The 134,592-nt window shown below is 43.4% G+C and overlaps 1 protein-coding gene across 2 annotated transcripts; it reads right to left on the bottom strand.

The window, feature by feature from the left end:
* Positions 1–14,048: 14,048 nt before the first annotated feature.
* LOC126324044 (uncharacterized) lies at positions 14,049–89,729 on the bottom strand. Of its 2 annotated transcripts, none has more exons than XM_049994913.1 (3): positions 89,669–89,729; positions 24,306–25,182; positions 14,049–14,902 (listed from the first exon to the last, which is right to left on the bottom strand). In XM_049994913.1, the coding sequence occupies exons 2-3, from the start codon at positions 25,161–25,163 to the stop codon at positions 14,507–14,509; spliced, it is 1,254 nt and encodes a 417-aa protein (XP_049850870.1). In that variant the 5' UTR covers positions 25,164–25,182; positions 89,669–89,729; the 3' UTR covers positions 14,049–14,506. The 2 variants fall into 2 exon arrangements, with proteins under 2 accessions (XP_049850870.1, XP_049850862.1); XM_049994905.1 differs by lacking the exon at positions 89,669–89,729 and adding an exon at positions 37,694–37,830 and having other exon boundaries at positions 14,050–14,902.
* Positions 89,730–134,592: the final 44,863 nt, after the last annotated feature.

A 134,592-nucleotide genomic window follows, 5' to 3' on the forward strand; every position in this document is an offset into this window, starting at 1 on the left:
TCTAACGGAGTCGACGATATAAGATTCACATAGTAGAATCAGAGCAATATGCCGTTGTTCATCTGAAGTGATTCACTTAAAAACTGAAATGACCAAATGGATATTAAAAATCACGTTTCTCCGGAACTTTGTCCTGCAGCAGCTCCCTACTGATTGACGATCGCACAACCAATCAGAGCAAATAGTGATGCTCGGAGCAGATGCGAAATTTGTCGTACAAATGAAAGGGATAGGTAGGATCGAAATGAAGGGTGTGCCGCCATAAACATAGCGAGCACCGTCTGTATACACTAATCCAGGAGACCACGCGGCCAGCCTTAGTCAGACATCGTGGAAATTCCATGGAAAGCTACTGCCTTTTCCTTTGCATCGTCTTGTACGGATCCCTAGAATTGGTTGCCTTCGCAAAAGGACAGAACGTCAGAATCACATACCTTCATCCGACGCAAAGTTCCCTCCTACCATGAACTGGGAGATTCGGTGCGATATGTAATTATTGAGACACCGGAAATCACCTGAAATTACGTGCATAAAATACTGCTATATCTGCCTAAAATCGTGTAGGGTCCCCACGAGCAAGCAAACCATGACGTGGAATGGACACAACTAATGTCTGAATTAGTGCTGGACGGAACTGACACCTTGAATCCTGCAGGGCTGTAAATAAATTCGTAAGAATTCGAGGTGGTGGAGATCTCTTCTGAACAGCACGTTGCAAGGTCTCCCAAATAAGCTCAATAATGTTCATGTTTGGGGAATTTGGTGGCCAGAAGAATGTTTCTGGAGCCACTCTCAGCGATTCTGGACTGTTAGGATGTAGCATTGTCCCGCTGGAATTGCCCACGGCCGTGAGATTGCACAATGGACATGAATGTATGCAGGTAATAAGATAGGCTGCTTATGTACGTTTCACCTGTCAGAGTCGTATCTAGACGTATCAGGGGTCCCATGTCACTCCAACTGCACACACGCAGTACAATTAGAGAGCCTCCATTAGCTTGAACAGTCCCCTACTGACATGCAGGATCCATGGACTCAATAGGTTGTCTTCATACTCGCACACGTACATCCACTCGATACGATTTGAAGCAAGCTTCGTCCGACCAGGCAACATGTTTCTGGTCATCGCCAGTCCAGTGTCGGTGTTGATGGGCCCAGGCGAGGCGTATGCAGCCATCACGGGTACACGAGAGGGCCTTCGACTCCGAAAACCCATGTTGATGATGTTTCGTAGAGTGGTTCGTGCTGTAACAGTTGTTGATGGTCCGGCATTGGAATCTGCAGCAATTAGCGGAAGGATTGACAGTTGTCGTTGGTCTTGTTCTTGCAGGATCTTTCTTCGGCGGAAGCGATGTCGGAGATTTGATGTTTTGCCGGACTCCTGATGTTCACGGCACACGCAAGAAGTAGTCGTATGGGAAAAATTCCCACTTCATCGCTACCTCGGAAATGCTGTGCCCCATCGCTCGTGCGCAGACTATTACACCCCCTTCAAACTTACTTAAATCTTTATAACCTGCCATTTTAGCAGCATTAACCGCTGTAACAACTGCACTAGACACTTATTGTCTTACATAGACGTTGCCGACCGTAGCTTCGTATTCAGCCTGTTTACAGATGTCTATATTTGAATACGCATGCCTATACCAGTTTCTTTGGCGCTTGAGTATAGAATGTTTCTGGAGGGCAATCCATAGTCGTCAGAGCTAGCTTGTAGAAAGGAATTATTCATCATTGAAGACCCTACCAACAACTATAGTTGAGATGACTGTGTCTGACGGAAAAGCTAAGCTTGGTGGTGGCTCTCTCTCGATGCAGTTCGAGGTTAGCAGGGTGCCACTAAACCTCGGTTTCTTTCTACAATCGAACTCTCATACATACAAGGGTTCAAACTTCTGATTACAAATGAATTAATTTGTTTAATAGTAAGTATGTCCGCAAGTCGTAGTCTCGCGGTAGCGTTCTCGCCTCCCGAGCGTTTGGTCATAGGGTCCCGATTTCGATTCCCGGCGGGGTCAGAGATTTTCACCTGTCCCGTGATGACTGGGTGCTGTTGTGTAGTATTCATCATCATTATTCGTCCCCATTACGGTAAGAGGAAACCACTTCCATTAGAACCTTGCCTAGTACGGCGGAGCGGGTCTCCCGCATCGTTCCCCTACGCTCTGTCAAGAGGCATGGGACTTCATTTCAATATTAAGCATGTAAGCGAGGAAAAGTGTAGTGAAGAGTTGAAATTATGTTTCAAGTCTCTTGCAATACTGAAAAATAATAGTCTGGATAATCTGCGTGCCGCGTGCTACGCTGTCTCAAGACATACACACAGTTTATGAGAGTAAAGCTTGTCTTACTGGGTTAAAACTGACACATAAGATTATCCTCTTAAGGAGTAGACCCTAAGCAGTAGGGGTAAGGGATGCTATCAACATCCCAAAAGGCAAGAGCATGTACTGCATATGTAACCAAAATGACTGCCCAAACTAGTAATGAACTATAAACCATGGAGGAAAGGTGTGTGCAAAGACCGAGGATGAGATGGGGAGACCGAAATAGGAGCTAGGCCTAACCCTGGAGAAGGAGAAAAGTGAGGAGATTAGGACAGAGTTTTAAATTTTTAAATTCCGCCAATAAATACATGAAATACTGCAAACCGAATTTATGACCACTCTGGAAGCCGTTAGATGGGCAACTCTTGTTGTGTCTAGACAGCCTGCATACTCAGTTCGCTAGACAAACAATCAAACAAGTTGTGTTAATGAGTTTTATTACAATAAGAAAATTACAGATACTTTGGCAACCACACAGATGTGTTCCAAGGAAAGGGCGACATACGAAATAATCAGTCGTTGCAATGACTGCTGATCTCTAACAGACAAAATTCATTCCAGAGCTCCTTCAGTAGTTGCTAATCTTGAAGTTGCTGTTTAACTGGGTCGCCACCAGTCGGTCACAGTGCTTGTGTCCTCTCCACATAGGGGTCGCTAGTGTCGGGATGTCATTCTGGAAGGGGGTCGGTCAGTGTGCAATTGGCTGACTTCTCACAGCCTTCTCTTCTTTGTCGTTCCCGGCTGGCGTACCGGCGCTTGACTTCACGCCGTAACAGCAAGCTGCTATTGGGAGCGGGTGCCACGTACCGAGTTTCCTGTCTTGTTGGGTAACATGGGTGTGACCGCTACCAGTGCTACTCACTGCCTCGCCTCGTGTTTATTAAGAACACAAAAACAACACTACACTAGAGATACAAAAAGTCATTATAGTCATTCATCTCGACACATACGTTTGAGACACTACTCACACATTAGAAGTGGAAAATATTCTGCCCTGAGCGAAATAAAAGAAAACCTTTTCAATTAGGAGCATTAGGGTATCCAAGCGGACAGTGGTGTACGACTTTCCTTTCCTACTTTCAAGGCACCTCACCTGAATCTATGACACAATTGCAAATTCATGTTACTAAGAATTAGCTTGCGAAGATAAAATGCTTTTTAAATGACCTAATGCCACCGACGTGCAAAAAACATGGGAAGTTCATACGCCACGAGTCGGTCGTCGGCTGCTGAAGGCTATACCGATCATTTATATGCGTACAGTCCTGCTAGAAACAGGTTCCATAGGCCGCACTTTCAAATCGCCGGCTATGTGACTCATGACAGACGATCAGTAGCTCCTTATCGACCCGTCGAGGAGACGTGACGTCTGTTCGTCAGCCACTTGATGTCGTCCTCAAATGGCTCTGAGTACTTCTGAGGTCATCCGTCCCCTAGAACTTAGAACTACTTAAACCTATCTAACCTAAGGACATCACACACACCCATGCCCGAGGCAGGATTCGATCCTGCGTCCGTAGAGGTCGCGCCGTTCCAGATTGTAGCGCATAGAACCTCTCGGCCACCCCGGCCGGCGCTGTCGTCCCGCGAGGAAGTTTACGTGCGTCAAAACAGTCTCACCGAAATTTTGAAGTTCCTCCGTTGACACTATTGACATCGTTGACCTCGGGAACACAAATTCTTGAGTAATGTTCTACGTGATATAGGCCATTGCTCTTGAAACGACTATCGCCTCACCGCTAAAGTCAGTTAACTCGCGACATTCACGACAAACCTGTCTGTAAAAGACGACTCGGATGGTGCATCTGCTGTCGCGCCATACGGCACATCAAGCCATAACATTCGGGCATCACTCACTGCTCGTCTTCAAATAGGGCAACCGTTACCGTGACTTTGGGCCACTAAATTTTTATGAAAAAACTTCACAGCACTCTGTGTAGCTACCGTACCTTCGGAAATCCTGATAAGTTTTGGTGTTATGTTAAATCAGTAAACTGATCGAAGCCATCTCACAACACACTTTGTGACCATAATGGCACGGAAAAGGAGGATGACACAGAAAAGATAGAAATTCTGAATATCTTTCTCCAAAATGGTTTCACAGGAGACAGTCAAACTGTAGTACCTACTTAAAATTGTTGCACGAACGAAAAAATGACAGTATCGATGTAAGTGATCAAGGGATAGAAAAGAAAGTCTGGAGGAGCGTAGCATTCTTTGTGAAGGAAAAAAACACAGGCCATTCTGTATTTCATGTAAGATCGCAGAACAGATGCACAGCACTAGGGACCTGTAACTTTGACGTCGGTCTGTTGTATAATTTTGGCACACTTTGTACTCACGTACTATGGAATTCCTGGAACGGAAAATCTCCCCTGTAGGAATCAACATGGGTTCAGAAATAACGATGGTGTTAAATCTAGCTCACTCTCTTCATCCACGAGTAATAAGAAGTGGTATACATAGCCCTCCTCCCCCCCCCCCCCCACCCCCACCCCCCACCCCGAAGGCGTTCGGTTCAGTTCCGCACTGCCACCTGTGTGACTGGACTCAAGAGATTCTAGGGAAGGAAAAAAAAAAAAAAAGACAGCGTGCCATTCTCAACGGAGATAATTCTTCAGGACGTAAAAGTAACTACGGGTGAGCCGCAGTGAAGCGCTATAGGACAATTACTTATGAAAATGATTTATATAAATGAAAAAGATGATGACGTCGGAAGTTCCACAAGGCTTTTCAAGGATGATGCTGTTGTATACTTACAAGTCGCAATGCTAGAAAATTGTAGCGAAATGCAGAAAGACCTGTAGAGGATTGACACTCGCTGCAGGAACTGACAACTCGTTCTGAACATTAACAGATGCATTATGCTGTGTATATATAGACTCTTTATGGTACGGTTACATGGCTGCAGAACAGTCACTGGAAGCAGTTACAATATGTGGGATTATGCACAAAGAGAGATCTTAACCCTCTAACGGTAAGGTTGGGGTTGGATCCGATCCCAGCGAGTCTGTTTTGTTTATAACTCCCTTTTCTGAGAGCGCCGTGGTCCCAGCTACCCTACCAGCCAGTCATCCCGAGAACGCCGAAGAGGCCACGTCAGTCTGGTGAGAGGCCTGCAGCCACCATCTCTATCCGAAACCTACATTACCTGCGCTCGGGTTGGGTCCGACCCCACCTTACTGTTTACGTCACACTTATTAGTTTCTTTTGTGGGGAGGATTCAACCCCATATTCATGTTTACATTACATCTAAGTTTTGTTTTCTCTTCTAGTATTTTACTAAAATGGCGCATCAACTTCTTAGAAGTCCTGAGGAGATATACAACGAGTTTCTCCGACAGGAAGCTGAGTCAGAGGATGGCGACAATACCGATGCAGAAAACTGTTCAGAAACCGAGGATGATGTATTATCTAATACTGATGACGAGGATGATGTATTTCATTGTGCGGCAGGAGCAGTCGAGTTTGATAATTCTCAGACAGATGTAGATGATGAGAGAAATTTTGAGCTAGGTAAAGACTTAGAGACGATATAGACCAACAAACCCATCCATTCAAAATTTTCTAGGACACTAGAGTCAAATATTATTACTCATCTCCTTGGTCCACATGGGGAAGCATGGGGGGTCACTAGTGAATTGAAAATATTTTTATTATTTATAGATTCGAAAATTATAGAAAAAATTGTTTAGTACACAAATCTTGAAACCGAGAAATCTAGGCAAAAGTACAATACGGTCCAATGGTTTCATTCACCAACAGAGAGCGTTGAAATAAAAGGGTTGATGGGGCTTCTCTTCATGAGAGGTGTCCTAAAAAATTCTATGCTCAGTGTAGATGAGATGTTCTCAATAACCTATGGGCCTCCGGTATTCCGTTGCACTATGTGCAAGAAAAGATTTACATTTATTCTAGAAAACCTCTGCTTCGATGATAAAGTCACCAGAGAGGCCAGAAAAATCAACGACAAACTTGCGGCTTTCAGAGAAGTGTGGGACGTGTCTGAATCTGACAGTGAAAAAAATTATAGCCCATCTGAATATGTCACAGTAGATGAGACTCTCTTGAGTTTTCGGGGTGCCTCTCCATTCAAAACGTGTATCCCATCGAAACCCGACAAATAACGGTTGAAAATAATGTCACTAGGTGCCGCAAGGACATTCTGTTTTTAGCGTGGCATTCCGTACACTGGCTAGGACAACAGAATAAAGAGGGGACCTGGAGATTTGCCTTTACCTGCCCAGTATGTTTTGCGCCTGACGGAATCTATCAGGGGTTCTAACAGAAACATTACTGCGGACAATTGGTTCTCCTCACTGGAGGTGACTGACGCCCTCCTCCAAAAGAAATTCACATTTGTAGGTACACTGAGGAGGAACAAACCGCAGATACCACCATCAATGCTTCTTTCTGCTCCAGTAGGCTCTTCAACATTTATGTATCAGGACCACAAAACTTTGGTGTCATTTACCCCAAAGAAAAAGGAAAAAGTTTTACTGATATCGTCTGTGCACTTCTCTGGAGAGACAAATGAAAAATCAAATAAGCCTGAAATTGTGGAGTTCTACAGTCTAACTAGAGGAGCGGTCGATGTATTAGATATACTTTGCCACAGCAGGACCACAAAAAGAAAAGCGACAAGATGGCCCATGCGGTACTTCTATGCTATTTTAGACATTGCTGCTATAAATAGTTTTATCATTTACAAAAGTAGCTTTTCAAATGACTCGAGAATATCATTTCTCAAAAATCTTGCGCTCTCTTTGACAAAACCTCTTTTGGAAAGGAGGTTGAATAACACAAATCCTCCCCGTGAGCTCCGTTCGTCTATCGGAAGACTTTTAGAAAAAGAACCAATCGAATTATACAAGCCTACCGAAGCACAGCCACTAAAGAAAAGAAGATGTGATTTTAGTGACAGATCAAAAGATAGGAAGGGGAATGCTTTTTGCAGTAAGTGTAATCGTTCTATATGAGGGGGAGCATAAACTTATTATATTTACTGGCTGTAAAGAAACTGAGATGTGATAAATTGTGCCAAATATGTATTTCCAGGGCTGTATATGATCGTTTCCAGGATAACATTATACACTTACTATTTGTTCCTATTACTTTATGTGTACAAAGACATTTATTATTGAGGACTTTATATTTCGAAACAGCTGACACTATAATTATTTACAATTAGTAAGAGGTGTTTCTCATTTAGTTCCTATCTTTATAATTTATAAAGAACTGAAGTTTTCAATAATTTTATAGAGACTCTAATTGTCTGGGAGGTATTTTTTTGTAATCAAGTTCCTATTTTTTCCAAAGTACTTTAGATTCTTACTATAAAAATAAAAAAAAATTGTTATAACAAAAATTATATGTGTTTAATTGATAATAAAACGTTTTCCCATTATACATTTTTTATTATACCCCAAAAAATCTATATTTGGAGGGTGGGGTATGATTCAACCCCACCTTACCGTCAGGGAACTTCACCTTACCGTTAGAGGGTTAAATGGAACGATGACATGAAGTTAACCATGGCTAAGGTGGAACCCAAACTGTGCTTCATTGGAAGAATCCTTACGATATGTAGTCCACCGACAATGAAGTAGCTTAGAAATCATTCCTCCGACCAGTACCTGAATATTCCTCTTTAATTTGGAACCCGTACCAGATAGGGTTGATAAAGGAAACAGAGAATGTCCAAAAAAATGGTAACCCGTTTCGCTGCAGGTTCGTTTAGTAATATGAATGTGTCACGGAGATGCTCAGCCAACTCCAATGGCAAACGCGGCAAAAAGAGGTGTTCTGCATCGCTGTGTCGTCTACTGTTAAAAGTTCTGAGAGTGCACGTTTCTACATGAGTCAACCAATATATTGCTTCCTCTTACGTGTATGTCTCGAAAAGATAAGAACGAGAGAGGTTAGAGCCGACACAGAGGCTTACCAGCAGTCGTTTTCTCCGCGAACCATTCGCGTCTGGAACAGGATAAGGGGGAAACGACTGTGGCACATAAAGTAGCCTCCGCCAAATACCGCAGGATGGTTTGCGCGGTACAGAGTAGATGAAATATCGATGTCACCTAAGATTTGATTGATTGGTGAATAGTCAAAGCTATGGCCTACGTAAACAAATCCATCATGAACTCAACTCAAGTTGTCTAAGAAAAAGCAGCTACAAGAAAAGAGAACGGTTTAAAAGAGTAGGGTACCCAGTGGCACAACATATGAAGACAGGTGGTGCAATCAGCCACGAGCAAAAGGTGCGCCGCTAACAGTGTAAAGGTATGAGGTGATGGTGACGTCACAGAGACCGCAGACAGGCGGCGTTGGTAGCAGCAAGACAGATCACAACAGGAAGGCCGAGACTGACGGAGGAGAGCGGAGACAGCAGCGGCAGGCGTCAGAAAGAATAGACGCGTCAGGGAATTCGGCGAACAGTATGAGAGTGATGTGGCAATATCGAGATAATTAACAGCTTCAGAAAAAAAACACTGAGGGCATGAAACAGGAGGGACGAGTGAGTGGTGCAATCCTTGGTAAGTGTGTATGATAACAATTGGTGCCAAAAACAACAAATGAACAATAACAGGTGATAAATCAAAAAGAAAGAATTGTGCCACCGTCATTTCGTTGAATCGCTTACACACGGAAAAATTTCAAGAAAGATTAACGAAAATCAAGATCTGCTAACACGGAGCAGATATTACGAATAGGCTATGTAGGAGAAGAATCCAGGAATTACGGTGAACAGAACTGGAAGTTCAATAAGTTACACTACTGGTCATTAAAATTGCCACACCACGAAGATGACGTGCTACGGACGCGAAACTTAACCGACACAAAGAAGATGCTGTGATTTGCAAATCAACAGCTTTTCAGAGCATTCACACAAGTTTGGAGCTGGTGGCGACACCTACAACGTGCTGACATGAGGAAAGCTTCCAACCGATTATTCATACAAAGAAATTGTTCAAATGGCTCTGAGCACTATCGGACTTAACATCTGAGGTCATCAGTCCCCTAGAACTTAGAACTACTTAAACATAACTAACCTAAGGACATCATACACATCCATGGCGGAGGCAGGATTCGAACCTGCGACCGTAGCGGTCACGCAGCTCCAAACTGAAGCGCCTAGAACCCCACGGTCACACCGGCCGGCATTTTTCATACACAAAGAGCAGTTGACCGGCGTTGCCTGGTGAAACATTGTTGTGATGCCGTGTGAGGAGAAATGAGTATCATCACGTTTCCGACCTTGATAAAGGTCGGATTGTAGGCTATCGCGATTGCGGTTTATCGTATCGCGACATTGCTGCTCGCGTTGGCCGACATCCAATCACTGTTAGCAGAATATGAAATTGGTGGGTTCAGGAGGGTAATATGGAACGCCATGCTGGATCCCAACGGCCTCGTATCACTAGCAGTCGAGATGACAGGCATATTATCCGCATGGTTGTAACGGATCGTGCAGCCACGTCTCCATCCCTGATTCAACAGATGGGGACGGCTGCAAGACAACCATCTGCACGAACAGTTCGACGACGTTTGCAGCAGCATGGACTATCAGTTCGGAGACCGTGGCTGCGGTTACCCTAGACGCTGCATCACAGACAGGAGCGCCTGCGATGATGTACTCAACGACGAACCTTGGTGCTACTCGATGAACTGTGGTATCGTGTTGAAGCTGCATGGGCAGCTGTACCTGTACACGCCATCTAAGCTCTGTTTGATTTAATGTCCAGGACTACCAAGGCCGTTAATACGGCCAAAGGTGATTATTCTGGGCGCTGATTTCTCGGGATCTATGTACCCAAACTGCGTGAAAATATAATCACATGTCAGTTACAATATAATATATTTGTCCAATGAATACCCGTTTATCATCTGCATTTCTTCTTGGTGTAGCAATTTTATTGGCCAGTAGTGTATTTCATTAACATCTTTCATAACAGTCTGGTAAAACACAGGAAAAAGATATAACAGTCAATTACGTAAATGAACGTTACGGAATTAACAATTAAACGTGCATACACATTTCAGTAACGTACCGGCATACTGCATCTGAGGATTGAACGCCGCTTTCGTTCACCGCACAAACCACGAAGCACGCCGCTTCTGTTCCCGCAGAAGAAACCTTAAAACCAGCCACCGCGATCAGCTGCTACAGAGGGTCGTCAGAGGCCGCCAGATGGCGCCACACACTCCCCCAGAGGACGCCGAATACGCGCCACCTCACGTATAAGCTGGATCACAGCTGCCACCTGGTAGGTTAGAACCCGACGTCTCCACCGTGAACTCGTTGAAAAATTAACACAAGGCCTCAAAGACGTTCGACGAGCTCGACGCCCTGCGAAACACAGTGCGCCAAATATTTTCAACAAGGAAAGTGGAACCCGCACCGAGACTGAAGTACAAAGTTTTCAAGTCTATAGCGTTTGTCCCTCCATAAATCAATACACTAAGACTTGGAGATATTATCGCTTCTACGAACACGCTTATGCGAAGGGAACAAAATGAAATAACAGCAGGTTCGTATACCCAAGCGAGAGCCCAAACCCACGCTAACTGAACCAGTAAATGAAATGTGTAAATCTTTTAGCTATACCGTACACTACAGAGGTAGGAGGACAAATCACCATTAGACGATCAGACTTCAGGGTGGGGAATAAAACCTCTGCCTGAGGATGTCCTGATATTGTCAAGTGACTACGTTCAGATCACGTCTAGCGTACGTACAACAGTGCACTGAGTTCTTATGAACTTAGCACGACTCCAGTGAGGTTTACACGAGTCTAGCCCGACTCAAGTCTTACTCTGGTTGATATTGACGGTTGTAAACCAGTACTAACGGAACAGAGAAAGGCTGCAGGCGGACTAATTGATACATTTGTGTGAGCTTTATTCTGAATATGTTGTAAATTAATACATTTCTTTTTTACAAGACATCATGTTCGCCATTGACTATAGAAATTATATATTTCACAATTTCATTTTCTGCTTTTGGCCATTTTCAAGTGGTACTGCCAAAGCTAAAAGAATTCAATAATGAAGCACAGAGTGTACGTAGAGAATCACACAAACATGTCATGCAGACAGCAGTACATTATAAAAAAATGCTAGAAATAATACATTGTATACAGTTTGCTTCAGTACATCTCATATTTTAAAATCCTGCCATATCGTAGACCTGACTGAAGGTCTTGGTAGAGGCACGCGACCATTATAATCTCAAGAATAAAAATGGCTTTAAAATGGTTGGTGTTCGCGAAATAATAGTCACAGTATGTTTCTGGACCCTTTCATTACGCTTTTCTGTCTCTGCCCATCTTCAGATAACCTTGTGATGCAAAACGAACATACAGTTCTGACAAGGTTGTCAAGTAACGTCAGAAGTGACTTAGGTTTTACAATTCAACATTCCAAAATAAGATTTCCGCTAACATGTGTGCTGTTAGTACCACACGTGTTTAGGTGAAACCTTATTTTGGAGTGTGGAACTATAAAACCTGTGTCGTTTCTGACTTTACTTGACAACCTTGTCAGAACTGTGTGTTCGTTTTGCATCACAAGGTTATCTGAAGATGGGCAGAGACAGAAAAGCGTAATGAATAACGAAAAGGGTCCAGAAACATACTGTGACTATTATTTCGTGACCGAACAGCCACTTCAAAGCCTTTTTTATTCTATGACTACATGTGATCGATTTTTTCTTCCTTTATTGTTATTTCATCATTCCGCCCAATATGAGAGGAGAACGGGCTGTCATTTTAAAATATTTTTCTCTTCTGCCAAGCGACTTAAAAAGCTTATAATGAATGTTTGAAACTAAATAGCAGCTTGTTTGCCTATTTTAAATTAGAGATCAAAGACGGACAGTTTAAAAACAAACGAGAATATATACGTTTTAAGAACACATCGCAGGAAGGTTTAATTCTTCTGATAAAAAACACTGAAGCACTGCACTTTCATTTAGAATCTGAAGGACTTACACAGATTGAGAAATACTGTCGGGGGAGAGAGTATGTTCCATAGGAATGAGGGGTGAGGCTAAAAACATAAGGGTCTGTTAAGTAGGATAACGATTGAGATGATAGGGAGGAGTTGAGATGGATAATGGGAAATCAGTCGGTATGGAAGACAGAGGGTGAGGAGTAGTGTGTTGTGTGGGTAGGGTAGGGACAGAGGGTAAGAAGTAGTGTATTGTGTAGGTAGGGTGGTGGTTACAAGAGGAAAGCTGTGAGGATGGATGGAAAGTGAAAACGTGAAAGGAGCCCTGATGTGGAATGGGGGGTAGTTTGGGAAGAGTTAAGGCTGGTAGGAGCTATAAGTATCGGGGCGACTCTAATTGTCTGGGAGAGGGAATTGGTTGAAATTACGTTGGGATAGAACATCTCGTGTGTGTACATGTGTATAGGGACAGGGGGATGAGTTTGTGAAAGTGAAGCAGCATACCAGGGATGGTGATCAGAGGGGAGACAAGAGGATGGTTGAAATCTAGTTTGCGAATAGTATAGGAGATTAGGAGTTGTTAGATGTGGGTGAGGAGAGGTGGAAACTTGATGAAATGGTAGAGGATCCATTTGGGGGAAGATAACTGGATGCGAGGGGCGAAACAGAGTGCATGGCGCTCAAGGATTTGGAGGGACTTACGGACCTTTGGTTGGGTGGAGATCCATACAACATTCGCACAACAAAAGACAGACACCATCAGGGTTTTATAGTTGTGGAGAGCCAAAAAATGGCTCTGAGCACTGTGGGACTTAACAGCTGCGGTCATCAGTCCCCTAAAACTTAGCGGTCATCAGTCCCCTAAAACTTAGAACTACTTAAACGTACCTAACCTAAGGACATCACACACATCCATGCCCGAGGAAGGATTCGAACCTGCGACCGTATCAGTCGCGCGGTTCCGGACTGAGCGCCTAGAACCGCGAGACCACCGCGGCCGGCTGTGGGGAGCAGTGGATGGGTGTAATCCCCCGTTCGGCGTGTACGGCATGTTTTGGTCTATTGTGGGCTTCCTGTTGGATGGTAAGTAGGTGCGATTTCCACGTTATTTGCGGGTCGAGGGTTAGTCCAAGATATATTAGTGCGTCGGTTAACGGTGTGATCGTCAAAAAAAAGTTTATTCATTGTAGACGCCCAGTGACAAGAAACCAGTGTGAATCTCTGTACATGATGAATTGTAGATTACGTGAAATATTGCCAAAATCTTTACAAACCAATGACCTAACACACTGTTTACATGTGAAATAACGTCGTTGGCGCGAAAATACTCGGACATTCACGAGTCAGAGTGTATGCGCAATTATCAGAGATAGTACATTTCAGCGATAAAAATTGTAAGCTTCGTATCATAACATCTTTTAACATCTGTTGGCATCTTACTGCTTATATGTGATGCAGTAGTAAGGAGCAAGAGGACAGGGTAGGAAAATGTAATAATAGCAGAGTAGCGTAAACAGACATACGTTACCTGTTCAAAATATCTGACATTGTCTTGAGTACCCAAACAGAACATTACAACAAAATTGTACAAATGGCTCTGAGCACTATGGGACTTAGCTTCTGAGGTCACCAGTCCCTTAGAACTTAGAACTATTTAAACCAAACCATCCAAAGGACATCACACGGAGGCAGGATACGAACCTGCGACCGTAGCCGTCGCCCGGTTTCAGACTGTAGCGCCTAGAACCGATCGGTCACAACGGCCGGCGAACATGACAAGAGAAATCCGACATATTGCTTTTTTTCTTTTACATCGGAACTGATGAAAAAAAAAAAAACACAGAAATCGCAGAACGCTCGCCAATAATTCAGCCAACACTGTAGTGCAAGAAATTTGGACAACACATCACAAGACGCTATGTCGTAATAAATTGTAAATAAATACATCTAATCATTCTATAATGTTTGATGTATTGTAGAGTTTTCACCCACCTTGGTAAACAGACGGACATAGCAGTGTCTGCCTTCACAGGCCAGGATTGGAACAAGCAGGGACAGCAAAGAGAGTTTTTAAGGGAAAAAGCTAATTATAATCTTTTTATTACCTAACTGATAGTGAAAGGTATCACGGAAGTACAGTAACAAACGCCGACAGGGCGTCATTCATTTTTGCGAATAGGAAGTCAGTATCTACATTAGCAGGTCAAAACGAATAATTACGATAAAATTCAGAGGAGGCCTTTCTCCTCAAATAGGGGAATGACATATTTCAAGTACGACACGCAGTCGGGATGCCTGCACGCCTTTGCTAGGACTTCGCCAGACTCGTCGGTGTTGTCGAAGAAGTTGGCGAAATCGGCGCCGTGCTCCTCGGAGGTGAGCACCATGCCCCTGACGGCGCTGTTGAACACGGCGAGCACGTGCGCCCCGTCCACGTCCCTCTGGAATTCGCCGAGCGGGTAGGCGTCCGCCTGCGCTCGCAGGCCCAGGGCGCGCAGCGTGCTCTGCAGCGCGCCGTGGTACAGCGACAGCAGGCCGGCCAGCTGCCGCCGGTGCACCTCCTCGCTGGCGTTCACATACAGGAAGGACACCACGTCCGCCGCCTGGCTGTGCACCCTGCTCATCTGCACACACATCACGTGACAGCGTCACCGCGTAGAACCGCGAGGCCCACGAGAAAGACAGCGAGCGAGTAACTACACTACTGGCCACTAAAATTGCTACACCACGAAGATGACGTGCTACAAACGCGAAATTTAACCGACAAGAAAAAGATGCTGTGATATGCAAATCATTAGCTTTTCAGAGCATTCACACAAGGATAGCGCCGGTGGCGACACCCACAACGCGCTTACATGAAAAAAGTTACCAACCGATTTCTCATACACAAACAGCAGTTGACCGGCGTTGCCTGGTGAATCGTTGATGCCTCGTGTAAGGAGAACAAATGCGTACCATCACGTTCCCCACTTTGATAAAGGTCTGATTGTAGCCTATTGCGATTGCGTTTTAACGTATCGCGACATTGCTGCTCGCGTTGGTCGAGATCCAATAACTGTTAACAGAATATGGAATCGGTGGGTTCAGGAGGGTAATACGGAACGCCGTGCTGGATCCCAACGGCCTCGTATCATTAGCAGTCGAGATGACAGGAATCTTATCCGCATGGATGTAACGGATCGTGCAACCACGTCTCGATACCTCAGTCAACAGATGGGGACGTTTGCAAGATAACAGCCATCTGCACGAACAGTTCGACGACGTTTGCAGCAGCATGCACTATCAGCTCGGAGACCAGGGCTGCGGCTACCCTTGACGTGCATTATAGCAGCGCCCGCGATGGAGTACTCAATGACGAACCTGGGTGCACGAATCGCAAAACGTCATTTTATCGGATGAATACAGGTTCTGTTTACAGCATCATGATGGTCTCATTAGTGTTGGTGACATCGCGGTGAACGCACATTGGAAGCGTGTATTCGTCATCGCCATACTGGTGTATCACCTAGCATGATAGTATGGGGTGCCATTGGTTACACGTCTCGGTCACCTCTTGTTCGCATTGACGTCACTTTGAACAGTGGACGTTACATTTCAGACGTGGTACGAAACGTGGCTCTACCCCTCATCGACCCTTGCGAAACTCTACATTTCAACAGGATAATGCACGACCGCATGTTGCTGGTCCTGTACGGGCCTTTCTGGATACAGAAAATGTTCGACTGCTGCCCTGGCCAGCACATTCTCCAGATCTCTCAGCAATTGAAAATGTCTGGTCGATGGTGGCCGAGCAACTGGCTCGTCACAATACGCCAGTCATTACTCTTGATGAACTGTGGTATCGTGTTGAAACTGCATGGGCAGCTGTAGCTGTACACGACATCTGTGTTCTGTTTGATTCAATGCCAGGCGTATCAAGGCCGTTATTACGTCCACAGTTACTTGTTCTGGGTTCTCATTTCTGAGGATCTATCGACCCGAATTCGGTGAAAATGTAATCACATGTCAGTTCTAGTATAATATATTTGTCCAGTGAATACCCGTTCATCATCTGCATTTCTTCTTGGTGTAGCAATTTTAATGGCCAGTAGTGTACTTCAGACGAGTTTATTAATTCTTGACTGCGTGTTTAAGTGCATGCTAGTTATCGATGGCACACTACACAATTAAGACCCCCAGTGCGTACGTTTCCAATGAAATATTGATATCCTGTGGTCACTGCACGGAGCCGAGCGTCCGCGAAATGTGTCGGACAAGCGGTATAGTGTGACGTTACAAGTTTCCTGCAGGGTCCATGTATCTCGTTGGCTACGGTGGAACAGTGGCTGACCTCACTGTATAGCAGTTTTGGAAGACAACTGCACTCATGTGTTAAAACCTTATACCCACTGCCGGTCTGACCCATGGTGAATTGGGGCTCCTGCATCGAACTTTTGACGTCACATTAGTCGTGCAGGCTGGCGCTCTGTTCCGCAGTGCCCTGAGCTGCTGCATTCAGACCACGTGTGTTAAGTGTTCGCTTTTTATTATTTCTTCCGTGGGAGTGTTTAATCAACTATCTGTGTAACTTGGGAATCAGTTTTGTAGTATTTACTAGAGTAAAGATAAGATTATATGGCATGCTTGAACGGGAGATCCTGAGTGGCGGGGTATGTCACGTAACTCGGAAGGTTTTTCCTGTGTACGAGCATCGAAATTGCAGATTTTGAGCTAACTGCTGGCAGAACATATAATTATCATCGAGAAAAGCGCAGGAATGGTCGTAGAGCAGATTGACATAATTATAGGCCTACATCTTTGACGTCAGTCTGTTGTAGAATTATGTGTCATGTTTTATGTTTGTAAATTATGACGTTTTTCGAGGTGTCCTTAAAAATCAGCATCGATTCCGCAAGCAGAGATCTTGCGAAACTCAGCTCGCTATCTCCCCCCATGAAATCCACGTTGCTGTAGACATCAGCGCTCAGGTTTCTGGTGTGTTTCCTGACTTCAGGAACGCGTTTTTCACCGTCCCGAACTGCCTTTTAGTGACAAAGAACACGATAATGAGATTTTCAATCTACAGCAGAGTGTGCGCTGATATGAAACTTCCTAGCAGATTAAAACTGTGTGCCGGACCGAGACTCGAACTCGGGACCTTTGACTGTCGCGGGCAAGAGCTCTACCAACCGAGATACCCAAGCACGATCTACGCCCCGTCCTCACACCTTTAATTCCGACAAATGTCCCGCCCCGGGGCGTGAGTCGTGCTTGGGTAGCTCAGTTGGTAGAGCACTTGCTCACGAAAGGCCGAGGTCCCGAGTTCGAATCTCGGTCCGGCACACAGTGTTTATCTACCAGGAACTTTCAAAGGACACGAGATTACCGAGTATCGGACCACATTTATGACGGGATTCGAGTCTTTCTCGCAGTGGGAACTCAACACGTCGCTCCGTAAGGAACGAAGTCGACGTATGAAAAGGTAATTTCAGGAGTATCCCAAAGGAGAGTGGTGGGTTCGTTTCTGTTTATAGGATACTGGATGTCCCTCCTGAGAGTCGTCATGCGTATTTTCTCCGGTGTTAAGGCAGATATTTGGTACTTAGTTTTTGCATTGTGTAGCTGGAGTCAGCCCAAACATCTTTCATGTGACAATCAGTGGCAACCGAAGGTTTCGGATTGGTTCCCATAAAAAAAGGATGAATTCAAAATCGATATTTTACGTGCCCATTTGCTTGCGTGCTCCAAAATCGGCGTAGTCCGATATTTGTTTCATCGATATCTGTTAAGACTGACAGAAAGTCGAAGAATAAACAACAGTCTAGAAGCAGCTCAGACACGCTGCATGCTACGCTGTTGTAGTCAGCGTGGGACAGAGCCCTGCTGTCGTTGGAGGAGTGCTGACTATTCTTCGAGTTTTACTGCCCGTTCTAATTCGTATCGACAAAACAAATATCGCACTAGAGTTATCTGGGACCGCTCTGTCGAATGGGCATATAAAATACCGCTTTAAATATCATTTTGCTTGTAACGAGAAATAACAGACTATTTCCATCACATGAAAGAAGTGATTTCTTTCGGTTAACCCAAGCTACAAAGTGCAAAAACGAAAATGCAGTTATCTGCTTGAACACGAAAGAAAATGCGCCAGACGACTCTTAGCAGAGACACCCTGTATGTAAATGACCTGGTAATGTGACAAAAATTCCTTAAAGCTTTCTGCAGATGATGTGGTTGTGTACATGAGGGTTGCAATGCCAGAAGAGAGTAGTGGGTTTTGAAGAAAGACTTGCAGAGGACTGATGAATGGTGCAGCGACTTGCATCTGACTATAACCGTACATAAATGCAACGTACTGTAAATGCCTGGAAGAAGAAACACACTACTGTACCACAGAAGTGATGACAAATTTCTGGATATACTAACTACCGTAATCTAGGAGTAATCATCTGTGCCAAACTCTGTCCAATGGGCGTGTAATTCGTCAAAATCGCGAACTAGTTGGAAGGCCCTGCCCATAATGCTCCAGACGTCCCAACTGGGGAGAGATCTGGCTTCCTGGCCGGCCAACGTGAGGTTCGACCAGCAGGAAGACAAGCAGTGCATACTCTTGCCGTGTGGGTCCGGGCGTATCTTGCTCAAAAGAAAGTCCAGGATACCTTGCCATGAAGAGTAACAAAACTGGGCGCAGAATAACGTCAATGTCCTGCTGTGATACAATGGTGCCGTGGATAACAACCAAAGGGATCTTGATATGAAATGAAATCGCATCCCAGATCATCACTCCTGGTTGTCGGTCCGTAAGGCGTGCGACTGTGGTATCCCACCGCACTTTGGGGCATCTCGACACACGTCTTTGCTGATCATCGGGGCTCAGTTCGAAGTGGGACTCATCACTGAAAGTTCTACTCCAGTTAGTGAGATTCCAGGCCTAAGATGTGTCTAAACCGAAGGTAGTAGTGGGATACCAACCCGACTGTCACCCACCATATGGTCCGACAACCATGAATGGTTGTCTCGAAGGGTTAGTCTTTTCAGAGTAGGACCCTTTTGCATCTCATACGTGGCACCCATACAGCACAGCAGTATGCTGACGTTTTGTCGCCCTTCAGGGCAAGCCATCCTGGATTTACATTTCAGCAAGATAGTGCCCTCCCATATATGTCGAGACTTTCCACTGCTTGTCTTTGAACCTACCTTGTCCATCGAGGTCGCTGGATCTCTCCGCAGCTGAGAACTTCTGGAGCATTATGGGTAGTCCCTCCAACCAGCCCAGGAAATTGAAAATGTAAATGACAATTGGACAACTGTTTGCATAGGGATCTGAAGTGGACCAACGCGTTACTGAGTTGCTCAATTTGTGAAGCTTTTTCTCTACAATAAATTACCCATTTTTTCTTAAATTGTCATCATGTATTTGTCTCCTCATGTACATCACATGTAGCGATTTCCGTCTCATCCGGATAATTCTTTCGTGGTGTGTCGGATTTTGCGCCTCAGAGTGTATTATTGATTTACTAATTTTCAGAATTTAAAAATGTTATCTTTGTGCCTAAATCCTTAAATGTATCAATTACAAGAAAACAGCCAAGGTCGCTGCAATTACCGCTGTGACACACGCAGCTTCCATGACGCCGCCGGCCAAATGATGCTCACAAACTGACGTCGGTCGTTTACTTGTGCGTAACCAGTCATTTTCATAAATGAGATACTTTGGCATCTTCATTAGTTTTTTCTATTTGATCATCCACAACAGATATCTACTACCTCCTTACGATATTGCTTAAAATCTTACATCTACGAGGGTGAGTCAAATGAAAGCCTTAAATATTTTTTTAAATATTATTTATTGTGCAGAAGTGGTACAAAGCTGTATCACTTTTCAACATAATCCCTCCTCCCCCACACGCTCATGTAAGTCCTCCAGCGCTTATAAAGTGCATAAATTCCTTTAGAAAAAAATTCTTTTGGTAGTCCGCGCAACCACTCATGCACCGCGTAGCGTACCTCTTCATCGGAACGGACCTTCTTTCCTCCCATTGCGTCTTTGAGTGTCCAAATACACGGAAATCACTTGGGGCAAGATCTGGTGAGTATGGTGGATGAGAAAGGCACTCAAAATGCAGATCTGTGGTTGTTGCAACTATTGTACGGGCAGTGTGGGACCTTGCATTGCCATGTTGCAAAAGGGCACCTGCTGACAGCAATCCACGTCGCTTCGATTTGATTGCAGGCCGCAGATGATTTTGTAGGAGATCTGTGTATGATGGACTGGTGACAGTGGTCTCTCTAGGCATGTAATGCTCCAAAATGACTTTTTTCGACCCAAAAGAAAGTTAGCATAACCTTCCCTACTGATGGTTCTGTTCGATACTTCTTTGGATTTGGTGATGAGGAATGGCGCCATTCCTTGCGCGCCCTCTTCGTTTCCAGTTGGTGAAAGTGACCCAGGTTTCGTCCCCAGCAACGATTATTGCAAGGAAGCCATCAGTTTCTCGTCAAAGCGCCGAAGAAGTTCTTCACAAGTATCAACACGTCGTTGTCTCATTTTAGGAGACAGCTGCCGTGGTACCCATCTTGCAGACACTTTGTGAAATTGGAGCACATCATGCACAATGTGGTGTGCTGACCCATGACTGATCTGTAAACATGCTGCAGTGTCATTCAGTGTCACTCAGCGGTTTTCCTTCACTATCGCTTCAACTGCTGCAGTGTCCTGTGGAGTCACAACTCGTTGTAACTGACCTGCACGCGAGGAGCATCTTGCACTGAACTCACTCCATTTGCAAACTTCCTACTCCATTCTTAGACTTGCGGTTGTGACAAACATGTATCACCGTACTGAACTTTCACTCGCCGATGAATTTCTATAGGTTTCACACCTTCACTACACAAAAACCGAATAAGAGAACGCTGTTCTTCCCTGGTGCAAGTCGCAAGTGGGGCGGCCATTTTTAAACTGATACTGCGACGGTATATGTGCATCTGCACTATGCTGCTACCTACAGGCCATTCTGCACGTTGTTTGTAGCACGCTTACCAACTTACAGGAAAACGGCAGGAAATTTCGATTTGTTATTACCAATTTAAGGATTTCATTTGAGTCACCCTTGTATAACCGCAAACTATTTATGTGTCTTAATATTTTATGTAGTCGCCATACGAGAAATAAATAGATAAATACAAAAAGAGGAACCAGGCTACAAAGAAATGCGAACCGATATGTTATCGGGAGAAAGAAAACTGGCGTTCTACGGATCGGAGCGTGGAATGTCAGATCCCTTAATCGGGCAGGTAGGTTAGAAAATTTAAAAAGGGAAATGGATAGGTTAAAGTTAGATATAGTGGGAATTAGTGAAGTTCGGTGGCAGGAGGAACAAGACTTCTGGTCAGGTGACTACAGGGTTATAAACACAAAATCAAATAGGGGTAATGCAGGAGTAGCTTTAATAATGAATAGGAAAGTAGGAATGCGAGTAAGCTACTACAAACAGCATAGTGAACGCATTATTGTGGCCAAGATAGATACTAAGCCCATACCTACTACAGTAGTACAAGTTTATATGCCAACTAGCTCTGCAGATGACGAAGAAATTGAAGAAATGTATGATCAAATAAAGGAAATTATTCAGATACTGAAGGGAGTTGAAAATTTAATAGTCATGGGTGACTGGAATTCGGTAGTAGGGAAAGGGAGAGAAGGAAACGTAGTAGGTGAATATGGACGGGGGCAAAGAAATGAAAGAGGAAGCCGCCTGGTAGAATTTTGCACAGAGCACAACTTAATCATAGCTAACACTTGGTTTAAGCATCATGAAAGAAGGTTGTATACATGGAAGAACCCTGGAGATACTAAAAGGTACCAGATAGATTATATAATGGTAAGACTGTAGATTAAAACTGAAGAAACAGCAAAAAGGTGGGAATTTAAGGAGATGGGACCTGGATAAACTGAAAGAACCAGAGGTTGTACAGAGTTTCAGGGAGAGCATAAAGGAGCAATTGACAGGAATGGGGGAAAGAAATACAGTTGAGGAAAAATGGATAGCTTTGAGGGATGAAGTAGTGAAGGCAGCCGAGGATCAAGTAGGTAAAAAGATGAGGGCTATTAGAAATCCTTGGGTGACAGAAAAAATACTGAATTTAACTGATGAAAGGAGAAAATATAAAAATGCAGTAAATGAAGCCGGCAAAAAGGAATACAGACGTCTCAAAAATTAGATCGACAGGAAGTGCAAAATGGCTAAGCAGGGATGGCTAGAGGATAAATGTAAGGATGTAGAGGCTTATCTCACTAGGGGTAAGATAGATACTGCCTACAGCAAAATTAAAGAGACCTTTGGAGATAAGAGAACCACTTGTATGAACATCAAGAGCTCAGGTGGAAACCCAGTTCTAAGCAAAGAAGAGAAAGCAGAAAGGTGGAAGGAGTATATAGAGGGTCTATACAAGGGCGATGTACTTGAGGACAATATTATGGAATTGGAAGAGGATGTAGATGAAGATGAAATGGGAGATACGATACTGCGTGAAGAGTTTGACAGAGCACTGAAAGACCTGAGTCGAAACAAGGCCCGCGGAGTAGACAACATTCCATTGGAATTACTAACGGCCTCTGGAGAGCCAGTCCTTACAAAACTCTACCATCTGGAGAGCAAGATGTATAAGGCAGGCGAAATACCCTCATACTTCAAGAAGAATATAATAATTCCAATCCCAAAGAAAGCAGGTGTTGACAGATGTGAAAATTACCGAACTATCAGTTTAATAAGTCACAGCTGCAAAATACTAACACGAATTCTTTACACACGAATGGAAAAACTAGTAGAAGCCGACCTCGGGGAAGATCAGTTTGGCTTCCGTAGAAATGTTGGAACACGTGAGGCAATACTGACCCTACGACTTATCTTAGAAGAAAGATTAAGGAAAGGCAAACCTACGTTTCTAGCATTTGTAGACTTAGAGAAAGTTTTTGACAATGTTGACTGGAATACTCTCTTTCAGATTCTGAAGGTGGCAGGGGTAAAATACAGGGAGCGAAAGGCTATTTACAATTTGAACAGAAACCAGATGGCAGTTATAAGAGTCGAGGGACATGAAAGGGAAGCAGTGGTTGGGAAGGGAGTGAGACAGGGTTGTAGTCTCTCCCCAATGTTATTCAATCTGTATATTGAGCAAGCAGTAAAGGAAACAAAAGAAAAATTTGGAGTAGGTATTAAAATCCATGGAGAAGAAATAAAAACTTTGAGGTTCGTCGATGACATCGTAATTCTGTCAGAGACAGCAAAGGATTTGGAAGAGCAGTTGAACGGAATGGATAGTGTCTTGAAAGGAGGATATAAAATGAACATCAACAAAAGCAAAACGAGGATAATGGAATGTAGTCGAATTAAGTCGGGTGATGGTGAGGGAATTAGATTAGGAAATGAGACACTTAAAGTAGTAAAGGAGTTTTGCTACTTAGGGAGTAAAATAACTGATGGTGGTCGAAGTAGAGAGGATATAAAATGTAGACTGGCAATGGCAAGGAAAGCGTTTCTGAAGAAGAGAAATTTGTTAACATCGAGTATAGATTTAAGTGTCAGGAAGCCATTTCTGAAAGTATTTGTATGGAGTGTAGCCATGTATGGAAGTGAAACATGGAAGATAACGACTTTGGACAAGAAGAGAATAGAAGCTTTCGAAATGTGGTGCTACAGAAGAATGCTGAAGATTAAGTGGGTAGATCACATAACTAATGAGGAAATATTGAATAGGATTGGGGAGAAGAGAAGTTTGTGGCACAACTTGACCAGAAGAAAGGATCGGTTGATAGGACATGTTCTGAGGCATCAAGGGATCACCAATTTAGTACTGGAGGGCAGCGTGGAGGATAAAAATCGTAGAGGGAGACCAAGAGATGAATACACTAAGCAGATTCAGAAGGACGTAGGTTGCAGTAGGTACTGGGAGATGAAGAAGCTTGCACAGGATAGAGTAGCGTGGAGAGCTGCATCAAACCAGTCCCAAGACTGAAAACCACAACAACAACATGTTATTTCCACCAACCTGGAAGTCTAAAATCCTAACATCAGTAACAGCTTCTCCGTCGTATCTGAACATGAAGTTGTTTTTCCAGCAATCGCAGTGTATCACCACGGGGAACGTGACGTCAGTAGACGTCCAGAAGTCGGCCATTCTGTCGACGCACCTGTCTGCAAGGTGCTCGCACTTGTCGGCGTACCTCTCGTACCCCGGGATGGCTCTGAATTCTCTGGCGATGGTTTTCATAACCTTGTCGAGCATGTCTTTGAAGAAGGACTTCTCCGCGTCGGCCATCTTGCTGCGGAGCTCTGACCGCGCCCTGTAGTCGGGCCTGTCCTTCAGCAGCCGCGCCGAGGCAGCGTGCAGGCGGGCGTAGGCGCGCAGGGCCGCGGCGCAGTGCTGGTAGTCGAACGCGCGACCCGCCGGGGGCAGCCGGAAGCCCGCCGCCGACAAGTCTTCCATCAGGAGGAACTCCACGGGCTGCCTGCCGGACAGGAAGCAGCGCGCCGCCAGTGGCCTGGAGGCGTCGCCTTCCGCCGACTCCAGCAACCTGTGCACCGTCGGGAAAATCTCGCACAGCAGCAGTGACTCCTTCCGGAAGACGTTGTTGTCATCTGCGATCTCCTTCAGCTTCCCCCGATCCTGAGCGTACTTCACTATCAGGTGCACCTGGTCACAGCAGGCGGCGCTTTCTCGTCTGACGGTGGCCGCCACTCTCAGGATGTTGCTCGTATATCCCAGACCTTCTTTCTCGTTGTCCACGATTACTGCTTTTTCCACTCGAATTTTCGTATCACTATTCTCGTTATTCAGAGCAGTCTCTATTAATTGTTTGTTTATCCACGAAGGAGCTAGAGACTTTTGTGTTTTATTTTCATCCATGGTTTTCTTTGTGCTGCACCTGTAATAAAGTGAAATTTAACATTAAGTTTCATCTCAACAATAAGTAATACTAATGAATTTAACAGCCTCGAAATCTGTACAAAATGGTTCAAATGTCTCTGAGCACTATGGGACTCAACTGCTGTGGTCATCAGTCCCCTAGAACTTAGAACTACTTAAACCTAACTAACCTAAGGACATCACATACATCCATGCCCAAGGCAGGTTCGCACGGTTCCGGACTGCGCGCCTAGAACCGCGAGACCACCGCGACCGCCGAAATCTGTACAGAAGCCTGACTGCAGTTTTGAGATTAGAAGGACATGAAACAGGGGCAGTAACTGCGATTCAGTGTCAGAGTTGTAGCCCATCCTCCGCCTTACTTTGGTTTACACATTGAACAAACCTTAAAGAAAATAAAAGAGAAAAACAGAAAGGTATTGTATGACGGCAAGAACTATGCCCCTCCTTACATGAAGTCATTAAAGATCACCGAACTCACGTTGAGCGAACAGTAGGACTGAACAAAAATGACTGACAAGGCACAATGCATCTTGTAGAGGATATAGTATGGATGTATTGGAATAATTAATGTCGGGTGATGGTTTTAAAGTAATTCACGCGACATGAAAACTTTGTGGAAACTCGTAGATTTACTGGAGGCTAGTTTATCCCAGAGAAGTTGTCAGAGGTGACCGCAGCCAGGTGGCGGCACACGGCTGGGGAGTGGCGAAGGGAAGCGACAATAGACAGCTTAGGGCGGCTCAAACTCTGAGAAAGCGGTAACTGGGCGCGGCCACCAGTTGCCTTAACATGAGTGACAGAGAGGGGGTGTTTGACACCATGTTCGTGTACCAGGAAGCAGGTGGAAAACTTGTATGCCTGTTGATAAATGTCCGGCATCCTGTTTTCAGTGAAACATGCAAGAATGCCGCGCAAACCTATGGTGAGACCGAAATATGCATGTTCGTGACTATAGCAACTTCACACTGAATTCACAGTCTGCAGAGTCTGAAGTAAATCAGATGAAGAGCGACAGAATGAAATACACCAGCCTCCGATGAGAATGTAGGACCAAGGAATTTGAAGTACTGTCCTGGGACTTGGTATTTTATGCAGATGATAACCTTGATGGGTGGCCTGGGAGGAGCTAAATAGCAGAACTTGAGAGGAAGGGATATTTTGTGGGAATTTGTTCACTTCTCAGAGCAGGCATTGGTCGGCGCTGGGAAGTGACGCATAATTAACACGACTTGCGCTGAAATTAGCATAAGTGATTTTGCTGGAGGGGAAACGGAGACGAAGAGCGGACTGGCAGAAGTCTCCATAGAGGTCTTCCGTTCCCAGCTTGCCTAGAGTGTGGACGTGGCGTTCTTTACTCAGCTTGCCTTAGAGAGAGTGAGCATCTCTGCAGTTTAGGACTTGGCAAACAGAACGATAGAGCTTGGAGATAGAAAGTTTTCGTTCAGCTATGTACTGAGCAATATGGCTAGGAGTGAATAGACGAGCGCAGCCTTGCAGTACCACGAGGCCAGTAGACGTCCGCACAACGACGACGCCCCGCCAAGCTGAATTCGGTGATTCGGTGATATTGCGCCCACTCCGGTTTGCGTTAGGCCACTGATAAATTTGTTGGATCACGACGGCAAAGTTTCCACGAGGGTTTCATGGGCCGTGTATTGTAGAATTCTTCTCGCACTTCGCATTACGGCTGGGTCAGTCGATAGGAATTAATTTTGATTTATCGCGCTTTACTCCACGTAAACGTAATTTATTCCCACTGCCTATTAGGAGAGTCATGGAATGTGATGATTGAAGGTCGTGAGTTAAAATAAATTTTTGCTAATCGACTACATCTGTTTTCAATCAAGTAGTTGAAATCCCAAGTCACTTTCTTAATAAATTTTATGTTCAACATTTGCATCTGGTGTTCAATAGCTGAATATAACATCAATGTGCACCCCTTTTTAATTAAAAGCGATCAATTCTGAATGAATTACTGTCATCACTGCCACCGCAGTTTAATCAGGAGCCACAGGGCCTTATTACTTTCTTTGAGTTATCCGATATTGCGGCAGTTCTGCACTCTCTGTTGATCTGTTAGTCAATTAGCTGGGGTGAACACACTCCAAAACCAGGTGGGGTGTTACAGTATTTAAAGTAAGAGGAGAAGAAGCAAAAACTTTGACATCTGTGAAGCATGTCACGCACATGCTCGATAGGCTTTAGGTCAGGACTCACAGTTGGCGATTCCATTACTTAAATGGCCAGCTTCCACAAGACGTCCCCGGCGACACCCGTCACATGGGCCCTGGTGTTACAGTGCATAAGAAGGAACTAAGGGTCACCACCGCACGCAGGGGAGCCACCACATGGCCCAACAGGATCTGTTCGATGTGCTGCCTGGAAATAGGGCGACCATGGACAATGATCAGATCCGCACGGCTGTCAATATTAATATCTCCTCACACCATCACAAACGTCATTGTCAGTGTCAATAATTCTCCAACGTGTTACTTAAGATGTTATTGTATTTTATTTTGAAGGCTACCACTTTCAACATTTCACTATGCCATCTTCAGGCATGTTATAGGAAAGGCAAACCAAAGACTTTGTTTTATTGGCAGAACACTTAGAAAATGTAACAGATCTACTAAAGAGACTGCCTACACTACGCTTGTTCGTCCTCTTTTGGTTTACTGCTCCGTGGTCTGGGATCCTTACCAGAGACGTTAACGGAGTACATCGATAAAGTTAAAGAAGAGCAGCACTACCGCGAAACAAGTGAGAGAGTGTAGCTGACATAATACAAGACAGGCCTTTCTCGTTGCGGCGGAATCTTCTCAAGAAATTTCAGGCAATTTTCTCCTGCGAAGGCGAAAATACTTTGTTGACGCCGAAATTTTTTATCTTATGGGACTTAACTGCTAAGATCATCAGTCCCTAAGCTTACACACTACTTAACCTAAATTATCCTAAGTACTAACACACACACCCATGCCCAAGGGAAGACTCGAACCCCCGCCGGGACCAGCCGCACATTCCATGACTGCAGCGCCCTAGACCGCTCGGCGACGCCGATCTCCATAGGGAGAAACGATCACCATAATAGAATAAGGGAAATCAGAGTTCGGACGGAAAAGTATAGGTGTTCGTTTTTTCCCGCTTTGTTCTGGATTGAACTAAAAGAAAATTATTGTGTAGGTGATTCGATGAATTCTCTGCCAGACACTTAAGTGTGATTTGCAAAGTATCCGAGTAGATGTAGATATTGATTAATAGTTACCTACACGTATGCAGTCTGGCACGTATAAGACTGCTGTCCTGAATGCTCATCATCTGGCAACTTCGTAAATGCTTCCTATGCTGTTACACTATGGAATCTGAGGGCGTTACCTTTTAAATTTTGAAGTAATGAGCTAAACAACTGAGGTAAGACTGAAAAGCTAGTAGTCTAGCAGCTTACAACCCAATAATGTTTCGTCGTAATTCTAACTCATCTCAAGAAAACCAATCCCAGAATATGCACAAAACATCCTTCCATGGTTCTCATAAAGTTTTCACTGTACTGAAAATCAGCAAATAACTACGAACATGGGTGCAAGCGCCACCAGTGTTATGTGTCTGGTATACAGTTTGTGCGTATAAATTTCTCTCTCTCTCTCTCTCTCTCTCTCTCTCTCTCTGTCTCTCACAGTCCGCTCCCGGAAGCTGAGTGGTCAGCGCGTCGGAGATTTTTCTCCGCTCAAGTACTGGGTGTTGTGTTGTTCTAATCATCACCATCTCATCCCCATCGACGCGCAAGTCGCCCAAGTGGCGTCAAATCGAAAGACGCACCCGGCGACGGGTCTACCCGATGGGAGGCCATAGTCACACGACATTTACATTTATCTCTTTCTCTCCCTCTCTCTCCACCTCTGTTTCTCTTTCTCTGTCTTCCTGTCTTCCGCGCTGTGGTCACTGTGTATAATGACATTCCTCCTCAATTGCCTTGCTCATACTACAGTTACGCAATTGCTTTTATGCGCCAATTATCCTTCAGCCGTACTGTGTCTCAGTGGTACCGGTCTTTTCAGAAAGGTCGTGAATTTTCGTGGTACTGTCCTCCTGTTACTGTTTTATGTTACACGACAGTTCACTCAGATCTGATCCTTAACTGATATGAAACCAGACTTCAAAAGACGAATCAAACTGGAGTAATTAATGCTACCAAAAATGTGTATCAGTACGAGTGAATGGCAGTATTTAACTATCGTAGATCAAAATAAATTATAAATAATCCGCCTCGATTGCGAAAATTACCGGTGTTTACTCAGGTTTCAACGTGGATAACCACGCCTTCTTCAGAACAAAATAAAAAACAGCTTGCCTAAATGGGCATAGTCAATTTAGGCAAGCTGTTTTTTATTTTGTTCTGAAGAAGGCGTGGTTATCCACGTTGAAACCTGTGTAAACACCGGGAATTTTCGCAATCGAGGCGGATTATTTATAATTTATTTAGATAATTACGATTGCTGACTCGCTACAATGCTGAAAGTTCTTATCGCAGATCATATTTTTATACAGAATAACATGGTTAGCATAATAATAGGCCAATATACAGGCACACTGAACTGGGCCGTAAGAAAGCAGAGGCGATTCGGGTCACATTAACCTGTATGGGGAGGCCGTCCCCACGACACTTCCTGGAGGGATTCGGCGGTAGCTGTGGAGATCAATCCCACTTAATTACGTTAGTGTCTCGTTTGAAGGGCGCTGCTCACCGGAAGTCACAATGCAGAAACAATCTCCTGTAGTGCACAGCCATCAGCAGAATCTGTTTTGACAATTTGCACGTGGCAGGAGGAACTGTGCCAATTTTGGTGAGGATTATAAGAACGCTTTTGTGAACAGAATATAGAAAGCAGAGCTTCTTTGAAATACACCGACTGCAATGGATAATATTAGAGAGCTGAGTGAGAATCCAGGAGTTAAGACACCTTTGGCAGTGTGGGATGCCATTGAGTGAAGGCATTGTAAAATCAAAATGTTTAAATTAATGTATACTACTGGACATTAAAATTGCTACACCTCGAAGAAATTTGACCGACAGGAAGAAGATGCTGTGATGTGCAAATGACTAGCTTTTCACAGCATTCACACAAGGTTGGAGCCAGAGGCGACACCTACAACGAGCTGACAGGAGGGAAATTCTCAACCGATTTCTCATACACAAACATCAGCAAACCGGCGGCGCCTGGCGGAACGTTGTTGGGATGCCTCGTGTAAGGAGGAGTATTGCTTACCATCACGTTTCTGACTATGATAAAGGTCGGATTGTAGCCTATCGCGATTACGGTTTATCGTATCGCGGCATTGCTGCTCGCGTTGGTCGAGATCCAATGACTGTTAGCAGAATATGGAATCGGTGTGTTCAGGAGGGTAATACGTATCGCCGTATCACTAGCAGTCGAGATGACAGGCATCTTGTCCGCATGGCTGTAACGGATGGTGCAGCCATGTCCCGATCCATGAGTCAACACATGGGGACTTTTCCAAGACAACAATCATCTGCACGAACAGTTCGACGACGTTTGCAGCAGCATGGACTATGAGCTCGGAGACCATGGCTGCGGTTATCCTTGACGCTGCATCACAGACAGGAGCGCCTGCGATGGTGTGCTTAACGACGAACCTGGGTGCACGAATGACAAAAGGTCATTTTTTCGGATGAATCCAGGTTCTGCTTGCGTATCATGATGGTCGCATCCGTGTTAGGCGACATCGCGGTGAACGCACATTGGAAGCGTGTATTCGTCATCCCCGTACTGGCGTATCATCCGGCGTGATTGTAGGGGTTGCCATTGGTTACACGTCTCGGTCACCTCTTGTTCGCACTGACGACACATTTAACAGTGGACGTTACATTTCAGACGACTCGTGGCTCTATCCTTCATTCGATCCCTGTGAAACCCTACATTTCAGCAAGATAGTGCACGACCGCATGTTGCAGGTCCTGTACGGGCCCTGGATGAAGAAATTGTTCGACTGCTGCCCTGGCCAGCACATCCTCCAGATCTCTCACTAATTGAAAACGTCTGGTCAATGGTGGCCGAGTAACTGGCTCGTCACAATACGCCAGTCACAACTCTTGATGAACTGTGGTATTATGTTGAAGCTGCATGGGCAGCTGTACCTGTACACGCCATCCAAGCTCTGTTTGACTAAATGCCCAGGCGTCTCAAGGCCGCTATTGCGGCCAGAGGTGGTTGTTCTGCGTAGTGATTTCTCAGGATCTATGCACCCAAATCGCGTGAAACTGTAATCACATGTCAGTTGTAGTATAATATATTTGTCCAGTGAACACGCGTTTATCACCTGCATTTCTTCTTGGCGCAGCAATTTTAATGGCCAGTAGTGTAAAATCAGCCAGGAATGGATAACATAAATAATTTAGAAGTTAGAAAGAGAAGCTCGACTATGTGCCCGAGGTCAACCTGATAGACCATAGAGACAGACAGAAATAGAGCAAGACGCTGCTTTTCAAGTGTTAAGGAGTGTGTTACTGGTAAGCAACCTGAAACAAGAGTGAGGGAAGGGGAGCAGCTTGTCTTAAGGCGTATTTTTACACCTCAGTCCTCAGAATATCCATAGTTCCACCACTCGAAATGATGTGACGAACGGGAGAAGCTAAAACATGTTGCTCACATTTTGAAAAAAAATGGTAAAAAATTACTTCTCCGCGAGACTCCTCGTCCACCAGACTTCTTCTCCGCCGTACTTTTCTGCACATCCTTAGCTGAGCATCTCTGAAACCAGCCGCCTACTTGAGCAGATGAGTGGTGGACTTAACAAATTTTTCGGCTGAATTGAACCTGACAGAAGACGCAAACTCTTAATATGAATGTGATGACAGATTTTAGCAGCCACTTCAGCCTCCACGTGGAGGTTAACGTGGTGATATCTAGCCAAGGCAGCAAAATGAACTGCAGGGACAGTCAAATCATTTTTACTGAGTTTAAATAATTTCAAGGTACATTCTGAAGACTTGCTTGCAGATGTTGCGTTCAATATGCTTTCAGCTTCAATCACAGATCCAAACATATATGTATCCTTTCCTGTGCTATCTACCTTTTAATACAAAAATTTTCAGAATCGTGGTAATACTTTCCATATATAATTGTTTCATACTGACATGCATTTCTTAGAACCACACCCCAGATGCCTTAACCAGACTTGCTAAGGTATTAGTCTAGCTTTGTCAAATGATTTTAGCGTGTAATTTTAATGTAATAAACAGAGTTAATTGTGATTCTTCCTTAATTTTTAATTTAATTGAATAAACTGTAGTAACTGTGTAAATATTTTTCGTAATTTCTATGTAGGTTAATAATTTCATATGTTAGTCTCATAAATAGAGTACGTTAATGTCAGTTTAATGTTAGCACAAATGAAAGTAGTTATTTTTGATTGGGCTCTATAGCTAAAATACTTTATATTGTGCACTGTGGTAGCTTTAAGAAGAAATTAGTATCGTATGCAGAAAATTTGCGTAGAAATGTGTGGACAGTAGTGAAAACAAACCTATTGTCTTGAAGAAGGTCTTGTGCAGTTGAAATCTGCCAGTGTCAATAAACGCAGATGCAAAATACTTGAAAGATAACATCTGTCAAAACCTTCATTTGTATGGAAGATTCGTTGTTAATAATAATTTTCCCATGTTCTTTTCTTCTGTAAAACATTATTTTACGGTGAAAAATTTCAGAATGATCAGGGAACCAATTCAAAAGCAAAACTATAAGGCATCAAAAGCAGTTGGCAATAAATTTTTTACGAATTAAATAGATATAATCCGCCATTTTATTGACTGTCGCTGGACGTGTTTGCCCATTAAAGATCGTAGCAAGAGAAGTGCACACCACTGCTGACGTAAGGTGGTAATAATAATACTGCCTTGACAAACATTTTACGAGGTAGGTGTCAGGGCAAATACACTTTCATGTGCAGTAAGTTTCATATTTTTTGCTGCAACGTGTCTTTCCTGGATTTAACTGGATTTATTGGGCGGAAAAATAACTAATGATGGTCGAACAAGAGAGGATGTAAAATGTAGACAGGAAATGGTCAGAAAAGCATTGCCGAAAAAGATAAATTTGTTAAGACCAAGGTAGATTTAAGTGTTAGGAAGGCTTTTGTTGTGATGTTTACTGGTGTGTAGCCATGTCTGGAATACAGTTTTGCGGAAGAAGAGAATAGAAGATTTTGAAATGTGGTGCTATAGATGAATGCTGAAGATTTGAGGGTTGGATCGATTGACAGATGAAGAGGTACCGAAGACAACTGGGGAGAAAAGAAATTTGTATCATCACTTGACTGAAAGAAGGGATCGGTTGATAGGACACATTCTATGGCAGGATGTAGGCTGCGGTAGTCATTCAGAGATGAAGAGGCTTCGTAGGATACAGTAGCATGAAGAGCTGCATCAAACAAGTCTTCGGACTGGAGACCACAACCACAGTAAAGTTGAAACTAGTTCCCATTCCTCGATTCTTACCAACCTTATCGGAAGATTTGTCTAGGTAGTAAGTCAAATGCAGGAACTAGAAATCCTAAATATTACCTATTGGGGACTCTCTCTGCGCCACTATCAGATCTCCTGGTATTTGGCTGATTCGCTGACTGTACCCTGGCTTATTATTCGAACAGTCCACTGCAACTAGAAAATGAAAAAATAAATAAATACATAAAAAGTGTATTTTACAGGCTCTGAATTTATACGTTGGAGTGTAGGTGCGCTATACACATCAAGCAAGTCACTAATTTTCTCTTGTCTCACACAATTATACAAATACTTTAATACCTAATACCTCCTTCATATCTTTGTCTGGAAAATACTGCGTAAAATTAAATTAAAAATATCTACTGCCAAGTGGTTGCGAGAAATATTTCTGAGAGGCTGGAAATTCTCTAACAAATGTGCCAATTACCAGCCCGTCTGGTATTTAGTTGAATAAAACTGAACTCTACAACGAGTTGGCGTCGAGAATGAAATGTATTAAAAGAAATAGACCAAATGACAAATACCTGCAGTCACCGGTTGCCTATCAAGGTTTACGTAAGCCTTTCCTTTGTTCACAGGCAAGTGTTGCAACTGAAACTCTCATGTCGAATATTCTGAAATGTGACCCTTTCAACACGACTGCCAACTCGCCGTGGAAAATTTGTATTAAATTTACAGGGGTAATACATACTTGTTTTACTTTTTACAGGTTTTTTAAATTTTTAATTTAAGTTTTATTTTATGTTTTTTAAACTTTTTATTTTCCTGGTAGATACGGTATGATCGCATAAATATTTTCCAGAACGAAACACGAAATTTCGACGCGAGATCTTTTTAACTTATGCGATTTACGTGTTTGCTTTTTAATTCATATACATATTCATTGACTATGTTTTAGTACACATTTAGTCAAATTTGGTAACATAAGCAATAAGACTTTTCGATAATTCTAAATCCAGTGGAAGACAGTGGGCTGCCACTGCGCTCTCTGGCAATAGGCTGCCTAAACTATTAGGATAAAATAATTTGAATTAGTACTGAATTGTAGACCACAGAAAGAACTACAGAAAAGTCTGCAACAGCAAATGTTTATCTTTTCCGGTTGAGGCAAAAATCTTCCTTTTTCTGCTTTGTAGGTGATAAGGCAGGGGACTTCAAAAGTCTAAAAATCATCATTCTTGGTCAAACATAAAAGATAAACATATGTTCTCGCAAGCTTTTATAAAGGTCTTTTGAGCTCTACGATCTGGTACTACGTAACTTGATGTAACTCTTACGTATTACATAGCGTATATGAAGAGAGCGCTCTAGCGGAAACATTTTTCCTTAATTTAAACGGCTGAGCAGACCTTTATGGAACGTAGCTAAGAATCATCCCGATTAAAACCGTTTTAAAATCGAGCCTTTCGATGCCACAGACAGCTACACAGATACAGACGTTAAACTTATAGCACCCCGCTCTTTGCGTAGTTGATTACAAATGGTCTACACAGTGACGATGGAAACTTCGTTCTGACAGCACGATAATATTCCTGGTTGCATAGTAACGAATGCAAGTAGATTTTGGCAGATACTTGCTCCTGGTACTCTTTATTGTTCCTTAGAATGAGAAAAAAGACTTCAGAAGAAATCGTTTTCTAGGCATACAAGGAGAGTGACTGAAAGTCATCAAATAAGGAAACTACATATATGAAAAAAACATTCCACAGATGACTATTGTCAACTGCGCCCCCTCCGCCCAACAGGAAAGAAATTCTCATTAATTTTGAGTTCCCCATTCTTAGAGATTATCCATTTATTCCTTCTGATGTAATTGGTGTGAAAGTGTACTTTCTTCTAAAAATTATAGTGCATGTCATGTTCGTGTGTAATTGTGTTTCAAGCATTCTTCATACTGTGTGACTTACATTAGCATCCACTACTCAGTACATTTATCCCCTATTCACATCTCACCATTGTAAATAGTAAGAGAATGCTGGTTGTCATATCGTTCGACACATAGACCCAACATAACATCATAGGTGTTGGTACACGAAATACTCTGTAGATCTGGGGACAGCTTTTGGTTTCGAATTTTGTTCCATTTGTGACCAATTATCTTATTGTTCACTAGTTCGGAAGTTCCAATACCCCATTCGTTACGATATTTGGTGTCAATACCCATACCTAAAAGTGTTATGATGTCTCCGTAATACCGAAATATAAGTAACCAAAAGATCTGTAACGTTCCAATAGCTTTTGCTTTTGCTTTCCTTTAATATAAAAAAGTATTCAGAATAGACGACGAAATACGGAAATTGTATTATGTTTGCACGGGCTAAGTTACCGGTAAAATTATGTAGAGAGGTAAGCAAGAATAAAAATTCCAACAGGACGAAAATCCTTTAACATAAATTTACGCTATATACACACTAATCCAAACTTTTCCTCAGGCACAAAACCTCTCACTGTGAATACCAGAAAAATATTGGCATTATACTACGTTTGCATCAACTTACTTGAGTATAAAGTCAAGTACAGACGTGGGGTTGTTGTTGTTGTTGTTGTCATCAGTCCTGAGACTGGTTTGATGCAGCTCTCCATGCTACTCTATCCTGTGCAAGCTGCTTCATCTCCCAGTACCTACTGCAACCTACATCCTTCTGAATCTGCTTAGTGTACTCATCTCTCGGTCTCCCTTTACGATTTTTACCCTCCACGCTGCCCTCCAATGCTAAATTTGTGATCCCTTGATGCCTCAAAACATGTCCTACCAACCGATCCCTTCTTCTAGTCAAGTTGTGCCACAAACTTCTCTTCTCCCCAATCCTATTCAATACCTCCTCATTAGTTACGTGATCTATCCACCTTATCTTCAGTATTCTTCTGTAGCAAGGGGTACAAGGGACAAATGCTCCAACAACAGTTATCAGATGCAATGAAAAAGAAGTAATATATTTGTGTTCAGATTAGTCTGTACCGTCTCGTCAGTTTTCGACAGTAGCCAAATACTGGAACTCCTCTTGAGCTGAGCCGCTACTTGGGTACTGACTAAGGAAGAATTTGCCTACAATTGCTACGCTATGAAAGGGAGTCTCCAGATGCTCAGAGTTTTAGTACCTCAGACATGGAAAATGTTCTAGAAAACTACTGTTTTTTTTAGTCTTTAATGTCTTGCTATCCCTTAATTTTGTTCACATACCTGCAGTACTCCGACAACTTATCTAGTGTATTGGGTACACACTTTTCTGCAGACGAAATATGATGTGTTGATTATAGACTGTGAATTGTAATACTTTTTAGTACGGGACATGTTTCCTTACAACAAATTGATAGTAATGATTTTCAATCTTATTCATGTTGTATATAAAGATTAATGTTTTCCCCATGACATTCGAAACTTCCGGCACCGATGCTCTGATATTGTTTGCTATACTATGAAGCAATCTATAGTGAAAAAAAATTACCAATACTTACTCATGACAATAAATCGCAAAGTTCTTAAGCGTTGAAGCTTCGCAGAAGTGCTAGGGAAAATCCAGAGTGGCAGAGGCTACAGTAAATACTCTTTGCACCGTGGAAAGGATTTTAGTGTTACAAGTCAGAGAGCGTACGTTCCTATATACGATGCGTCACTTCCTCCCATATGAATTTCAAGAAGTTATCATGTGTGTGTGTGTGTGTGTGTGTGTGTGTGTGTGTGTGTGTGTGTGTGTGTTGGTGTGTGCGAATTCCTAAGGGACCAAACTGCAGAGGTCATTGGTCCCTAGACTTACACACTACTTAAACTAACTTATGCTAAGAACAACACACACACACCCATGCCCGAGGGAGGACTCGAACCTCCGGCGGGAGGGGCCGCGCAATCCGTGACATGATGCCACAAACCGCGCAGCCACTCCGCGAGGCAAGAAATTATCTTTGAAAAACTTGGAGTTTGCAAGAAGTTTCTTTTGTGATACACTCCAAGGTGGCTGAAACAGTAACACTGTAGATGAAGAAAGGTACTTACCACTAATGAGATTTCACTGCTGTCAAACGACATAGAGCCCATAAACTTATATAGTTCAAATTAAATCGGTCCGCTTAATAAAACAAGTTAAAACAACCGTCTTCTAGACGCGCGGAAGGCAGCGCGCCAGCTGCCAGAGATTCAGACTGGCTCAAGGCCTTATCACGCGTGTCCGGCGCCGTCCCCCCTCCAACACCCAAGTACTACCAGTTCCCTCCCGCCTGGCGAGTGAAGGACGACTTACTCTGAATGTGAAGTCAAAACGACACCCAATGCATTTATAATGGCAGCGCTCAGGAGTAACAACGTATTGTCGCATCGCTACTACACTGACGAGGCGGTAATATCATGAGACTGCAGTCTGCTTCCCTGACAACATCTGATGTCAAGGATACTCTCACTGGGCATACTTACTTTGTATATCATGCAGCTCTGTTACTACTTACCTTTTAGAGTTCTGTGGCTCAGTCGGTGAAAATATCGCCTTTTGTGTCTGTCTGTGTGTCCGACATTTAAAAACTCTTCTCCTCAGGAGAAAAGAGAACCACTTGTATGAATATCAAGAGCTCAGATGGAAACCCAGTTCTAAGCAAAGAAGAGACAGCAGAAAGGTGGATGGAGTATATATAGGGTGTGTACAAGCGTAATGTACTTGAGGACAACATTATGGAAATGGGAGAGGATGTAGATGAAGATGAAATTTGAGATACAATACCGCATGAAGAGTTTGACAGAGCACTAAAAGACAGAAGCAGAAACAAGGCCCCAGCAGTAGACAACATTCCATTAGAACAACTGATAGCCTTGGGAGAGCCAGCGCTGACAAAACTCTACGATCTGGTGAGCAAGATGTATGAGACAGGCGAAATACCCTCAGACTTCAAGAAGAATATAAAAATACCAACCCCAAAGAAAGCACGGGTTGACAGATCTCAAAATTACCGAACTATCAGTTTAATAAGCCACGGCTGCAAAATACTAACACGAATTCTTTACAGACGAATGGAAAAACTAGTAGAAGCCGACCTCGGGGAAGATCAGTTTGGCTTCCGTAGAAATGTTGGAACACGTGAGGCAATACAGACCATAAGACTTAGCATAGAAAATAAATTAAGGAAAGGCAAACCTACGTTTTTAGCTTTTGACAATATTGACTGGAATACTCTCTTTCAAATTCTGAAGGTGGCAGGGGTAAAATACTGGGAGCGAAAGGCTATTTACAATTTGTGCAGAAAGCAGACGGCAGTTATAAGAGTCGAGGGGCACGAAAGGGAAGCAATGGGTGGGAAGGGAGTGAGACAGGGTTGTAGCCTCCCCCCGATGTTATTCAATCTGTATATTGAGCAAACAGTAAAAGAAACAAAAGAAAAATTCGGAGTAGGAATTAAAATCCATTCAGAAGAAATAAAAACTTTGAGGTTTGCCGATGACATTGTAATTCTGTCAGAGGCAGCAAAATACCTGGGAGAGCAGCTGAACGGAATTGACTTTGTCTTGAAAGGAGCATATAAGATGAGCATTAACAAAAGTAAAACAAGGATAATGGAATGTAGTCGAATTAAATCGGGTCATGCTGAGGGAATTAAATTGGGAAATGAGACGCTTAAAGTAGTAAATGAGTTTCGTTGTTTGGGGAGCAAAATAACTGATGATGGTCGAAGTATAGAGGATATAAAATGTAGACTGGCAATGGCAACGAAAGCGTTTCTGAAGAAGAGAAATTTGTTAACATCGAGTATAGATTTAAGTGACAAGAAGTCGTTCCTGAAAGTGTTCGTGTGGAGTGTGGCCATGTTTGGAAGTGAAACGTGGACATTAAATATTTTGGACAAGAAGAGAATAGAAGATTTCGAAATGTGGTGCCACAGAAGAATGCTGAAGATTAGATGGATAGATCACATAACTAATGAGGAGGTATTGAATAGAATTGGGGAGAAGAGAAATTTGTGGCACATCTTGACTAGAAGAAGGGATCGGTTTGTACATCTACATCTACATCTACATCCGTACTCCGCAAGCCACCTGACGGTGTGTGGCGGAGGGACATGTTCTGAAGGGATCACCAATTTAGTATTGGAGGGCAATGTAGAAGGTAAAAATCGTGGAGGCAGACCAAGAGATGAATATATCAAAAAGATTCAGAAGGATGTAGGTTGTAGTAGGTACTGGGAGATGAAGAAGCTTGCACAGGATAGAGGAGCATGGAGAGCTGCATCTAACCAGTCTCAGGACTGAAGACCACAACAACAACAACACTCCTCAGGGAAAGTGTAGACGTATCAAGTTGAAATTCATGTCACAACCTAAGGTTTATGGTCCACTGGCGAAGTAAAATACTGGAACTTCTAAGTCAATGAAATCAATAGATTCGGCTATTATTTTAAGACGGCAAACTCATCCGTCAAAATCCATCGGGTAGTTCTCTTTGGCTTAAAATCATGATAATTGGAAAACAAAAAAGGTTCACTGTACAACCAAACGAAAAGACATGAAACAAATAAATCTGTAATTATGCCACAGGAGTTTTTTTTTTTGTCTTTTATTATCTGACTCTCTGTTCCTTCATTTGTCTGTTAAGACCCCTTTCTCTTAGGGAGGGGTAGACTTTTAAGTTAAAATTTATGTTACATATTAAGGCCCTATGTCCATGGGTGGTGTAAGGAATTGTATCTTCTAAGGCAGGGCAGTCAATATGTATCATATTTTGATACTCGTAAACTCACTTATCGAAATCTGCAGGGTACTTCTCGTTGGCCTATAATCTTGAAATTTGACACGAAGCAAGGTTTAAAAGTATAACCAAAGGAAAAGTCAAAAATCTGTTGATTTGCAATTAATTAGTGCCTAGAACCGCACGACCACACATGCCGGCGAAGATGGATAAATTCCGAAATGCATGATATGAGCAACGAAGTCATTCCGTCCATCGTGTTTGACTATTACCATGGCGACCCAGTCATTATTCTAATATTGGTCACGTGCCTCCTTCATGACTTTTTCACGTTTATTAATTGAAATTAAAACATTCTCGAAGACCTTGGAATCCCTGGGGACATATCTTCTCGGTATCAGTGTCGCTAACGAGCAAAAATGGTCGAGATTCTCTATTCCCAGCAACAATATAGGAACGGTGAGTCTGCCTTGAAGCAAACACTTTGTTGTTTGCTTACTTATTTATTCTACAAACTAGTTTCGGCGACAAATATCGTCATCATCATTGGGTTCTTTACGTCTACAACATGCAGAAAATAGCACAGTTATACAAACTCTGTAACACGTTAATACACTTATACTGATCGTTTTTTGGAATATAGTTTTCTGTGGATAGTTGCAAAAATTGTTCAAATGGCACTGAGGTCATCAGTCCCCTAGACTTAGAACTACTTATACCTAATTAATTAAGGAGGCAGGATTAGGACCTGCGACCTTAGCAGCAGCGCGGCCCCGGACTGAAGCGCCTAGCACCGCTTTTTTTATTTTTTAATATGGGTCTCAGTTTTCTTACTTTTTTACTTTTTATTGTTTTTTTTATTTTGCCTGTACATGCCATTTTTTTGTTCAGCTTCCTATTGTTTTATAAGCCAGACGATTTAACTACTTTTGCTAACATAAAGGAGGTAAATATTATTGGTTAATGTTATTTAAAGGAAATTAATCTTCCTCTTGAGAATGGAAACACATATATAGTAAATTAAAATGAACGTAAAGTTTATCATCTTCATAAGAAACATAAAATCTTGTATCCTCTGGAAATTAAAACGTTTTTAGAGATAAAACCTCTCTTCTTATCACATGAGATGATTAAAACTAAAAAAAAAAAATTGTCTGATTTGTATATGATGATTTGGTCTTGTGCTTCTTGCCATGGACTTTATTTCTCTTCTGAAATGTCTCATAAAAGGAACTGATACATTCTTGTTCCAGTTATTAGTAATCGCTCAAGAGTATCCTATCAGAAGCTCGTACCAATCCTTATCTATTATTGTTCTCTGTAGCATTTTATTCCACGACTCTATTTAAGAAGCAAGCGAAATTTTTTTGGTAGTCTGTTGTCCGCACGAGATGATGGTGCTAAGTCGTTAAGTACACCCAGTAATCTTCTTTGCTTTTATCTTCTGCCTTAAAGATATAATGCAGCGTGTGCCCTTTTAGCCAGTAAACAGCGTTTATTTTCGTATTAGGATATGGTACTGCGTCTGGATTCAGAAAATCTGCAGCGGGGAAGACGGTTGGCGATGTCCTGTTGAGGATTGCTAACTCCTGCTTAACTATATGCCAAATTTCACTGTCTTTGTGACACACAATAGGTGTTCTTCAGTATCAAGAAAGTTGCATGGCATGCACAAGGGCGAATTTGTGAGACGTATAGCATGCAATTTGGAATTAGTTGACGTTTTCCTGTTGACTGCATTATACCAAGTTGCTTTCACCTGGGAGGGTAAGTTCCGATCGTGGATGTTTTTCAAATTGCAGACCAGTCATTGTTACGGTATTTTCTTTCAGTGATATTTCTTTCCTTAGCTTTCCATGAAATATGTATGTATGTCCTTTACTTTCGTCAGTTGCTGTTCTGAGAGCGTTGATGAGATATAATTGTATTCAACGAGAAAAGTTTTTAGGTGACCAAGACAGGGTGGTAAATGTTCCACATCTATTGACGGCTGCATGCTTGCACGAGCAACTTCTTTAAGCAATTTGGCTGTTAAGCTGTCCGGCACCTGTTTCCATTGCTTGTACATTCGACACATGTAACTGACATCAACGAGATTCAAGCCTACTTTCCGTGTGGGGAGTGTTAGTGTATTGAACTTCACTTTGAAAATGTTGCCTTGGCTTACAGAGCTTCCTATCGCGGACATAATTCTTCTGGGTGTTTCTAATGGCATCGGCAAAGCTTGTACGACATAGTTAAATTTGGATGTTAAATATACATTTACTAGATGGTTTTCTGTATCTCGCCCAGTTGCCTCATCCTGTCCTCTTGTACAGATGCTCGTATGCTTGCAAGAATTTTTTTGTAATAGATGGCAATGGTGTGTTGGATGTCGCTCCTAAATTCAATACCCAAACATTTCAGTTTGGATACTTCGGTCAACTGTTCCTGATTTTGCATGCGTATTCCTCTGCCTACGTTCATGATGCATGACTTTCTTTTACTTAGTTTGGTGCCAGAAGCAAGTTCATATGTGTGCACAATCTGAAGAGCTTTCGCCATTTCATCTTCATTTATGACCAGGACACCCACATCATCTGCGTAGGCGTTGCACACTATTTTCTTGCTGTGTATATGCAGTCCTTGTAGGTGATGCATGAGTGTCGCTAGGAGTGGTTCTACATCTGTTGCAAAAAGGGCCATTGACATTGGACAACCTTGTTGTACAGATCCAGTCATCTCAATCTCTTTGCTCAGTTGTCCACTAACCAATATTCATGCTATACTCTTTTTTAGTATTTATTGAATAATACTCACGAATCGTGCAGAGAATCCCGTTACTTCCATGATTCCAAAGAGATACTTATGATCTACTCACTCAAACGCCTTCTCGAAATCTAATGACACTAATACACATTTCATTCAGCAGACATCTGTGGTTGATATTATACGAGGTGCGAAAATAAAGTAATGAGACTGATTTTCTTTGCAAGATGTGGCAACCCTGCAGAGTGGCGTAGGCACAAAATCTTTGACCTTGGTCTATAAGCTGCTTCTAGTCCAAGCGGCACATCGATGCAACTGCTCAGTCTTGAGTAGTGCTTTAATAAGTTAACACGTGTTTGTGTTTCTCGTCACGGAAATGGAACCGCATAAAATTGCGCAACAGTATGCCATTTCTTTTTTAGTTAAATTGGGTGAAAACGCGACGAAAACTTACGGTAAGCTTGAGAAGGCTTTTGAAGAGTAGGTTATGTTAAGAGCTCAAGTTTTTAGTTGCCATAAAATGTTTAGTGAAGACAGAACGAATGTTGAAGATGAAGACCGCATTGGACAACCATCAACCTCACGGATGGATGTCAACTTGCCCAGGGTACGTGAACTCGTACGATCTGATCGAAGATTATCCGTAAAAATGATTGCAGAAGAACTGAACTTCGTAAAAGAGTTCTTCGTATCCATGCCAACATTGCTGATAATTGGATTCTGCATCACGCTAATGCGCCATCCCATATTGCTTTGTCAGTACAGCAATTTTTAACCTCAAAACAAATTTCACTACTACCACAGCAACCTTAAGCACCAGATATCATTCCGCGCAACTTTTTTCTATTTCCAAGAGTCAAAACAGCGGTCAAGGGACACCATTTTCAAACAACAGTAGGTGTCCAAAAAGCTATGACGAGGGATTTTACTGGAGATGAGTTCCAGAAATGTTGCCATCAATGGCAGGAAAAAGTGTGTGCAATCAGAAGGGAACTACTTTGAAGGAGACAACACTAAACATGACTAACACAGTAAGCAACATTTTTATCACATCAGTCTCATTACCTTATTGACGCAACTCGTATCCCTGTATTCGCATATATTCTGATAGATGTTTCTGTCTTTGCCTACACGTGTTTGGTATGGGCCAATTATAGAGTTAATAACCATTTTCATTCTTCTTGCTAATACGCAGGCCATAATTTTGTAATCACTGTCGAGTAATGTTACTGGGTGAAGATTTTCTATTCCTCTGCTAAGCGACTTTTTAGGAATTAGAACTATCTTTTGCGAACGTCAATATTTTCGTTCAAAAGTTCGTTGAACATGCATAGCAGCTTACCTTTTAGTTGTGGCCAGAACACTTGGTAGAACTCCACAGGGGATACCATCAGGTCCTGGAGATTTATTTTTAAGACTCTTTGCTATTAAATCTTTCAGTTCGTCCTCTATTTCAGTGGTGAGATTTTCTACTTGGTCTGTGTTAATTCTGCCTGATACGTTGCTAGCAAGGTCTCGCAGCGCCTCGTCGTCGGTAGGTTGGTTGGACATCATATCTGAGACGTATTTGTGAACCGCACCTTGAATTTCACTCTGTTTTGTGAGACTGGTCCCATCAGGTAACTTAACTATTGTCAATATTTTTCCGTTTCCTCTCCTATTCTCACGCATTACATGGTGCATAGCTGTTCCTTCCCCTTCTACAATATTTTGCATCCATGCTCTGATTTTAAAACCTTCCGGCCGGTGTGGCCGAGCGGTTCTAGGCGCTTCAGTCTGGAACCACGCGACCTCTACGGTCGCAGGTTCGGATCCTGCCTCGGGCATGGATGTATATGATGACCTTAGGTTAGTTAGGTTTAAGTAGTTCTACGTTCCAGGGGACTAATGACCTCAGATTTTAAGTCCCATAGTGGTCAGAGCCATTTGAACTATGATGGACCTCTTCAGGGCTAAGAGTTTTGCTTTAATTTTCTGAATCCGTGTGTACTTCTTCATTAATCGTGTGTCCAGGGTGTACAGTTCTCTAAGGCAGCTAAAATAAAACTAAATAGTCTGTTTAATCCAGAAGCTTTTATGTCGTGAGTAGTCGATCAGCATTCTTCTTTTTTTAGGCTTAGCACATTGTAGCCACCAAGAAATGGTAAAGTTGTATCGCGGGAAACGTTTTTCGTATTCCTTCCATACATTAGTAAATGCCACGTTACATTCCTCACCTGGGAGATGTGTAACGTTGAGTTTCCATAAACCCTGTTATTGTTGCTAGACGGTGCGTAAACGTTGATGATGAGGACGTTATTAACAGTCACTGCAGTTCCTCTACTGTTTGCAAGTTTGGGTATTTGTGTGACACGGATGCCTTCTTTCGTGAGAATGGCGGTTCCCAGCTCTGCACCGATACCAGGGTTAGTTATGGCATTGCACTCGCGTATCTTTTCTAATTTAATATCTGTTACTTCCTGTGACAGTAGTACATCAACGTCAGCTGAATGTAGGAAGTCTTGCAGAAGTTGTAAATGCAAAGAGGAGCGTATCTTATTAATGTTCAACGTGGCGTTTTGTAGGCCTGTGCTGCATTCATATTATCTTATTCGCTATCAAAGTCAATTTTCGTCATAAGAAGTGCTGTCGGACTTATATCCTTTTTCACATGTATGTGCCGGCAATGTTGTATCCATCGTGTTCGATGTATATTGCTGGGCAGGAATCTGTCCCGTCCCTCCAGTTTAATTCATTTCTTCATCTTGGTTCATTTCGTCCGATTCATCAGCCCAGTTTCTGTGTTGATTATATCTCAATGTGGCCTTTTCTGCATTTCTATTCTCAGGGAGAGCCTTCTCTGTATCACATTTTGCTATCAGCTTCAATCTTTCGTGGGACAAATGGTCCGGTAACATCTTATATGGTGTACTTGATTTGGCTTGCAATGGGTCAATTGCATGCGTACTCATAACCGGATTACTATGTGGTTCTTCATGTAGTTTCTTGCTAGTCTGCTTCGCTTTTTCCCGCAAGGGCGGTGCCAGTTGTCCAGCACGCCTGTGAGTCAGTGTCCTCTTTTTATGCTTCCTTTCAGGACCGCCTCTTGGGGAAATTTTAGCGTCTTCTATTGCCTCGTGTGTTTCTTGGTGGATCGATTTCCTTGTTGATTTCTGGAGTCAGCTCCTTCTGAAGGACTGTAGTCGGTTCTGGCGTTCGTTCAGTTTCAACAGTGATATTAGGTTCTTTTTCATGGGTCTTGGGTTGTGCTGTCATTGTCGCGTCGCTCATGTCCATTGTCAATTCATTGTCGCGAGCAATGTCATTCTAGGTGGCATCAGGAGCGTGACGGGTATGGAGTTGTCCGGCGGCTGCCGCTACGTAAGTTGGAGGCAAAGCAGACATAGCAGGGGGTCTCACAGCTTCGCCCGCAGGTAGCTGGGCCACTCGGCATTGTATACACTGCGAACGGACGTGGCCTGTACCGCCGCACGATGCGCAGGTTGTTGGCAGCCCCACGTATATTACAATAGCCCGATAGCCACAAACATTTATATACGAGGGTACGTGCTTCTGTAAATCAGCTCGCAGTTGCCTAATAGCATTCAAGACGGGGAACTTGTGAGCAGCAAACCACTTTTCTGCAAAGTTACTGACTATTCTACCATAAGGAGATAACACTGAATTGATCTGCTCAGCGGTGATTTCAAATGGCAGTTACGGATAGTCCTTAAAGCTAATCCAACATGCGTAACATAAACTTCACTAATATTGCCATCGTGATGTTTATACTGTAATGGTTACCAAGCGAGGTGGCGCAGTGGTTAGCACACTGGACTCGCATTCCGGAGGACGACGGTTCAACCCGCGTCTGGCCATTCTGATTTAGGTTTTCCGTGATTTCTCTAAATCGCTCCAGGGAAATGCCGGGATGGTTCCTCTGAAAGGGCACGACCGACTTCCTCCCCCCGTCCTTCCCTGATCCGACGAGACTGATGACCTCGCAGTTTGGTCTCTTCCCACAAAGCCGGCCGCGGTGGTCTCACGGTGCGGAACCGTGCGAATGCTACGGTCGCAGGTTCGAATCCTGCCTCGGGCATGGGTGTGTGTGATGTCCTTATGTTAGTTAGGTTTAAGTAATTCTAAGTTCTAGGGGACTAATGACCACAGCAGTTGAGTCCCATAGTGCTCAGAGCCATTTGAACCATCTTCCCACAAACAACCCAACGAAACCCTGTAATGGTTCTTTATTTACGTGACCATTGCGGCACTCCATCCCAGTTCTCGATATCAGTAATATCGTACTACTTTTCTGCGAAGTAACAGACATATTTTTGTGACAATATTCACATTTGGTTTTGTTAATGTATAGGTACTCTTATGAATCGATATATTGCAGTGATATGGTTCTTGTGAGTATTCATTTCTGTGAGACTGTCATAATCTTTGACTTACTTGTAACCGTTTTGGAGAGAATGCGCACAAAGCAGTCTTTGTATCACTTTGCAGAAGTTAAGTTGTTATTTCGCTTTGTAAAAGAACAGTCAAGTCTTGTGTTAGATTAAAGTGGAAATTAAATGTATGAAGATTGATGCAAAACTGTTTTCTTGATGATGTGACAATTAAGAAGTATATGTGAAGTTACAAGAAGTTTAATAAAAATGTGGATCGTGAACACCAAGTCAAAAATTATTTCTACCATACCATTGTTCTGACCTGGGATTGTTTGATCATTAAGAATTTCCTGAAAAACGCATTTGTTAGGTCTTCAAATACTGCTAAAATACAGATCTGCACCTTCTAGCAGTCAAAGTGGAATCACCCTAGAATCAATAAGATGAGCCATAACAACTTCGACGAAATCTACATGGGAATCCATTCAAGATAAGCGCCAAAATTAATGACTTTTTTACAGTGACTTCATTATTTCCATTCTGACCATACCATCCACAGTCAATAACTTTGTTGTTGCCCGATAAAGCGAACATATGCTGCGTGAGCAACATTATTAATCTGATTTATAACCTAGTTTGCAAGTGGTGGTATTGTTAGAATACTTAAATTTCTCGCCATTAGATTCTAAAATTTTTCTCACACAATTCTGTGTTTTTAAGCTTCACATACACGACGCTGCTCACAATTAAAGGGTGAATACGTACGATACCCTCAAACGAAATTTTCACAACTTTCTCTAGCCATGTCTCAATTTCGAATGGTCAAAAACGAATTTCAACGTGCCTCTTCTGTTAGGCTGATTCATCTCTCCATCTAATATGACTCCATCAAGTGTCTCAAATAACGCAGCTAACTACTGCAACAGGCGCTTGGCTTACCGAGCGGAGCACTGCAGACCGCACCACACAGCACACGCCGGAGGTCCTCTCACCACGGCCGCCATAAGCCGACTGTCAACCGCTCGGTCACAACGGCCGGCGGATACTTCCATATTGCCTTATTTATTGTACGTTATGGAATGCCTTTAAGAATTGTTGTTGCTGTTTGCGGCATTTTCTGTTTCTTTTTTCTGTTGCCGTTTTTCTCAGCGTGCATCATGTCACCTGCAACTGTGTGGGAGGCTGTTAGTAAACAAATACTATATAATCTGTTCATCATAAGAATAAACCTGATGTAAGCCTTGTGCTATGTATTCTTCCGCGTTTGCTGGAACCTCATTGGATTTCCGTTTCACGTGCGACTGCAGCCAAGCTGTCTCGAGTACTGTCAAGTACAATAATAAGGGTACGTTTTGTGCTGTGTGTTACGCGCACATCGACTTATCTATAATACGGGACAACAGCTTTACCGGCGCATTTAACTTGGATAGCACTGGCCGGTCAGCTGGTACAGCTAGCCTGCAGTGGCCAGCTGCAATTCACACGTAAAATGAGACGAGCAGAGGAGCAATACAGCTTCGAATGTCATTTAATTTTTAAGCAGAATGAAATAGTAGGCTGCAAAGCTCCCACAGCACGCTCCTTAGACGACTAGACGAAAACCGCAACAGGTTATGGTTTTTAGCTAATGTACTACTGTAATTAAAAACAAGAATGATGGAAATTCCTGACACAACCACAGGGTAATTTTTCTGCATAAGGTATAACGTAAGAGAGTATTGAAGGATTTCATTGTATAGTTAAATGTTGAAGCCACTGAAGGTGTTACTTACAATCAGTTGTCTGGTATTCTCTTAGTTCCTTCCTTATTCGAATCCGAGAAATACATTTCAGTTCTGGAAGTGTCACCTGCTACTTTGATAACGAGCATATCAACAACACAGAATCCACGAAGCCAACCAGGCGCTGCATTTTCTCATCTTCTTTTATGACGAGCCGTTATATTCCTGCCAGCGTTTGTCAGTGAAGTGTGATAAAAAAACCTGCTTGCGATAGTTCAGCTTAACAGTCTTGTTACTTCTCGGGCCAAATCCCACAGCTTTGCTCCAGATCAGTTCTGTTGAGTTCATATTGTAATGGTACGGCAGCAAATGTAAAAATGCAGCATTTGTATTATGTACTTGATGCTGTGAAAACTATTGTTTTCATGTTTCTACGATAATTATCTACCTCTGCGGTATAAAACGATGGACATAGTCCAAATAAAGAGGATTTGGTTTTTAATTTTTGCCTTAAAATGAAATTGTTATGTTTTGTTAATTTAAACAACTTGTATGAACAGTTTTAATAAATTATCGATAGTTAAGATTCTGTATTTGAAATGGAAACAGGAATTTCGAGTACAATATGTAATTAGAAACAAGAAGACGTGCATTATTCATAAAAAAATAATGATGAGTTTCATAATTACCAGATGTAGGTATTTGGAATTGAAAGAGAAAAAAATGGTTATGGGGAGATTTGAAACAACCCACGAATAATCGTAATTGGTTATTAATCCATTACGCTATTGACTGTGCTAAACATTCAGTACACATATGTTTATTGACTTCATTGTATAGAAGCACGGGAAAATTTAAAAGCCGATTATCTCCGTAAATTTATGAAAGATATTAAGAACAACCTTTGCTTGGCACTTTTTAACCAGGTTCCACACGAGTTCTTCACTACAGAAAAGAAGGCAGCCTCAGCCATTTTCATAATGTGCATTAACTGCTCGACAGTTAGAGAACAACGTTGCAGAGGCGGTGACTGCACACGATTTTTGAAATAAAAACTAAGTATCTAAAGCGTGATTAAGGGAAACGTTGATGGCTGTTAATACATTTGAATATCTTAAAGCTTCATTTAACGTATCTTAGTGATAATATATCTAATACATAAGCAGGACCTACCTCCAAGAACGCAAGAACACCAGTGTATCTGTGCTACGGCTTCTGATCTATCATCGTGTTTGTGTCTGCTTACATCAGGTTTATTCTTACGATAAACGGATTATTACAAGGTGAGCTTACGTATGTCAGCGTTATACACTTGGGGTTGCGGCAGTGTTGTGGATACAGTTTTGATTTGTACTGGATTGTTACTCAGTTTGTCGTGTACTCACGTTCGTTGGACGGAGTGCAGCTACGTCTATACACGGACAAGGAAAACTTCCGCTTTTTGTTCATGATCCAAAACGTTACGCCATCTTGCTGTGCACGTGTGTCCCGAGAAGTGTATCGCATGTTGCGAGAAGGTGGTGAATAATGTAGCGGAAGTTCTGACGACTTCTGTTCCTTATTTATGTCTCTGCGTCTGACGGGGAAGTGGTTCTTTTGCTTTCTGTTCTGTGTACTGTCATTTCTCTCTGAGCGGTATACATTATTGCAAACTGTGTTTTCGTTTATTACGTTTTTCTCTTCCAGTATGCCGGCCGCGGTGGTCTCGCGGTTCTAGGCGCGCAGTCCGGAACCGTGCGATTGCTACGGTCGCAGGTTCGAATCCTGCCTCGGGCATGGATGTATGTGATGTCCTTAAGTTAGTTAGGTTTAAGTAGTTCTAAGTTCTAGGGGACTGATGACCACAGCAGTTGAGTCCCATAGTGCTCAGAGCCATTTTTTCTTCCAGTATAGCCTTTTGTATATAGCTATTATCTTCTATTGTTGGTTGTCGGTAAAGACTATTGCTGTATTTCAGAATGCATAGATCTCTTTCGATATTAGTGGGGTTCTCGTTTTTGTTCATTAGGAGTTCTGCGAAAGTTGAATGTGTGCTGTCACTCTTTGGAGCTCTCACGTGCTCTGTGTACCTGGTCGGAAACATCTGCTTATTTGTCCTATGTATTGGGCTTAACAGGAGTTACACGTGAGTTGATATAGTCCAACATTGTTGAATTCGTCTAAGTTTTTTTGTCTGGGGTTAGTCTTTTTTTAACTGTGTTGTTTGTTCTGAATGTTATTGGAATCCCTTGCTTTTTCAAGATGTTTCCAATTCTATGTGATATTTTATTGTTGTATGTTAATGTGCACCATCCGTCTCTTTTTCCTGATCTGATATGTTCCGCCTCTATGTTTTGAGATCCTTTGATTGTGCTCTTGAGTGGGTGGTCGCTATTTTTATGTTTCATTTTTACGATGTTATTGAGTATGTTTATGATGTCTGTTTTGCAGTCGTTTTTAACAGCAATTTGTTTGTTTATATTTAGTTCATGTGTGTAGTTTTCTGGTTTAAAATGTATTCTGTTTATCCTGTCGAGCATGTCTGTGGATCTGGCGTATTTATGTACTGCCATGTGGTTGGATGAGCTATGGAAAACAGTGCTTGTGGATGTGGGCTTCCTCTGGATGGAGAACTCATGTTGTTGGTTGTTTCTTGTGATTGTGAGATCCAAGAAATTTAGTTTCTTGTTTCTTTTTCTGTTTCCATTGTGAATTAGATTTGTGGGTGTACTGTGTTAATGTTAAAGTGTACCTCTTTTATCCTTGTTTGTGCTTCATCTACAAATGTATAACGCTGACGTACATAAGTTCATCTTGTAGTTTTTTTTTACTAACAGCCGCTCACACAGATGCGGATAGTATGGCTTACACTGAAAAAAACGGCAAGAGGAAAAACACAGACAGCGACTACAAGTCGTAAAACCATGCCATAAATTACAATAAATACGGTAATATGGAAGTATCCACAGAAAACTAAATTTCAAAAAACCGACAGTAACTGTGTTATTTTCTACAGGTTATAGATTTAAAGAATCCACTGATGATGGCGATATTTGTCGCCGAAACTAATTTGGGGAATAAATAAGTAAACAAACAACAAAGCGTTTGCATCAAAGTGGTCTCACAATTCCCATATTGTTGTGTTTCTATGCAAACACGGGCGAAATTGAAGAATTGTTAGATAAAGCTACAGGTTTTATTCCCAGATTGATGAACTGTCTATATGTACATGACTTAGTTTGTGTGAAAACTCTGTGCACGTGTCCGTCTCGCTCATGACCAGTTTTTTTATTTCGTTGTTTGCATTTTGTCTTGTCAAATTGCATCCACTACTGAAAGAAATACCAGAATGTTAGATAAGCTTCTGTTATGCTAAGCGACAAAAATACAGCTCCTTGGAAGTGGCAGCATCGGACGATTTCATTCCACGCTACTTCTGCCACAGGGACTTGCTCAAACAGTAAAACCTGTATTCAATGTAGCCTAAATTTTTTAAAAAAAAGCTGTAGCACTCGAATGGAAACATGCGCATATTAGACTGATTCCGTAACCTGGACAACCCAAAAACAACCATGACTCATACAGACTTATCATGTTGCTTCCAATAATTGGCAAAAGCTATGAAGCAATAATTAACAACAGTGTACAATGGTTCGTAGATGACAACAGCTTTATACAACATGGAGAAGCTGGTTTCAGAAACAGTCACAGTACCGCTAATGCATTATTAAGACTAACTACCGAGGCAGCAGAAGCCTGAAACTTAAAAGATGCTACTGTTGCCCTCTAATTTGACATAAAACGCGTTTCTCAAGAGGTGTGGTATGCCAAATTTCACGGCAAAATGCTCAAATACAGTCTCCCACCTGAAATAGTACAATTATAGCCAACCTTATTGGAATTAGAAAACTACGAGTTGGGGATTAAAAATTGTCTAACTTACACCCAAAGCTACACTCCCTGAGGAAGCTGTCAGCTCGACATTGTTATATACAATATATACAGCTCACATCCCAAGACCCAGCAGTTGGAATGAATATATAGCTTTGTACACTGATGACATTAATTATTGGTGTCATACACCCATCCACCTGCTGTGCAATCAGTGAACAAGCTAACAGCTACAGCAGTAAATTTGATATCTGGTTCAGTAAATGGAGAATCCGACTAAATCAAACCAAAAGCTAACTTATCCCATTCGTACTCAGAAATCTTACTAATCAACAAAAACAGAACCCCCATAGCTCAACATTCTACTCTGGGCCCAGGAAATTACTCCACAACCAAACGTTAAATGTCGTCAAACCTATCTAGATCAACTCATACATTAGCAGAAAAACACGACTGAAAAGATTTAACGAGTTGAAAACCGACGTAATTTAGTGCGTCTCATGAAATACCGAACGCGTGGGGTGGAGCAACCAGTTGCCCACCTTACATACAAACCATTTGGAGGACCCGTTCTCTAATATGGACCTCAAGCATGGAATATATCTAAAATAATTCTATCTACTGGCTGGAGGATGCTTCGAGCAGCTGGAGATCTAGGCTACGATTTCCCAACAGACTCCCTTCATGAAACAAAACCATGACTATGCTAGACGGAATGAAAGAAGTATCACTAGATTCGGCCTCAACAGACTACGTAATTATGGGCTTACAAAAGCATTCTTGCTGCGCGATCCTACAACATTAACGCTAATATGCATTTCTTCAATACATTATTCTCGAAGCAATATCGAATTCACTCCAACGGAATCCCCTGGAAAACGAAGAAATCAGTGAAATAGTCAACAGGCCAAGAGCACCTACAAGGATGTGAGATGATGTAGCAGCCTGGTATGGAAAGGACAACTTACTGAGCAAAATTACTTTCATCAATACCTACATTCTCCACATCGACTAGTTTTCAAATTCTTTGTCTTCCACAGATTTAGATGGCAATTTTCTACACCACAGAACTCCAAGATCATAATATAACATCACTGAGTTAATTTGAAAGTATGTAACCGAACAGCAGACGACCACTCCCAGCTGGGGTTTCTTCGAACGAGAGGTTTCTCCCTCAACCATGACGCAAATGGGGGGATTTTGAACGAAGGAATCTTAATGAACAACTTCTTCCTCTCAGCTATCCACCCACATACAATTACAAATTCTACAAAATTAAGTAAGGGGCCAGATGTCCTTTGAATGGTGTCACAGCAGGACAAACTACAGCTATTGGCTCAAAAGTGTTATGCTGTCCTACGGCCAGCCAATCGTCTCTTTCACAGGTGGAATGAAAGATACAAAAAAAGTATCGTATAAAAATGGGAAGTGCACCGGTCACGTTCTTTTCGAGCAGCTCCCTGTATACCACAGAAATAATTGTGTCAGCATAACAGATATATATGTATCATGTTTATTAGAGTGTCACGGAAAAATTTGAAATAAACCAGTCAAGAACTTTTGCAGATGTTTGATAAGATTATTTCATCTGTATTATGTACATATAAATACACCATAAATATTAAAAATATTTGGCTGAAATCAGTGGTGATGTGGGTTACCAACACAAGTACAAGAACAGCGTACCAATAGGGACAAGAAAGGAGGCATGAAGGGCGCCGAAAACAGAAATAACAATCACCCATTTATTGCACCATTACACACGCACTACTTGATACATGAGACATTGTAATTGTCATACTCAAATGTCTTATGACGAACAATATGTATCACGAAGGGCACACACAATGGAGTTTAAGAAATTACAATCAACTCCGCTATGACAAACAGTGTGCATTATGAAGGCCGCACAATTTTACCAATGTAAGAAATTAAAATAATACTAGCATAAAATTAACTCAAATGCCTTGAAGGAAATGTTTATGAGAAGAACACGACGGGGCCGCAAGGGAGGAGGCAACACAATACTTAACTCAGGTGCACCAAAACAAACAACAGACACCAGGCCGCGCCAACAACGGACACGTAAGGCACGCAACTACTCTCTCCGTTGTGGTTTCGCGCGTTCCACTCAAGTAATAGCTACCTGAAACATTTTTATACTTGGAACAGTACACCAGTGATCAGCAAATTAAAAAAAACACAATAATATAAAAATACAACAATTTAAGAAAATCACATCATATGACAATGAGCTTAAGGTCTTTCGGTAATGAACAGACTACGAAACAGGTAAAGGGGTATGGGCCACTATTGAATCTTCCGTAATTACACTACTAAAATTCTCAGTACCCAAGTTGCAATTAACGCAACAAGAATTAAATCATTTGAGTGATAATGTTACTTTAAAATAATAATAAAATCATTTCATACAGGATGGCCCGATCAGTACTCCCCAGTGAAGCAGTTCACACAAATGGTACTCCACGGCTCCGAGCACACAGCCCCATACCAAATGCACCACAACCACAGCGACCCGGAGTAATACCAGAACCATCAGGCAGTAAACCAAAGTCGTACTCAGCCAAAACAAGGACCGACTTTTAAAACAACGAGTCGTAGCTCGGGCCGGACAACAGACCAAATGCCGGGAAATCTATAAGAAACCTCAGTCAACTTATTACCAAAACAACAATTTATGAACAATATGTAAAACACAAGACCTCTCAGTCCAAAGGCTTCCGTTTAGTCGCGAAGGTGGCTCCGACCCGCCTGCTGAGGTGCCAAGCACCGTACGGAGGGCCGAATCATGCTTAAGCTTCCTTAACGGAAAGCGGAAGCACCACAAGGCAAAGTAAACTCCAATCTAATTGCGCAAGGCAAACTCTAGGGAGTGCCACTTGAAGATCAAACTTAAAGCACCCAGACTAACGTGCCGCTGAACGACGCACTTCCATCACCAGCGTCTAGTAGAGCACGGAGAACAGCGTACCCCAGCGATATGCATCCATGGGAGGGTAAACGAGGATAACAACCCCAGCGACGGGGAGACAGGAGGACGAAATGACATCCCGCCGCACACAGAAGGTATTTCAAACTCAGGCTCGACAAACTACAACAGGCGAGAATTTTCTCCCCTTGCGAATCAAGTTAAACGGCACACCACGCCGCTGTCCACACTATTAACCGTAAAATCACAGTCCGGGTTTCCAATCGGGCCCCACTCGGCGTCCAGACGCAAACAACCCCAGCCGAGCAGAACTGTCTCCACGCCAAGGCAGCCACCTCTTACCTCCTTACAAGCCTCCAGCTAAGCTCCGGCCATCGATCACACACGGAAACAACAGCCTAACACAAAGCGCCGTCTAAGTGAAAACTCAGAACTAAGATCGATACGGACTTGGAAATAAGCGAGCACCGTAACAAGTGCGAACGTTTATTAGTAAAGTACATACGTCAAGAACTTCTTGAGATTTTTTTGACCACGTTTGCCAAAAAACGTTAATTAGAATATCTTGTAAAAATTTGAAGTAAACCAATCAAGAACTTTTCGAGATTTTTGCTAACAACCCTTCCCATTTATATGATAAAGATATGTCACACGTATTAAAATATATGCAGCCTGCGTCTGACCTAATGTTTATTAGAGTATCGTGTAAAAATAGAAGTAAATCGGTCAAGTCCTTCCGAAATTTTTGATAACAACGTTAAAATACAGCTTGTCTTTAGACAGTAGCATAGGTTTTCACTAGTGTAGGATTTCGCTGTTATCATAATCTTGTATACAGTGTCCAAGCAAAAAAACAACAAAACAAAAAATAGAAGAAACGGTACAAATGACTTGTAAACGTCGGCATAAGATAACGAAGCCCCAGTGTCTGAGTATAATATGATGAAGTGGAAACGGATGAGCCAGGAGGGAAGCCGAAAGCAACGTCAACATTCCTCCTGCTCTGCTTGTAGCTTTGCACTCAATTCTTGCCTCGACATATCGTTCTGGAGCGCTGGAGCTTTGCTCTCGTACTAAGAGTTCCCTCTTTGTATTTCAAATTTGAATCTATTCGTAGTTGTAACATAAGACATTTCATCTCGCGCTTTGTTTTCTAGACTTTCTTTTTTACATTTACCGCACTATACAAGGTGTTACAAAAAGGTACGGCCAAACTTTCCGGAAACATTCCTCACTCACAAATAAATAAAACATGTTATGTGGGCATGTTTCCGGAAACGTTTACTTTCCATGTTAGAGCTCATTTTGGTTTCGTCCACCTACGCTCAATGGAGCACGTTATCATGATTTCATACGGGATACTCTACCTGTGCTAGTAGAACATGTGCCTTTACAAGTACGACACAACATGTGGTTCATGCACGATGGAGCTCCTGCACATTTCAGTCGAAGTGTTCGTACGCTTCTCAACAACAGATTCGGTGACCAATGGATTGGTAGAGGCGGACCAATTCCATGACCTCCACGCTCTCCTGACCTCAACCCTCTTGATTTTCATTTATGGGGGCATTTGAAAGCTCTTGTCTACGCAACCCCGGTACCAAATGTAGAGACTCTTCGTGCTCGTATTGTGGACGGCTGTGATACAATACGCCATTCTCCAGAGCTCCATCAGCCGATCAGGGATTCCATGCGACGGAGCGTGGATGCATGTATCCTCGCTAACGGAGGGCATTTTGAACATTTCCTGTAACAAAATGTTTGAAGTCACGCTGGTACGTTCTGTTGCTGTGTGTTTCCATTCCATGATTAATGTGATTTGAAGAGAAGTAATAAAATGAGCTCTAACATGTGAAACGTCCCCTTTGAAAAATTTATACACGACTGTGCTTAAACTGAAACACAATATATTTAGCGCAACGCAATCTGACTTCCTTGATAATAATTATTTTGATTTCCATATCGTCTGTTTCTCTGATTGTCTCTGTGATAGTCATTACCGCGGAGAGGTGATCTTTCCCTGTAATAATTACTACTCTGCCAATGGTTGTCATACGGGTGGTGTCTGTTTTGGTCATGATTTACGTTGTACGAATAGCCTTGTCGTGTATTATTTCTGGCATCGCGGAATTGTGACAGATGTGACCAATTATTGTTGTGCTCCTGTTTTCGCGTTCTGCTATTGTCAGTGTCAATTTCCAGTTCTTGTAACAGTCCCTGAAAAGCTTCAATGTCGTCTTTGCATCGTCCTGCTAAAATAATCTGTCGTAAATGTTCAGGTAATTTGATTAAGCAAATGCGGATGAGTTCTGAGGGGCTGTATGGGTTTGAAAGATACTGAATCTTATGTAACATGTTTTCAAAATATTTGACAAGACTGGAAAATTCAGATTGTTCGAAATGTTTCATCATTATGATGCTATGTTTTACTCGGTCTTGTGTAGCTTGAGACCAATATGCTGAGAGGAAGACATGATAAAATTGTCCTTCACTATGACAATCGTGAATGACCGATCGCATTCTTACAGCTAGTTCATTCTCCAAGTAGCCACACATAAATTCTAATCTGTGCTCTAATGATCAGTTGGGAGGAAAACAATGAGAGAATTGATGGAGCCACGCTTGTGGATGAATGTCGTTGCCGGAATTCTTAAATGTTTTGAATTTACGTGCAGTAATGAACAGCTTATAGTCAAAATCATCGTGTCGGCGGGTAGCATATCGGTCATTGTTACGTTGTGTCGGCGGTTCCATCTCAAAACTTTGTGCACCTAGCCAATTTCTTTCATAATTTCCGAAATGCCCTGTGTTATTATTTGGTGTCTTTTCCGTATTTCTAAGTCCCTCTTCCCGTGTTGGACCGCGAGTGTCCTCTGAAATACGTAATTCTTGTATTACCTGCGTCAGCTGATCTTGCACTTCCCGGATTTCTCTTTGGTGTTGTGTATTAATTTGATTCTGATTTTGTTTGAATTTCCTAATTTGTTCGCACTCTTCTGTATCATTCAGATCATCATCTACCTTTGTAGATAAGTTAATGAACTGATCTGAAAGTTTGGCTACTTTCTCCGATAGTGAACACATTTCCTCAGTGTGTTTTTCTGAACCAAGTTTCAGAGTGTCCATTTGTGTTGAAATCGAGTCTATTGTGTCCTTTAAGTTTTGCTGAGTTTTTGCAAGTTGCGTAACCGAATCGGTGGATGCAACTGAGTCCATTTTAGCTTGCAAGGTGTCTTGATTTTCACGAACAATAGTTTGCAGTTCTTTTATGGCTGCTTCATGATTCTGTAATGGATTTTCATGCAACGAAAAAAAAAAGGTTGAAAATGCTCACAAATTTGTGTTTTTACCTCATTACAGATTTTTTGGCATTTCGATTCAATGTTATGTAACTCAGAAGTTAAATCTTCACGTGTTTGTTCAAGTGTGGTGTCTAACTTTTGAAGCATTTGCTGTGTTTGTCTCTGATTTTGTTCCATTGTGTCTAACTGTTGCTGTGTTTGTCTCTGGTGTTGTTCCATTGTGTCCAACTTTTGAAGATTTTGTTCCATTGTGTCTACCGTTTGAAGCTTTTGTTGTGTTTGTCTCTGATTTTGTTCCACTGTGTCTAACTTTTGAAGATTTTGTTCCATTGTGTCTAACTGTTGCTGTGTTTGTCTCTGGTTTTGTTTCATTTGTTGCATTAATAGCAATAATAATGTGTTAGTGTCTGGAATCTGTTCCTCTATGCTTTTCGGCAGTGCATTTGCACCGGCAACATTCACATTTTGACAAGCAGAAAATGTGTCTTGACTTATTTGAGAAAACGGTGAGGACGCAAAACCTGAATGTACAGTATTTGCAAGATTGTGTCCTGTCATTTCGGATTCCTGACGCGAGCTGTTGCCGACCGATCGATCGATAATGCTTCCCTGTTCACTAACTGTTTCATTGCCTACACCATTATTTGCAGCCCGCTCCATTTCCCTATGCACTATTACCAAATTACTACTTTGAACATTAGTGAATTCATTACATGGTGGCGCTAACACACTACTTTCGTCTTCACTGTCATTTCTCAGTTTACTTTGTAGCCTTGTATTACGTTTTTCACACGCCATTATTGTCACAATATTTCACATGATAACATAGAAAAGCACAATCTGAAGAGCAAAAATAAGAGAACACAATTTGAAGAGCAAAAATAAGAGAACACATTAACGTAGCACTAAAAATAATATCTAGTTAATTGCAAGTGCAGCTGCGAAATACTTGGTGCAAACCTACATGAATGCCATAACTGTTTTACTGTACATCAATGAAAAACTACAACTACAAAGGAAATTCTCTCTATAATTACGCGCTAGCATTAAACAAAAGCTACTCTAATTACACAAACTACAAGAAAAAAATCAGAAGATTCCAGTGAGGTAGCCTCGGCTAAGGGTCGACATATGAAACGTCCCCTTTGAAAAATTTATACACAACTGTGCTTAAACTGAAACACAATATTTTTTAGCGCAACGCAATATGACTTCCAAAAATCCCTACAAAAGAATGGCCCTGACTAACATTAACCTATACGTTTCACAAATCACTTACCTCACAAAAATCTTTGTTACTCAAGCTACTGCAATACAGCGAGCGCCACTACTGCCAGCTAAATAAAAGATTCAAACTACTGAAGGCACTAACTACTGATAGGCATAGTTAGCAAATGAAAGATTTTAATAGAGAACAAACAATGTATTTACCTTAATAGTCATAATATATATAGCAGTTCATGACATCCAGTCTTGTTGTTGTTGTTGTTGTTGTTGTTGTCTTCAGTCCTGAGACTGGTTTGATGCAGCTCTCCATGCTACTCTATCCTGTGCAAGCTGCTTCATCTCCCAGTACCTACTGCAACCTACATCCTTCTGAATCTGCTTAGTGTATTCATCTCTCGGTCTCCCTCTACGATTTTTACCCTCCACGCTGCCCTCCAATGCTAAATTTGTGATCCCTTGATGCCTCAAAACATGTCCTACCAACCGATCCCTTCTTCTAGTCAAGTTGTGCCACAAACTTCTCTTCTCCCCAATCCTATTCAATACCTCCTCATTAATTACGTGATCTATCCACCTTATCTTCAGTATTCTTCTGTAGCACCACATTTCGAAAGCTTCTATTCTCTTCTTGTCCAAACTATTTATCGTCCATGATTCACTTCCATACATGGCTACACTCCAAACAAATACTTTCAGAAACGACTTCCTGATACATAAATCTATATTCGATGTTAACAAATTTCTCTTCTTCAGAAACGCTTTCCTTGCCATTGCCAGTCTACATTTTATATCCTCTCTACTTCGACCATCATCAGTTATTTTCCTTCCTAAATAGCAAAACTCCTTTACTACTTTAAGTGTCTCATTTCCTAATCTAATTCCCTCAGCATCACCCGATTTAATTTGACTACATTCCATTATCCTCGTTTTGCTTTTGTTAATGTTCATCTTATATCCTCCTTTCAAGACACTGTCCATTCCGTTCAACTGCTCTTCCAAGTCCTTTGCCGTCTCTGACAGAATTACAATGTCATCGGCGAACCTCAAAGTTTTTACTTCGTCTCCACGAATTTTAATTCCTACTCCAAATTTTTCTTTTGTTTCCTTTACTGCTTGCTCAATATACAGATTGAATAACATCGGGGAGAGGCTACAACCCTGTCTCACTCCTTTCCCAACCACTGCTTCCCTTTCATGCCCCTCGACTCTTATGACTGCCATCTGGTTTCTGTACAAATTATAAATAGCCTTTCGCTCCCTGTATTTTACCCCTGTCACCTTTAGAATTTGAAAAAGAGTATTCCAGTCAACATTGTCAAAAGCTTTCTCTAAGTCTACAAATGCTAGAAATGTAGGTTTGCCTTTTCTTAATCTTTCTTCTAAGATAAGTCGTAAGGTCAGTATTGCTTCACGTGTTCCAACATTTCGACGGAATCCAAACTGATCCTCCCCAAGGTATGCATCTACCAGTTTTTCCATACGTCTGTAAAGAATTCGCGTTAGTATTTTGCAGCCGTGGCTTATTAAACTGATAGTTCGGTAATTTTCACATCTGTCAGCACCTGCTTTCTTTGGGATTGGAATTATTATATTCTTCTTGAAGTCTGAGGGTATTTCGCCTGTCTTATACATCTTGCTCACCAGCTGGTAGAGTTTTGTCAGGACTGGTTCTCCCAAGGCCGTCAGTAGTTCTAATGGAATGTTGTCTACTCCGGGGGCCTTGTTTCGACTCAGGTCTTTCAGTGCTCTGTCAAACTCTTCACGCAGTATCGTATCTCCCATTTCGTCTTCATCTACATCCTCTTCAACTTCCATAATACTGTCCGCAAGTACATCGCCCTTGTATAAACCTTCTATATACTCCTTCCACCTTTCTGCCTTCCCTTCCTTGCTTAAAACTGGGCTGCCATCTGAGCTCTTGATATTCATACACATGGTTCTCTTCTCTCCAAATGTCTCTTTAATTTTCCTGTAGGCAGTATCTATCTTACCCCTAGTGAGATAAGCTTCTACATCCTTACATTTGTCCTCTAGCCATCCCTGTTTAGCCATTTTGCACTTCCTGTCGATCTCATTTTTGAGACGTTTGTATTTCTTTTTGCCCGTTTCATTTACTGCATTTTTATATTTTCGCCTTTCATCAATTAAATTCAATATTTCTTCTGTTACCCAAGGATTTCTAGCAGCCCTCGTCTTTTTACCTACTTTATCCTCTGCTGCCTTCACTACTTCATCCCTCAGAGCTACCCATTCTTCTTCTACTGTATTTCTTTCCCCTATTCCTGTCAATTGTTCCCTTATACTCTCCCTGAAACTCTGTACAACCTCTGGTTCTTTCAGTTTATCCAGGTCCCATCCCCTTAATTTCCCAGATTTTTGGAGTTTCTTCAGTTTTAATCTACAGGTCATAACCAACAGATTGTGGTCAGAGTACACATCTGCCCCTGGAAATGTCTTACAATTTAAAACCTGGTTCCCAAATCTCTGTCTTACCATTATATAATCTATCTGATACCTTTTAGTATCTCCAGGGTTCTTCCACGTATACAACCTTCTTTCATGATTCTTGAACCAAGTGTTAGCTAGGATTAAGTTGTGCTCTGTGCAAAATTCTACTAGGCGGCTTCCTCTTTCATTTCTTAGCCCCAATCCATATTCAACTACTATGTTTCCTTCTCTCCCTTTTCCTACAGTCGTATTCCAGTCACCCATTACTATTAAATTTTCGTCTCCCGTCACTATCTGAATAATTTCTTTTATTTCATCGTACATTTCTTCAATTTCTTCATCATCTGCAGAGCTAGTTGGCATATAAACTTGTACTACTATAGTAGGTGTGGGCTTCGTATCTATCTTGGCCACAATAATGCGTTCACTATGCTGTTTGTAGTAGCTTACCCGCATTCCTATTTTCTTATTCATTATTAAACCTACTCCTGCATTACCCCTATTTGATTTTGTGTTTATAACCCTGTAGTCACCTGACCAGAAGTCTTGTTCCTCCTGCCACCGAACTTCACTAATTCCCACTATATCTAACGTTAACCTATCCATTTCCCTTTTTAAATTTTCTAATCTACCTGCCCGATTAAGGGATCTGACGTTCCACGCTCTGATCTGTAGAACGCCAGTTTTCTTTCTCCTGATAACGACATCCTCCTGAGTAGTCCCCGCCCGGAGATCCGAATGGGGGACTATTTTACCTCCGGAATATTTTACCCAAGAGGATGCCATCATCATTTAATCATACAGTAAAGCTGCATGTCCTCGGGAAAAATTACGGCTGTAGTTTCCCCTTGCTTTCAGCCGTTCGCAGTACCAGCACAGCAAGGCCGTTTTGGTTAATGTTGCAAGGCCAGATCAGTCAATCATCCAGACTGTTGCCCCTGCAACTACTGAAAAGGCTGCTGCCCCTCTTCAGGAACCACACGTTTGTCTGGCCTCTCAACAGATACCCCTCCGTTGTGGTTGCACCTACGGTACGGCCATCTGTATCGCTGAGGCACGCAAGCCTCCCCACCAACGGCAAGATCCATGGTTCATGGGGGGAGGATCCAGTCTTACAAATTTCAAAACTCCGCCATCTCTCTCCCCACATCCACCACTGCTGGCGGCTCACCTCCAACTGTGCAACGCTACTCGCTGTTAGCATCCAGCTGCCGCTACCCAACACTACAATGGCAGACAACAATGCAAACCAGCCACAGACTGCACACGGCACAGCCAGTGATTTCCATACAGAGCGCTACGTGGCGGCGGCGTTACCAATAAAAAAACCTAAACTGCCTTCTTACACATGGAAATTAAGCGTTTCCGGACACATGTATACATAACATATTTTATTTCTTTGTGTGTGAGGAATGTTTGCTGAAAGTTTGACCATACCTTTTTGTAATACCCTGTATACCACTTATATTTGTACTTTCCATTCAGGCAGGAAATGTTAACATCACATGCAGTGGATTTCAGTTCTCGAAACCGGTGTGCCAATTTCCTTCTAATTTGCTACGATCATTTCCGTTCTTGTGTTCCGTCGCTATCGATTAAGTATTGCCTTAATCATTTTGCGTTATGTAACTTACTGTCATAATGAAATTGATCTGTTACTTGGCTTAATTTCTTCTATAATCTGCAGCACTTCCTCCAAGGAGCCACGACATTAACATCAGAGCTGTTCCCAGTCGATAGTTACACATCCCTTTCTGCCATGTAGGATATATTTATTCTCTAGATCAGGAAGAATAGAGGGCCCATAACACTTCCTTGGGGAGCGCCCGATATTACATCTGTTTTACTCGATGACTTTCCGTCTACGAACTGTGACTTTTCTGACAGGAAATCACGAATCCAGTCACACAACTGAGGCGATATTCCGTAGGCGCGGAGTTTGGTTAGAAGACGCTTGTGACAAGCGGTGTCGAAAGAATTCTGGAAATCTAAAAATATGGAATCAGTCCCCTGTCGATAGCACTTATTACTTCATGAGTATAAAGAGCTAGTTGTGTTTCACAAGAACGATATTTTCCGAATCCGGGCTGACTACGTGTCAATAAATCGTTTTCTTTGAGGTACTTCACAATGTTCGAATACAGTATATGTTCCAAAACCCTACTGCAAATCGACGTTAGTGATATAGGCCTGTAATTCAGCGGATTACTCCTACTTCCCTTTCTGCGTATCTCTGTGACTTGAGCAATTTTCCAGTCTTTAGGTTCGGATCTTCCTGTGAGCGAGTGGTTGTATATAATTGCTAGATATGGAACGATTTTATCTGCATACTCTGAGAGGAACCTAACTGGTATACAATCCAGGCCGGAGGCCTTGCCTTTATTAAGTGATTTAAGCTGCTTCGTTACTCTGAGAATACCTACTTCTATGTTTCTCAGCTTGGCATCAATTAGTTGCCATCAATAAGTTACACATCAACAAACATAAAAACCAACATGATGGAATGACGTCCAATTAAACCGGCAGCTTCAGATGGAAGTAGATTACGAAATCAGCCACTAACAGAAGTTGTTATGTTTTGCTGTTTTGAGCAAAAACCACTTGACCATGATTGTAGAAGAGATGGCATAAAATGAATACTGGCAATGGGCACAGATGAGTTTCCGAGTTTACCTAACATATGTTTAACTGCAACGAAGTTTCTTCTGAAAGTATTTAGGTGGATTGTAGACTTATATGAAGAAAGATGCATTTTAAAATTTTCTACATAAGGATGCTGGAGATAAAATGCGTAGATCTGATAACTGAGGAGGAAATACTTAATCAAATTAGGGAGAAAAATATTAGTTCATAACTTGAATAGAAGAGGAGAGAGGTTGACAGGAGACACCTGAGATATCAGGGAATCGTAAATTAGGTAACGGAAGTAAATTTGGAGAAAAAAGTTGCAGAGTAGACCACACCTCGAGTACAACTGGTAGATTAGAACGAGATATGTAGCTAACTGTCATTGGTGAGAACAGTGGATGATTGTGTTTCTTGCATTTACAGCGGTTCCACGCATCCGCTCTACGCATCACCACTGGACTCATTAGTGGTCGTATGTCGGTCTATGTGCGACTGTAAAAGGTTAGCAGAACACAAAATAAAAACTATCTGTTATCTGGTCTCATCGTTGTTGTTGCATTTAGAAAAAAAAATCACTGAATGATAGTGCAAGTTGCACAGTCTAAGGCGCATCATCATGAATAACATTAGTGCCTAGGGGAGAAGAAAAATATTCCATTGAATCTTCAAAATTCCTGGGCATGCATACAAATGAGGAATCCTTAATCTGGATGTCTGTGGAGTAATGGCAGCCCATTCTTCCACGGGAGTCGAAAGCAGAGAAGTTACTGAGGCTAGACGGTAGGATCCAGAGCGAAGTCCCAAAAATGGGTGCAGGGGGTTCTGGTCGGAATCTAGGCTGACCAGTACGTCTCAGGGAAGTTATTGTCCACAAACCTCCTCATAGGTGCTGCTTTATGACAGTGTGCATTTTCATGCTGATACAAGCAAGCAACGTCTCCAAACTGTTCCACTACTGTACGTAGTACGTAATGCTGTAAAACATGTTTATATCCTTCGGCATTTAGCGTTTCCTTAAACACAATTTGTGGGCACGACTTAAACACAAACAGCACCTCCATACTGTAGCAACACTTCCTCTGTCTTTCTGCACATGATGACAGGTAAGGTTTTCTAGGTAGTTGGCAAACACAGAAGTTTTCATGGAAGTGCCACAGGGTACAGCGGGATTCATCTCTCAAACTCATGCGTTATCAGTTATCCTTCGTGCCGTCGCTCTTCACACGACCTCAGGCGTCATTTATAACTGAAAACTGAATTGTATGACTTATGAGGAACTGCTCGACCAATGTACCCCATTCGCTTTAACTGCTTAACTCCCTATACACAGTCATTGTGCTAGCTATGTTACTGGTAGCAATTTGTAACTCCCGAGTGATTTTTTCCTTTACTTTCATGTGGATCTTTTTGTTCGTCCACCTTCTGTGATGCTCGACGGTCTCTCTCTGTCAGTGCATGAGATCTGCCTGGTCTTTGTTTAGCTGCAGCTGTTCCGTCGCATTTACACTTAACAGTCACATCACCAGCTTAAGGGGTTCAAATATCGCTGATGGATTCATCACTCAGGTGACATTCAGTGAATAGTCCATTTCGAAGTCACTGTTCGCTCCTGATCTATCCATTGGTTCAAATGGTTCAAATGGCTCTGAGCACTATGGGACTTCTGAGGTCATCAGTCCCCTAGAACTTAGAACTAATTAAAGCTAACTAACCTAAGGACATCACACACATCCATGCCCGAGGCAAAATTCGAACCTGCGACCGTAGAACCACTCGGCCACAACGGCCGGCGATCTATCTATTTTGCTATTACTTCCTCTCTACTGATGGTATTTCCTGTCTCCGTTTACAATGACATAGAGATGTCTGGAGACTTAAGAGCACGTTTTGTATTGTGAATCTTTTCTAACGACTGAGTACAGCAACAGTGGCTCTATGTTTAATTGCTGATTTTGACGACGAGATCGAGAAAGCGTGGTTTAATTCGCATACTTCCACTTAACAATTTTCTGGGGAAATTCCATACGTAAACACAAAATATCATATCACATAGATTCCAAAGAAAGCAGGTGCTGACAGGTGTGAATATTGCCGAACTATCAGTTTAGTAAGTCATTGTTTCAAAATATGAACACGATTTCGTTACAGAGGAATGAGGAAACTGGTAGAAGCCAACCTCGGTAAAGATCATTTTGGATTCCGGAGAAATGTAGGAACACGCTAGGCAATACTGACACTACGACTTAACTGAGAAGATAGGTCAAGAAAAGGCAAATTTGTGGAACTAGAGAATCTTTTGGCAATGTTGAGTCGAATGCTCTCTTTGAAATACAGAAAGTAGCAGGGGTAAAATACAGGGAGTGAAAGCCTATTTACAAATGATACAGAAACTAGACGGCAGTTGTAAGAGTCGAAGGGCATGAAAGGGAAGCAGTGGTTGAGAAGGGAGTGAGACGAGGTTGTAACCTACGTCCGACCTTATTCAATCTGTATATTCAGCGAGCAGTAAATGAAACAAAGGAAACATTTGGAGTAGGAATATAAGTTACGGGAAAAGAAATTAAAACTTTGAGGTTAGCCGATGACATTTTAATTGTATCAGAGACAACAAAGGACTTGAAAGAGCAGTTGAACGGAATGCACAGTGTCTTGAAAGGACGGTGAAAGATGAACATCAACCTTAACGAACAAGAATAATGAAATGTAGTTGCATTAAGTCAGGTGATACTGAGGGAATTAGATCGAGACATTTAAAGCAGTAGATGAGTTTTGTTATTTGGGCAGCATAAAACTGGTGATAGCCAAAGTGGAGAGCAGATAAAATTTAGTCTGGCAATGGCAAGGAAACGCTTCTGAAGAAGAGAACTTTGCAACATCGAATACAGAATATAAGTGTTAGTCTTTCCGGAAGTATCTGTATGGAATGTACGGAAGTGAAACATGGAAAAAAAGTTTAGACAAGAAGAGAACAGACGCTTCTGAAATGTGGTGCTACAGAAGAATACGGAAGATTAAGTGGGGAGATCACGTAACTAATGAGGAGGTGTTAAATAGAAGTGGGAGGAAAGAAATTTGCGGCACAATCTGACTACACGAAAGGATCGCTTGACAACGCACATAAAGGGATCACAAATTTAAGACTGGAGGGAAGTAAGGGTAAAAATTGTAAAGGAAGACCAATAAAATTTGAAGTCTGTGGTAAGGTCTTACGGGACCAAACCAAATCCACTGGGCGGATTCGATCCGGCGCCACGGCCCTAACATTGCTTTAAAACGCACGACTATCAGGAGGGGCGAATTCTTATTAGTGACTAAATCCATGGCCGACTAGCTTCGGGTGACAGTCCCACAAACCTGAAAATCTAAGATTACTGTTATCGGGATATTTTCGTCAACTTGTATTCAACCACAATTTCTTCGTCGAAAAATAAATTTAGTAATACCTTCATAAATGTGAATCAGTGGATCACGTATTTGAAGATGAAGACTATCAATAAAATCTTTGTCATAATGACACGGTGCTACAGGGGTACGTACAGTTTCAGAAACCGGAAGTTTGCAGCTACACTCAGTAAACAAGACAAGCCACGAGAGATGTGGCACTATCAGGCTGCGTCCAGCTGGCTCCCAGCTGTTTAGTTAGCGCTCCCCTTCCACCGTACTCGCATTGTGGCTTCCTAGAAGATACGCTCCGGACTTCAACCGGGGCGACAGCTCTTCCTCACCATTGTCTGCTCCGCTCACTGCCCTTATCGCCTTATCACAACACGACTGACACAACTGGCGCCGGGCGCATCGGCGTTAAACAGCAAGTAACTGATAGAGTCTCCAATTACACTTCGTTCTTATCAAAGTTTAAGCACTATTTATTTTTAGCTTCTTCGAGAACCTGTCCCAGCCCGTACATTCACACGACAGGAGTCGTAGGCTGAACCTTGACTTAGCACAGTATCACATCATACTTTGAAGACTCGCAAATAAGTTACATGCAGCGACTGGGTGACACTCATCAAACATGAAACCTAGCATAACGACCACGACAGAAAAAAATTAAAGTTTAAAAAAGATAGGCACATTCAGATGGGAATCGCCAACCCTTTTCACGTACCATTTACGAATTGTATATGAAAAGGGTCGACTTTTCAGGGGCACAGCTGACCTAGAAATACGCTTCAGAGACGATACTGACTGCCCGCCTTTCGAGCTGTTCTGATGAATTCCTGAAGATGAAGATGTCCATTGCACAGACAAACCAACGAGCTGAGCACCAAAACTTGTTAGGCGTCGCTGGCAGCAGGACTCTGAAGAGTACGTACAGCAACCCAATAGAATGGGTTTTCTTCCCCTATACAGCGTGTGAGAGCTGTGTCTTAAGTGTATCTGTTGACTGTGGGTGACTGTAATGAATGTGTGCATTGTGTGGTGTCTTACTTTATGTTGTCTGATGATGACAGAAGGGAGTAGGCGGAACCCATTGCAAGCATATACGTTACTCCTCTGGAATAGCACCAAGGTTTGTGTCAAACTAAATGTCGTCATCACCATCTACAGTACACATGTCCTCGCTGTTTGAGACGACGAGAAGATATCAGTCCAGGACTTTGCCACACAGTCCTGTGACTCGAAACTTTTCCTTCCCTTGCGGAGCAAATATAAACGGTGAAAATTCCATTGGTTACCAGCGAATTCAGAATTTGACCTCTCCTGTAGACGATGCTAGGGATGCATTAGGGAGACGAGCAGCAGTCTGTTAGGCATGTCACCTGTTAATTGTTTTGCTCTTGTAGAAGAAAGTGTCTGGTGAGTTACTTTATTTTACAAGCATATTTCGGTTTCACACATTTCTTATTCCACCGATAAATGTCTGTAAGCTCGACCTTACTCCATAACCATTCCGACAATTTGCTTAGCGTCAGTTTATTAATTTTTTAATCACTAGTGTGGATGCACTGACGAAAGAATTTCCCTAAAGCGATACTCCAGCTGTAAGTAGGCTGTTTAGGTTTTTTTATTGGTAACGCCGCCGCCACGTAGCACTCTGTATGAAAATCACTGGCTGTGTCGTGTGAAGTCTGTAGCTGGTTTGCATTGTTGTCTGCCATTGTAGTGTTGGGCAGCGGCAGCTGGATGCTAACAGCGCGTAGCGTTGCGCAGTTGGAGGTGAGCCGCCAGCAGTGGTGGACGTGGGGAGAGAGATGGCGGAGTTTTGAAATTTGTAAGAATTGGTGTAATGAACATATATATATATATTATGACTATTAAGGTAAATACATTGTTTGTTCTCTATTAAAATCTTTCATCTGCTAACTGTTCCTATGAGTAGTTAGTGACTTCCATAGTTTGAATCTTTTAGTTAGCTGGCAGTAGTGGCGCTCGCTGTATTGCAGTAGTTCGAGTAACGAAGATTTTTGTGAGGTAAGTGATCTGTGAAACATATAGGTTAATGTTAGTCAGGGCCATTCTCTTGTAGAGATTACTGAAAGTCAGACTGCTTTGCACTAAAAAAATATTGTGTGTCAGTTTAAGCACAGTCTTGTATAATTTTTCTAAGGGGACGTTTCATATGTCGACCCTTAGCCGAGGATAGCTCACTGGAATCTTCTGATTTTTTCTTGTACTTTGTGTAATTAGTGTAGATATTGTTTATTGCTAGCGCGTAATTGTAGAGAGAATCTCCTTTGTAGTTGTAGTCTTTCATTGTTGTACAGTAAAACAGTTGTGGCATGCATGTAGATTTGCACCAAGTATTTCGCAGCTGCGCTTGCAATTAACTAGATATTATTTGCTATGTCAATGTGTTCTCTTATTTTTGCTCTTCGAATTGTGTTTTTCTGTGTTGTCGTGTAAAATAATGTGATACTAATGGCGTGTTAAAAACGTAATACTAGGCTACAAAGTAAACTGAGAAATGACAGTGAAGACGAAAGCAGTGTGTTAGCGCCACCATGTAATGAATTCACTAATGTTCAAAGTAGTAATTTGGTAATTGTGCATAGGGAAATGGAGCGGGCTGCAAATAATGGTGTAGGCAGTGAAACAATTAGTGAACAGGGAAGCATTATCGATCGATCGGTCGGCAACAGCTCGCGTCAGGAATCCGAAATGACAGGACACAATCTTGCAAATACTGTACATTCAGGTTTTGCGTCCTCACCGTTTTCTCAAATAAGTCAAGACACATTTTCTGCTTGTCAAAATGTGAATGTTGCCGGTGCAAATGCACTGCCGAAAAGCATAGAGGAACAGATTCCAGACACTAACACATTATTATTGCAAATAAATGCAACAAATGAAACAAAATCAGAGACAAACACAGAAACAGTTAGACACAATGGAACATAATCTTCAAAAGTTAGACACAATGGAACAAAATCTTCGGAAGTTAGACACCACACTTGAACAAACACGTGAAGATTTAACTACTGAATTACATAACATTTAATTGAAATTTCAAGAAGTCTGTAATGACGTAAAAGCACAAATTTGTGAGCATTTTCAACCTATTTTTTCGCGGCATGAAAATGCATTAGAGAATCACGAAGCAGCCATAAAAGAACTGCAAACTATTGTTCATGAAAATCATGAGACCTTGCAAGCCAAATATCACTCAGTTACAGCTACCGATTCGGTTATGCAACTTGCAAAAACTCAGCAAAACTTAAAGGACACAGTAGATTCGATTTCAACACAAATGGACACTCTGAAATTTGGTTCATAAAAACACACTGTGGAAATAAGTACACTGTCGGAGAAAGTAGCCGAACTTTAGGATCAGTTCATTAACTTATCTATAAAGGTAGATGATGATCTGAATGATATAGAAGAGTGCGAACAAATTAGGAAATTCAAACAAAATCAGAATCAAATTAATACACAACACCAAAGAGAAATCTGGGAAGTACAAGATCAGCTGACACAGGTAATACAAGAATTACGTATTTCAGAGGACACTCGCGCTCTAACACAGGAAGAGGGACTTAGAAATACGGAAAAGACACAAAATAATAACACAGGGCGTTTCGGAAATTATGAAAGAAATTGGCAAGGTGCACCGAATTTTGAGATGGAACCGCCGACACGACGTAACAATGACCGATATGCTACCCGCCGACACGATGATTTTGACTATAAGCTGTTCATTACTGCACGTAAATTCAAAACATTTAAGAATTCTGGCAACGACATTCATCCACAAGCGTGGCTCCATCAATTCTCTCATTGTTTTCCTCCCACTGGTCATTAGAGCACAGATTAGAATTTATGTGTGGCTACTTGGAGAATGAACCAGCTGTAAGAATGCGATCGGTCATTCACGGTTGTCACAGTGAAGGACAATTTTATCATGCCTTCCTCTCAGCATATTGGTCTCAAGCTACACAAGACCGAGTAAAACATAGCATCATAATGATGAAACATTTCGAACAATCTGAATTTTCCAGTCTTGTCAAATATTTCGAAGACATGTTACATAAGATTCAGTATCTTTCAAACCCATACAGTCCCTCACAACTGATCCGTATTTGCTTAATCAAATTACCTGAACATTTACGACAGATTATTTTAGCAGGACGATGCAAAGATGACATTGAAGCTTTTCAGGGACTATTACAAGAACTGACAATCGCGGAACGCGAAAACAGGAGCACAGCAATGACACGTCACACCTGTCACAATTCCGCGATGACAGAAATAATACACGACAAGGCTATTCGTACAACGTAAATCGTGACCAAAACAGACACCACCCATATGACAACCGTTGGCAGAGTAGTAATAATTACAGGGGAAGATCACCTCTCCACAGTAATGACTATCACATAGACAATCAGAGAAACAGATAATATGGAAACCAAAATAATTATTATAAAGGGAGACAGAATAACTTAAGTTGCAATGGTCCAGCGCGCAGTTACGATCCAGGGAGAAATTCTGCACCACGTGACTGACAAACAAGGAACTATGTAAACTACCGACAAAACGACAGACCTAAACTCCATAACTATTCCGACATTTTGCTTAGCGTCAGTTTCTTAATTTTTTAATCACTAGTGTGGGTGCTCTGACGAAAGAATTTCCATAAAGCGACACTACAACTGTAAGTAGGCTGTTGAGGGTTTTTTTTTTTTATTGGGAACGCCGACGCCACGTAGCGCTCTGTATGAGAATCACTGGCTGTGCCATGTGCAGTCTGTAGCTGGTTTGCATTGTTGTCTGCCATTGTAGTGTTGGGCAGCGGCAGCTGGATGCTAACAGCGCGTAGCGTTGCGCAGTTGGAGGTGAGCCGCCAGCAGTGGTGGACGTGGGGAGATAGATGGCGGAGTTTTGAAATTTGTATGAATTGGTGTAATGAACTGATATATAGACTATTAAGGTAAATACATTGTTTGTTCTCTAGTAAAATCTTCATTTGCTGACTGTGCCTATCAGTAGTTAGTGACTTCCATAGTTTGAATCTTTTAGTTAGCTGGCAGTAGTGGCGCTCGCTGTATTGCAGTAGCTTGAGTAACGAAGATTTTTGTGAGGTAAGTGATTTGTGAAACGTATAGGTTAATGTTAGTCAGGGCCATTATTTTGTAGGGATTTTTGGAAGTCAGAATGCGTTGCGCTAAAAAAATATTGTGTGTCAGTTTAAGCACAGTCTTGTATAATTTTTCTAAGGGGACATTTCATACAACATAAATGTCAGGCGAATGCGATGTTATCACAGATACACTGTCTCATTACTTTTTTACGGATGCTCCTTATATTACAATGGGTTCTGCTTCTCACCGAATGAAAGTGACAAATGCCTGGGCGTTCACAATAAACAGACACAAATGTATCAGTGAGCAGTGTATTTGTGTCTAGTTGGGTGGCATGAGGGTTTCGGCACACAGTATTTGCTGAAATCATCCTCCAGAGAATATATATATCTCCAACAGCCAGTAAAACTTACATTTTTTTGTCTTAGTATGTCAGTTGTGCAGTCTGCACCTTCCGTTCTGTGTGTGGAAACTTCTTCTTGATAAGGTTTCTCCTTGTTTGAATTGTCCTTAAAAATGTACCATCTGTAAAAACGAAACGGGAAAATAGGTCCGGAAAGTTTTATCTCTTAATAAATGGAACACAAAGTTGAAACAGGTATCTTCTGGAATAGAGGAGAGCGAGAATGAGAAAGCGTGAGAGAGAGAGGGAGAGAGATTACTGAGCATCTGTGAGCTGTTGCTGACCCAGCCGTGTGCGAGTTTGCAGTCTTCTTTCTTCTTTTGTTTGGCTCACACGAGCTGAAGTGAGTATATGTTAATTATCGGAATGCATCCAGAATTAGTTTCACGATACAGTGTTTCTCTGAGTGTCTTTGTATCGAAATGTTTCATATTCAGTGAAGACTGAATGTGATATGCACATCCAGTGTCAAGTGGCACAGTTTTTAACGACGATTTCAGTCGTTTTTATCGACCAGAAACTGGAAGTAAATATTCCAGAATTCGAATCAAAAACAACTGCCAATATGAGTAGCTTAAAAGTAGATATCCTCGGTGTAGCGAAGTAGTTTAAAACACGAACGGCAAGGCTTCCGGTCCAGATTGTATATCAATCAGATTCCTTTCAGAGTATGCTAATACAAAAGCTCCACAGTTAGCAGTCATAAACAACCTCTCACTCGCAGAAAGATCCGTACCCAAAGACTGGAAAGTTGCAGAAGTCACACCAATACCTAAGAAAAGGAACAGGAGTAGTCCGCCGGATTACAGACCCATATTACTGACGTCGATTAGCTGCAGAATTTTGGAACATATATTGTTCTCGAACATCATAAATCACCTCTAAGAAAGCGATTTATTGACAAGTAGCCAATACCTATTCAGAAAATATCGTTTTTGTGAAATACATTTACCTCTTTATTCTCGCGAAGTAATGAGTCACATTGATTCCCCACATTTAGATATCCAAAGGGATTTCGATAAAATTCCTCACAAGCTGCTTCCAACTAAATTGCATGTCTATGGATTATTGCCTCTGTTGTGTAACTGAATTCGTGATTTCCTGTCAGAAATGTAAGTGGTTGTAATAATTGACGAAATGTTGTACAGTAAAACGGAAGTAATATTTGTTATTCCCCAAGAAAATTCTGTAGGCCCTCTGTTGTTTCTGATCTGCATAAATTATTTAGGAGAGGTCTGAGCAGCCGTGTTAGATTTTTTACGAACGATAGTGTCATTTGCCGTTATGTAAAGTCGTCAGAAGATGAAAACAAATTGCAAAATTATTTGGACAAGGTATCAATAAGGTGTAAAAAGTGGCAGTTGACTCTGCGTCATGAAAAGTGTGGTGACATCCACATAAATACTAAAAAGAATCCGCTAAATTTTAGTTACACGATAAATCACACAAATCTAAAGAGCTGTGAATTCAACTAAACACTTACGAATTACGGTTACCAATAACTTAAACTGGAGCGATCACATAGATAATGTTATGGGGAAGCAAACAAAGATTGCAATTGATTGACAGAAAACTTAACCGCAACAGGTCTACCGAGCGAGGTGGCGCAATGGTTAGCACACTGGACTCGCATTCGAGAGGACGACGGTTCAATCCCGTCTCCGGCCATCCTGATTTAGGTTTTCCGTGATTTCCCTAAATCGTTTCAGGCAAATGCCGGGATGGTTCCTTTGAAAGGGCACGGCCGATTTCCTTCTCAATCCTTCCCTAACCCGATCTTGCGCTCCGTCTCTAATGACCTCGTTGTCGACGGGACGTTAAACACTAACCACCACCACCACCACGTAACAGGTCACCTAAAGACGCTGCATACACTACGCTTATCCACCCTCTTCTGGAGAACCTCTGTGCGGTGTGGAATTCGCATCAAATAGGATTGATAGAGGGTACCGGAAAAGTTCAAAGAAGGGCCCCTCGTTTTGTATAATGCCGAAATAAGCGAGAGAGTGCCACATACATAATTCACGAATTGGGGTCGCAGTCATTAAAACACAAGTGTTTTTCGCTGCAGTAGGACCTTCTCCTGAAACTGCTATCATCATCTTTTGTCCTCAGAGTGTGAGAATATTTTGTTGACGACCACGTACATAGAGAGAAATGATCATCGTCATAAAATAAGAGAAATTAGAGCTCGCTCGGAAAGATTTAAGTATTCGTTTCTTCCGCGCGCTGTTCGAGAGTGGAGCGGTAGAGAAGTAGCTTACTGGTGATTCGATGAACCCTTTACTGGACACTTAATTGTGAGTTGCAGAGTAATAATGTACATGTAGATATACTGATTATTCGCTCATAGTCACATTTCTCTCTTCACGTCCTACATGGTTTCGTTTTTAATAGTGGTACACTTTGGGACAGACTATAAAGAAACAAAAAAATTGTGTTGTAAATTTAATAAAAAAGCCTGTTTAGTGGTGTAGTTTTTCTGGGCTACTTAATTTTTTCTGCCCAAAAGGAAAAAAGAAAAAATAAATGTCAAAAACTATCAGAATTAATCGTTAAGAACAGCTCCTTTGCCGGCCGGAGTGGCCGTGCGTTTCTGGGCGCTACAGTCTGGAACCGAGCGACCGCTTCGAATCCTGCCTCGGGCATGGATGTGTGTGATGTCCTTAGGTTAGTTAGGTTTCATTAGTTCTAAGTTCTAGGCGACTGATGACCTCGGAAGTTAAGTCCCATAGTGCTCAGAGCCATTTGAACAGCTCCTTTCTTTGAAGAATCCTGGTAGATTAAGAGTGTGTCCCCGACCAGACTGCAAACCCGATCCTCGACTTTTGCGGGAAATGCTTTTACCGACAGAACAATTCATGCACCACTCATAATCCGCCCTCACAGTTTTAAGTTTGACAGTACCTCTTTTCTGCGTTTCAAAATCCTCAGTTCTCATTTTTACCAAGGGGAACTAACACTCCTGGAAGAAAGGATATCACGGAAGAAGAACTTAACAGGTCTACAGCCTACAGAATAGTTTCTAGAATGAATTTTCTCTAAGCAGCGAAGTGTTTACTGTTTTAAAACATTATGGCAGCATATCGTAAGTCGTGCTTTGATTTGTCACTTTGTAATAGCACTGGCCAGAAAAGCCGTGGTACGAGGCTCGTATTCCGCTGCAGCACACAGTTTTAATGTTTTGGTAAGTTTCTAAAGAGATAAAGAAGCAAACAACCTTGGTTGCAGGCTTATAACTATTAGTTATCTAGCAATGACGAGTTTTGCCTGATTTAGGCATCTTCAAATTAGCAGACTGGCCTAAAAGAAATAATAATAATGAAAAAATGCGTTTCGTTAGACGTTGCACGACGCCAGTTTTTAAAATTGGAGTTACTATAGCCGAAAAACAATCACACCATATCACCATCTTTGTCATAAAAATACACAGGTGAACATTAATAAAACTGACAAACTTCAGTTACCAATTCTTGACTGGAAATGGACGAAGAATGGTACTTGCAACAATAAGAAATCGTCCTCGAACACATGCAGAGTCCCGTCGCAGTCACATCGCAACGGATGTTCCAAGTGACCTCCATGGGATTGCAGATGATAGCTATAGTAGCGGCTGTCATGCAGGATACACGTAAGCATACTTTGGCTTACACCACGTTGGCGGGCCACTTGTCAGGAGCCTGGGTGCGTCGCAGTATCCTCTAGAACCCGGTCATCCAAGTCTCGTGTATGCACAATTCGCTGCCTCCCTGCATGTTCGTCTGTTTGAAAGAACCCATGATCACTCAGACGCCCAAAAATGATTTTAAAAGTTGCGTGATGTGGTTGGTGTCTATGAGGGTAATTTATTTCTATACCGAAGACCTCCAGCTCTACCTAGGAGTCAGACCTGAAGATATAAACACTGCAATCGCTCAGATGAATGATGATCTGTCCTCAGTAGTGACATGGGCCAAAACCCTTGCGCTTAAACTAAATGTAAAAAAGACGCAAGTAATCTTAATAGAGTATCAGAAATTAATAAGATCATATTTCCGCGAACGGCTGCCTCCTATTCTGCTCGACGGTATTCCAATACCATATCAGAAAACAGTTAAGAACTAGGGTGTAACTTTGGATGGGCATCTCAGCTGGGCAGAGAACACAGTCGCAATGTGCCGGAAGACGTCCACTTGTCTCAATGCTCTCAAAAAGTTTCGGGACGTATTTCCACAGGACTTGAAACGGCAGCTCGTGCAAACACTCGTTCTACCGAACCTCCACTATTGTGATGTAATTCAACAAGGGTTGAGCAGTGAAAACAACCGACGGCTAGAACTAACTATGAATGCCTGTGTGTGTTACACCTGCAACATTCGCCGATATGATCACGCTAGTGCTTCACACTCCTAGCTATGGTGGCTGCGGCCAGACAAAATGCGTGACTACCACACTATATATCTACTTCACCGACTCCTCGTCGCGCAATTACCCCAGTATCTTGCTTCAGAGATCAAACACCTTTCATGCCATCATAATCGAAACACGAGGTCACTCTGATCTGGTATCCAAACTGTGCCCACTCACAAAACAAAAACTTATGCTAACTCCTTCTCAGTTGCCGTTGTCTGCCTCTGGAACAAACTGCCCCTTACCTTGCGCAAAATTCAATCCCCTGCTTTTTGTAAGAAGAAGCTGAAGCATTTCCTACTATCATCCTCATAGCGTTTTCCACAACATTAATGTACCAGGCCAATCCTGTCCTTCGTCAAAAAGGAAAGCTAGTGTTTCCTATCTTGCTCCTTTCTGTTCTTCCTCCTCATCTATCGCTATTGATCACGGAATATTGTTTTCCTTTATATTTCTTTAATTATGTTACATTATGTCTCTATTCTTCTCCTCCCTTCACCGTCAGTCTCCCTCATACTCCCTGCTGCTAGCACTCCTACCTAAAATCTGTCTCTTTCATAATGTCCAATTATAACAGTACTCATCATCTACGAATATAAACTCTATATGTATGCATTTTCCAAGTGTGCTATTGTAATTGTTTATTTCAATTTTTGTACTAGATGTAGTTTAACATGCCTACTAAAACATATGAACGTAAAATAAGTAGAATGCCTGGTTAGATGTAAGAGAGGGCCTGTTGGCCCTAATCTTGCCAGGTTAAATAAATAAATAAGTAAACAAATAAATATTTTGTATAGCCCTACTACATCTCGACCGTTTTCATCTGCTTGGCGTACACAGACACCCTCTCAGCTAGTTCCCGACATGAATACCGGACCATTCTGATGCTTATAGCATGCTGCACCAATCACACAGCGTGCAACACTCAAGGGACACACGGCACGTGGTGATAGGAACTTTCATTCGTCAGCGCCGTCTGCAGTGGCGACGATGCATTTCCGGACACATGCTCATAGGACCTTTTTCCCCTCCAGTTCCAATCAGGAATCCGCCCCTGCAATTTGTCGTTTTTTTTTTTTTTTTTAAATATTCACCCTGTACATTGCACATTGTGAAAATAGGAGAAGAAAAATAATTAGCAAACTGATTACCTTGTGGAGGTATTTTACGTGGTTTAGTGAATGCAAAACAGCATCACGCCTACATACTCGTAGATCTGTCACCATGTAAACTTGTCGGAGATGTAGTTGCTCATATCCAGGCTATACATATAGTAATGGGCATGGGAGCACACTGAGGCGTGAGCCAAGTGTGCGCAGGTCACAGCAGGTGGCGTTAGTCACCTGTGAGTTACGGAATATCATTTCATTGCCAAATACAGGCAAAAGTTGAACAATATAAAAGTGGTTAATATGGCTCTGAGCACTATGGGACTTAACATCTGAGGTCATCAGCCCCCTAGATTTAGAACTACTTAAACCTAACTAACTTAAGGACATCACACACATCCATCCCAGAGACGGAATTCGAACCTGTGACCATAGCGGTCGCGCGGTTCCAGACTGAAGCGCCTAGAGCAGCTCGGTCACAGCGTCCGACAAACAATAAAACATGAGAGGTATCGCAAGTCGTGTATGAAACTGTTTATTTGCTGTATGTTCAGTATTCCATGTGCTCAACATCATCTAACATCAGTAAGTCATGGTACAATTGCTAGCAACTCCAGTTTTGAAAAACAGGAACGTAACTACATCTACGTGATTACTCTTCTACTAACAATAAAGTGCCTGGCAGAGGGTTCAATGAACCACCTTCAAGCTGTCTCTCACCGTTCCACTCTCGAACGGCAAGCGGGAAAAACGAGCACTTAAATTTTTCCGTGCGAGCCCTGATTTCTCTTATTTTATCGCGATGATCATTTCTCCCTATGTAGGTGGGTGCCAACGGAGTATTTTCGCAATCGGAGGAGAAAACTGGTGATTGCAATTTCATGAGAAAATCCCGTCGCAACGAAAAACGACTTAGTTTTAATGATTGCCACTCCAATTCACGTATCATGTCTGTGACACAATCTCCCCTATTTCGCGATAATATAAAACGAGATGCCCTTCTTTGTACTTTTTCGATGTCATCAGTCAGTCCCACCTGATGCGAACCCCACACATCACAGCAATACTCCAGAATAGGGTGGACAAACGTGGTGTAAGCAGCCTCTGTAGTAGACCTGTTGCACCTTCTAAGTGTTCTGCCAATGAATCGCAGTCTTTGGTTTGCTCTACCCACAATTTTACCTATGTGATCGTTTCAATTTAGGTTATTTTCAATTGTAATCCCTAAGTATTTAGTTGAATTTACAGTCTTCAGATTTGTTTTACTTACTGCGTAATCTAAATTTAGCTGATTTCTTTTAGTATTCACGTGAATAACTTCACACTTTTCCTTATTCATAGTCAATTGCCACTTTTCGCACCATGCAGCTATCTTTTCTAAACCATTTTGCAAGTCGTTTTGATCATCTGATGACTTTACAAGACAGTAAATGACAGCATCATCTGTAAACAATCTAAGACGGCTACTCAGATTGCCTCCTATGTCGTTAATATAGATCAGGAACAATAGAGAGACTATAACACTTCCTTGGGGACACTGCATATTACTTCTGTTTTACTCGATGACTTTCCGTCTATTACTACGAACTGTGACCTTTCTGACAGGAAATCACGAATCCAGACGCACAGTTGTGGCGATATTCTGTAGGGACGCAGTTTGGTTAGAAGACGCGTGTGAGGAACGGTGTCGAAAGCGTACTGGAAAACTAAAAATATGGAAACAATTTGACATCCCCTGTCGATAGCACTTATTACTTCATGACTAGAAAGAGTTAGTTGTGTTTCACAAGAACGAAATTTTCTGAAACCGTGCTATGTGTCAATAGATCATTTTCTTCGAGGTACTTCATAATGTTCGAATACAGTACATGTTCCAAAATCCTACTGCAAATCGACGTTAGTGAAATAGGCTTGTAATTCAACGGATTACTTCTACTTCCCCTTTGGGGTTTTAGTGTGACTTGAACCATTTTACAGTCTTTAGGCACGGATCTTCCTGTGAGCGAGTGGTTGTATATTATTGCTAAATATGGAGCTATTTTATCTGCATTCCCTGAGAGGAATCTTACTGGTTTACAACCTGGACCGGAAGCCTTACCTTTATTAAGTGATTTAAGCTGCATCGTTACTCCGAGGATATCTACTTCTATGTTTCTTATCTTGGCAGCTGTTCTTGATTGGAATTCAGGAATATTTACTTCGTCTTCTTTGGTGAAGGAGTTTCGGAAAACCGCGTTTGTATTACCAGAATCTCTTTGGGTTTTCTGCCATATTTCGAGACAGAATTTCGTTGAGGAAATTATTAAAAGCATCTGGTATTGCAGTACGCGCCATATTTCGAAATTCTGGAAAACTTTGCCAATCTTTGTAATTTTTCTTTCTTTCAAAATTGACATGCTTTTTTCGTTGCTTCTTCAGCAATGATCTGACCCGTTTTGTGTACCATGGGGGATCAGAACCATCACTTATTAATTTATGTGGTATATATCCTCAACTGCTGTCGATACTATCTCTGAAAACATTCCACAACTTTTCTAAACTTACATGATCAGATCGGAAGGACTGAAGACTGTCTCTTAAAAAGCCGATAAGAGAATTTTTATTAACTTTTTTAAGTAGATATACTTTGCCTTTCTTTTTGATGGTTGTGGGTGTTACGGTATTCAGCCTAGCAGCAACTGCCTTGTGGTCAGTAATCCCTGTATTCGGCACAATACTCACTATTTTTCCGGGGCTATTTGTTGCTAAGATGTCAAGTATGCTTTCGCAACCATTTACGCTTCGAATGGGCTTATCAACTAATTGTTCCAACTAATTTTCTGAGAAAGTATTCGGAACAATTTCGGATGACGTTTTATTCCTGCCACCAGGTTTAAACGTATAATTTTTCCAGCATATCGGGCGTAGATTAAAGTTACCACCGACTATAATTGTATGAGCGGGGTACTTATTTGACATGAAATTCGTTTTCTTTGAACTCTTCAGCAACGGTATCTTCTGAGTCGGTGGGTCGGTAAAACGATCCAATTAATAGTTTAGTCCGATTGCCAGGTATAACCTCTACCCATACTATTTCACACGAGCTATCTACTTCAATTTCAGTATAAGACAAACTACCTCTGACAGCAATAAACACTCCACCACCAACTGTTTTTAATCTATCCTTTGTGAACACTGTTAGACCCTTTGAAAAAATTTCGGCTGAACTTATTTCCGGCTTTAGCGAGCTCTCTGTACCGACAACTATTTGAGCTTCAGTGCTTTCTATTAGGGCTTGGAGCTCTGGTTCTTTCCCAACAGAGCTACGAAAATTCACAACTACAGTACCAATCGTTTCTACAACTACCTTACTGTGTTTTACCTGCACACTTTTAGACGGGCGTCCCTTCTGTGGTTCCCTGAGACCATCTAACCTAAAATACCGCCCAGACCCTTCCCCCGCTACCCGTGTACCCGCCTCCTGTATGTAGTGGACTCATGACCTATTAAGCGGAACCACCCGATAGCTCAAGTCAAGGAATCTGCAGCCCACATGGTCACAGAACCGCATAAAACTCTGATTCAGACCCTCCACTCGGCTCTGCACCAAAGGACCACAGTCGGTTCTACCGATGATGCTGCGGATGGTGAGCTCTTCCTTAATCTCGGAAGCAAGACTGACATTCTTTACCATGAAACTTCCTGGCAGATTAAAACTGTGTGCCCGACCGAGACTCGAACTCGGGACCTTTGCCTGTCGCGGGCAAGTGCTCTACCAACCGAGCTACCGAAGCACGAATCACGCCCGGTACTCACAGCTTTCTTTAAAGAGTGCTAGTTCTGCAAGGTTCGCAGGAGAGCTTGTGCAAAGTTTGGAAGGTAGGAGACGGATACTGGCAGAAGTAAAGCTGTGAGTACCGGGCGTGAGTCGTGCTTCAGATGGTAGAGCACTTGCCCGCGAAAGGCAAAGGTCCCGAGTTCGAGTCTCGGTCGGGCACACAGTTTTAATCTGCCAGGAAGTTTCATATCAGCGCACACTCCGGTGCAAAGTGAAAATCTCATTCTGGATTCTTTACCATTTCCGCTAGCCTCCCGAAGCCAGATAGAGTCTGCTCCAATCCAAAGCGACACACGTCATTGGTACTGACATAAGACACCACCTGCAGTTGGCAGCACTCTGTACTCTTCATGGCATCCGGAAGCACCATTTTCACATCCAGAATGACTCCCCCAGAACACTGGCTTCCTTCCTCCCCTTGGCAGCCAAGTTCCTAAGGGGCCTCATTACGGGCCTAATGTTGGAGCTCCCAAGTACCAGAAAACCCACTCTCTGTGGATGTCCAAACCTTGCAGGCCGATAAGCCTGCTCTGGAACAGGGTGGACGATTGCATCTGGCTCACAGCCATAATCAGCTACAGATAACGCCAGAAACCTGTCCATCAAACGAACCAGGGAGGCCTACAATCGGCCCCTCAGAAAGTTTTTAGCTGCCTGGCAGACTTTGGAATGCTCTTCCACTCGACCAAAGGTGAAGGATCAACCTCAGTGCAGGCAAAACTTGGGGCGGCCACAGCAGTGGACCGATCGGAGGACACATGGGACGTGCTCGACATCCCTCGCTTCCCTGCGTTCGATCTCCCACAGTGACGCTCCTTGGCAGCAACCTCAAGCTGTGTGACGGTAGCCAAAGCAGCCTGGAGCTGTGAGCGAAGGGTCGACAACTCAGCTCGCATCTATACACAGCAATCACACATCCTATCCATTACTGCAGTCGCTCGTGTTTGAAGCTCATAAAAATATGTAACAAGTGAACGGTGTACTTGGCTATTAGTAGCAGGAACTAGATGTGCTGCTCTCACTGACAGTCTAACCAACATGCAATTTCTGACGAAATGTATCTCTTTTTTGTTGACATTTTTCCGCCATTTGACTACACAGACTTCTTGATTTTATATTACTGTCTTGATTTAGACTTAAGCCATTACCAAGCACAATCATGTTGGGTATTATTTCACTCTTGTTACGTGAACTCATTGTCAAGATCTATTGAACTTAGTAGATAAGTACAAAATGACAAAAATATATGGCAGACAGGTAGCATACGTGTTTGCCAAGTACAGAACAAAAACTTTTGGAAAATATGTGTACAGACAGACCACAGAAATATTATCCAAAGATTGTCACGTGAATATCACTCAAAAATAAGAGAAGGAAACGTTTTCGTGCAGGCCATTCTGAAAATGCCTGAGTCAGGCGAAAGCCATCATTGGTGAACAAATAACACTCCTGGCGTGAACTGGAAAACGTTTTCGAGACAGAGTACAGTTGATGTTGCAGAGAAAGATTCCAGAAGTTTTTTGTTTCTCATTCTGACTACAACATCTACATCTACATCTACATGGTTACTCTGCAACTCAAACTTAAGAGCATGGCAGAGGGTTCATCGAACCATTTTCATACTACTTCTCTACCATTCCACTCTCGAATGGCGCCTGGAAAAAGGAACATCTAAATCTTTCCGTTCGAGCTCTGATTTCTTTAATTTTATTATGATGATCATTTCTCCCTACGTAGGTGGGTGTCAACAAAATATTTTCGCATTCGGAAGAGAAAGTTGGTGATTGAAATTTCGGAAATGGATCTTGCAGCAAATAAAACCGTTTTTGTTTCAACGACTGCCACCCAACTCGCGTATCATATTAGTGACGCTCTCACCCCTATCGCGCGATAACACAAAACCAGCTGCCCTTCTTTGCACTTTTTCGATATCCTCCGTCAATCCTACCTGGTATGGATCCCACACCTCGCAGCAATATTCCAGCAGAGGACGGAAAAGTATAATGTAGGTTCTCTCTTTAGTCGGTTTGTCGCATCTTCGAAGTGTTCTGCCAACAAAGCGCAGTCTTTATTTTGCCTTCCCCACATTATTATCTATGTGGTCTTTCGAAGTTGCTCATAATTGTAGTTCCTAGGTATTTAGTCGAAATGCGAAGTGAGACATCGTCATGTTCTAAAATTCATATTGTTTTGAAATACATAAAATGAAATATATGAATTTAAAGACATTGGGTGTTTTACTGTTTTACGCTACCGAAACAAAACAGATGCGTTGCTCCACTTATGCATTCATATTGACACTCGTATGAAAACACGATCCTATCTTCAAATGAACAGTTATGGTGACGAGAATGCTGGCACCATTAAATTCCAGGATGGTCGTCTCAAGGTTGTGTGTGCGCATTGTGTACTACTAGCTCCCCGGCGGTCGTGGAATCAGCCATACAGTCTTTATTCACGAAGATACTCGTACAGAGGTTGATGTGGGGGACTCGGTGGAGAGCCTGCCTGGGGAGGCAGCAGCTCATGCTTCACGATGGCACACAGTAAGGTGCTTGGCTTGTGGCAGAGTGAGTATGCAGCACTGCTACAGCGAAATGCCAGTGGCTGTTGTGGAATTACGGCAACGAGGGCGGTGCCAGGCGTCCGGTAGACGGAAGTCACTCTGATGATGATCCGACTTCCGAGAAACACACTTTTTCCTGAGTTCTTGGGAGATGTGCTGTATTTCTAGCGTTCTATTTACAAAATAGGAATAGTTTTGTAGAGTTTCACGAAAAAAAGTAGTATTCAAGAGAATTATAATCTTCTAAAAATAATCAACTGCAAAATTTGCGAAAAAATTTTGATGACAGATCTGAATAGTTCTCTAAGAGCTCTGTGGGAGATAATGGTTTGAGTTAAGTAATGAGGAACCAGTTTTCATTACTTGTGATGTTCCCACCCTAATTTCGACGAATACACATTTTTTCCGAGTTCTTGGCAGATATGCTACAGTTCTAGAGTTCTCAGTACAAAACTTGAATAGTTTCGTAGAATTTCGAGAAAAAAAATTATGATCACAGTTTTGAATTGTTGAATAACTGTGTAGTTGGCGCCTGACTCTCGAGAAATTCACTTTTTTTCGGAGTTTCTCATAAATATGCTGTGCTTCTAGTGTTCTCTATACATAATGTGAATAATTCTACAAGGTTTCACGAGAAAATATAGAATATCTTTACAACATTTTTGGCAGAAAATAGTATATGGAGGAACGTTTTCATTTCATAAAAAAAAGAAATAATACAAATTCGTACAATATTTCTGATAGTAGTCCTGGGTGTCACCCCAAGATTTCTACTTAAAATGATCAGTTAATTCCTTACTCTAACTCGGAAAACTTTGTCCTCAGATAGCAGGACGATCTGATCGCCAACTAATTAGCCTTCCCTACAAGACTACAAAGTGGTCTAAGTTAACCATTTAAAGAAAAATTGCGGCTGAGGTTGATTTTGCAGGGTTTTTAATGATCGCGGTAACGTACCCTTAAATTGCAATGCGAAGTGTACTAGGATATGAAGCACTGTGGCGATGTCGTGGTAAAAATTCGAAGCTTACAGTAGTAGGTAGCAATCAGACAACAAAGAACACGTTTACTAATAAGGATTGGAGGTATATATATCTAGGCTGCCACGGAAAAATAGCGTAAGTCAAACAGTGTTCAATAGAATAGTTCACTGCCAGAGTCCTGGAAGGGATTGCGGCCTTTTGGTCAAAGTCGATTAAGTCAGAACTGAATAGAACATTATGAACATCATTTCTCCCTTATAGTACAAATAAACATGTAGATGTCTATCTGGGGGAAAGCAATTGGAAATTTGTGGTAAGTTCTATGGGACCAAACTGCTGAGGTGATCGGGTCCCTAAGCTTACAAACTACTTAATTTAACTTAAAGTAGTAACTTACGAAGGACAACACATACACTCATTCTCGAGGGAGGACTCGAACCTCTAATGGGAGGAGTCACACGAGCCGTTGCAGGTCGCTTAAGAATAACGCCACTATCCGGCGCGGCTGGGAAAAAAAAGTACTCGTCAACATATTATTAGTGCCACAGTGCAACACAGTAAAAGTCTCGTAATACTCCTTGACCTGGTTATGGAAAACGATGCAGGTCATGACAGTCTCCTTGGCGCAATGCATGCTACCATTATAGACTATCTATGACGTGCTGTTACCTCTTTGAGTACTATCTGAAGTTGTAAACGTTTGGTTAGAGTACGAAATTAGATTCATTCTGCGAATTATTAGTGTATGGTATAGTGATGTGTGGAGGTTCGATCACAAAAGTAAGACAGAATAATGCTACCAGAAGAGAGTATACTTTTGACGATGTCTGCTTGGTCATTAAGCATAGTAGAACGAGCAAATAAATTTTTAACGTATGACAAAATTGATGAAACAGGTAAGTGCTCTTGGTAATGTAAAGTAGTGAATATAGAAAGGAGTATTATCATAATTAGCTGTTTCACAATCATAATTTCTCATTATTGTTTCTGTGAATTTCAACTCTTAATGAAAATAGCAAGAGAAGGATGGTAGTTAACCTGGAGAAGCAGGAAGATATGTCATGAGTTAATTGAGGAGCAGTTTATGGTGTAGATTCTGTGAGATTCTGTTCTAAAGGATGACATAGTTATTTCTTTCATTTCTTTTATTTTCATCACTTAAACTGTGTATAAGTTACTGTATTCAGAGGTCGCTGTAGACCAAGTCACATAAAACCTGAAATCTGTTACTCTGAATATGAAGCTTTTCCAGATAAATATTTAGATTGGAATCATTGCTATCAAAAATGTGGAAAAAGTCCTTCCAGTTGTTTGTTTGAAGAATTACATAATCATTTTGGGACAACCCTATGATATTCAAAATAACAGACATTATACACTGCAATGGAGAAATGAAAAATAATAAATTTCATTAAAAGCAACTCCATGCAACAATTTTAATAGTTCTTTAAGATCTAGATTTCCTAAATGTAATTTTGCTGGAGATAGGTTTGAAGTAAAAATTAATTATTTATTAGATTCTAATGTACAAACAATGGTGTTAAGGAAAGTATTAATAAGGATATAGAAATTATTATGCAGAAATATAAAACTTATATTGCTATTTCATATAAAAGAGACTCAGAAAATGTTAAATTAGAGACATTATTAAAAGAATGGCGACCGGTATGGGGTCAAGTCACCGAGAATGCGTGGCCACCCGTGATGATCACACACCCTACGAAGAACCACGTCCCTCCTTTTGTAATATCCAAGGGACTGTCATAAATCGCGGTGGCTTCTGTGTCATTGCTGCCTTCGAATAAAAGTGTCATTTCTGTCCGTCTCACTCTTTGCGTAATTCTTTCAATTACCTTCTGTATTAGACTGTAGAAACTCTGTCTGTATATTGTACTGGTTCCATAGAGCTTTATTACTTGACAGCAGCACATCATTAGAAAGTTGATTTCGTTCAGAAGTGTCGCAGACCAGTGTAGTTTCACGGTGAACGGAGGAGTAGTTTCGAGGTTTCAGGACAACAGCCTTAAGATAAATGTGTTGCCAGTCGACATCTATTCTTTCTTCAAAGTCGTATTGATGTGCTACATTTGTGTGTGTGGTGAGGACCGGGCCGAACTCGGGTTTTTGAAGGTCTCATCTGTTTCATGGGGTAAACGGACAGCCGCCTCTCCTCTCGTCCCTACTTCCATCCTACCCACGCTCCTCCCCCATAAGTACGACCAAGCTGTGTGCCGGCACCACTTACCATTATTATCAATATAGAAACAGTGAGAAAATCACGCTACCGCGTCCTCTGCTTACAGGAGGCCCCTTTTGTCGAATATTGGTGCCAGGTATTTCAAGTAGGAAATGGAATAGGGCTTCCTTAAAGCGTCTTCCAGGACAGACCCCGAGTAGCTGGTGTTGTGGAAAAGCTTCTCGAACTCTGCGCCGTACTTGTGCGACGTGATGGACATGCAGCTGAACGCGCTGTACCAGACGGCGGTGGTGCCACCCGCCTGCATGTCCTCAGCGAGCGCTTGCAGGGGGTAGCTGTCCGCCTCGGCCGCCATGCCGAGCCGACGCAAGAGCGCCACCAGCGTGCCGTGGTAGTCGGCCAGCAGCGTGTCCAGGTGGTCGCGGTGCACCTCCTCGCTGGCGTTCATGTACAGGAAGTACAACAGGTCCGCAGCTCCACTGTGCACTTTGCTGACCTAAAATCAAAACAGTACCTTAGTTACACCTACACTGCACAAGTCTATGGCGGTTACGGGTTAACAGATGCAGTCACAGACAACAAAAAATGAAAAGAATAAGATAAAGTCAGTCATCTACTAAGCGTACTACGCCACAGCGAGAGAGAGAGAGAGAGAGAGAGAGAGAGAGAGAGAGAGAGGTGTACTGAAACTTCACTCGCTGAGACGCTAAGCGCTTTTAACTGATTACCAATGAAGATAAAAAGCAGCAGATCTTCCGACTTGCTGGACAATAAGACGATGCCCACACTTTGGTCTCGCTGCGTGCACTGGTTTGGTAACACTCATCTATTCTATCCTCTTCTGAGGTAAACTGGGATACAACTGTTGTAGGTGCCTGTCCTGGGTACTGGCGGTAGGATGGAGCTGATATTGGAGTTGTTCTTATATACACTCCTGGAAATGGAAAAAAGAACACATTGACACCGGTGTGTCAGACCCACCATACATGCTCCGGACACTGCGAGAGGGCTGTACAAGCAATGATCACACGCACGGCACAGCGGACACACCAGGAAACGCGGTGTTGGCCGTCGAATGGCGCTAGCTGCGCAGCATTTGTGCACACAGGGCCAACACCCGGCATCATGGTGTGGGGAGCGATCTCCTACACTGGCCATACACCTCTGGTGATCGTCGAGGGGACACTGAATAGTGCACGGTACATCCAAACCGTCATCGAACCCATCGTTCTACCATTCCTAGACTTGCTCTTCCAACAGGACAATGCACGTCCGCATGTATCCCGTGCCACCCAACGTGCTCTAGAAGGTGTAAGTCAACTACCCTGGCCAGCAAGATCTCCGGATCTGTCCCCCATTGAGCATGTTTGGGACTGGATGAAGCGTCGTCTCACGCGGTCTGCACGTCCAGCACGAACGCTGGTCCAACTGAGGCGCCAGGTGGAAATGGCATGGCAAGCCGTTCCACAAGACTACATCCACCATCTCTACGATCGTCTCCATGGGAGAATAGCAGCCTGCATTGCTGCGAAAGGTGGATATACACTGTACTAGTGCCGACATTGTGCATGCTCTGTTGCCTGTGTCTATGTGCCTGTGGTTCTGTCAGTGTGATCATGTGATGTATCTGACCCCAGGAATGTGGCAATAAAGTTTCCCCTTCCTGGGACAATGAATTCACGGTGTTCTTATTTCAATTTCCAGAAGTGTATAGCGTAACCACTGCACCTGCGAGATGTGTTATATAGATGTTTCTCGCTTTCACGACTTACTTGCATAACGTCGTTTAACTTAAATTTATGATAAGAATAATGTTCCTAAGGCTTCACCTCCTTTTGGTACAGTAGGAATCGTGCTTCCCTTGTTCCTAAGGGATTCACCCAAATTTCATACAATAGGAATCGTTCCTCCCATACGGCAACGAGATTCAGTAATGAATTATGAAAATTGTTGGATTGTAACTTAGTCTGTCTGCCTTCTTGACCGAGTGGTTAATGCGACATTCAAGGCCATCCGGTTTCGATTCCTAGTACCGTCACGTATCTTTCCTTGGCGGAAGGACTGGACCGTGATGCACTCTGTCAAGTGATGTCAACTGAGGAGCTATCTGAGAGGTGGCGGCTCCAAAGTGGAAAAGTCGACTATCACTTCTTCTTCAGGGCCCGAACGCAGGGTTTCCCTTTCCTCAGTAACTGAATCTGTTTTCATTAGTACCAAAGAGGGCAGTGTAAGTCCTAGGTAGGTGACTCACTCACGGAACTAAGTCAATAAACTGATAGGCCTCCCTGGAATAGAAGGCAACTGTAAACAACACGTCGCCAGAAATCCACTGAATGTACTCTTTAAAAAGACTTTTGGTGCAGTGATTGACTGAAGCAGCTGTTCCGACTGAAGTCGAATGGACCTGTTTGGTGTCGACAGCTTTCTCTTCACGGCCAACCTACAAACTTTAGCTAGCAGACGACAGTATTGTCTGTTGTATTGTATGGAACTGGCGACCTACAAACGATGGAGAGGCTTCGTCCCCGCCATAGCCCGCAGTGCTACACAGCCCCACAGCAGACCACAGCAGTCCACTCACCCCACCACCGCCCCACACCAACCCCAGTGGTCCCCCCTCCCCCCCCCTCCCCGCCACCCCCCCCCCCCCCACCCACACCGCACAGGAAACGTCACACACCAGACAAGTGTAACCCCAATGTTTGCGTCGCAGAGTAATGATGGTGTAAGCATACATGGAGAAAGTGAACAGCAATCGCCGAGATAATGTAACTGAGGTGGAATGAAGGGAACCCGCCCGTACTCGCCTTAAAAAACATCCACAGACTGCCCGGCACAACGGACCTCGACACTAATCCGCCGGGCGTATTCCTGACGGGCACCGGCACGCCTGCCCTCCCGGAAAGCAGTGCCTTAGACCGCACGGCTAAAAGCGCGGGCAGACGACAGTATACTTAGCGCGTCAACATACTCGTAAACGAAACTACAGTACTGGCCATTAAAACTGCTACACAACGAAGACGACGTGCTACAGACGCGAAATTTACCGACAGCAAGAAAATGCTGTGATATGCAAATGATTAGCTTTTTAGAGCATTCAAACAATGTTGGGGCCGGTGGCAACACCTACAACGTAATGACATGAGTTAAGTTTCCATCAGAGTTCTCATACACAAACAGCACTTGACCGGCGTTGCCTGCTGAAACGTTGTTGTGATGCCTCGTATGAGGAGGAGAAATGCGTACCATCACGTTTCCGACATTGATAAAAGTCGCACTCTGGCCTATCGCGATTGCGATTTATCGTACCGCGACATTCCTGCTCACGTTGGTCGAGATCCAATGACTGTTAGCAGAGTATGGAATCGGTGGGTTCAGGAGGGTAATACGGAACGCCGTGCTGGATCCCAACTGCCTTGTATCACTAGCAGTCGAGATGACAGGGATCTTATCCTCATGGCTGTAACGGATCGTGCAGTCACGTCTCGATTCCTGAGTCAACAGATGGAGACTTTTGCAAGACAACAATCAACTGCACGAACAGTTCGACGACGTTTGCAGCAGCATGGACTATCAGCTCGGAGACCATGGCTGCGGTTACCCTTGACGCTGCATCACAGACAGGAGGGCCTGCGAGGGTGTACTCAATGACGAACCCGGGTGCACGAATGGCAAGACATCATTTTTTTTCAGATGAATCCAGGTTCTGTTTACAGCATCATGATGGTCGCATTCGTGTTCGGCGACATCTCGGTGAAATCACATTGGGAACGTGTATTCGTCATCGCCATTCTGGCGTATCACCCGGCGTTATGGTAGGGATGCCACTGCTTACACTTCTGAGTCACCTCTTGTTCCCATTGACTGGACGTTACATTTCAGATGTGTTACGACCCGTGGCTCTACCCTTCATTCGATCCCTGCGAAACCCAACATTTCAGCAGGATAATGCTCGACCGCATGTTGCAGGTCCTGTACGGCCCTTTCTGGATACAGAAAATGTTCGACTGCTGCCGTAGTCAGCATATTCTCCAGATCTGTTACCAAATGAAAACGTCTGGCCAATGGTGGCCGAGCAACTGGCTCGTCACAATACGCCAACCACTACTCTTGATGAACTGTGTTATCGTGTTGAATCTGTATGGGCAGCTGTACCTGTACACCCCATCCAAGCTCTGTTTGACTCAATGCCCAGGGGAATCAAGGCCGTTATTACGGCCAGAGGTGGTTGTTCTGGGTACTGATTTCTCAGGAGCTATGATTCCAAATTGCGTGAAAATGTAATCACGTGTATAGTATGATATATATGGTATAATATATAGAGTATAATATATTTGTTCAATGAATACTCGTCTATCAATTGCATTTCTTCTTGGTGTAGCAATTTTAATGGCCAATAGTCTTTATTATTACTTTCAAATGCTAGGAGAGGATGTTCTCTGTAAAGTGCCATAATTACAAGTCAAAGGTAACACAGAAATAATGTAGATGCACCAATATCAGTTTGCTAGCACCCATTACTGAATGCGAACCTTCGTAGTTACCAGAAATTAGAAGAAACAAAGGAATACTGGTCCAGATCACGTGTCATTTTCTGACTTCTGTTGAGGCAGCTGTTCGCATCCTTCATTGCACCGAGCGTCTTCTTTTAATCAACAATTTATGGATGTGCGTTCCCAGAACGTTCTAGAAGCCTTTTTATGGATGTAGACCTCCTGTGTACATAGAACAATTCTCCATTCCTCTGGTCAGGCTTCGTCGCCAAGACCTGCAGCATGTCTGGTTTCCATTTCATTTCCAAGCCGTCCGTGGTGGCCGTGCGGTTCTAGGCGCTTCAGTCCTGAACCGCAAGACTGCTACGGTCGCAGTTTCGAATCCTGCCTCCGGCATGGACGTGTGTGATGTCCTTAGGTTAGGTTTAAGTAGTTCTAAGTTCTAGGGGACTGAAGACCTCAGATGTTAAGTCCCTTAGTGCTCAGAGCCACCACATTTCCAATGGCGTTCGCTAATCAGACAGTACTCGCCTGAAGAACTATTGATAGGAAAGGAACGAAAGCAACGTCTCAGCACAAACAGACACTAAATCCGAAAAGTGTCCTGCCGTTTCTTAACATTAAAAGTGTCTGAAAACCTATCAGTGGCCATTAATATGCAGTGTGCTAACCTTCCGTCTTTATGGCAGCTTGAACTGTACCGAGAACACTTTCAACGAAGTATCTGTAACGTAACTCACGTTAAAGGTGTTCTCATTGGTTTCATGTCGGGACTCCGGGCAGTCCTGTCCAATTAAAGAGTGTTGTTGACTACAAATCATTGCCCCCAGGGGAACTTTACGACAGGATGCCTTACCATACTAATAACAACAACCATAGTCGCAAACTGCTTCTCTGCTATATGCAATATCGAGATCGTTTGTAGCCTTCCCAGAATCGTGTTTTCTTAAGCGCAATAAGGAGCCCACACGCTAACCACAAAAACACACCCATGCCAGAACACCATCTCCTCTTGGCACTAAACGCAATGGTACACTACTGGCCATAAAAATTGCTACACCATGAAGAAATGCAGATGATTAAAGGGTATTCACTGGACAAATATATTACACTAGAACTGACATGTGATTACATTTTCACACAATTTGGGTGCATAGCTCCTGAGAAATCAGTACCCAGAACAACCACCTCTGGCCGTAATAACGGCCTTGATTCCCCTGGGCATTGAGTCAAACAGAGCTTGGATGGGGTGTACAGGTACAGCTGCCCATACAGATTCAACACGATAACACAGTTCATCAAGAGTAGTGGCTGGCGTTTTGTGACGAGCCAGTTGCTCGGCCACCATTGGCCAGACGTTTTCAATTGGTGAGAGATCTGGAGAATGTGCTGGCCACGGCAGCATTCGAACATTTTCTGCATTCAGAAAGGCCCGTACAGGACCTGAAACATGCGGTTGTGCATCATCCTGCTGAAACGTAGAGTTTCGTAGGGATCGAATGAAGAGTAGAGCCACGGGTCGTAACACATCTGAAATGCAACGTTCACTGTTCAAAGAGCCGTCTGACCCTGTCCGATATATCGCTTATATACAGAATGGTCTAAATAACGTATAAACTGCCTAATAGCTCATAAATTCGAAATTAAGTGACGGAAACATCTCATTTTCGATGAAAACCACCAAAAATTATCGCGAAAATATGCATTTTAAAAAGCAGATAAAAAGTCGGCGTGACTCCTTCCTGAGAGACAGTCATCATTCCTTCCAAACGAATTCTGTAAGTGTAGACCAAATGCGGCTTAAATTTAAAGGAATAGTCTCGGCGACAACTGAGAGATTTATACCGTATAAATTAATAAAAGATTGTACTGATCGTTCATTGTACACAAGCAGGTCAGAATATGTTGCAGAAACAACGAAAAAACATGCCAGATTTAAAACAAGATCTGCACGACTGGCGATGTTTTATTAAAGCTGGACAATTAACGGGGACTTCAGTGCCAGATGTTTTTAGTAGCTTCCACAACGAAACTCTGCTTCAAAATCTGGACGGAAACCCGAATGCATTGTGGTCATATATACGGGACACCAGCGCGAGACACAAGCATTATATTCACTGTGTGATACCAATGGCAAAATTAACGGGGCAGTGTCACTAAAGCAAAGTTATTAAACACAGTTTTCCCAATTCGTTCATCAAAGAAGACGAAGTACATATTTTAGAATTCCAATCAAAAACATCTGCGAACATGAGTAATTTGGCACATAGTCTCGGTGTCGTGGAGCAGCTCAAATCATATATTCCTTATACAATCCTGTCCGGATTGTATAAGAGTTAGTTTGCTTTCAGAGAATGCTGACAGAGGTGTCCCATTTTTTAGCAATGATATATAACCGCAATCTCGATGAAATATCCGTACTGAAATACTGGATAGTTGCTCAACTCAAGCTAATACTCAAGAAAGGAGATTAGTAATCCGATGAGCTACAGACTCATATCACTCATATCGATTTTCAGTAATGTTTTGGAAGGTGTACTGTGTTCGGCATACGGACTTCCTCGAAAGTAGCTGTCTATTGACACACAGTAACGATTCATAAAATGTTGTTCTTGTGGAATACAACTAGATCCAAATTCGCACGAGGTAATGACTCCTATCGGATTTCAAATTGTTTTCACGTATCTAGATTTGCAGAAGGCTTTTGATACTGTTTCTCACGAAAGACTTCTAATGAAATTAAATGCCTGTGGAGTACCGTCCCAGTTGTGCGACTGGGTTCGTGATTTCCTGTCAGGAAGTTCACAGTACGTAAAGTGTGTGTGTGTGTGTGTGTGTGTGTGTGTGTGTGTGTGAATTCCAAAGTGACCAAACTGCTGAGGTCATCGGTCCCTAGACTTAAACTAACTTAAACTAAGAACAACACACATACTCATGGCCGAGGGAGGACTCGAACCTCCGGAGGGACGGGCCACGCAATCCGTGACATGGCGCCTGAAACCGCGCGGTCACTCCGCGTGACTAGTACGTTAAGTCATCGAATGAAGAAAAAGTGGTATCTCGCGTTCCCCAATGAAGCGCTATATTCTTTCTGCTGTTCCCAAGCTACACTCCTGGAAACCGAAAAAAGAACACATTGACACAGGTGTGTCAGACCCACCATACTTGCTCCGGACACTGCGAGAGGCCTGTACAAGCAATGATCACATGCACGGCACAGCGGACACACCAGGAACTGCGGTGTTGGCCGTCGAATGGCGCTAGCTGCGCAGCGTTTGTGCACCGCCGCCGTCAGTGTCAGCCAGTTTGCCGTGGCATACGGAGCTCCATCGCAGTCTTTAACACAGGTAGCATGCCGCGACAGCATGGACGTGAACCGTATGTGCAGTTGACGGACTTTGAGCGAGGGCGTATAGTGGGCATGCGGGAGGCCGGGTGGACGTACCGCCGAATTGCTCAACACGTGGGACGTGAGGTCTCCACAGTACATCGATGTTGTCGCCAGTGGTCGGCGGAAGGTGCACGTGCCCGTCGACCTGGGACCGGACCGCAGCGACGCACGGATGCACGCCAAGACCGTAGGATCCTACGCAGTGCCGTAGGGGACCGCACCGCCACTTCCCAGCAAATTAGGGACACTGTTGCTCCTGGGGTATCGGCGAGGACCATTCGCAACCGTCTCCATGAAGCTCGGCTACGGTCCCGCACACCGTTAGGCCGTCTTCCGCTCATGCCCCAACATCGTGCAGCCCGCCTCCAGTGGTGTCGCGACAGGCGTGAATGGAGGGACGAATGGAGACGTGTCGTCTTCAGCGATGAGAGCCGCTTCTGCACACCCGGCATCATGGTGTGGGGAGCGATCTCCTACACTGGCCGTACACCTCTGGTGATCGTCGAGGGGACACTGAATAGTGCACGGTACATCCAAAACCGTCATCGAACCCATCGTTCTACCATTCCTAGACCGGCAAGGGAACGTCCTGTTCCAACAGGACAAAGCACGTCCGCATGTATCCCGTGCCACCCAACGTGCTCTAGAAGGTGTAAGTCAACTACCCTGGCCAGCAAGATCTCCGGATCTGTCCCCCATTGAGCATGTTTGGGACTGGATGAAGCATCGTCTCACGCGGTCTGCACGTCCAACTGAGGCGCCAGGTGGAAATGGCATGGCAGGCCGTTCCACAGGACTACATCCAGCATCTCTACGATCGTCTCCATGGGAGAATAGCAGCCTGCATTGCTGCGAAAGGTGGATATACACTGTACTAGTGCCGACATTGTGCATGCTCTGTTGCCTGTGTCTATGTGCCTGTGGTTCTGTCAGTGTGATCAAGTGATGTATCTGACCCCAGGAATGTGTCAATAAAGTTTCCCCTTCCTGGGACAATGAATTCACGGTGTTCTTATTTCCATTTCCAGGAGTGTATATAAACGATGTAGGGGATAGTGCAAGCAACCCTCCTTAGATGCTCTGCTGATGAAGATGTCATTTACCGCTTTTTAAAGTAATCATATGATCAAAACCAACTGAAAAATTATTTAGACTAGACAGGTGTAGGGTGATAGAAAAGTATGAACTCAACCACATCAGTACTAAAACAAAATTGCTAAATTTCGATTATACAGTCAGTCGAGCAAATCTAACGGCTGTCAGTTCAATCAAATACTTAGGGATTACGGTTACGAATAAATTAATTGAAAAGACACATAGGTAATGTTGTGGGGAAAGCTGACCAAAGACTACGATTTATTGGCAGAACATTGAAAAAATGCAACAAGCCTACTAAAGAGAATGCCTACAGCACGCTTGCCTGTTCTCTTTTGGTGTACTGCTGCGTGTTGTGGGATACGCATCAGGCATGACGGTAAGCATCGGAAAACTTGAAAGAAGGGCAGTTCGTTTTGTGTTCTCGTGAAATACGGGGAAGACTGTGACGGATACGATAAGCGACGTGGGACAGTAGTCATTAAAACAAAAGCGTTTCTCCTTGTGGAGAGATTTTTTCACGAAATTTTAATCAGAAATACTCTCCTCTGAATTAGAAAATATTTTATTGACGCCAAAGTACATTGGAAGAAGTGATCGTAGTAATGGAATAAGATTGAAGTGTTACGTTTTCCCATGCTGTGTTACACAGAGTGGAACAGTAGAGCAATAGTCATAACGTTGTTCGATAACCCTCCGCTAAGTACATAAGACTGTACTGCAGAGTAATTATGTAATTGAAATGTAGGTGAATGTATAGCTTAAAGTTCAAGTTGTTGAAATCAGTGTAGGTGTGCGATGTGGTCAGCGTTAACCTCCATACATACATAATGCTGCCGAAATGCTCCTTGAACTATGACTACAAAGTGTACAATTGGCTATCAGCAAAAAGCATTCCCAAAATGTATCCAGTGTGGGTGGTTTTTGTCAATAATCGACGTCCTTTAGTGTTCTCCATAGATAAAAGATCAGCGGCGTTACGTCTGGAGAATGGTGGATAGTCGACAGAACGTCTTCGGCCTGTACGTCCTGTGGTGTCTTTTCGTCGAGGTACTTCCTTGTATGACCATGGTAGTGGCTTGGGCTACTATCATGTTTAAAGTAAATCCTCTTCTCCCCATACATCTCATGGATAGCAGTTGAAACGGACGTTTCAAGCTTCCCTAGGTACATCTCACCACTAACTGCAGTCATAGAAGAAAGACGCAGTCAGACACCTATAAGATAACCCAAGCATTCTAAAACTAAACGCCATTCAAAAATGGTTCGAATGGCTCTGAGCACTATGGGACTTAACTGCTGTTGTCATCAGTCCCCTAGAACTTAGAACTACTTAAACCTAACTAACCTAAGGACATCACACACATCCATGCCCTAGGCAGGATTCGAACCTGCGACCGTAGCGGTCACGCGGCTCCAGACTGAAGCGCCCAGACCCGCACGGCCACTTCGGCTGGCTAAACGCCATTCGAACAGGCCCAAAGGTACGAGACAATCACTCCTGGTAAATTCACAGCTTTGTCCTCTTTGCTATGCGCATTTGCAGCGATGCAGTAGTTTCCGTCGTTGTTGTTACTGCACCATTGAGTTGAAATTGTGCCGTGTCAGACCAGTCATCTCTGCAAACACTTAATTGTTGTGCACTATACCATGAAACCACTCGCACTACTCTGTTGTACGACGTGGGCCGTCCTCTTTCATTGCATGTACGAGGGTTGACTGAAAGGTAATACCTCCACATTCGTAAATCTTAAACAGTTGGCAGCATTGGTATACGGCAGGTACTGGCTTGTTCCTTAGCCTCTTCTCTACAGCTCCCATTGGCGGCAAGCTTTAGTATTGAATAACGGTTGTGTTGTTACAGTGTAAAGTATGAAACCCTGAGCAGACGGTCGGTCAATGAGATTTAAACAACGTGCAGTCACTGAATTCTTGAGAACACAAGGTGTCACAACAAAGAAGATTCATCAGAGAATGAAAGCAGTTTATGATGATTGTGTTGATGTGGAGGAAAAGGGGAAAAGGGAAATATTTTCCTGCAGCATGACTATACCAAACCACACACTTCCCGTACCACCACAATAGAAGTTCAGAGACTGAATCTCACCAGCGTACGGCGTCCTCCGTACTATCGAGATTTAGCACCTTCTGGCTTCCATCTGTTTCCGATAGTGAAACACGATCGTCGGGGAAATAATTATGCTTCTGACGAAGTTGTTGAGATAACTGTGAGACTGTGGTTGTGGAAACAGTGTGTCCGCTTCTTACGTGACGGCTTCAGAAAACTTGTTCATCGTTGGCAGAAATGTTTCCGATTGGCTGCTGATTATGTGGAAAAGCGAATACTGATAATTAAAGATCACATTCTAAGGATTATTTCTGCGTTTGATTTATTAAAATATTCCCATCCAAACCCAATTAAAGAAGGTGGAGACGTTACTTTTCATTCGGCCCTCGTATCAATCTTGGGATGCGGCACTAAAACTTCGCGGTCTTCTGAAAACTCGAGTGACTCGCTCTGGTTTTACAGCCGAGCTGTTTCTGCACGCTTCTGTAGCGAACGGACGAATTGTCGACTGAATGCGGGTGCCGCGTGTTAACAGCTCGAGGGCGGCAAACTTGAGCATCTTTGCACGTAGAAGCCGCGCACGTGTGCTAAGCGACTTCATTCTGCAGCGGGTGTCTACTGCTAATACCTGGTTACTCAGTGCGTGCGAGAAAACCGTAAACAGGACAAGGACAGCGGGGAATTCATCCTGACGTGTAACATAGAAAAAAATAGGAAACCGAAACGAAAAGTACGTTGGTGGATGAGAGAAGTGTATAGGTAAAAATTTATGAAAGCAGACTTACGAAAAATACGCGTTTTGATGTTTTTGGACGATACAATTAAAAATTTTACACCATTATCGTTAATTGAACAATTAAATCTGATAATACCAAAAATGAAAAAAAAGTTGGCAACTAGTTTCGAGAAGTAACAGCTCTGAGACAGAGGTTCTTCTCTTTTCTGCAGGAAACCAGTAAATGTGTCTTTTTCTTTTTCAGTTCCTGTATTGGCATCTTCATTTTCCTGCGCACACGTGTATTCTTCGGGGTCCATTATAACTCCTCCGTTTTGCAGAGGCCTCTCAGTGGTAACACACGTCTCGTTGTTCATTTGGCCACACACAAACTGTAGAACTATCATCTCGACTGAAATCTTTTCTGCCGCCGTGTCATAGGCGCTCTGATTCGGATCGCTGCGCGCCAGTTTCAACCGCGGCAGTCGCGGGCTGCAACATCGAATCGACTGCTCCAGGCATAGCTGCGATCGGCGCGGAGGGCTGCTACCGCAGTCAGTGGAAGCCGAAATACACGGCTTAACAACGGGAGTTCGTCGTTCTTGTAGCTGTTATTTGGGTCAGTCATCGTCGCCACTTCTCAATAGTCCAGGGCGCTACTGCTGGGGAGACCGAGCTGCCTCTGTTGTTACGGTAGGCCGAGTTCGTGACTTCGTGAAACGGTTTCTGGCGCGGTACACCGCTAAGACAATTTCTCCCTGCCACTACACAATGCTATGCCCCATGGTTAGGTAACAGGTTAGGAGAACGAAGGTTCTACAACACTCCAACAAATTAGTAACAAAGTCACACAAATGAGTTAAAACGTTTAGTTATCTTTGTCACTAATTGAATAAAGAAATCTACAAAACTGCTTGTAATATGACACAAAAAAGACTCAATGGGTAAGTGCAAATAATCGTAGCCTAACTTCACAGTAGAGCAAATGCAATTTACAACTATCTTTTCACTTCTAAGATTTCACTAAACGACGTTCCCTGTCCAAGATCAACGCTGGACGACGATCTATAACCAAATGGGTGAGAACTTCTCTTCTGTTTTCTGAGTAGGCTTCTGTCCGTTGTAGTCCGGTCAGGTCGTGGAACTCAAGCAAGTGGCGAGTCTCTATGGCAATGGCACCAGCTCGCATCTTTTGCCCCAGCTGTGTCTTGTTCGGACGACATGGCAGTTGCAATGGCCGTCCAGAATGTTGTTTATGTACATCTATAACACAGCCTTCGACTCCAAATCTGACTCGACAGCGCGCAATTGTTACACGTATCGGTGGCTCTGTTTGAAACTCATTTCCACATTAGCGTTCAATCTCATTAATGCTTTTGTACTTAACGTGCCATTTCAAAGCTGCCGTCCTATTATCAAATGACAACCTTGCAAAACCCACGTTTACTTCCGTAACTGAAATTAAAACAACGCTTACGTGTCGACTCACTCAACAAAACAAAACAACGCCTATATGAGGACTGCCAGATCAATAGATTATTTAACTACCAAAAATGAGACGGTTTTGTCACTCGATTTGGAAGCTATGGGCTATTAAACAGTGTATACATATTTTTAGGACACTCTTTATGCTGAAACATTAGGCTTCGTTGGGGTACGCACGATCTTTGTTTAATATCCGTGAAGCATCCGCTATCCAGTTCAACGTCCTGGGTACTATTAGTCAACTACTTTTCGTGTCAATCAAATAGTTGCGAAGGCACTTCGTATATTCGTATCATTGTTCGCAGTCGGAGAAATAGTATACTTCCGCGCGTTTCGGAAATCTAGTTACATAGAACATACATGTTGATATGTGTCTATTGTTTATATGTTGTCATGTACCTTGTCATTCCAAACAGTTTTGAGTCTGTATTGATAAAAAATAGAGAAAAGTTCAGAGGGTGGTTTTAATGTCCAGGTGATGTACCGGGTGATCAAAAAGTCAGTATAAATTTGAAAACTGAATAAATCACGGAATAGTGTAGATAGAGAGGTACAAATTGACACACATGCTTGGAAAGACATGGGGTTTTATTATAACTAAAAAATACAAATGTACAAAAAATGTCCAACAGATGGCGCTTCATCTCATAAGGATAGCAATAATTAGCATAACAAAGTAAGACAAAGCAAAGATGATGTTCTTTACAGGAAGTGCTCAATATGTCCACCATCATTCCTCAACAACAGCTGTAGTATAGGAATAATGTTATGAACAGCGCTGTAAAGCATGTCCGGAGGTATGGTTAGGCATTGGCGTCGGATGTTGTCTTTCAGCATCCCTAAAGTTGTCGGTCGACATGATACACTTCCGACTTCAGGTAACCCCAAAGCCAATAATCGCACGGACTGAGGTCTGGGGACCTGGGAGGTCAAGCATGACGAAAGTGGCGGCTGAGCACACGACCATCACCAAACGACGCGTGCAAGAGATCTTTCACGCGTCTATCAATATGGGGTGGAGCGCCATCCTGCATAAACATCGTACGTTCCAGCAGGTGTTTATCAGCCACGCTGGGGATGATGCGATGCTGTAACATATCGGCGTACCTCTCACCTGTCACGGTAGCAGTTACAAAACAAGAATCACGCGTTTCCTCGAAGAAAAAAGGTCCGATAACTTTCTTTTTGTGCTAATAAAACCCCATGTCATTCCAAGCATGTGTGTCAATTTTTACCTCTCTATCTACATTATCCCGTAGTTTATTAAATTTATACTAACTTTCTGATCACCTGGTACATACCTTCCCCCTACTTGAGTAATACACGCAGAACGTTTATACAAAAGTTTGATACCGTCAGAAAAGTCCCTCTTTGCATTATATTGGGTTGAATCTCACTTATGTTGTGAAGGCACTGACAATTCATGTGACATTCTGCATTTTGTTGTTCTGTAGTAGGTTAGTACAGACAACACGAAGTCTCGTCACACGTGACGATTTTGTTCCAGAAAAGAATCGTCGTTTTTCTTCAGTGGTCAAGAAGTGCGGGACAAATTTTGCACACACTTTTCTTGTCTTTAAAAGACTCTGCAGAAATTCTCTTGATTTAGATACGCTGCTCAACTGTGATTTGTGATCCAACACTTTGACACACTACAATCGCGGGTCCACTGCTTAACGATGCCTGCTCACAACTGACCAGTCAAATTCATATATGTTGTTCAAAGTTGCTGGCTGAAGCTGCCACCATAGTTAATGCGCCGACGGCGCTTCTATGACAGAAATAGAAACAGTTCCGGAACTTTTAGGATGGACGGCATACGTATTATGCAAGCAGTCTTTCACATGTGTAGGTTCTCCTCTAACCGTACCAATCATTGGAGAGAAACTTCATTTCCTCAACGAACATTATAACTTGGAATATGTTCCCACGATCCTCTAACAGTCGGCCATCAGTGATACTTGAGCGTAATACTGTGCATCCGAACTTTTACCTTTTTTGTGAAAAATAGTAACTTTCACTCTTTTTTTCTGCCAGATGCTACTATTCACTGTGCAACAGAATCTGAATAAGAATGAGTTGGTAAAGGAGATAATTTCGCAACATATTCAGTGTAAAAGCTAAATGGTACTCTGCCAGAGCCTGCTGCCATAATCGCTTTATGTAGCCCTGTTTCCTGTACCAGGGATACCAATACTGATGTCTGTCATGTGTAATTTTGTTCCACTTTTCACTATCGTATTGTGATTTGTCCTTTTTTATTGTTATTTATTAACTTAATATCTGCCATATCACAAGGAAATCTCTTTCGAAGATTCCTTTTTTTTATTTTTAGTTTGTCGTCTACAAATTCTCTCATTATTTCTTGATCCAATTCAGTTCCCTAGCCTTTTTTTTAATTTTTTTCGGCTTGGACGCATGCATGCCCATTTTGTATGCTCCTCGAAAAGTGCTTGACTGACTTGCACCTTTCATATTCTCGAACAGTTTGGGCAGATGGCGTTCGCCTCCGTGGCGCAGCGATAGCGTAACCGCATACGACGCAAAGGGCCCATGGTTCGATTCCTGGCAGGGGATTGGGTGTCGTGTGATTTCATCGTCATTGACACGCAAGTCGCCGAAGTGGCGTCAGTTTAAAAGACTTTCAATAAGGTGGCCGAACTCCGAAGGTGGTATACCAGCTAATAAATGCCATACGACCATTTCATTCTTGTGCAGATAGTGTAAACAGCTCGTGATACTTCACGTCTACCCTCTTGAAAATTCTAATTTTTTTTTATACATGCAGCCATTCGTGCAAAAATTATTACGTTATGTTGCCTTTTAATAAGTTTTCCTTCCACTGTACATCGTCTTGTTCACAATGAGCTAACTTCGGACCTTGTACCATGTGACAAACCTGATATTTATTTCTCCAAATAATCTATTCGTAGTGCAGACAAGCAAATTTTTTATAGGTCTGATGTTTCGTATTTTCAGCTATGTTACTCGGGTAACGAACAAAATTTCATAATCTTCTGGCTAATTTACCTCATTCTTACGATCGTTGATGTATCCCTACAAGTCGTATTAACTAAAATAAGAAACGTATTAGGAAGTAAAATACCGAAAAGAATTAAGCATGACACTGTTTTCCATCCACTTTGACGGTTCCTTAAACGCTGAACGTACTGTGAATTACTTTCCTGCGAGTCTGTTTCGCGACTAAATAGCGCTGTACACATTAACGTACATACAGATCACAAAAGAAGTTGTAAAATTAGAAATGTATGAGCAGTGCTCTCATAAAGTGCGTAATGGACGAAAGTCTGCAGCTCGTGGTCGTGCGGTAGCGTTCTCGCTTCCAACGCCCGGGTTCCCGGGTTCGATTCCCGGCGGGGTCAGGGATTTTGTCTGCCTCGTGATGACTGGGTGTTGTGTCATGTCCTTAGGTTAGTTAGGTTTAAGTAGTTCTAAGTTCTAGGGGACTGATGACCATAGATGTTAAGTCCCATAGTGCTCAGAGCCATTTGAACAATTTTGAATGGACGAAAAAAAATAAGAAAGAGACAGCTTAGGGCATATGAGAAATAACTGCAAAAATTCGGCTACTGAGGCTACATACAAAATGAGATTAAAGGGAAACACTTATGAAAACATCTATTTCGTCGTAGAGATGGAAGTTGTAAGAAAAGAACATAGGGTTTGAACGAAAAATACCGTACTGTTTACAGTCTACCGCAAAGACATATTACGTCAAGGTACGACCGCAAAAGTTCGTGTAATGATCTCCAGTAAATCCAACGATAAATTTAAAAATCAGAAATGTACAGGCCATGGAAGAAAACTTAGGTTACGTTTCTCTTTCTGCAGAAGTAACTTTCTGCAGTAATAACAGAGCATGACAACTAGATTTTCACAGCAATTTAATACGTAACTCCGTCAGTTCTGTTGTGCCTTAAAAGAAATGCTGTGCCAGCTTTGTTAATTTCTTGGACCTGTTTATATGCTTTATTGCGCGTCTGTCTAATATTTGCAATTGCCCACTCAGTCTTAAAAATAGTCCTCATTAACGAAGCTGAAGCTATATTTACTCACCGTTTAAGCACTCCAGATGAGCTTATGATGCAGCATTAAACAGCCAGTGGTACAAGCTAATCTCGATAGCCTGATATCTCCCCACCACTGTGTAGCAAACACAAGAACACATGGCGTCGTATCGCACTGTTATCAGCTTATATCAGCTCCGTTCATCTATCTTCGTCGATGCTCGGGCACGGCTTCTGTCAACTTGCACCGTTGCTCGATATTTCTGCTCTCTTGTGCAATCAGTTCAGTGGCTCAATGAACAACACAACGTCATCCAGCGTACTGCTGACTTGTTGTTACTAATTGTTCAGATGGATCTAAGCAGTATGGGAGATTTAACATCAGAGGTCGTCAGTCGCCTAGACTTAGAATTCTTAAACCTAACTACTCTAAGGACATCCCCCACATGCCGGAGGGAGGATTCGAACCTGCGACCGTTGCGGTAGTGCGGTTCCAGACTGAAGCTCCTAGAACCGCTCGGCCACACCGGCCGGCGTTTCACAGTCCTTCGAAAAAAGTTATGACCGTTCTTGCCAAGACAGATTACCTGATAATAAAAGCATTTTTATAGCGTCTTTTTTACTACCACACACAGAACTTATTACAGCTCCTTGTGGATTATGTTACCGACTAAGTGGATAGAAATGTACCACATAGTGTGACGTCGCAGTTCATTAATACAGAAGCCAGATTGAACTTACGAATTTTGGTGTATCTTTCTGGTAACCTGTGTAAATTCTGCATACAATACCTAATTCGCGATTGGTTGAAGCAGTCTAAATACCTCACACGAATGTATTTTTTGCATATGAAATATTGACGTTTCATGAATGGAATCATGCCATTAAACAAAAACAATATCGTATAGATTAAATGTATAGGTGTAGATGTTGTTAGGACTATTTTAAAGAACGTAGGGTACGTGCTCTTTCACCGGTCACAGATTTGTAGCGACTCTGAAGGCCATGCGGTCAAGACAGATCTGTAACCATTGGCGCTTAACGACAATTTACTTGTAACTGCGGTCGCACATCCAATAACAGGTGATTAATTTCGGCCTATACTACCATCATAATGTTGAAAATTAGGTGGATTGATAAGGTAAGGAATGAGGAGGTTCTACGCAGAATCGGAGTGGAAAGGAATATGTGGAAAACACTAATAAGGAGCAGGGACAGGATGATAGGACAAATGCTAAGACATGAGGGAATGTCTTCCATGGTACTAGAGGGAGCTGTAGAGGGCAAAAACTGTAGAGGAAGACAGAGATTGGAATACGTCAAGCAAATAATTGAGGACGTAGGTTGCAAGTGCTACTCTGAGATGAAGAGGTTAGCACAGGGGAGGAATTCGTGGCGGGCCGCATCAAACCAGTAAGTAGACTGATAACGAAAAAAAAAGCCATAATAAAATATGTGACCACCACAAAGTGATCATTTACAACACAAATCGTCCTTCTTATAACTGATGCACAACTATTAAGACAAAAGGAAAGGCCATCACAATGATTACTTTTCTTGTTCTTACCTTTCTTGTGTCAACTGGCCGTTATTTAGAAGGAAACAGTCGCGATCTAAGAGTAAAAGTCTTTATAAGGAAAACTATCAGCACATCTTAATTTCACTAATTGGGAAATTACACCTGCTGCAACGTGTGAAACTGAATAAAAATCATTAACACACAGCTGACTGCAACAACACTGGACTAAGATCTGGATAATGTGACCACTGTGTCTTTTGACGTTGGACTACTGTACTGCGGAGACACTCTGAAAGTGACGTCGAATATCCATTCGTTGCCCTTAACAATTGCTTGCGTTCGATTTGTTCTTTTCTGCAGTTTCTTAGTCACTTCTCTGGAACACCACTTTTGAACTTCTATGACGAATAAGAAAAGAAAGTACGCAGACGCAACAAATTCTGCTTTGTGAAATATGGCTCTCGTTATTACATGTGTTAACATATGTTATTCTAAGGAAATGTTTTGTTTTCTGCCAAGTAGTTCTCAGAGAGGCAATTCTGACGCTGTGGTTGTTAATGAAAGCAAGAATAAAGAAAAATCAAGACACGTTCATGGGATTTGTCGACCTGGAAATTGTGCTGAACAATATAAAATGGTACAAGATGTTCGAAATTTTGAGAAAAATAGTTGTAAGCTATAGGGAGAAACGGGTAATACACAATATGTGCAAGAGCCTAGAGAGAATAGTAAGAGTGAACGACCGAGGACGAAATGCTCCGATTAAAAAGAGTGTAAGACAGTGATGTAGTCTTTCGCCACTACAGTTCAATCTGTACATCGAAGATGCAATGATGGAAATAAAAGTTGAGGAGTGGGATAAAAATTGAAGGTGAAAAGATATTAGTGATACAATAACATTGCTACCCTAATGAAAGTGAAGAAGAATTACACGACCAGCTGAATGGAATGAAAAGTTTAATGAGTACAGAATATGGATTGAGAGTAAACCAAAGAAAGACGAAAGTAATGAGAAGTAGCAGAAATGAGAACAGCGAGAATCTTAACAAGAGGACTGTTGGTCACGAAGTAGATGAAAAAAAAAATTGTGCTACCTAGGCAGCGAAATACTCAATGACGGACGGAGCAAGGACATCAAAAGCAGTCTAGCACTGGCAAAAGGCCATTCCTGGCCAAGAGAAGTCTGCTAGTGTCAAAGATGGGTGTTAATTTAAGGAAAAAATTTTGAGGAATGTACATTAGGAGCACATCACTGTATGGTAGTGAAACATGGACTGATAGAAAACCGGAATAGAAGAGAATCGAAGCATTTGAAGTGTGGTGTTACAGACGAATGTTGAAAATTAGGTGGACTAATAAGATAAGAAATGGGGAAGTTCTGCGCAGAATTTGAGGGGAAATAAATATTTGGAGAACAGTGACAAGGAGAAGAGAGAGGATGATGGGAAATCTGTTAAGACATCAGGGAATGATTTCCATCCTACTAGGGGGCAAAAACTATGGAGAAAGACGGAGACTAGAATGTAAAATTGGAAATTTATGGCCGGCCGGAGTGGCTGTGCGGTTTGAGGCGCTGTAGTCTGGAACCGAGCGACCGCTCCGGTCGCAGGTTTGAATCCTGCTTCGTGTATGGATGAGTGTGATGTCCTTAGGTTAGTTAGGTTTAATTAGTTTTAAGTTCTAGGCGACTGCTGGCCTCAGAAGTTAAGTCGCATAGTGCTCAGAGCCATTTGAACCATTTTTTGGAAATTTGTGATAAGGACTATGGGACCAAACTGCTGAGGGCATAGGTCTCTAGGTTTACGCACTACTTAATCTAGCTGAAATTTACTTACGCTAAGGACAACACACACACCGAGGGCCGAGGGAGGACTCGAACCTCCGACGGTGGAAGCCGCGCGAACCGTGACACGACGCCTAGGCCGCACGGCTACCCCGCGAGGCGACTGGAATGTGACCAGCAAATAATTAAGGACGTAGGTTGCAAGTGCTTCTCTAAAATGAAGAGGTTGCCAAAGGAGAGGAATTCGTGGCGGGCCGCATCAAACCAGTCAGAAGACTGATCACTTAAAAATACTCATTTATAACAGTTGTGAATCTGCGAGTCGTAACTACCGGTTACACGTCGTTGTTTCTGTTGTATTGGCAGAAGATCCAACACCGTGTTACTAGAGGGGCCCGAAATGCACGCGTTTTAGCTCACGCAGGCTGGCGTGAGCAGGGAAGGACTATGCTGATGTGAGGTCTGCAACAGGACAAGGAATTAGAATTCAGAAAGCGGACGGAATTAGTCTGGTACTTAACTTTAATCCCTTAATGATGAACGTCGCTCTTGACGGTACGTGATTCAGAATATCAGTATCAGTAGTAACTGAATATGGTGCCTTGCTAGGTCGTAGCAAATGACGTAGCTGAAGGCTAGGCTAAAGTGTCGTCTCTGCAAATGAGAGCGTCTATAGTCAGTGATTCACCGCTAGCAAAGTCGGCTGTACAACTGGAGCGAGTGCTAGGAAGTCTCTCCAGAGTAGACCTGCCGTGTGGCAGCGCTCGGTCTGCAATCACTGATGGTCGCGACACGCGGGTCCGACGTATATTAACGGACCGCGGCCGATTTAAAGGCTACCACCTAGCAAGTGTGGTGTCTGGCTGTGACACCACCGTTTCTACAGTGACTTTGTCTCCTGTAGCTATTAGATTCGTTAACAATAAAGATGACTTATACGCAAATGCAGAGTCTTACAGATAAGTGACTTCTATGGACGGTAGAAGAAACACTTCTCCGTATTTTAAATTAATTTTATGCGGTATTAGTCATTCGAGATGGAGTATTTCATTTGATGGTTTCTCTTAATGTGCCTATTACTGTTGCGTGAGACACCAATGATTCATTGTCATAGAAGTTAAGAACAGAACTGATTAATACGTTACATACTCTGAGGAAATGTTTCACCATGATCTGTAAACAAATGCAAGAGAAATTGAAGTCAAGAAACATCACTGGTTTGTGGGATCTAAGGCACGACAGGGAGCAACAGTTCATTGAATTACATTTTGTTAGATAACTTCTGGTAATATTTTATTGTTTTGTATTGTAAACTATAGTGCATGGGCGCACATGACGCTCGTGACAGCGGTTGTCGAACTTTTGATGCGGCCAACTGCCTGTGCATATCACGGCGTGCGCCTACTGCACAACTTTTCTCAGCTGATGTAAAACTTGGGGCAACGCCTTCCACATGCGATTCACTGGTGCTTGAATTCCTACTGTCTTGAGTGCTGAGACTTGCTCACGAAACAGTTTCGAGTTATTTTGATTCTTTCGGTAATTTGTATCTTGCGGTACTTAAACTATTAATAATTTGATACTATGGACAGATGTTAGCAAAAAACAACTCGTTGGTAGGTGAGACGTAGGACATAGGGAAAGCAGGAAAGGTGTGGACGGGGCGTAATTATTTACCATTGGTTGCACTGTAAAAACATACACTTTATTTCTTAAGAAACAAAACTCTCAATAATCATTTTTTTAAATATTTTGCTACACTGGCTGCTCAAAGCCTTATTACATGAATTGCAAGTTATTGTCGGCTGAAGGCCCCAAGCAATGTTACATACAATCAACGGCTGAAGACCACAAGCAATTTTCAGAATACTCAAAGGCTAAAGGCCTGATTTACAAGTAAAGAAGTCAGTTGCACGTTATAAGTACTAAAACCATTTTTAAACAATCTTAACGAACTATAACAGGCTATAGTGACAGCTGCAACCCTTATTAAGAGAAAATTTATAATAATTTGTCATCTGAAGGCCACAAGCAGTGTTACAAACAATTTGACTGCTGAAGGCCGGAATTACAAGTGGGGAAGGCAATAACATGTTAAAACATTAGAGCAACTTTTAAACAATTAAGGAAACGTGTCCAAATAAGACGGAGTGATCTACAGACAGTGCTACCTGGATCGACCTGAGGAAGGTGACTAAAGCTGTGTAAGCGGTGAGACAGGCAGCCAAGAGTTGTACTCACGTTAAAAGGATGGCAACTCACACTGGGGGTAGCTTAAGCGCCGACCTACCGGCTAACCAATCCGCCTAACGTCCGATCACCGGTACATCGATGGAATATTTTTAGGCAAGGGCAAAGAGACGGACAGCACCATCTCTTCAGAAACACAGCCAAGGCCGAAGGAAACATTAGAATCAAGGTAGACCTCCCAAAACATATGGACAGTACAATTCAAGAGGCTGTCGAACTACGCGCCTTGTCGGACAGCATCAACATGACAAGGAAAGGTACACTGCCGTAAAAGTACGCTAACCTCTAGAGCAGGTAGCTGGGGCGTTAGTGGCCACAAGGCAGAAAATACCGTTGGATGCACTTCTCTAATAAGAATAATACTAAATCCAAACTAACATCAAGGAGTAGAAGGCGGCTAATAGCATCTGCCAACCTGACAGACTCCACTTGTTGCGGTTGGTCTCACTGACCCTGGGAGCAGCAACACAAAAACAGCGAGATCTCAAACAGTGGAGGTTTCAGTACTAGACACGGTTCACTCAACTTCAAACGCCTTTGGTTTGATAGTCGGCTACAGGCCCTCGGTCCGACAGTGCCTGCACGCTGCCAGCGGTCCCGGCCTGCCCGTGTGCTGCGGACCTCCTCGCTGCTCTGTCTGAAGCCGAGCTGATCTCTGTTCGCAACTTCCCACCAAATCCAGTACGCAGACAGCATTAAAATAACTGTTGTTGTTGTTGTTTTCTTCAGTCCTGAGACTGGTTTGATGCACCTCTCCATGCTACTCTATCCTGTGCAAGCTGCTTCATCTCCCAGTACCTACTGCAACCTACATCCTTCTGAATCTGCTTAGTTTATTCGTCTCTTGGTCTCCCTCTACGATTTTTACCCTCCACGCTGCCCTCCAATGCTAAATTTGTGATCCCTTGATGCCTCAAAACATGTCCTACTAACCGATCCCTTCTTCTAGTCAAGTTCTGCCATGAACTTCTCTTCTACATCTACATGACTACTCTGCAATTCACATTTAAGTGCTTGGCAGAGGGTTCATCGAACCACAATCATACTATCTCTCTACTATTCCACTCCCGAACAGCGAGCGGGAAAAACGAACACCTAAACCTTTCTGTTCGAGCTCTGATTTCTCTTATTTTATTTTGATGATCATTCCTACCTATGTAGGTTGGGCTCAACAAAATATTTTCGCATTCGGAAGAGAAAGTTGGTGACTGAAATTTCGTAAAAAGGTCTCGCCGCGACGAAAAACGTCTATGCTGTAATGACTTCCATCCCAACTCGTGTATCATATCTGCCACACTCTCTCCCCTATAACGCGATAATACAAAACGAGCTGCCCTTCTTTGCACCCTCTCGATGTCCTCCGTCAATCCCACCTGGTAAGGATCCCACACCGCGCAGCAATATTCTAACAGAGGACGAACGAGTGTAGTGTAAGCTGTCTCTTTAGTGGACTTGTTGCATCTTCTAAGTGTCCTGCCAATGAAACGCAACCTTTGGCTCGCCTTCCCGACAATATTATCTATGTGGTCCTTCCAACTGAAGTTGTTTGTAATTTTAACACCCAGGTACTTAGTTGAATTGACAGCCTTGAGAATTGTACTATTTATCGAGTAATCGAATTCCAACGGATTTCTTTTGGAACTCATGTGGATCATCTCACACTTTTCGTTATTTAGCGTCAACTGCCACCTGACACACCATACAGCAATCTTTTCTAAATCGCTTTGCAGCTGATACTGGTCTTCGGATGACCTTACTAGACGGTAAATTACAGCATCATCTGCGAACAACCTAAGAGAACTGCTCAGATTGTCACCCAGGTCATTTATATAGATCAGGAACAGTAGAGGTCCCAGGACGCTTCCCTGGGGAACACCTGATATCACTTCAGTTTTACTCGATGATTTGCCGTCTATTACTACGAACTGCGACCTTCCTGACAGGAAATCACGAATCCAGTCGCACAACTGAGACGATACCCCATAGCTCCGCAGCTTGATTAGAAGTCGCTTGTGAGGAACGGTGTCAAAAGCTTTCCGGAAATCTAGAAATACGGAATCAACTTGAGAGCCCCTGTCGATAGCGGCCATTACTTCGTGCGAATAAAGAGCTAGCTGCGTTGCACAAGAGCGATGTTTTCTGAAGCCATGCTGATTACGTGTCAATAGATCGTTCCCTTCGAGGTGATTCATAATGTTTGAATACAGTATATGCTCCAAAACCCTACTGCAAACCGACGTCAATGATATAGGTCTGTAGTTAAATGGATTACTCCTACTACCCTTCTTGAACACTGGTGCGACCTGCGCAATTTTCCAATCTGTAGGTACAGATCTATCGGTGAGCGAGCGGTTGTATATGAGTGCTAAGTAGGGAGCTATAGTATCAGCGTAATCTGAAAGGAACCTAATCGGTATACAATCTGGACCTGAAGACTTGCCCGTATCAAGCGATTTGAGTTGCTTCGCAACCCCTAAGGTATCTACTTCTAAGAAACTCATGCTAGCAGATGTTCGTGTTTCAAATTCTGGAATATTCCATTCGTCTTCCCTGGTGAAGGAATTTCGGAAAACTGCGTTCAATAACTCCGCTTTAGCGGCGCAGTCGTCGATAACAGTACCATCGGCACTGCGCAGCGAAGGTATTGACTGCGTCTTGCCGCTTGTGTACTTTACATACGACCAGAATTTCTTCGGATTTTCTACCAAATTTCGAGACAATGTTTCGTTGTGGAACCTATTAAAGGCATCTCGCATCGAAGTACGTGCCAAATTTCGCGCGTCTGTAAATTTTAGCCCATCTTCAGGATTTCGCGTTCTTCTGAACTTCGCATGCTTTTTCCGTTGCCTCTGCAACAGCGTTCGGACCTTTTTTGTGTACCACGGGGGATCCGTTCCATCTCTTACCAATTTATGAGGTATGAATATCTCAATTGCTGTTGCTACTATATCTTTGAATTTGAGCCACATCTCGTCTACATTCGCATAGTCAGTTCGGAAGGAATGGAAATTGTCTTTTAGGAAGGCTTCTAGTGGTACTTTATCCGCTTTTTTAAATAAAATTATTTTGCGTTTGTTTCTGATGGATTTGGAAGAAATGGTATTGAGCCTAGCTACAATGACCTTGTGATCACTAATCCCTGTATCAGTCATGATGCTCTCTATCAGCTCTGGATTGTTTGTGGCCAAGAGGTCAAGTGTGTTTTCGCAACCATTTACAATTCGCGTGGGTTCGTGGACTAACTGCTCTAAATAATTTTCGGAGAATGCATTTAGGACAATCTCGGAAGACGTTTTGTGCCTACCACCGGTTTTGAACAAGTATTTTTGCCAACATACCGAGGGTAGGTTGAAGTCCCCACCAACTATAACCGTATGAGTGGGGTATTTATTTGTTACGAGACTCAAACTTTCTCTGAACTGTTCCGCAACTGTATCATCGGAGTCTGGGGGTCGGTAGAAGGAGCCAATTATTAACTTAATTCGGCTGTTAAGTATAACCTCCACCCACACCAATTCGCACAGAGTATCTACTTCGACTTCACTACAAGATAAACCACTACTGACAGACACCAACACTCCACCACCAATTCTGCCTAATCTATCTTTCCTGAACACCGTCTGAGACTTCGTAAAAATTTCTGCAGAACTTATTTCAGGCTTTAGCCAGCTTTCTGTACCTATAACGATATCAGCTTCTGTGCTTTCTATTAGCGCTTGAAGCTCAGGGACTTTTCCAGCGCAACTACAACAATTTACAACTATAATTCCGACTGTTCCTTGATCCAAGCACGTCCTGTAATTGCCAAGCACCCTTTGACATTGCAGCCCATCCCGCACTTTCCCGAGGCCTTCTAACCTAAAAAACCGCCCAGTCCACGCCACACAGCCTCCGCTACCCGTGTAGCCGCCAGCTGAGTGTAGTGAACTCCTGACCTATTCAGCGGAACCCGAAACCCCACCACCCTATGGCGCAAGTCAAGGAATCTGCAGCCAATACGGTCGCAAAACCGTCTGAGCCTCTGATTCAGACCCTCCACCCGGCTCTGCACCAAAGGTCCGCAGTCGGTTCTGTCAACGATGCTGCAGATGGTGAGCTCTGCCTTCATCTCGTAAGCAAGACCGGCAGCCTTCACCAAATCAGATAGCCGCTGGAATCCAGAGAGAATTTCCTCAGATCCAAAGCGACACACGTCATTAGTGCCGACATGTGCCACCACCTGCAGCTGGCTGCACCCTGTGCTCTTCATGGCATCCGGAAGGACCCTTTCGACATCAGGAATGACTCCTCCCGGAATGCACACGGAGTGCACACTGGATTTCTTCCCCTCCTTAGCCGCCATATCCCTAAGGGGCCCCATTACGCGCCTAACATTGGAGCTCCCAACTACCAGTAAGCCCAACCTCTGCGATTGCCCGGACCTTGAAGGCTGAGAATGATCCTCTGAAACAGGGCAGGCAGCTGCATCTGGCTCAGCCAGAGACAGTGCCTGAAACCGGTTTGTCAGACGCACCGGGGAGGCTTTCTGGTCAGCTTCCGGGGACGCCTTTCGCTGCCTGCCACGCCTTGGAACGACCTCCCAATCAACCACAGGCGAGGGCTCAGCCCCACTGCGGTCAGCAACCGGGGCAACCACAGCGGCAGACCGATCTGGGGACAGACGGGATGAGGTTGACATCCCTGTGATACCCGAGTCCGGCTCCCCACAGTGGTGCCCATTGGCAACAGCCTCAAGCTGCGCGACCGAAGTCAGCGCCGATTGCAGCTGTGAGCGAAGGGATGCCAAGTCAGCCCTCATCCGAACACAGCAATCGCAGTCCCTGTCCATTCTAATCGATGTTTAACAACAGTTACTGAAACACGAGTCGGTGCCTAGATAACGCAAGCGGAACACGCAAAGAATGTATCAACTAACCTGTACAAATGCCTAACGACTGCGCTACAATCTGCTGAATTTACGATTACAGTGACTAAAACTCGAAATTGCACCCCCTATACGAAACTCACACGCAATTTGAATAAGAATCTACGAAGTAAACACTAAAGCGCGATGCTACAACTGTCAAATACTATAATACGCCCGAAATATACGAATTAAACAATGCAAGTACCCAAAAACACGCAAAGAAATTAATTAAACTATGTAACAAATAAGTAAGCTAGGGTTATACGACTTGCTGCTGCAGCTGCTTATCCAACGGCGGCAGGGAGCACACTGACTGGCCAACCGACTCTGGCCGTTCACAACAAAAACAGAAGACAGACGACTACGCGAATTTGCACTATTCAGGTACTAAGGCGCGATGCTACAACTGTCAAATACTATAATACGCCCGAAATATACGAATTAAACAATGCAAGTACCCAAAAACACGCAAAGAAATTAATTAAACTATGTAACAAATAAGTAAGCTAGGGTTATACGACTTGCTGCTGCAGCTGCTTATCCAACGGCGGCAGGGAGCACACTGACTGGCCAACCGACTCTGGCCGTTCACAACAAAAACAGAAGACAGACGACTACGCGAATTTGCACTATTCAGGTACTAAGGCGCGATGCTACAACCCTCAAATACTATAATACGCCCGAAATATACGAATTAAACAATGCAAGTACCCAAAAACACGCAAAGAAATTAATTAAACTATGTAACAAATAAGTAAGCTAGGGTTATACGACTTGCTGCTGCAGCTGCTTATCCAACGGCGGCAGGGAGCACACTGACTGGCCAACCGACTCTGGCCGTTCACAACAAAAACAGAAGACAGACGACTACGCGAATTTGCACTATTCAGGTACTAAGGCGCGATGCTACAACCCTCAAATACTATAATACGCCCGAAATATACGAATTAAACAATGCAAGTACCCAAAAACACGCAAAGAAATTAATTAAACTATGTAACAAATAAGTAAGCTAGGGTTATACGACTTGCTGCTGCAGCTGCTTATCCAACGGCGGCAGGGAGCACACTGACTGGCCAACCGACTCTGGCCGTTCACAACAAAAACAGAAGACAGACGACTACGCGAATTTGCACTATTCAGGTACTAAGGCGCGATGCTACAACCCTCAAATACTATAATACGCCCGAAATATACGAATTAAACAATGCAAGTACCCAAAAACACGCAAAGAAATTAATTAAACTATGTAACAAATAAGTAAGCTAGGGTTATACGACTTGCTGCTGCAGCTGCTTATCCAACGGCGGCAGGGAGCACACTCTTCTCCCCAATCCTGTTCAATACCTCCTCATTAGTTACATGATCTATCCACCTTATCTTCAGCATTCTTCTGTAGCACCACATTTCGAAAGCTTCTATTCTCTTCTTGTCCAAACTAGTTATCGTCCATGTTTCACTTCCATACATGGCTACACTCCAAACAAATACTTTCAGAAACGTCTTTCTGATACATAAATCTATATTCGATGTTAACAAATTTCTCTTATTCAGAAACGATTTCCTGGCCATTGCCAGTCTACATTTTATATCCTCTCAACTTCGAGTTTCATTAGTTATTTTACTTCCTAAATAGCAAAACTCCTTTACTACTTTAAGTGTCTCACTTCCTAATCTAATTTCCTCAGCATCACCCGATTTAATTTGACCACATTCCATTATCCTCGTTTTGCTTTTGTTGATGTTCATCTTACATAATACTTTCAAGACACTGTCCATTCCGTTCAACTGCTCTTCCAAGTCCTTTGCCGTCTCTGACAGAATTACAATGTCATCGGCGAACCTCAAAGTTTTTACTACTTCTCCATGAATTTTAATACCTACTCCAAATTTTTCTTTTGTTTCCTTTACTGCTTGCTCAATATACAGATTGAATAACATCGGGGAGAGGCTACAACCCTGTCTCACTCCTTTCCCAACCACTGCTTCCCAATCATGCCCCTCGACTCTAATAACTGTATTTTGCCCCTGCCACTTTCAGAATTTGAAAGAGAGTATTCCAGTCAACATTGTCAAAAGCTTTCTCTAAGTCTACAAATGCTAGAAACGTAGATTTGCATTTTCTTAATCTTTCTTCTAAGATAAGTCGTAAGGTCAGTATTGCCTCACGTGTTCCAACATTTCTACGGAATCCAAAGTGATCCTCCCCGACGTCCGCATCTACCAGTTTTTCCATTCGTCTGTAAAGAATTCGTGTTAGTATTTTGCAGCTGTGACTTATTAAACTAATAGTTCGGTAATTTTCACATCTGTCAGCACCTGCTTTCTTTGGGATTGGAATTATTATATTCTTCTTGAAGTCTGAGGGTATTTCGCCTGTCTCATACATCTTGCTTACCAGCTGGTAGAGTTTTGTCATGACTGGCACTCCCAAGGCCATCAGTAGTTCTAAAGGAATGTTGTCTACTCCGGGGGCCTTGTTTCGACTCAGGTCTTTCAGTGCTCTGTCAAACTCTTCACGCAGTATCTTATCTCCCATTTCGTCTTTATCTACATCCTCTTCCATTTCCATAATATTGTCCTCAAGTACAAGTATAAACCTTCTATATACTCCTTCCACCTTTCTGCCTTCCCTTCTTTGCTTAGAACTGGGTTGCCATCTGAGCTCTTGATATTCATACACGTGGTTCTCTTCTCTCCAAAGGTCTCTTTAATTTTCCTGTAGGCAGTATCTATCTTACCCCTAGTGAGATAAGTTTCTACATCCTTACATTTGTCCTCTAGCCATCTCTGCTTAGCCATTTTGCACTTCCGGTCGATCTCATTTTTGAGACGTTTGTATTCCTTTTTGCCTGCTTCATTTACTGCATTTTTATATTTTCTCCTTTCATCAATTAAATTCAATATTTCTTATGTTACCCAAGGATTTCTAGCAGCCCTCGTCTTTTTACCTACTTTATCCTCTGCTGCCTTCACTACTTCATCCCTCAGAGCTACCCATTCTTCTTCTAATGTGTTTCTTTCCCCCATTCCTGTCAATTGTTCCCTAATTCTCTCCTTGAAACTCTGTACAACCTCTGGTTCTTTCAGCTTATCCAGATCCCATGTCCTTAAATTCCCACCTTTTTGCAGTTTCTTCAGTTTTAACCTACAGGTCATAACCAATAGATTGTGGTCAGAGTCCACATCTGCCCCTTGAAATGTCCTACAATTTAAAACCTGATTCCTAAATCTCTGTCTTACCATTATATAATCTATCTGATACCTTTTAGTATCTCCAGGATTCTTCCATGTATACAACCTTCTTTTATGATTCTTGAACCAAATGTTAGCTATGATTAAGTTATGCTCTGTGCAAAATTCTAGCAGACGGCTTCCTCTTTCATTTCTTAACCCCAATTCATAATCACCTACTATGTTTCCTTCTCTCCCTCTCTTTTCCTACTGACGAATTCCAGTCACCCATGACTATTAAATTTTCGTCTCCCTTCACTACCTGAATAATTTCTTTTATCTCATCATACATTTCATCGATTTCTTCATCATCTGCAGAGGAGCTAGTTGGGATATAAACTTGCACTACTGTAGTAGGCATGGGCTTTGTGTCTATCTTGGCCACAATAATGCGTTCACTATGCTGTTTGTAGTAGCTTACCCGCACTCCTATTTTTTTTTATTCATTATTAAACCTACTCCTGCATTACCCCTACTTGATTTTGTATTTATAACCCTGTATTCACCTGACCAAAAGTCTTGTTCCTCCGGCCACGGAACTTCACTAATTCCCACTATATCTAACTTTAACCTATCCATTTCCCTTTTTAAATTTTCTAAACTACCTGCCCGATTAAGGGATCTGACATTCCACGCTCCGACCCGTAGAACGCCAGTTTTCTTTCTCCTGATAACGACATCCTCTTGAGTAGTCCCCGCTTTAAAATAACTGCTCATTCAAAACCACAAGATACCCACGGATCCGGGAAAACAATTCCACCAACAACTCACAATATTAAAACCAGTCATTGTGAAACAACACGGACGAGTTATAAGTCGGAAAAAAACGCAGAGAAGACAGAGGCGGTTAGAAGGCCAAATGCACGTAGCCGATGCGACGACCGACCGAACGACCAACCAACGGTCGTCTCCACTCAAGTCAGGCACGTGAGAGATCCCAGTACAAATCGTCGACTGAATACTTATTGCCATGAGGTCACTTCGACGGCCGGACACACACAGGTGAAAGTTGCACTAGTCCAACATCACCGTCCATTCAACTACAACTCGCTGAATCCGGTCCTTGGCGTGGTCGTGCACTCTCGCGGCCACGTGCTTCCGTCGGACAGTTCATGCGTGTCGCCAGCACTGCTGCTCCGTGCTAGAGGCCGCTCCAAAGATGGTACCACAGTACGAGCTATCGATAAGCGCTGCTGCTGCTGCCACTCACGGACAGACAAGTTGAGCAAACGTAGTGGTGCCACTGAACACACTACGAAAACGAGACGCCACTGTCACTATTACAAGATGCCAAGCAGTGAACGGCATCAACGCGAGTCGCACAGGGCTCAGTAGGTAGTGATTTGTCGTTCTTCTGTGTACATCATTATGCTACACGCTTCTTTTTGGCACGTTTTTGTTAGATCGCTTTCTTATTTGCTAGTTCGGTATACATTTTGCAGCTGATTTTAAACTAACATAGCTCAAAACTGGTTGACGGTTTCTTGTCTGACGCGTGGGCGAGGGTACTTTGTTTACCACTATAGTTTCCCTATGAGCTACATACTTGAAACTTACAACATAGCTTATAACTCGGCGACAATGCAATATTAACCCGCTTTCTTGTGTGGTATGTGGTGGGGGTGGTTTGTGTATCAATGCACTCTCTCCCTTTTCCAGTTCCACTTGCCCTCCCGGTGACTACTTCTTTTTATATTTCTTCGCATGTTTCCTACTCTCGTTCAGTCTTGAATCCCCTGACGTTTCTATTTCTTTCATCCCTAAATACTTCGGAATGCTTTATTTCTGTCTTTTTCTGGACATTCATTATGATTCTCTAAAACCTGCGCTGTGATATTTCATTCGACGCTGTGTAACGCTTATGTGGCTATTGCTGGGGTTATAGCAGACAGAGACTGCGGGGTCGAAAAGGAGACTAACAGTTACATTCCCATCGACGACGTGTGAAGAGGTGCCATTAGGCCATGCACATCACTAACATGCCGATTTCAGATTAACAGGTCGACCTCATGTAGATATGGGTTAAAGAGAAAGAGGCATAGTTGGGCTTATACCCCGTGGCTGGCTAACAAAACACCTTTTGAAGCTTGGTCTCGGCGTACATGTCAGGGGCACCACAAGTGTTTAACGATTACATTCACGATTCGAAGTGCCCAAAGCAAGGTACGGAGTTCGTTTGAATTTAATCTATGTTCTTAACCTGATTTTGTTGGACGTATCCATGGACATTTAAGAATTTCGTGTTGTTTCTATGAAGCATAGTATAATATTCTTTCTCACGTTTTACACCATCTTGTCGTGGCATACTATCCACAAGTTCATCAAGGCACTGTTGGTGCAGATTGTCCCACTCCTCAACGGCGATTCGGGGTAGATCCCTCAGACTGGTTGGTGGGTCACGTCGTCCATAAACAGCCCTTTTCAGTCTATCCCAGGCATGTTCGATAGGGTTCATGTCTGGACAACATGCTGGCCACTCTAGTCGAGCGATGTCATTATCCTGAAGGAAGTGATTCACAAGATGTGCACGATGGGGGCGCGAATTGTCGTCCATGAAGACGAATGCCTCGCCAATACGCTGCCGATATGGCTGCACTATCGGTCGGAGGATGGCATTCACGTATCGTACAGGTGTTACGGCGCCTTCCATGTCCAGCAGCGGCGTACGTCGGCCCCATATAATGCCACCCCAAAACAACAACCACCACCTTGCTCCATTCTCTGGACAATGTGTCTAAGCCGTTCAGCCTGAGCGGGTTGTTTCCAAGCACGTCTCCGACGATTGTTTGGTAGAAGGCATATGTGACACTTATCGGCGAAGAGAACGTGGTGCCAATCTTGAGCGGTCCATTCGGCATGTTGTTGGGGCCCATCTGTCCCGTGCTGCATGGTGTCGTGGTTGTAAAGATGGACCTCGCCATGGACGCGCATTGTGTAGCCTATTGTGGATAGTTTGAGTCATAACACGACGTCCTTTGGCTGCACGAAAAGTATTATTCAACATTGTGGCGTTGCTGTCAGGGTTCCTCCGAGACCATAATCTGTATGTAGTTGTCTGTTGTCCACTGTAGTAGTAGCTCTTGGGCGGCCTGAGCGAGGCATGTCATCGACATTTCCTGTCTCTCTGTATCTCCTCCATGTCCGAACAACATCGTTTTGGTTCTCTCCGAGACGCCTGGACACTTCCCTTGTTGAGAGCCCTTGCTGGCGCAAAGTAACAGTGCGGACGTGATCGAACCGCGGTATTGACCGTCTAGGCATGGTTTAACTACAGTCAACACGAGCCGTGTACCTCCTTCCTGGTGGAATGGGTGAAACTAATCGGCTGTCGAACCCACTTCTTCTAATAGGCGCTGCTCACGCATGGTTCTTTACATCTTTGGGCGGGTTTGGTGACATCTCTGAGCAGTCAATGGGACTGTGTCTGTGATACACTATCCACATTCAACATCTGTCTTCAGGGTTGTGGGAACAGGGGTGACATAAACCTTTTTTTGATATTTGTATTTTTCTGCCTCGATCAGGGACAAATCTATCGCCTTTTCGTCCATTATGTATCACAGCATTGTGCTTTACTTAACTTCGAATCCTCCCAGTACTGGTTTTCATGATTTTGTTGTTAGAAGTGAGTCTCCTTGTTCTTGCACAACATCCAACCAGTGATGCTGTTCCTAAAGACCATTCTAATGCAACCTACCACAACCAGTAACCTCTGAACCCCATCATCTGTATCCGGCTGTTAACTGCCATCTCCTGACCAGTTCTTAGTGGATCATATGAGCCAAAAACAAAAGCGAAATTTGTTTTGGTTTTAAGGAAAAGCGGTGCGAGATGAACAGATAGTCAAGACTTAAAGCCTTCCTAAAAAAGCATGGTCATTTTGAGTGCCTTTTCATCCCTATATTTGCAAACTCTAATAAGTCACACTTACGATTGTGTTTCCCGTACTGTCATACAAGTTTTTGTGCATTATGTTGGACAGATTATAAAACTTTTCTGTATGGTGGGGACTGATTCTGCGACTGTGAAGTACAGTGATATGTTTACACAACGGATGTGGCTCCTCGTGTTTCAAAGGCAGCGCCACCTGCGACACTGGCCACTGTCTCAGAGCCCTCCGTCAGAGTCCACAGCTTATCGCACAAGTTTGCCTTTTTCACCAGCAGCCATCTTATGCTAGCTATCACAGCTTTCCCCCTACAGCCTGCCTCTCGCCTTTACACAGTCTTCTGTTGACTTTGAATCATGGCAGGTTGTCATGGTTCCTGTGACTTTATTTTCCACAGTCACTTCTTGTGGTCACTTTATACGCTCATTCTTAGGAAAGACAAGCTCAATACTGTGCTCCCACTTTATATTCCTCAACTCTTGGCCATCATCCAGTTAGGAACAGCTGCACTATTTTTGTATGTAGACGACGGTATAGAAAATGCTTTCACGCCTCACCATACGAGGTTCCACTTGAATCTCACCCTTCTCGAAGTAGTGAATAAAGGTATCTGAAGGTGAAATTTGCAATTATTTTCGGAATGTTTGTCACTTACCTAAGTGGGAATACTAGAATTTTAAATGTGAGAAATCTTAAATGTATAAAACTCGTTGAAGAAAGGAATAAGCTTTTGTAACTGGACGTTAGTCCCACCGTACTTTCCGAATATGTCGGTGCGCACATGCATTGTAATTTATGTGCCTTGTTCAGTGGAATAGACAGCTACCATTTATACTGTTTCTCAGTGTATTACGAGATTCAGCTATGGGTAGGAAGCTTCATACCAAATGTGTATAGTCTCTCTTTGATCTATGTTTTCTCTGATGATGAAACGGACTGTGAATAAGTGACAGTCGTCTTGGATAGAGGCCAGTCCTCAAAGGAATACGCTCTTTTGATTAATATGTCGCCTGGATACTGACATTGGCCAAATATTATGCGATGTAGGTTTGTGGCTTGCCATGAATAGAATCTGCCTAAATTTTGTCTTAGCGCTCTTGAACTCTGTATCTACGTTGTAAGACAATATTAGGCAGCTGAAAATATTGTCTGATTTTGTATTTGCTTTGGTTATCTTGTCATTTTGTGTTAAGCTTCTATTTTGTGGTAAGAAGAGAGTCTACGCGAATTTATGGCGGTACTAGGCGCTTCAGTCGGGAACTGCGCGACTGCTAAGGTCGCAGGCTCGAATCCTGCCTCAGGCATGGATATGTATGATGTCCTTAGGTTAGTTAGGTTTAAGCAGTTCTAAGTTCTAGGGGGCTGATGACCTCAGATGTTAGGTCCCATAGTGCTCAGAGCCATTGTAACCATTTTTTCCGTATTTACGCAGCTACATTTGCGGACAAAATCCATACAGCGATAAATGACTAAAGTATGGTAATAAAATAACAGGAATAAACTTGTCTTGGTAACATACTGAAGTGATTAACGTTCCAAGATCAGCGGTTAATGTAAGTGTGAGAAAAGCTACTGTACATGTGAAATGCTGGCGCACTAACAATCGGTGTAACCGCCAAAATGTTGAATGCAAGCATGCAAAAGTGCATGCATTGTGTCGTACAGGTGCCGGATGTCAGTTTGTGGGATAGAATCGCATGCCTGTTGTAATTGGTCGGTCAATATAGGTACGGTTAATGCTGGTTATGGATGGCGTTGGAGTTGTCGGAAGATGCCCCATACTTGCTCGATTGGAGACACATCTGGTCATCGAGCAGGCCGTGCAAACATGTCGACACTCTGAAGCTCACGCCCCTGTGGGTTTGGGGGTAAGAATAGGCCCACGGTATTCCTGCCTGTCGTAAGAGGCGACTAAAAGGAGTCTCAAACGTTTTGGCCTTGTGAGATGGTCCCCTAACGGGTTTGACCTCCATCCTTCTAAATTTTCCGAAGAGCGAGCCGATTGGGGAAGGGCGCCTTACAAGGTGCGATGTGTCCATCATGTATTACCATCTCTAGCCAGGTTTGTCGTCATCGCTTAGCAGTCCCGCTCACCTACCATCTCTTGGGCCTGGATTTGTTCTTGGGTGCAGTTTATTGCAGTCTGCTATGCTGTGTCGCTTTATGCGCCAATGACGATGTTGGACTACATCACCTGAAATCCAGCACGGTAGCCAGTCCGTTGTGGTGGGGCCGCCATGTACCCTGTTGGTTGTAGCCCCCTGACTACACAGGGATCGCTCTGCTGATGCCAGCGCCGTTAACTCCCCACGTATGCCAAGGAGTAGATGCCTATCTCCTTGGGGCATTGGGACTCCCGGCAATGGCCATCCTGCCAGGTGGTCGTTGCTGAGGCTGGGTGGCACCCTTGGGGAGGGCCCTTGGTCGGAGTAGGTGGCATCAGGGCGGATGACCCGCAATGAAGCGTGGTACATCATCTCTTGCTGGTGGCCAGCCGCCAGCAGTCTCTAAGCGTTCCAGGGCTCAATACAACGCAACTACATATGACCCCAAATCGTTCCCCTCCCTGGCTACACCATGGGAGGAACGAAAGACTAAGGATGCCAGCGAACCATACATGCCCCGCTACCTGGTGTGTACGAGAGCTGATGGTGAATCCTTTACATCCATGAAGCCTCAGTTCTTCGTCGAGCACTTAGAGGACAAGTTCGGGGAGGTGGAGGGCTTGTCCAAAATGCGCTCGGGCTCAGTTTTGATCAAATTGGCGTCCTCCGCCCAGTCCCGCCGGTTACTCGAGTGTAACAAGCTGGGGGATGTTCCGGTTACAATCACGCCCCATAAGAGTTTTAATATGGTCCAGGGCATAATATTCCATCGGGACCTTCTATTGCAGTCCGATGACGAGCTTCGCGCCAATTTAGAGCGGCGAGGTGTTCACTTCGTCCGGCGCGTACATCGTGGTCCAAGGGATAAGCAGGTTGCCACCGGTGCCTTCATCTTGGCCTTCGAGGGTGATACTTTACCTGAGAAGGTCAAGGTGATGGTCTATCGTTGTGACGTCAAGCCATATATCCCTCCCCCGATGCAGTGCTTTAAGTGCTGGAAGTTCGGGCATATGTCTTCCCGCTGTACTTCCGGCCTCACATGTCGAGATTGTGGACGCCCATCACATCCCAATACTCCATGTGCTCCGCCTCCCATCTGTGTAAACTGCGGAGAGCACCACTCGCCTTGCTCGCCGGACTGCAGGATCTTCCAGAAAGAGCGCAAGATCATGGAGTATAAGACCCTGGACCGCCTGACATACACTGAGGCCAGGCAGAAGTTCGAACGCCTCCATCCTGTTCGAATGACTGCCTCTTACGCCGCGGCTACTACTGTTATGGCCCCATTAGCTCTCCCTCAGACTGCCACCTCTCAGAGCTGGAATGCTACACCTGCCCCCTTGATGGTGGGGGGCACTTCACTCCCTGCTGCACCTGCACTACCTGCCTCAGGAGCAGCAACCCCCCAACCATCGGGGACATCAGTCCCCACTTCTAAGCTGGGGAAGCCTCAAACTTCCTCGGCTCGAATAGCACGGAAAGGGTCCCTTGGGTCCCTTCCTTCCCAGGTTTCCGCCTCTGGGAAGGGTGACGTCAGCCAATGGAAGAAAAGCAGACCAGCGGCTGGTCGCAGGGCTTCCCGCTCCTCCTCCGTCCCGGAGACTGACTCGCTGGAGCCCTCCCAGCCAATGAAACCCAAGGACCAGAGAGACAAGACGAAGAAGAAGACCTCTAAGGCCAAGGACCACGCGGTGGCATCCACCCCACTGCTCCCTACAGGCTCTGCATCCGAGGATAAGGTGGAGATCCGGGCGTCCGCTGAGGACCTGGATCTCGCCGGACCCTCGGACACCATGGAAGCAGATTGTACTGGTCCTCCATCGGTGGCAGCAGGTGACCCAGTGGCGTGATCTGCCTCCTCGGCCACTTCACGCCTTTTTCGGACATGGACAAAGCGATACTCCAGTGGAACTGCAGCGCTTTTTTCCACCACCTTGCTGAGCTTCGCCAACTCATCAGCAGTCACCCTTTCCTCTGCATTGCCCTACAGGTTTCCGGCAATGCAGACCCCTGCCCTACGTGGTTATCGGGGTTATTACAAGAACCGGGCATCTTATGAGAGGGTATCTGGTGGACTCTGCGTCTACATCCTTAACTCTGTCTAAGCGAATGTGTACCTCTTCACACACCTTTAGAGGCTGTCGCTGTAAGGATGTGGACGCCTCAGCCTATTACTGTCTGCAGTTTGTATCTTCCGCCAGATGGTGATGTCTCGCGTCATGTGTTGGCTGCATTGATAGCACAACTGCCTCCTCCTTTTGTGTTACTGGGCGACCTTAACGCCCATAACCCCCTGTGGGGTAGCGCCGCGATTACTGGCCGGGGTAGAGATGTCGAGACTCTTCTCTCGCAGCTTGACCTCTGCCTCTTAAACACGGGAGAGCCGACACATTTCAGCGTCGCCCATGGCACATTTTCGGCCATCGACCTTTCTATCTTTCACCATCCATCCACTGGAGTGTCCATGACGACTTATGTGGTAGTGACCATTTCCCCATCTTTCTGTCACTACCACAGCGTCACTCTTCTGAACGCCCCTCCAGATGGGCTCTGAATAAGGCTGATTGGGGCTTGTTCTCCTCTCTCGCCACTATCGCACCTCCTTCCCCTGACACCATTGATGCCGTGGTTCAGTCGGTCACCACCGACATCGTTTCTGCGGCGGCATCTGCGATTCCCTGTTCATCCGGGTCCCCTCGGCGGAGGACTGTACCTTGGTGGGCGCCCGAGATCGCAGAGGCGATTAGAGATCGCCGGCGGGCTCTTCAAAGCCATAAGCGGCACCCGTCCTTGGAGAACCTCATCGTTTTTAAACAGCTCCGTGCCCCTGCCCGACACCTTATTCGCCAACGGAAGCAGGAGTGCTGGGAACGGTATGTTTCCACCATTGGCGTCCGTACCTCTGCATCGCAGGTTTGGGCTAAGATTAGGCGACTCCATGGCTATCGGCCGCCTGTCTCTGTCCCTGGGCTTTCGCTGAATGTAGTGGTGTGTACTGACTCCGACACGATTGCGGACCGGTTAGCAGCGCATTTTGCTCAGTGTTCCGCATCTACGAATTACCCACTGGCCTTCCGCTCCCGGAAAGAGCGGTTGGAAAGTTGGAGGCTTTCCTTTCACACGCGCCACGCGGAGTCGTACAATGCTCCTTTCAGCGACTGGGAATTCCAGAGTGCCCTATCTGCTTGCCCTGATACGGCTCCTGGGCCAGACCGCATCCACAGCCAGATGCTGAAACACCTCTCTGTGAATTGCCAGCGACGCCTCCTAGATGTTTTCAACCGCATCTGGGTTGAGGGTGTGTTCCCGTCTCAATGGCGAGAAAGCATCGTCCTCCCCGTGTTGAAACCTGGCAAGAACCCGCTGGAGGTGGACAGCTACCGCCCCATAAGCCTCACCAACGTTCTTTGCAAGTTGCTAGAACGTATGGTGAGCCGGAGGTTGAGTTGGCCGAGTCTCGAGGCCTTCCGGCTCCGTCTCAGGGTGGGTTCCGTAAAGGCCGCTCTGCCGTCGATAATCTGGTCTCCCTAGAGTCTGCCGTCCGTACAGCCTTTGCACGCCGCCAACATCTGGTTGCCGTCTTCTTCGACATGCGGAAGGCGTACGATACGACTTGGCGATATCACATCCTGGCCACACTTCATGGGTGGGGTCTTAGGGGCCCGCTCCCGATTTTTATTCAGAATTTTCTGTCGTCTCGTTCCTTCCGCGTGCAAGTTGCTGCGTCCCATAGTTCCTCCCGGGTCCAGGAGAACGGGGTCCCACAGGGGTCTGTCCTCAGTGTCTCCCTGTTTTTAATTGCGATCAATGGGCTCGCTCAGGCGGTGGGATCGTCCGTCGCGGCTTCGTTGTATGCAGACGACTTCTGCCTCTACTACAGCTCCGCTGGCATTGCAGTTGCTGAGCGCCAGCTGCAGGGCGCTATCCGCAAGGCGCAGTCATGGGCTGTAGCGCACGGCTTCCAGTTTTCGGCCGCTAAGACCTGCGTTATGCATTTCTGCCGGCGTCGCACGGTTCACCCTGAGCCACGCCTTTACCTTGACGGTGAACCTCTTGCTGTGGTAGAGACGCATCGGTTCTTGGGACTGGTATTTGATGCCCGGTTGACTTGGCTGCCTCATATTAGGCAGCTTAATGAAACATGCTGGCGGCATTTAAACGCTCTCCGTTGCCTTAGCCACACCGGATGGGGTGCCGATCGGTCCACCCTTCTCCGGCTGTATCAAGCACTGATCCAGTCCCGCCTTGATTATGGGTGTGTGGCTTATGGTTCGGCATCGCCATCAGCGTTGCAATTGCTGGATCCCATCCAGCACTGCGGGATCCGACTCGCCACAGGAGCATTTCGGACAAGCCCTGTTGACAGCTTACTTGTAGAGGCTGGTGTTCCTCCATTGCGGATCCGGCGCGACCGACTTCTGGCCGCTTATGCTGCCCACGTTTGTAGCTTGCCAGGGCATCCCAACTACCGTCTCCTGTTCCCGCACTCGATCGTCCATCTTCCAGACAGGCGGCCCCGGTCAGGGTGTACGATCGCGGTTCGCATCCGGGCTCTACTGTGTGGGATTGAGTTTTTTCCTCTCCCGCCTGTTTTCCGGGCCAATCTCCGTCTGCCCCCTTGGTGTGTGCGCCGACCATGCATTCGGCTGGATTTGGCACAGGGTCCGAAAGACTCGGTCCCTCCTCCGGCCCTCCGCCGCTGCTTTGTTTCTCTCCTTGCCGAGTTTCCCGGATCTGCCGTGGCCTATACCGACGGTTCGATGGTCTCTGGTCGCGCTGGTTACGCTCTTACTCTAGAGGATCATTGTGAGCAACGGTCGCTGGCACCCGGGAACAGTGTATACACTGCCGAGTTGGTTGCCATCTAGCGCGCCCTAGAGTATATCCGCTCCCGCTCAGGTGAGTCCTTTGTCATCTGTAGTGATTCCCTGAGTGGTTTACGAGCTCTTGACCAGTGCTTTCCTCGTTCCCGTCTGGTGATGGCCATCCACGAGTCGCTCCATGCTCTTGCCCGTTGCGGCCGCTCCGTGGTCTTTGTTTGGACCCCAGGTCATGTCGGCATCCCGGGCAATGAGCGGGTTGAGACGCTGGCTAAACAGGCAGTGAGTTCACTGGCTCTGGAACTCGGCCTTATGGAGTGTGATCTCCTGTCGCTTTTGCGCCAGAAAGTACTTGGTGCCTGGGGTGACGAGTGGCGCACCCTGCCCAAGCCCAACAAACTTCGGGCGGCGAAGGAGACGACCGGTGTGTGGCGCTCCTCCATGCGGGCCTCTCGGAAGGACTCTGTCGTCCTCTGCCGGCTGCGCGTTGGCCACACGTGGCTGACGCACGGCCATTTGTTGCGCCGGGAGGACCCACCGCTATGTCGCTGAGGAGCAGCTCTGACGGTGGTCCACATTTTGGTGGACTGCCCGCTTTTAACAGGACTCAGGCAGACGTTTGCGCTGCCTGCTACCCTCCCTGCCCTTTTATGTGATGACGTTGCTATGGCGGACCTCGTGTTGAGTTTTATTCGAGCAGGGGGTTTTTATCGTATGATTTGAGTGTTTGTCCTTTTATTTCCTGTATTGACTTGGGCCTTTGGCCTGTGGTTTTAAACTGTGGGTTTTAATGTCATTTGGTGGTTGGCTTTTCCTTATTTTCATGGTCGGCCAACCACCTTCACACTCGGTGTGATTTTAGTTCCGTTTGTCTGGTCTTTGTCTGTCTTTCTTGTATTGTGTCGTCCCTTGTCTCAGATCTCCGTTTTTAACGACTGACAGTTTTTATTTCGTGTGATTTTATCGTGGACAAGGGACCGATGACCTTAGCAGTCTGGTCCCTTCAATCCCACACCCAACCAACCAACTCTGAAGCTCATGTTTGGCTAAAACAATGGTATATCGACCAGCGTTATTTTGTGGGTAACACCCTCTGGAATGCCGTTAAAAAATGGCAACCCAACAAGCAGAATCACCACAAAAAAAATGTCTCTGAGCACTAGGCGACTTAATTTCTGAGGTCGCCTAGAACGTAGAACTAATTAAACCTAACCAACCTAAGGACATCACACACATCCATGCCCGAGGCAGGATTCGAACCTGCGACCGTAGCGGTCGCGCGGTTCCGGACTGAAGCGCCTAGAACCGCTCGGCCACAATGGCCGGTAGCATAAGTTGGTTTAAGTTAGCTTAAGTAGTGATTCACACACATTTGAACATTTTGTAGTCGTTCACTTGGCGTCCTTCTAACCAACACACGGCCGTTACTGGCGACAAGGTAGCATCGGCTTTCATCAGTAAACACAACACACCTCCACTCCGCTCTCCAATGAGTTCTCTCTCTGGCCACCGCTGAAGTCACCAACAGCAATGGTTTGCATTCAGTGGAACGCACGCTACACTGCGTCTTGCTCGAAGCTGTCTTTGAAATAACTGATTCGTTTTGTCACTGTAGTGCCAACTGCTAAAGCAGACGCACTGCGATGCGCTACAGCCATACATCGAATAAGATGGTCATCCCTGTCCGTAGTGTCACATGGCCGTCCGGCGCCCTATCTTCTTGCCATCGTACCGTCCCGTGGTCATGGTTGCCAGCAATCTCGTACAGTAGCTACATTCCAGCCAAGTCTTTCTGCATTACCGTTGAAGGAACATTCACGTTGTCGTAGTTGTATTACACGATTTCGTTCAAATTCAGTGAGCTGTTAATAATGGCGTCTTCGTCGACTTAAAAGCATTCTTGAATAATGTCAAATCATTAAGTCCAATCTCAAAGTCGTTACAGCGAATTTTTAAACACAACTTGATGTCATCGTCATAGACGCTCTAGCAGCGCCACTCTTACGCAGCTGAGGTCGTTTTCCAGAGGTAGAAACACGTGTACAAACTTTCTTTTATCTCTCACAACTCCTTACTGGTGTTGGGATTTATTTTTCCGTCAGATTTCTCAATAAATCACACTGTGAATTTAAGTGCATGGTTGTCAATGATCAAGTTGTGATTCACCTGGAAATCGTTACTGCAGTCACAATTCTAATGCATGGGCAATGTGTCTGTTTCAAACGAAAACTCATGCCAGATGCTGTGTGTCATACACTCGCTTAATTTGCTTAATTCGCTTTGGATCAGATTTGCTAATTTTTATGCAGTGATTCTTCCTTGCTTGATTTTTCAATTACTTACTACCACTTAGAGTAGTTTCTAAAATCATCTCTGCTCTAGTGGACTAACTTCCATTATCTAATTTTTTCTTTTAATATTTCACAGTATTTGTCCCACTCTTGCTGGCTCAGTAGATTTTAGTTTAGCATCATGAAATTTCAATTTTGACTCTTTCCCTCGCGAACTTCGCCACCTGTAGCTCCTTATACTCAAGCCAGCAAGATCACTGTATATCTTACTCCTTTTTCTTTTTTTATTCTTTTTTGTAATGACCTGTGGTTAAATTTATGTTACAGGATCAATTCCATAAATTTGTTTGTGAGATTTTGATTTAACGGATTTAGCTTGTAACGCATTCATTTAGGATGAAAGGATTAATTGTAACGGAATTTTAGGACATGCTCATGGAGGTTGCATCCTGTGGTTTTATAAAAAGAATTTAAAAAATATACGTAGTTCGTGTTCACGTCCTTACAGAATTTTAGATGCCACGAGAATTTTGTAAATCTTCCCCTTATTAACTAAAGTCTTACCATTATTTTTCTTATGTCTCTACAAGGGTCTACGCTAATACTAGTCGTATGCGTATTCTGGACTAATGCCTACAGTTCGTGTTACCCAAATGATGCAGGAAATGATTCCGTCACCATCTGGTTTCATCGCTTCCAGAGCTTCGTGGACCTTTTACAACATCATCGTACAGTTTCACCTCATCGAGAGCTCCACAGCCGATGTCAAGAGCAGTTGCAAAAAAAACTAGGATCATGTATAATTTTTCTTAATATGGCAATTTCTCATGGAGAGCTGCATCAAACCAGTCTCAGGACTCAAGACCACAACAACAACATGGCAATTTTAGCCAAATAGAC

Source organism: Schistocerca gregaria, chromosome 2 (genome assembly GCF_023897955.1).
Source record: "Schistocerca gregaria isolate iqSchGreg1 chromosome 2, iqSchGreg1.2, whole genome shotgun sequence".
In the NCBI taxonomy this organism is placed as follows: domain Eukaryota; kingdom Metazoa; phylum Arthropoda; class Insecta; order Orthoptera; family Acrididae; genus Schistocerca; species Schistocerca gregaria.

Excerpts from the sequence above, each read along its gene's own strand:
- LOC126324044 (XM_049994913.1), bottom strand. The coding sequence starts at position 25,163 with ATGGATGAAAATAAAACACAAAAGTCTCTAGCTCCTTCGTGGATAAAC. Across the intron at positions 14,903-24,305 it reads TTAGGATTTTAGACTTCCAG|ATGAGCAGGGTGCACAGCCA; the intron begins GTTGGTGGAAAT and ends ATGTGTGTGCAG.